Raw genomic sequence first — 144,179 nt, 5'->3', positions numbered from 1 at the left:
GTGAGGTCAATTTTAACTTCGTAAATACTTAATAAATTTTTTGAGCGACCAGTGTAATTTTTCACAAAAAGATAAACCTGCCATTGGTAGACATTCCAGCAATACCTGATGCTCCTTAAGGTCTCAAAATGGCCCATAATTATTAAACAATAAGCACACAATACAGAGGATGGTTCAGGAAATATATTTTATTCCTAAACAGTCGCACTGTTGTAATAGTGGGAGTAAAGTAACGTTTTTCATTTGAAAATGCTAACATTAGTGTTTGTTGACAGTGACTTTTCTACCAAAGTGTGGATTGCAGTCACTCCTTAGAGCAGTATGAAGACTGCTTATGAGGTAAGGAAAGAAATATCTGAATCCCTAATTTTGCAGAACTATCCTATTACGTTGAAAAAGTTACTACCTTTAAAGGCCCAGTAAAAGTGCAGCAAAAAAAAGCAAAGTGTGAAAATAGTATGCGTTTAAAAGACAAGCACTGGAAGTATTTAAAATAATAATACATTTGGTCTGTGCTTATATTTTCCGAATGTGTTTTTTTCATATCCTATCTCTCCCTGAGAGACCCTCTGAGAGTGGAGTCACGGCCTGGGTTTACCATTATCAATGGCGACCCTGGAGCAATTACGGTTAAATGCCTTGCTCAAGGTCCCATTGACAAATTCTTCACCTTATCAGCTCGGGATTCAAACTAGCTACCCTTCAGTTACTGGCCCAATGCTCTAACCGCTGAGCTACCGTACCTGTTGCAAACGTAGCACATGTAACATTTCCACCTCCAAATAACTCTACATGTCAACCAGGCCTCCTTTAGCTCAGTTGGTAGAGCATTGCGCTTGCAACGCAAGGGTTGTGGGTTAGATTCCCATGGGGGGCCAGTATGAAAAATTTATGCACTCACTAACTGTAAGTCGCTCTGGATAAGAGCGTCTGCTAAATGACTAAAATGTCAATGTAAATATATCAGCTCAAATAGCCTCAGAGAGCTCCTTTGTCCCACACCCCAAACACGCAGAGACCGGCTCAATCGGTTCCTCCAGTTTTTATTTTTTATATTTATTTAACCTTTATTTAACCAGGTATGCCAGTTGAGAACAAGTTCTCATTTACAACTGCGACCTGGCCAAGATAAAGTAAAGCAGTGCGATAAAAACAACACAGAGTTACATATGGGGTAAAAAAACATAAAGTCAAAAATACAACAGAAAATATATATACAGTGGTGCAAATGTAGCAAGTAATGGAGGTAAAGCAATAAATAGGCTATTGTGCAAAATAATTACAATAGTATTAACACTGGAATGCTAGATGTGCAAGAGATTATGTGCAAATAGAGATACTGGGGTGCAAAAGAGCAAAATAAATAACAATATAGGGATGAGGTAGTTGGGTGGGCTAATTTCAGATGGGCTGTGTACAGGTGCAGTGATCGGTAAGGTGCTCTGACAACTGATGCTTAAAGTTAGTGAAGGAGATAAGAGTCTCCAGCTTCAGAGATTTTTGCAATTAGTTCCAGTCATTGGCAGCAGAGAACTGGAAGGAATGGCGGCCAAAGGAGGTGTTGGCTTTGGGAATGACCAGTGAGATATACCTGCTGGAGCGCAGACTACGGGTGGGTGCTGCTATGGTGACCAATGAGCTAAGATAAGGCGGGGATTTGCCTAGCAGTGATTTATAGATGGCCTGGAGCCAGTGGGTTTGACGACGAACATGTAGTGAGGACCAGCCAACAAGAGCGTACAGGTCACAGTGGTGGGTAGTGTATGGGGCTTTGGAGACAAAACGGATGGCACTGTGATAGACTACATCCAGTTTGCTGAGTAGAGTGTTGGAGGCTATTTTGTAAATGACATCGCCGAAGTCAAGGATCGGTAGGATAGTCAGTTTTACGAGGGCATGTTTGGCAGCATGAGTGAAGGAGGCTTTGTTGCGAAATAGGAAGCCGATTCTAGATTTAACTTTAGATTGGAGATTCTTAATGTGAGTCTGGAAGGAGAGTTTACAGTCTAACCAGACACCTAGGTATTTGTAGTTGTCCACATAGTCTAGGTCAGACCCGTCGAGAGTGGTGATTCTAGTCGGGTGGGCGGGTGCCAGCAGCGTTCGATTGAAAAGCATGCATTTAGTTTTACTAGTGTTTAAGAGCAGTTGGAGGCTACTGAAGGAGTGTTGTATGGCATTGAAGCTCGTTTGGAGGTTTGTTAACACAGTGTCCAATGAAGGGCCAGATGTATACAAAATAGTGTCGTCTGTGTAGAGGTGGATCTGAGAGTCACCAGCAGCAAGAGCGACATCATTGATATACACTGAGAAAAGTGTCGGCACAAGAATTGAACCCTGTGGCACCCCCATAGAGACTGCCATAGGTCCAGACAACAGGCCCTCCGATTTGACACACTGAACTCTATCTGAGAAGTAGTTGGTGAACCAGGCGAGGCAGTCATTTGAGAAACCAAGGCTATTTAGTCTGCCAGTAAGAATGCGGTGGTTGACAGAGTCGAAAGCCTTGGCCAGGTCGATGAAGACGGCTGCACAGTACTGTCTATTATCAATCGCGGTTATAATATCATTTAGGACCTTGAGTGTGGCTGAAGTGCACCCATGACCAGCTCGGAAACCGGATTGCATAGCGGAGAAGGTACGGTGGTATTCGAAATGGTCGGTGATCTGTTTATTAACTTGGCTTTCAAATACTTTCGAAAGGCAGGGCAGGATGGATATAGGTCTGTAGCAGTTTGGATCTAGAGTGTCACCCCCTTTGAAGAGGGGGATGACCGCGGCAGCTTTCCAATCTCTGGGGATCTCAGACGTTATGAAAGAGAGGTTGAACAGAATAGTAATAGGGGTTGCGACAATTTCGGCGGCTAGTTTTAGAAAGAAAGGGTCCAGATTGTCTAGCCCAGCTGATTTGTAGGGGTCCAGATTTTGCAGCTCTTTCAGAACATCAGCTGTCTGAATTTGTGTGAAGGAGAAGCGGGGGGGGGGGCATGGGCAAGTTGCAGCGGAGGGTGCAGAGTTGGTGGCCGGGGTAGTGGTAGCAAGATGGAAAGCATGGCCAGCCGTAGCAAAATGCTTGTTGAAATTCTCGATTATTGTAGATTTATCGGTGGTGATAGTGTTTCCTAGCCTCAGTGCAGTGGGCAACTGGGAGGAAGTGCTCTTATTCTCCATGGACTTGTCAGTGTCCCAAAACTTTTTGGAGTTAGTGCTACAAGATGCAAATTTCTGTTTGAAAAAGTTAGCCTTTGCTTTCCTGACTGCTTGTGTATATTGGTTCCTACCTTCCCTGAAAAGTTGCATATCGCGGGGGCTATTTGATGCTAATGCAGTACGCCACAGGATGTTTTTGCGCTGGTCAAGGGCAGTCAAGTCTGAGGAGAACCAGGGGCTATATCGGTTCTTAGTTCTGTATTTTTTGAATGGGGCATGTTTATTTAAGGTTGAGAGGAAATTACTTTTAAGGAACAACCAGGCATCCTATACTGACGGAATGAGATCTATATCCATCCAGGATACCTGGGCCAGGTCAATTAGGAAGGCCTGCTCGCTAAAGTGTTTTAGGGAGCGTTTGACAGTGATGAGGGGTGGTCATTTGACCGCGGACCCGTTACGGACGCAGGCAATAAGGCAGTGATCGCTGAGATCCTGGTTGAAGACAGCTGAGGTGTATTTAGAGGGTATGTTAGTCAAGATGATATCTATGAGGGTACCCATGTGTACGGATTTAGGGTTGTACCTGGTAGGTTCGTTGATAATTTGCGTGAGATTGAGGGCATCTAGTTTGGATTGTAGGATGGCCGGGGTATTAAGCATATCCCAATTTAGGTCACCAAGCAGTACGAACTCTGAGGATAAATGGGGGGCAATCAATTCACATATGGTGTCCAGGGCACAGTTGGGGGCTGAGGGGGGTCTGTAGCAAGCGGCAACAGTGAGAGACTTATTTCTGGAAAGGTGGATTTTTAGAAGTAGAAGCTCAAACTGTTTGGGCACAGACCTGGATAGTATGATAGAGCTCTGCAGGCTTTCTCTACAGTAGATTGCAACTCCACCCCCTTTGGCAGTTCTATCTAGACGGAAAATGTTATAGTTGGGGATGGAAATTTCAGAATTTTTGGTGGCCTTCCTGAGCCAGGATTCAGACACTGCTAGAACATCAGGGTTGGCGGAGTGTGCTAACGCAGTGAATAACTCAAACTTAGGAAGTAGACTTCTGATATTTACGTGCAAGAAACCAAGACTTTTGCGATTACAGAAGTCAGCAAATGATAGCGCCTGGGGAGTAGGAGTGATACTGAGGGCTGCAGGGCCTGGGTTAGCCTCTACATCACCAGAGGAACAGAGGAGGACTAGAATAAGGATACGGCTAAAGGCTTTAAGAACTGGTCTTCTAGTGCGTTGGGTACATAGAATAAAGGGGGCAGATTTCCGGGTGTTGTAGAAAAGATTCAGGGCATTATGTACAGACAAGGATATGGAAGGATATGAGTAAAGTGGAGGTAAACCTAAGCGTTGGGTAACAATGAAAGAGATAGCATCACTGGAGGCACCAATTGAGTCGGTCTCGGCGTGTATGGGGGGTGGGACAAAGGAGCTATCTAAGGCAGGTTTAGCTGGGCTGGGGGATCTACAGTGAAATAGTACAATTAGAAATAACTGAAACAACAATAAGCTAACCATGTTTGGGCTGAGGCTAAACATAAACAGGATGTAGTACCGTAAAAAGGAACAGTCCAGCAGACATCAGCTGTATAGCTGAGTTATCATAAGGTCCGGTGAACAGCAATAGGATAGTTCGGAGGCTGCTAAAACACTAGCGAGTAAGAGGCCACAGCTAGCGTGTGCTAGCGGGCCGGGGCTAGCAGATGGGATCTTCGTGGTCGACGTCGTAACCACATCAGACGATTTCGTCGGCAGACCAGTCGTGTAGGATCGTCGGGGCTCCGTGTCAACACTAGGTGGTCCCGTCCGGTTGACAGAGAGGTAGATAGCCGGGAGATGGGCCTAGCTCAGGATGATTAGCCAGACCACAGCGTCCATTTTGTTGCAGCTAGCTGGTCGCGATGAATCCGGAGTTAAAGGTCCAGTGATTCAGTGATTCCGGCAGAAAAACTGATATGTTCTGGGTCGATAACGCGCTGTGCAGACTGGACGAATAATAGTCCAGACTTGAGCTGGCTGGTGAGTGGTGCAGGCCACGGACAATGGTGAAAAACCGCTAACGGTAGCTGATAGCAAGTAGCTAGTTAGCTGGCTACTCCCGTCCGGTACACCTAGAGGTAGATATGAGCCTGGATCTAGGCTAGCTCGAGGCTAACTGGTGCTTGCATCGGGGGAAGTGGTGATTAGCCAGACAGCAACATCCATTCGGTTGCGGCTAGCTAGTTGCGATCCGGTGATTAATGTCCAGTGATTAAAATTAATCCCGCAGAAAAAAAATCCAATGTTCTGGGTGAAATACCGCTAACTGTGGCTAATAGTAAGTAGCTAGTTAGCTGGCTAGCTAGTTTCAACTGGAGATTCTAGATAAAAGGTAAGTCAATAATAGAATCCGTTCCACATTGAGTGAGGCGGGTTGCAGGAAAGTTTTTTGTCGTCTCCTGAGTGGCGCAGTGGTCTAAGGCACTGCATCGCAGTGCTAGCTGTGCCACTAGAGATCCTGGTTCGAATCCAGGCTCTGTCGTAGCCGGCCGTGACCGGGAGACCCATGGGGCGGCGCGCAATTGGGCCAGCGTCGTCCAGGGTAGGGGAGGGAATGGCCGGCAGGGATGTAGCTCAGTTGATAGAGCATGGCGTTTGCAAGCCAGGGTTGTGGGTTCGATTCCCACAGGGGGTATGAAAAAAATAATAATAATGTAAGTCGCTCTGGATAAGAGCGTCTGCTAAATGACGTAAATGTAAATGTAAATGTAGAAGGATGAAAAGTCTGATAGGGAAATATGTACGAAAAATACAAAAAAACTGGGTATTTACAGGCTATTTACAGACACACGACAAAAACAGAACTGCACTACTACGCCATCTTGGATTCAGTGATGCTATCTCTTTCATAGTTACCCAATGCTTATGTGTACCTCCACTGTACTCATATCCTTCCATATCCTTGTCTGTACATAATGCCCTGAATCTATTCTACAACGCCCGGAAATCTGCCCCCTTTCTCTGTACCCAACGCACTAGAAGACCAGTTCTAAAAGCCTTTAGCCGTATCCTTATTCTGTTCCACCTCTGTTCCTCTGATGATGTAGAGGTTAACCCAGGCCCTGTAGCCCCAGTATCACTCCTACCCCCCAGGTGCTATCATTTGTTGACTTCTGTCACCGTAAAAGCCTTGGTTTCTTGCATGTTAACATTAGAAGTCTCCTCCCCAAGTTTGAGTTATTCACTGCGTTAGCACACTCTGCCAACCCTGATGTTCTAGCAGTGTCTGAATCTTGACTTAGGAAGGCCACCAAAAATTCAGAAATGTCCATTCCAACCTACAACATTTTCCGTCTAGATAGAATTGCCAAAGGGGGCGGAGTTGCAATCAACTGTAGAGATAGCCTGCAGAGCTCTATCATACTATCCAGGTCTATGCCCCCTCAGCCCCCAGTTGTGTCCTGGACACCATATGTGAATTGCCTCATTGCCTGCGTCCGTAATGGGTCCGCGGTTAAACGACCACCCCTCATCACTGTCAAACGCTCCCTAAAACACTTTAGCAAGCAGGCCTTTCTAATTGACCTGGCCCAGGTATGCTGGATGGATATTGACCTCATTCAGTCAGTAGAGGATGCCTGGATGTTCTTCAAAAGTGCTTTCCTCTCCATCTTGTTTTTTTTTTTTTCATGCCCCATTCAAAAAAATCTGAACTAAGAACAGATATAGCCCCTGGTTCACCTCAGACTTAACTGCCCTTGACCAGCACAAAAACATCCTGTGGCGTACTGCATTAGCATTGAACAGCCTCCGCGATATGCAACTTTTCAGGGAAGTCAGGAACCAATATACACAATCAGTTAGGAAAGCAAAGGCTAGCTTTTTCAAACAGAAATTTGCATCCTGTAGCACTAACTCCAAAAAGTTTTGGGACACTGTAAAGTCCATGGAGAATAAGAGCACCTCCTCCCAGCTACCCACTGCACTGAGGCTAGGAAACACTGTCACCACCGATAAATCTACGATAATCGAGAATTTCAATAAGCATTTTGCTACGGCTGTCCATTCTTTCCACCTGGCTACCCCTAATCCAGCCACCAGCTCTGCACCCTCCGCTGCAACTTGCCCTTGACCCCCCCACCGCTTCTCCTTCACCCAAATTCAGATAGCTGATGTCCTGAAAGAGCTGCTACCTACAAATCAGCTGGGCTAGACAATCTGGACCCTTTCTTTCTAAAATTAGCCGCCAAAATTGTCGCAACCCCTATTACTAGCCTGTTCAACCTCTCTTTCGTATCGTCTGAGATCCCCAGAGATTGGAAAGCTGCCGCGGTCATCCCCCTCTTCAAAGGGGGTGACACTCTAGATCCAAACTGTTATAGACCTATATCCATCCTGCCCTGCCTTTCGAAAGTATTTGAAAGCCTAGTTAACAAACAGATCACCGACCATTTCGAATCCCACCGTACCTTCTCCGCTATGCAATCTGGTTTCCGAGCTGGTCATGGGTGCACCTCAGCCACGCTCAAGGTCCTAAACGATATAATAACCGAGATGGATAAAATAAAGTACTGTGCAGCCGTCTTCATCGACCTGGCCAAGGCTTTTGACTCTGTCAACCACCGCATTCTTATTGGCAGACTAAATAGCCTTGGTTTCTCAAATGACTGCCTCGCCTGGTTCACCAACTACTTCTCAGATACAGTTCAATGTGTCAAATCGGAGGGCCTGTTGTCTGGACCTCTGGCAGTCTCTATGGGGGTGCCACAGGGTTCAATTCTCGGGCCGACTCTATTCTCTGTGTATATCAATGATGTCGCTCTTGCTGCTGGTGACTCTCAGATCCACCTCTACGCAGACAACACCATTTTGTATATATCTGGCCCTTCATTGGACACTGTGTTAACAAACCTCCAAACAAGCTTCAATGCCATATAACACTCCTTCCGTGGCCTCCAACTGCTCTTAAACGCTAGTAAAACTAAATGCATGCTCTTCAATCGAACGCTGCTTGCACCCACCCCCCGACTAGAATCACTACTCTCGGCGGGTCTGACTTAGAATATGTGGACAACTACAAATACCTAGGTGTCTGGTTAGACCGTAAACTCTCCTTCCAGACTCACATTAAGTATCTCCAATCCAAAGTTAAATCTAGAATCGGCTTCCTATTTCGCAACAAAGCCTCCTTCACTCATGCTGCTAAACATGCCCTCGTAAAACTGAGTATCCTACCGATCCTTGACTTCGGCGATGTCATTTACAAAATAGCTTCCAACACTCTACTCAGCAAATTGGATGTGGTCTATCACAGTGCCATCCGTTTTGTCACCAAAGCCACATATTGCACTGCTTTGCTTTATCTTGGCCAGGTCGCAGTTGTAAATGGATGAGCGGCAGGCGAGGTGAGTAGTCATGCTGTACTTCGCTCCGCAGGTAATATGACACATTACATTACAATGGAACGATTTGATTAGTGTAATGTTAGCTAGCTACATAGTTGTATTTGTATCAAAGATAAAGGTGTAGCTTAGAGAAACTATCGAGGTTAGCTAGCCAGCTACGTTCGTTCGCAGCGACGCCGTTTTTCAAACAAAGTCAACACCGCAGCCATTGCTAGCTAGCCAACACTACCAGCTAGCAGTACTGTAGCAACTAAATACAATATCCTTTTAGCCAGCTACATTCGTTCGCAGCGACGCCGTTTTTCAAACAAAGTCAACACCGCAGCCATTGCTAGCTAGCCAACGCTACCAGCTAGCAGTACTGTAGCAACTAAATACAATATAATTTTAGCCAGCTACATTCGTTCGCAGCGACGCCGTTTTTCAAACAAGGTCAACACAGCAGCCATTGCTAGCTAGCCAACACTACCAGATAGCAGTACTGTAGCAACTAAATACAATATCATTTTAGCCAGCTACAGTCGTTCGCAGCGACGCCGTTTTTCAAACAAAGTCAACACCACAGCCATTGCTAGCTAGCCAACATCACCAGCTAGCAGTACTGTAGCAGCTAAATACAATATAATTTTAGTCAATGAGAATTTTGCAACATAAAGCTTCCCTTTCTGAACATTCGAGACGTGTAGTCCACTTGTGTAGCTAGCATGACTGGTGCCCTGGGCGGTTTTCATGGAAGAATACTGTACCAAGTTACCTAGCTGAATAAAGTAAGTTAGAGTCTATTCCTAGAAACATTGAACCGCTGTAATTTACAACAATTATAATTTCTAAAGTGGAAGTTGGGAGAGTTATATTTGGGTGTTTCAGTGAAACAATTATAGTTTCTGAGGTGGAAGTTGGGAGAGTTATATTTGGGAGTTGTGGTGAGGGAGGCCCCGCTCTCTCCTTTCCCAGATGTTTAGTTCATTTCATTCCGATCTCCTCCGCATTATTGTAGCCATTTGCTGCAGCCTGTCAACTATGCCTCTGCCTATCCCTGTTCTCTCCTCTCCGCACAGGCTACACAAACGCCTCACACCGCGTGGCTGCTGCCTCTCTAACCTGGTGGTCCCTGCACACACCACCCACCTGGAGTTCCAGGTCTCAGGCAGCCTCTGGAACTGCCGTTCTGCTGCCAACAAGGCAGAGTTCATCCCAGCCTATGCTACCCTCCAGTCCCTCGACTTCTTGGCGCTGACGGAAACATGGATTACCACTGAAAACACTGCTACTCCTACTGCTCTCTCCTCGTCTGACCATGTGTTCTCGCATACCCCGAGAGCATCTGGTCAGCGGGGTGGTGGCACAGGAATCCTCATCTCTCCCAAGTGGACATTCTCAATTTTTCACCTGACCCATCTGTCTATCTCCTCATTTGAATTCCATGCTGTCACAGTCACTAGCCCATTTAAGCTTAATATCCTTGTCATCTATCGCCCTCCAGGTTCCCTTGGAGAGTTCATCAATGAGCTTGACGCCTTGATAAGTTCCTTTCCTGAGGATGGCTCACCCCTCACAGTTCTGGGGGATTTCAACCTCCCTACGTCTACATTTGACTCATTTCTCTCTGCCTCCTTCTTTCCACTCCTCTCCTCTTTTGACCTCACCCTCTCACCGTCCCCCCCTACTCACTTGACCTCATCTTTACTAGATGCTGTTCTTCTACTAATCTCACTGCAACTCCCCTCCATGTCTCCGACCACTACTTTGTATCCTTTTCTCTCTCGCTCTCCTCCAACACTACTCACTCTGCCCCTACACAGATGGTAATGCGCCGCCGCAACCTTCGCTCTCTCTCTCCCGCTACTCTCTCCTCTTCCATCCTATCATCTCTTCCCTCTGCTCAATCCTTCTCCCTCCAATCTCCTGATTCTGCCTCCTCAACCCTCCTCTCCTCCCTTTCTGCATCCTTTGACTCTCTATGTCCCCTATCCTCCCGGCCGGCTCGGTCCTCCCCTCCAGCTCCGTGGCTTGATGACTCATTGCGAGCTCACAGAACAGAGCTCCGGGCAGCTGAGCGGAAATGGAAGAAAACTAGACTCCCTGCGGACCTGGCATCTTTTCACTCCCTCCTCTCTACATTTTCTTCATCTGTTTCTGCTGCTAAGGCCACTTTCTACCACTCTAAATTCCAAGCATCTGCCTCTAACCCTAGGAAGCTCTTTGCCACATTCTCCTCCCTGCTGAATCCCCCCCCCCCCCCTCCTCCTCCCTCTCTGTGGATGACTTCGTCAACCACTTTGAAAAGAAGGTTGACGACATTCGATCCTCGTTTGTTAAGTCAAATGACACTGCTGGTCCTGCTCACACTGCCCTACCCTATGCTTTGACTTCTTTCTCCCCTCTCTCTCCAGATAAAATCTTGCGACTTGTGACTGCAGGCCGCCCAACAACCTGCCCGCTTGACCCTATCCCCTCCTCTCTTCTCCAGACCATCTCCGGTGACTTTCTCCCCTACCTCACCTCGCTGATCAACTCATCCTTGACCGCTGGCTATGTCCCTTCCGTCTTCAAGAGAGTGAGAGTTGCACCCCTTCTCAAAAAACCAACACTCGATCCCTCTGATGTCAACAACTACAGACCAGTATCCCTTCTTTCTTTTCTCTCCAAAACTATTGAGCGTGCCGTCTTTAGCCAACTCTCTTGCTATCTCTCTCAGAATGACCTTCTTGATCCAAACCAGTCAGGTTTCAAGACTGGTCATTCAACTGAGACTGCTCTTCTCTGTGTCACGGAGGCTCTCCGCACTGCTAAAGCTAACTCTCTCTCCTCTGCTCTTGTCCTTCTAGACCTGTCTGCTGCCTTTGATACTGTGAACCATCAGATCCTCCTCTCCACCCTCTCCAAGCTGGGCATCTCCGGCGCGGCTCACTCTTGGATTGCGTCCTACCTGACCGGTCGCTCCTACCAAGTGGCGTGGCGAGAAGCTGTCTCCGCACCACGTGCTCTCACCACTGGTGTCCCCCAGGGCTCAGTTCTAGGCCCTCTCCTATTCTCGCTATACACCAAGTCACTTGGCTCTGTCATATCCTCACATGGCCTCTCCTATCATTGCTACGCTGACGATACACAACTAATCTTCTCCTTTCCCCCTTCTGATAACCAGGTGGCGAATCGCATCTCTGCATGTCTGGCAGACATATCAGTATGGATGACGGATCACCACCTCAAGCTGAACCTTGGCAAGACGGAGCTGCTCTTCCTCCCGGGGAAGGACTGCCCGTTCCATGATCTCACCATCACGGTTGACAACTCCGTTGTGTCCTCCTCCCAGAGTGCGAAGAGCCTTGGCGTGACCCTGGACAACACCCTGTCGTTCTCCGCTAACATCAAGGCGGTGACCCGATCCTGTAGGTTCATGCTCTACAACATTCGGAGAGTACGACCCTGCCTTACACAGGAAGCGGCACAGGTCCTAATCCAGGCACTTGTCATCTCCCGTCTGGATTACTGCAACTCGCTGTTGGCTGGGCTCCCTGCCTGTGACATTAAACCCCTACAACTCATCCAGAATGCCGCAGCCCGTCTGGTGTTCAACCTTCCCAAGTTCTCTCACGTCACCCCGCTCCTCCGCACACTCCACTGGCTTCCAGTTGAAGCTCGCATCTGTTACAAGACCATGGTGCTTGCCTATGGAGCTGTGAGGGGAACGGCACCTCCGTACCTTCAGGCTCTGATCAGTCCCTACACCCAAACGAGGGCATTGCGTTCATCCACCTCTGGCCTGCTGGCTCCCCTTCCTCTGCGGAAGCATAGTTCCCGCTCAGCCCAGTCAAAACTGTTCGCTGCTCTGGCAGCCCAATGGTGGAACAAGCTCCCTCACGACGCCAGGACAGCGGAGTCACTCACCACCTTCCGGAGACACTTGAAACCCCACCTCTTTAAGGAATACCTGGGATAGGATCAAGTAATCCTTCTACCCACCCCCCCCCCCCCAAAAAAAAAATAATAATAATAATAATTGTAAAGTGGTTATCCCACTGGCTATAAGGTGAATGCACCTATTTGTAAGTCTGCTAAATGACGTAAATGTAAAATGTAAATGTAAATGAGAACTTGTTCTCAACTGGCTTACCTGGTTAAATAAAGGTGAAATAAAATGTTTATTTTTTATTTTTATCAGTAGTAATGAAGGAATAAATATCCGCTAGAGAAAAACTGTCTGGTCCAGCCAGCTGTTGTGTGTAGGCTACATCTTTGTGTTTTATGATTCATTTGCGTTCACGAGGTTGACACATTAGCTAAACATTCACATTACAACTATTCCTATGCTATTCCCATGCTACAGTTGTTTTACAACAGTTGTTTTCCTTAAACATCCTGTGTTGTGTGCTTATTATTTTATCATTGATATGCTCTAGGCTATTTTGAGACCTTAAAGGGATAGTTCACCCAAATTACATAATGGTTTCCTTAACCTGTACGTGGTCTATGGCCAAGGTATGACAGCAATCTATGCTTTGTTTTAGTTTCCCTGACACTGTTTCTAAATGCTAACATTTTTGTATTTGTGGCACAAATCCCATTTAAGTCATGGTCCCAATTTTATAATTTTTCACGCATCATGTTCAAATCATCTATAAGTGCCTTTGTTGAGCTTCACAATCAATTTTAGATACTTTTGGATGATTTGGGCATGTTGCGCGAAAAATGCTAATATCAGTACCCTGACTTGAATGTGATTTGTGCCGCAAATGCTAAAACGTTAGCATTTGGAAACCTTGCCAGGGAAATAAAACCAAAGCATTGACTGCTGTCATACCTTGTCCATAGACTGCTTATAGGGTAAGGAAACCAATCTGTCATTTTGTAATTTGGGTGAACTATCCTTTTAAGGAGCATTGGGAACTGCTGGAATGTCTACCAATGGCATGTCCACCTTTTTGTGAAACATTACACTGTTCACTCAAAACATTTATAAAATATTTATAAAGTATACATAGCCCTCACTTTAGATTAGCCTACGCAAAAAAAAGACTTAGGCTAACTAATGATTACTAAATGGTTTCTAAGAACCTATATTAAACATCTAATGAATGATCTTATTAATCATTTTTAAATACTTTAAAATTGTTTATAAATGTGTTAATAACTAGCTTACTAACAGTTACAAATGTAGGAGGAATGATTAATAAATGATTAATAAACTATTTTCTTATCCATTATAAATGCAACGCTTTATGGCAAGGTGATATTATGAAGTGCTACCGGAAGTCCTTTACGACTCCTGAGGTGACAACAATTTTTTGTCATCCATCCTTGGAACTTGTTTGGGATGGTTTTGGAATTTTAAGGCCCTGACTCAGTTCCTTTAATGTTTCCTGGAATCTGGGTTTGTTGGTTGAAGGAGGTCATCTAAACCTCTAAAACATAAACCAGAGAGATAGTAGAACACTGACTGACTGCATTCCACCTCCACCTCATCACACCCAAAGTTACATTAAAAGAGTCACTGAGAGACAATTGTTGTAGGAGTAATTTAGGTAACTGCAATGTGTTAATTTTGTGCAGAATCAATACAAAGAGAAGCAGCAGTGGAAATTCCACTCTCTGTTGATGTACCCAGACTGGAAAGACTAGTTGTCAGCATCAACATGATTGACACTATCTACTTTAACACTGCAATGGGATAAATCATGGTCACAAGGAGTGTTTCTTGGTAGTCTTAAACATGAGAACTTAGCTAAACATTCACATTACAACTATTCCTATACCTCCATGCTACAGTTGTTTTACAACAGTTTTTGTAAATAAAATGTTCAACATGTTTCCTTAAACATCCTGTGTTGTGTGCTTATTATTTTATCATTGATATGCTCTAGGCTATTTTGAGACCTTAAAGGGATAGTTCACCCAAATTACATAATGGTTTCCTTAACCTGTACGTGGTCTATGGCCAAGGTATGACAGCAATCTATGCTTTGTTTTAGTTTCCCTGACACTGTTTCTAAATGCTAACATTTTTGTATTTGTGGCACAAATCCCATTTAAGTCATGGTCCCAATTTTATAATTTTTCACGCATCATGTTCAAATCATCTATAAGTGCCTTTGTTAAGCTTCACAATCAATTTTAGATACTTTTGGATGATTTGGGCATGTTGCGCGAAAAATGCTAATATCAGTACCCTGACTTGAATGTGATTTGTGCCGCAAATGCTAAAACGTTAGCATTTGGAAACCTTGCCAGGGAAATAAAACCAAAGCATTGACTGCTGTCATACCTTGTCCATAGACTGCTTATAGGGTAAGGAAACCAATCTGTCATTTTGTAATTTGGGTGAACTATCCTTTTAAGGAGCATTGGGAACTGCTGGAATGTCTACCAATGGCATGTCCACCTTTTTGTGAAACATTACACTGTTCACTCAAAACATTTATAAAATATTTATAAAGTATACATAGCCCTCACTTTAGATTAGCCTACGCAAAAAAAAAGACTTAGGCTAACTAATGATTACTAAATGGTTTCTAAGGATCTATATTAAACATCTTATGAATTATCTTATTAATCATTTTTAAATACTTTAAAATTGTTTATAAATATGTTAATAACTAGCTTACTAACAGTTACAAATGTAGGAGGAATGATTAATAAATGATTAATAAACTATTTACTTATCCATTATAAATGCAATGCTTTATGGCAAGTTGATATTATGAAGTGCTACCGGAAGTCCTTTACGACTCCTGAGGTGACAACAATTTTTTGTCATCCATCCTTGGAACTTGTTTGGGATGGTTTTGGAATTTTAAGGCCCTGACTCAGTTCCTTTAATGTTTCCTGGAATCTGGGATTGTTGGTTGAAGGAGGTCATCTAAACCTCTAAAACATAAACCAGAGAGATAGTAGAACACTGACTGACTGCATTCCACCTCCACCTCATCACACCCAAAGTTACATTAAAAGAGTCACTGAGAGACAATTGTTGTAGGAGTAATGTAGGTAACTGCAATGTGTTAATTGTGTGCAGAATCAATACAAAGAGAAGCAGCAGTGGAAATTCCACTCTCTGTTGATGTACCCAGACTGGAAAGACTAGTTGTCAGCATTAACATGATTGACACTATCTACTTTAATACTGCAATGGGATAAATCAGGGTCACAAGGAGTGTTTCTTGGTAGTCTTAAACAAATCTACTTTGAAGCAAAATTATACACCTCAGACACATGGTTATGGGCTTAAAAAGAAGAAGACAGCTGTCAGATATGGAGTTGAAATGTATTTCATTTTGAGTTTGCATCCCAATATTACACTTTATATACATCACAGAAGACTGAAATTTAACAAAACCGTTTGACATAGAAACATTTTCAAACTCTTGGATTTCTGGCGCGTTTTTGGAAATAATGTTATGAAAAATATTAATAACATTCCACCCATGCGGCAACTATAGAGGGCGATTTGGTCATTTGACTGCAGGAAAAGCTTTTAAAGCTGAGTCACCCACTTATACTGCATATCATTCATCATCCCTGTCTTTCATAATCTCTTCATTCTCCATTGTGTAAAGGGGGGGGGGGTAAGGGAGCGAAAGAGGAGAGAGAGAGAGAGAGAGAGAGAGAGAGAGAGAGAGAGAGAGAGAGAGAGAGAGAGAGAGTGAGAGAGTGAGAGAGAGAGAGAGAGAGAGAGAGAGAGTGTGAGAGAGAGAGAGAGAGCAAGAGAGAGCGAAAGAGAGAGACAGAGACAGAGAGACTGAATGGGTAGCAAATAGCTCAAACCGTGTACAGTTACAGTCAGAAGATTACATACACCTTAGACAAATACATTTAAACTCTGTTTTTCACAATTCCTGACATTTAATCCTAGTAAAAAATCCCTGTCTTAGGTCAGTTAGGATCACCACTTTATTTTAAGAATGTGAAATGTCAAAATAATAGTAGAGAGAATGATTTATTTCAGCTTATATTTCTTTCATCACATTCCCAGTGGGTCAGATGTTTAAATACACTCAATTAGTATTTGGTAGCATTGCCTTTAAATTGTTTAACTTGGGTCTAACGTTTTGGGTAGCCTTCCACAAGCTTCCCACAATTAGTTGGGTGAATTTTGGCCCATTCCTCCTGACAGAGTTGGTGTAACTGAGTCAGGTTTGTAGGCCTCCTTGCTAGCACACGCTTTTTCAGTTCTGCCCACAAATATTCTATAGGATTGAGATCAGGCCTTTGTGATGGCCACTCCAATACCTTGACTTTGTTGTCCTTAAGCCATTTTGCCACAACTTTGGAAGTATGCTTGGGGTCATTGTCCATTTGGAAGACCCATTTGCGACCAAGCTTTAACTTCCTGACTGATGTCTTGAGATGTTGCTTCAATATATCCACCTAATTTTCCTTCCTCATGATGCCATCTATTTTGTGAAGTGCACCAGTCCCTCCTGCAGCAAAGCACACCAACAGCATGATGCTGCCACCACCGTGCTTCACGTTTCAGATGGTGTTCCTCGGCTTGCAAGCATCCCCCTTTTTCCTCCAAACATAACGATGGTCATTATGGCCAAACAGTTCTATTTTTGTTTAATCAGACCAGAGTACATTTCTCCAAAATGTACGATCTTTGTCCCCATGTGCAGTTGCAAACCGTAGTCTGGCTTTTTTATGGCGGTTTTGGAGCAGTGGCTTCTTCCTTGCTGAGCGGCCTTTCAGGTTATATCAATATAGGACTCGTTTTACTGTGGATATATATATTTTTGTACCTGTTTCCTCCAGCATCTTCACCAGGTCCTTTGCTGTTGTTCTGGGATTGATTTGCACTTTTCGCACCAAAGTACGTTCATCTCTAGGTATGATGGCTGCGTGGTCCCATGGATGAACCAGACTTGTGGAGGTCTACAATTTTTATTCTGAGGTCTTGGCTGATTTCTTTAGATTTTCCCATGATGTCAAGCAAAGAGGCACTGAGTTTGAAGGTAGGCCTTGAAATACATCCACAGGTACACCTCCAATTGACTCAAATGATCAGAAGCTTCTAAAGCCATGACATCATTTTCTGGAAATGTCCAAGCTGTTTAAAGGCACAGTCAACTTAGTGTATGTAAACTTCTGACCCACTGGAATTGTGATACAGTGAATTATAAGTGAAATAATCTGTTTGTAAACAATTGTTGGAAAAATTACTTGTGTCATGCACAAAGTAGAAGTCCTAACCGACTTGCCAAAACTATAGTTTGTTAACAAGAAATTTGTGGAGTGGTTGAAAAACAGGTTTGAATGACTCCAATCTAAGTGTATGTAAACTTCCGACTTCAACTCTAGGTTGTTATAAACAAACAATAAACAAGCCCTTGTAGGGTGTTAACTGAATTTTCCTAAGGGTGTTACAGTAGCCTACATGACATATCACATATAATTATCTAGCATTCAAATGCCAATGACTTCTAGAACTGCTCAAACTGAACATATCTTGACAATAGACATACAGTACATGCGTGGCTAAAATCCTTACTTAGTCTTTAAGTATTTAAATTGCCTTGCTTTTCTATAACATCAATGGGTGACAAGTGTTAACAAGTAAAAGAGCTCTCTCTACAGACAGAAGCAGTGTACTGCAGGTCCGACCCCAGTAATCATAATTACGGTCCTGATTTAAGTTGTTTTCTGTTTAGATCACATGGTTAGGACATAATCCCATGCATTAGGAACAGATCATGGAACATTGACGCCCTCCCATTGATCTACATGGAACTACCGTTGATCTGTGGTTTTGAACTGTTCTGTTGCAGATGCAGGTGAATACATCTCTTTCTATTTGTCATAACAAGAAAAGCAGATGCTCCTCCATAAGAAAACCTACACATACTTCAGTAGCAGCAACAGCCCACTTTACCAGCAAAAAGAGTGTGCCTGGGCCAAGGGGCATGTTTGGACCAAAAGGACAGAACTGAAAGTCTCTGATAGAGAGGAAGAAGAGAGATAAGAGAGGAACTGTGTTGCTCAGATTTGCCTGCTGCCAAGTGCAGTCAGTGACTGAGACCGTGTGAGCTGATGACCATCAGTTTCAGAAGCCCTAGAGACAAACAGGCGCCATGTCAGGGTATTGTGTTGACAGACATCACCTACCAGCTACTAGCGTCTGCGCACAGTGTCTGCATATCCAGATGCATGTTTATTACATTGTTATTACATTAGAGTTCAGGAAGGCCTCCACTGTACAGCAAAAAACAAAGGCATGAGGGGTACTCAACAACAATGACAAAAATCCAACAAAAGTGCTTACCAAGAAAAACATGGGACACACCCCCACCACCCTGATGGTCTTACAGGTAAACACAGGCAGGCAAAACAAAAAAGGGTTCCAAAAGGGTTATTTGGCTGTCCCCATAGGAGAACCCTTTTTAGTTCCAGGTAGAACCCTTTTGGGTTCCACGTAGAACCTTCTGTGGAAAGTGTTCGACCTGGAACCCAAGAGTTTTCTACCTGGAGGGACAGCCGATGTACCCTTTTAGGTGCTAGATAGCACCTTTTTTTCTAAGAGTGTATTGGCAAGTCAGGAGATGGCTTCTTTCAGGTGTGAAGGACTGAAGACTGGGTTCTCGTACAGGACTCTCTAGATCAGTGTTTACCCATCGCTCAGTCCTCTCAGATTACTGGACTATCATGTTTGACCTCTCTACTCCTCCTCCTTACCAGGGGTTTATAGTGTAAACAGACAGAACAACATGGAGTAAACAGCAGTGGACTCACGTTCACATGAAAGCTTACAGACAACTTGCTCCAATTTTTTGGGCACCATAGGGCTATCTAACCTGTTTCTATACAGACATTGATTTGTTTGCTGTTGTTATTCATCCAAGGATGTGAATCCTAGAACAAATCAGGTGTATATCACCAATGTTGAATAGAACGACTAAACATTTTTTACAGTATTAAACCATCACCTATAGATTGTGATTTAATGTTGTTGATTGATGATGTAACTGACACCAAAGCCCAGTGGCGTGTGTGTGACATGTCCTTGAGATATTGTGATGATCCTGATGTCAGTGAGAGTTGATAGAGATCAGGAGAGCCGTAGAGTGTGAATTCCCACCGTTGAAACATAAGTACTCTCCTGTTGTGTATAGGGGCTACTGCTGACTGAGACGCAATGCATTCAACAAATGACTGAAGTGTGGTAGTGATTACTGCTTTACACTTTATACACAAACCCAATAACATTATGCTTTTCCACTTGCAAATAATGTGGATCAACACAAAACCACATACAGTACCAGTCAAAAGTTTGGACAAACCTACTCATTCCAAGGTTTTTATTAAGTTTTTACTATTTTCTACATTGTAGAATAATAGGGAAGACATCAAAACTATGACATAACACATATGGAATCATGTAGTAACCAAAAAAGTGTTAAACAAATCAAAATATATTTTATATTTGAGATTCTTCAAATAGCCACCCATTGCCTTGATGACAGCTTTGCACACTATTGGCATTCTCTGAACCAGCTTCATGAGGTAGTCATCTGGAATGCATTTCAATTAACAGGTGTGCCTTCTTAAAAGTTAATTTGTGGAATTTATTTCCTTCTTAATGCATTTGAGCCAATCAGTTGTGTTGTGACATATACAGAAGATTTGCCCTATTTGGTAAAAGACCAAGTCCATATTATGGCAAGAACAGCTCAAATAAGCAGAGAGAAACAACAGTCCATCATTTACATTTTTACATTTAAGTCATTTAGCAGACACTCTTATCCAGAGCGACTTAAAAATTGGTAGGATAGCCAGTGGGACAACCACCAACTTTGTATTTTATACTTTTTTTTAATGGGTGGGTGGGGGAGGGGGGGGGTAGAAGGATTACTGTTATACTATTCCAGGTATTCCTTAAAGAGGTAGGGTTTCAAGTGTCTCCAGAAGGTGGTCAGTGACTCCACTGTCCTGGTGTCCGCCATTGGGGTGCCAGAGCAGTGAATAGCTTTGACTGGGCTGAGCGGGAACTGTGCTTCTGTAGAGGTAGGGGGGCTAGCAGGCCAGAGGTGGATGCATGTAGTGCCCTCATTTGGGTGTAGGGTCTGATCAGAGCCTGAAGGTAAGGAGGTGCCGTTCCCCTCACAGCTCCGTAGGCAAGCACCATGGTTTTGTAGTAGATGCGAGCTTCAACTGGATGCCAGTGGAGTGTGCGGAGGAGCGGGGTGACATGAGAGAACTTGGGAAGGTTGAACACCAGACAGGCTGCAGCGTTCTGGATAAGTTGTAGGGGTTTAATGGCACAGACAGGGAGCCCAGCCAACAGCGAGTTGTAGTAATCCAGACGGGATATGACAAGTGCCTGGATTAGGACCTGTGCCGCTTTCTGTTTAAGGTAGGGTCGTACTCTGCGAATGTTGTAGAGCATGAACCTGCAGGATCGGGTCACCGCTTTGATGTTAGCGGATCCGACATCCACACTGATATGTCTGCCAGACATGCAGAGATGCGATTCGCCACCTGGTTATCAGAAGGGGGAAAGGAGAAAATTAATTGTGTGTCGTCTGCGTAGCAATGATAGGATAGCCCATGTGAGGATATGACAGAGCCAAGTGACTTGGTGTATAGAGAGAATAGGAGAGGGCCTAGAACTGAGCCCTGGGAGACACCAGTGGTGAGAGCACGTGGTGCGGAGACAGATTCTTGCCACGCCACCTGATAGGAGCGACCTGTCAAGTAGGACGCAATCCAAGAGTGAGCAGCGCCGGAGATGCCCAACTCGGAGAGGGTGGAGAGGAGGATCTGATGGTTCACAGTATCAAAGGCAGCAGATAGGTCTAGAAGGATAAGAGCAGAGGAGAGAGAGTTAGTTTTAGCAGTGCAGAGAGCCTCCTTGACACAGAGAAGAGCAGTCTCAGTTGAATGACCAGTCTTGAAACCTGACTGGTTTGGATCAAGAAGGTAATTCTGAGAGAGATAGCAGGAGAGTTGGCTAGAGACGGCACGCTCAAGAGTTTTGGAGAGAAAAGAAAGAAGGGATACTGGTCTGTAGTTGTTGACATCGGAGGGATTGAGTGTAGGCTTTTTGAGGAGGGGTGCAACTCTCACTCTCTTGAAGACGGAAGGGACATAGCCAGTGGTCAAGGATGAGTTGATCAGCGAGGTGAGGTAAGGGAGAAGGTCTCCGGAAATGGTCTGGAGAAGAGAGGAGGGGATAGGGTCAAGCGGGCAGGTCGTCACAAGTTGCAAGATTTCATCTGGAGAGAGAGGGGAGAAAGAAGTCAAAGCATAGGGTAGGGCAGTGTGAGCAGGACCAGCGGTGTCATTTGACTTAGTAAATGAGGATTGGATGTCATCAACCTTCTTTTCAAAATGGTTGACGAAGTCATCCACATAGAGGGAGGAGGGAGGGGGAGGAGGAGAGGATTCAGCAGGGAGGAGAAGGTGGCGAAGAGCTTCCTAGGTTTAGAGGCAGAGGCTTGAAATTTAGAGTGGTAGACAGTGGCTTTAGCAGCAGAAACAGAGGAAGAGAATGTAGAGAGGAGGGAGTGAAAAGATGACAGGTCCGCAGGGAGTCTAGTTTTCCTCCATTTCCGCTTGGCTGCCCGGAGCCCTGTTCTGTGAGCTCGCAATGAGTCGTCAAGCCACGGAGCAGGAGGGGAGGACCGAGCTGGCCAGGAGGATAGGGGACATACAGTGGGGAAAAAAAGTATTTAGTCAGCCACCAATTGTGCAAGTTCTCCCACTTAAAAAGATGAGAGAGGCCTGTAATTTTCATCATAGGTACACGTCAACTATGACAGACAAAATAAGAAAAATCTCACGATACATGGCCCCATTCATTCTTTCCTTTACACGGATCAGTCGTCCTGGTCCCTTTGCAGAAAAACAGCCCCAAAGCATGATGTTTCCACCCCCATGCTTCACAGTAGGTATGGTGTTCTTTGGATGCAACTCAGCATTCTTTGTCCTCCAAACACAACGAGATGAGTTTTTTCCAAAAAGTTATATTTTGGTTTCATCTGACCATATGACATTCTCCCAATCCTCTTCTGGATCATCCAAATGCACTCTAGCAAACTTCAGACGGGCCTGGACATGTACTGGCTTAAGCAGGGGGACACGTCTGGCACTGCAGGATTTGAGTCCCTGGCGGCGTAGTGTGTTACTGATGGTAGGCTTTGTTACTTTGGTCCCAGCTCTCTGCAGGTCATTCAGCTCTCTTGTGATCATTTTGACCCCACGGGGTGCGATCTTGCGTGGAGCCCTAGATCGAGGGAGATTATCAGTGGTCTTGTATGTCTTCCATTTCCTAATAATTGCTCCCACAGTTGATTTCTTCAAACCAAGCTGCTTACCTATTGCAGATTCAGTCTTCCCAGCCTGGTGCAGGTCTACAATTTTGTTTCTGGTGTCCTTTGACAGCTCTTTGGTCTTGGCCATAGTGGAGTTTGGAGTGTGACTGTTTGAGGTTGTGGACAGATGTCTTTTATACTGATAACAAGTTCAAACAGGTACCATTAATACAGGTAACGAGTGGAGGACAGAGGAGCCTCTTAAAGAAGAAGTTACAGGTCTGTGAGAGCCAGAAATGTTGCTTGTTTGTAGGTGACCAAATACTTATTTTCCACCATAATTTGCATATAAATTCATTAAAAATCATACAATGTGATTTTCTGGATTTTTTTTCCTCAATTTGTCTGTCATAGTTGACGTGTACCTATGATGAAAATTACAGGCCTCTCTCATCTTTTTATGTGGGAGAACTTGCACAATTGGTTGCTGACTAAATACTTTTTTCCCCCACTGTATGTAAAATATGTTGGTAGCTTAAAGGTTAGATGACTGATTATGCAAGTGCAACAATGATTTAGTATAGAGAGAGAGAGAGAGAGGGGGAGGGAGAGAGAGAGGGAGAGAGAGAGAGAGAGAGAGAGAGAGAGAGAGAGAGAGAGAGAGAGAGAGAGAGAGAGAAGGGCATGTTTAGCAGCATGAGTGAAGGAGGCTTTGTTGCGAAATAGGAAGCCGATTCTAGATTTAACTTTGGATTGGAGATGCTTAATGTGAGTCTGAAAGGAGAGTTTACGGTCTAACCAGACACCTAGGTATTTGTAGTTGTCCACATATTTTAAGTCAGACCCGCCGAGAGTAGTGATTCTAGTCGGGCGGGCGGGTGCAAGCAGCGTTCGATTAAAGAGCATGCATTTAGTTCTGCTAGCGTTTAAGAGCAGTTGGAGGCCACGGAAGGAGTGTTGTATGGCATTGAAGCTTGTTTGGAGGTTTGTTAACACAGTATCCAATGAAGGGCCAAATGTATACAAAATAAAAATCTTAGAATCAACTATTAAAGACTACTGGATTCTCCAATTACATTGAATGAACTACAGGACAAAATACAAACCCTCCAACCCAAAAAGGCCTGTGGGGTTGATGGTATCCTAAATAAAATTATAAAATATACAGACCACAAATTCCAATTGGCTGTACTTAAACTCTTTAACATCATCCTCAGCTCTGGCATATTCCCCAATATTTGGAACCACGGACTGATCACCCCAATCCACAAAGGTGGAGACAAATTTGACCCAATAACTACCGTGGGATATGCGTCAACAGCAACCTTGGGAAAATCCTCTGCATTATCATTAACAGCAGACTCGTACATTTCCTCAGCGAAAACAATGTACTGAGCAAATGTCAAATTGGCTTTTTACCAAATTACCGTATGTCAGACCACGTATTCACCCTGCACACCCTAATTGACAAACAAACAAACCAAAACAAAGGCAAAGTCTTATCATGCTTAGTTGATTTCAAAAAAGCTTTTGACTCAATTTGCATGAGGGCCTGCTATACAAATTGATGGAAAGTGGTGTTGGGGGGAAAACACATGACATTATAAAATCCATGTACACAAACAACAAGTGTGCGGTTAAAATTGGCAAAAACACACACATTTCTTTCCACGGGGCCGAGGGTGAGACAGGGATGCAGCTGAAGCCCCACCCTCTTCAACATATATATAGAAACAAATTGGCGAGGGCACTAGAACAGTCTGCATCACCACACCAAATTGAGACTCTGCATGCAGAATTCTGCAAAAAATATCCTCTGTGTACAATGTAAAACACAAAATAATGCATGCAGAACAGAATTGGGCCGATACCCGCTAATTATCAAAATCCAGAAAAGAGCCATTAAATTCTACAACCACCTAAAAGGAAGTGATTCCCAAACCTTCCACAACAAAGCCATCACCTACAGAGAAATTAACCTGGAGAAGAGCCCCCTAAGAAAACTGGTCCTGGGGCTCTGTTCACAAACACAAACAGATCCCACAGAGCCCCAGGACAGCAACACAATTAGACCCAACCAAATCATGAGAAAACAAAAAGATAATTACTTGATACATTTAAAAGAATTTACCAAATAAACTGAGCAAACTAGAATGCTATTTGGCCCTAAACAGAGAGTACACAGTGGCAGAATACCTGGCCACTGTGACTGACCCAAAATTAAGAAAATCTTTGACTATGTACAGACTCAGTGAGCATAGCCTTGCTATTGAGAAAGGCCGCCGAAGGCAGACCTGGCTCTCAAGAGAAGACAGGCTATGTGCACACTGCCCACAAAATGAGCTGCACTTCCTAACTTCCTGCCAAATGCATGACCATATTAGAGACACATATTTCCCTCAGATTACACAGACCCACAAAGAATTCGAAAACAAATCCAATTTTGATAAACTCCCATATCTATTGGGTGAAATATCAGTGTGCAATCACAGCAGCAAGATGTGTGACCTGTTGCCACAAGAAAAGGGCAACAACGTGAAGAACAAACACCATTGTAAATACTACCTATATTTATGTTCATGCATTTTCCTTTTGTACTTTAACTATTTGCACATCATTACAACACTGTATATAGACATAATATGACATTTTAAATGTTTTTATTCTTTTGGAACTTTTGTGATTGAAATATTTACTGTTCTTTTTATTGTTTATTTCACTTTTGTTTTATCTATTTAACTTGCTTTGGCAATGTAACATATGTTTCCCATATAATAACTTGAATTGAGAGAGAGAGAGAGAGAGAGAGAGAGAGAGAGAGAGAGAGAGAGAGAGAGAGAGAGAGAGAGAGAGAGAGAGAGAGAGAGAGAGAGGAGAGAGAGAGAGAGAGAGAGAGAGAGAGAGAGAGAGAGAGAGAACAACAACACGAAGAGTTATCTATCCAAAACAGAGATGTATGGATAAACCACTTCTCCAATCTTTTTGGCCCTATAACAAAGAACAAAGAACAAACAGCAAAAACATAGTGAGTGAGAGAGAGAGTGAGTGTGAGTGTGAGTGTGAGTGATGGAGTGTGAGTGTGAGGTGTGAGAGAGAGAGAGAGAGAGAGAGAGAGAGAGAGAGAGAGAGAGAGAGAGAGAGAGAGAGAGAAGAGAGAGAGGAAGAGAGAGAGAGAGAGAGAGAGAGGTGAGTGTGAGAGAGAGAGAGAGAGAGAGAGAGAGAGAGAGAGAGAGAGAGAGAGAGAGTGAGAGAGAGAGAGAGAGAGAGAGAGAGAGAGAGAGAGAGAGAGAGAGAAGTGAGAGTGAGAGAGAGAGTGAGTGTGTGAGAGAGAGACAAGTGTATAATCTGTCAGTGAGATTAGGTGAGGACCCTTATGTTAGGGATACATGCTGACTACACCGGCCACGGGCTCATGCACTGATTTAGTCAACCCACACCAGACCTTATAATGACATGCAGATTAAAATATCAGAACCAACTGTGAACCAACTATATTAATTTGGGGGCAGTTCAAAACACACATGAAACATTCATGGACATGTCCTGGGAGATGAACATTGGGTCGTTATTTTACCTGACATCTATAATTTTGACCTGGAGTCATACAAATTCGTGTATTTCTCTACTCCGACAATTAATCCACAGACAAAAAGGTAAACCTAGTTCGTTTTTAGTTAGTTGATCTTGTCCACATTCTGATTGTGCCCACCTTTTTCAGACAGGTGTAGTTGATTAAAAGATGCATCTTATAAGTGTAAACAGACAAGTTCAGGTCAAGATCAGGACGAAGGATGCATGTTAATGGCAGGTATAAATAGGGCTCAATAGCGTGACAACCCACCACTATGAAACCTAAGCACTCATCTGTTAGTTATAGGGGCTCTGCATGCGTTGTGATAATGTTTTCACACTATGGCTATACCGCAACACACATACACAAAAATGAATAAAAACACAACAGGTGAATTGATCATATAGAAAAATCCTTTATTTATTTGATTGACATGTTTAAAAGACTGATTATGCTGGTGTAACAATGATTTAAGATAATTTGAGAGAGAGAGAGAGAGACGTTCACCCCCTTGCCCTCTCATCCTCAGATGGGGTTGGACCACAGAAAATCCTTACATGTCTCCAAGTCCAGCCTTGTCTCCAAGTTTGGTATTGCATTGAGTTCTATACAGACAGACAGACAGACAGTCAGACAGACAGACAGACAGGTATGGAAAGAAAAAAACGATTGCACATACACACACACACACACACACACACACACACACACACACACACACACACACACACACACACACACACACACACACACACACACACTGTATACTCACTATTCAGGTTATATTTCCTGCAAAAGCATTTAATCAGTTGCTTTCTCCCTTGAGGGGTTTTGATTGACTTGAGGCAGATCTCTCTCCCAGTGGGAAGAACTGGAGAAAGAATGGCATCCACAGTTCTAAATTACACACATCTCTTTATATTCATAGCAGATTCAATAAGTCATCATAGGTATGCAAGTGAGGATGATGATGATGATAACCTTTCCCAGGTTTGTAGGAGACTACAGAATTAAGTTTAAGTTTGAGTTCAAGTTCAAGTTTATGTTTTTAATTAGGCAGTGGTTTTAACTTGCAGTAATTGCTTTATAGTCAACAAATACAATGAATCTGTCATCATTGGCATTTATCATTTACAGCACTTACTAAATAGACATGCTCACCTTTGCACCGACACTTACTGAGCACGTCCCTCACAGACCATTTGGCAGAAGAGACTATACACAGAGTGGAGAAGAGTTAACTTAATCATTGGTCCCATTTTGTCATAAATGTTGAAATACTGCAACAATTCATTACTGAGCAAACCTTGAGAAAACAGACCATTGAAAAGGTGTGAAATTAATTCACTGTAAAAGATAGGTTAGTCATTGACCTAGTGATGTTCAGGTGTGATAAATCTATCTGTACAGAATTGACTACATGCAGGCATGAAATACTTTGCTGTTTAATACAAGTGCACTGCTGGAAAAAGTATGCAATTGTCATACTTGAGTAAAAGTAAATAATACCTGAATAGAAAATGACTCCAGTAAAAGTGAAAGTCACCCAGTAAAATCCTACTTCAGTAGTATAGCCAGGGGCACACTCCAACACTCAGATATAATTTACAAATTAAGCACGTGTGTTTAGTGAGTCTGCCAGATCAGAGGCAGTAGGGATGACCAGGGATGTTCTCTTGATAAGTGTGTGAATTAGACAATTTTCCTGTCCTGCTAAGCATTCAAAATATAACAAATAATTTTGTGTGTCAGTGAAAATGTATGGAGTAAAAAGTACATTATTTTCTTTTGGAATGCAGTGAAGTAAAAGTAAAAGTTGTCAAAAATATAAATAGTACAGTAAAGTACAGCTACCCAAAAAAATGACTTAAGTAGTACTTTAAACTATTTTTACTGAAGTACTTTACACCACTGTTCAAGTGTGACATAAAGCTGATATCACCTATATTGTAAACCCACATATAGTATTCTGCATATTCACCTGTGTTAACGCACCAAATTGAGACCAGGAAGACCAGTAGGAGAGTCACACAGATGATCTTGGACATGATGGCAGCCGTGGACACTGGACAGAGTAGAGCAGTGCTGTGTCTCTTTTCTTGGTAATGTAGTGTCAGTGTGTTCAAGTGGAATAGTAATAGTAGTAGTAGTGCCTTGGTCTTGGGAGGAAAGCTCAGAGCGTCTGCTCCTTTCTATCCGTAGCCTTTTATTTTATATTGTAATCTCAGGCAATAATCACCCAACCCTCACCTCTCTGTGCGTCTTATTTGTGCTATAGCCGGAGAGCTAGAGAGACAGGTTTGGACAGGCTTTAGGGGCTTTTTGTTTTTCTCTGCCAATGTGCATGCCTTAACATCTGATATGTGACGATGATGGAGATAGATAGGGCAGCACAAGAGGATGTGAAACACAAACACCTATGAAGGCCCTACTTCGGCCAGCCTAGATGACTCAAGAGTTGTTGTGGTGGTTGTGGAGCCTGATTAGTGCTGTGTTTCTATTCATCTGGCAAAGATTAAATCCACTAGGAATCTGCAATTACAGTTACAATCTGCAAGGTGGATGATCATTGTCCAATCTTTAGTTTTTGCTTTTTTACCGATTGGTTTTTCAGTCTGTAAGTATTCAAAAGCAAGGTATAGGCCTGCAGGGTTGGGTAGGTTACTTTCTAAATGAAATCCGTTACAGTTACTAGTTACCTGTTCAAAATTGTCATCAGTAACGTAACTTTTGGATTACCCAAACTCAGTTATGTAATCTGATTACTTTATGTTACTTTCGGATTACTTTCCCTTTAAGAGGCATTAGAAGAAGACAAAAAGGATCCATCAAACGCATTTGGTGTATCATCATAGTGGTCTCTGACTTGTGGTCAGACTCGCTCAGGTGGAACAAACTTTAACTTGTGCCTCTTTTCAATGCTGAATTGAATGATATTGAGGTTTACAGAAAGGTGTCATAATGTTTTTAAAAAATGATTTACATCCTTTCTGAATTAAAAAGTAATCCAAGAAGTAATCATCTCGTTTTTAAAAAAAGTATCTGTAATCTGATTACAATATTTTGGCTGGTAACGTAACTGATTAGAGTTACCGTTTTTTGATAATCAGATTACATGTAACTGTAAGCAGTTACTCTGCAACCCTGGACCTGCACATTTAAAAATGTCAATTTCTTAACTCTGATCATATCTGTTTACTTACCCGGAATATTCAGTCATGGTTGGCTGACATTGAAAGGTTTTTTTTGGTCATTGGGGCCTAACTCTTCTGAATGATAGAACAAACATTTGTTATTCTCTCTGCATCTTATGAAAACTGTGAAATCAGATCACATTAGGCCTATTATTATTGTGTTATAAAGTATTTCTTAATGAAATAGTAACATTGTATTTTCAACATAGGCCTAAAGACCCTTTACAAAGCCTTTAAAGATGCTAAAGGGCTACCAGGAAATGTTGTCATTTGACCTCAATGCATCTGGCAGACACGAGCAACTAACTCCACGAGTCACTTATTTTGTGTGGTTCACGCATCATTCATTACGCATTGCGTGGATGGAGCGGGTAGGTTCTAGTTAAGTGATAATGCCCGAGAAGCCAGTGTTTGGAGGATATATTGGCACAGGTGTTGTTAGGCCCGAGATGAAGTCGAGGGCCAGCAAACCATGCCAATATATCCTCCAAACACCGGCTTTGAGGGCAATATCACTTTTATACAACGGTTACCAACATACTCAAATAATGATTTACATATTTTTATTAAAAACATATTTTTATTTTTATTATTCATTCTATTTCATCCTTCCACAAGATATACAGTGGTGTGAAAAAGTGTTTGCCCACTTCCTGATTTCTTATTTGTTAGCATGTTTGTCACACTTAAATGTTTCAGATCATCAAACAAATTTTAATATTAGTCAAAGATAACACAAGGAAACACAAAATGCAGTTTTGAAATGAAGGTTGTTATTAAGGGAAAACCTAATCCAAACCCACATGGCCCTGTGTGAAAAAGATTGATTGCTTGATTGCCCCCTACAACCTAATAACTGGTTGGGCCACCCTTAGCAGCAACAACTGCAATCAAGCGTTTGCGATAACTTGCAATGAGTCTTTTACAGCGCTGTGGAGGAATTTTGGCCCACTCATCTTTGCAGAATTGTTGTAATTCAGCCACATTGGAGGGTTTTCGAGCATGAACTGCCTTTTTAAGGTCATGCCACAGCATCTCAATAGGATTCAGGTCAGGACTTTGACTAGGCCACTCCAAAGTCTTCATTTTGTTTTTCTTCAGCCATTCAGAGGTGGACTTGCTGGTGTGTTTTGGATCATTGTCCTGCTGCAGAACCCAAGTTCGCTTCAGCTTGATGTCACGAACGATGGCCGGACATTCTCCTTCAGGATTTTTTGGTAGACAGCAGAATTCATGGTTCCATTTATCACAGCAAGTCTTCCAGGTCCTGAAGCAGCAAAACAGGCCCAGACCATCACACTGCCACCACCATATTTTACTGTTGGTATGATGTTCTTTTTCTGAAATGCGGTGTTACTTTTACGCCAGATGTAATGGGACACACACCTTCCAAAAAGTTCAACTTTTGTCTCGTCAGTCCACAGAGTATTTTCCCAAAGGTCTTGGGGATCATCAAGATGTTTTCTGGCAAAAATGAGACGAGCCTTAATGTTATTTTTGCTCAGCAGTGGTTTTCGTCTTGGAACTCTGCCATGCAGGCCATTTTTGCCCAGTCTCTTTCTTATGGTGAAGTCATGAACACTGACCTGAACTGAGGCAAGTGAGGCCTGCAGCTCTTTGGATGTTGTTGTGGGGTCTTTTGTGACCTCTTGGATGAGTCGTCGCTGCGCTCTTGGGGTAATTTTGGTCGGCCGGCCACTCCTGGGAATGTTCACCACTGTTCCATGTTTTTGCCATTAGTGGATAATGGCTCTCACTGTGGTTCGATGGAGTCCCAAAGCTTTAGAAATGGCTTTATAACCTTTTCCAGACTGATGGATCTCAATTACCTTCTTTCTCATTTGTTCCTGAATTTCTTTGGATCTCGGCATGATGTCTAGCTTTTGAGGATCTTTTGGTCTACTTCACTTTGTCAGGCAGGTCCTATTTAAGTGATTCCTTGATTGAGAACAGGTGTGGCAGTAATCAGGCCTGGGTGTGGCTAGAGGAATTGAACTCAGGTGTGATAAACCACAGTTGAGTTGTGTTATAACAGGGGAGGCAAACACTTTTTCACACAGGGCCATGTAAGTTTGGATTTGGTTTTCCCTTAATAATAACAACCTTCATTTCAAAACTGCATTTTGTGTTTACTTGTGTTATCTTTGACTAATATTTAAATTTGTTTGATGATCTGAAACATTTAAGTGTGACAAACATGCAAACAAATAACAAATCAGGAAGGGGGCAAACACTTTTTCACACCACTGTAGTCCCGACACAAATCTAGAGCTGGCTGGTCATTCGTTCTATCGGTTCGGTTGCCAGAGACGTGACCCAGTCATTCAGTCTTTTTGTTCTGTATCTATGGACGCGACCCAGTCGTTCATTCTAAATGTTCCATTGCCATACTGGCTGGCAACGTTCTTATCACTACGGCTAACTTAAAGTGATGTCAAAAAGTGCAGCCAGAATAACAGCAAAGTAGGTGCATTTGCATTTGTTTAAGCTGTTTTCTAGTGACATTTATTTGGATACATCCATAACAATGAACTAATGAGGTGCTATTTCACCTGGCATAGAAAATGTGCTCTCTTGTCAGGACAGTGTTGTTCAGAGGAGCTAGCCAACAACACAGCTAACACAATCACTTCAAACTGAAGCTGGAAAGACAGCAAACTAGCTGCACTTCGTTTCATTTGACCTGTTTTCAATTGATGGTTCTTTGTATGTATCCATACAAATTATGCTGATTCATGATTTCGACTGGCTGAGAAAAGCTGCCTGTCTGTCTCATCCCGACTCCCGACACGTTCATTACTATGTGACAGCTGGAGATTGAATTTGAATATTGAAACAATGTTGCAAATGTTGGAGAGACAGACAGCAAGGTTTATACAAATCTCCACTGTTGAAAACGAAATGTTAGTCTAAAAGAAATATGAGATAATGTCTAGATGCTTTTTATAGTGGAGATCAAGTTTATAAATTGCCTGGCTGGGCTGATGAGACAGTGGATTGCGCAGTCAGATGGAACAGAGTAAATTGGCATTTTAATGTCATAGATTCAGTCAGTGGTAACTTGTGGAATAGACACCGGCTGGAATGCGGTTTTAACCAATCAGAATTAGACCCACCAGTTGTATAATCTAGTACACCTATCAATCATTAATTAATTTGTGACAAAGTCCCTCATAGTGATGTGGGCAGAGCAGTGTGAACTAGTCAGTCACAACACTAGGAAATCCCCCATTTACGTCATTTAGCAGACGCTGGTATCCAGAGCAATTAGGGTTAAGTGCCTTGCTCAATCAAGAGCACATCGACAGATTTTTCACCTAGTCGGCTCGGGGATTAGAACCAGCGACCTTTCGGTTACTGGCACAACGCTCTTAACCACTAAGCTACCTGCCGCCCCCAGTGAGAGTTATGACAGCATGTGAACGGACATTTACAACAATGGAGTTGTATCGACCGTGCAGAACATGGCAGCGTAGCTTGTAGTGTTGTTTGAGTCAAATCAGAGATGGTTAGCGAGCTGGTCTGTCGCCAGTATTGTGGAATAATTAGAATGTTTGTAAGTGGCGGCATGCACACTCAATTTGTGCTAACGACATTAGACCTATATCAGAGAAGAAGAAGAAGAGTTACGACAGAAAGTGCTGGTCCTTTAAGTGGAGACTTCCTGAGACAAGCGTTACAAGAAGGAACGTATAAACAACAAGCGCTGATCACAACGACTGATCTTTAAGGTAAGATACTATGTTTATAGATATGAGACACAGAACTTCTGTTAGTGATAAGGAAAATGGCAAGCTCTCTTATAGCAAGCCCAGGCAGGCATGGCAATATTTGAGCATTGACAATACATGACAAACACTTTACTTAACACTATAGTCCAATTGTACAGGCCTATGTTTCTGTGTACAGGTAGGTCACTATAGAATTAATGTGCTAAGAAGGCTTATGGTGTGAGTAAGAAACTATGCAAGAGACTTAATTCGTCCATTCTGTTGTTTCAACTGCAAACGAGACACTCCCGTTTTGCGCACTCGATTTGACCAGAACGCAGGCACGCAACTGTTTCATGGGAGAGGCTATACGGACACGCCTGGTGCCCAAATTGATGACTTTTGTCGCGCAGCGAGAGTTGAGACGAACGTATTCGGTTCAGTCAGTCGCCCCGGTGAGCCCTTCCCAGCTTGCTAGTTATTGTTGTGGCTAGAAACTTCAGCGAGAATTTGAAACTTGTCTGCAGAAGTTGGGACTTGGGAATGTTCAGTATCACTTTTTTGTTTTTTTTCCGGACTAGGCCTGATTGTTCGTTTAGTTAAACATTTTTGCTATAAATCACTTCAATCAATGTACTTGAGCTGTCACCCTGGCCTGGTATTGGCTACACTGTCTAGCGTAGGCCTACTTCCCTCTCCTTACTGCGGGAGCGAACAGCGAAGGACACTGTGTTCCCTGTTGTTGTGTTGTCGGCTGGCAGCCAAACTCTACCCATTGAGCAGTGTAGACTGTATCACGGTGACATCCAGATGGTTACTACCAATATTACAAGTTATTTCTCGTGTAGGCTGCTATCCTACTCGAAATAAAATCAAGTGGGATGGAAGAAATTGGAGATGGTGAGAAATAGGCTACAAAGTTATTTTCCCCTCGCCCATCGAAATAAACATCACTTCTTTCACACTTTTTAACTAGCTCCATGCTGCTTTTGTTGACAGCTAGCCAGCATAAACTAACTGGGAAGGGCTTATAAAGGACGACTGATTGAACAGAATCCAGCTGCGCGTTTTACGTCGTCCATTTGGGCACCAGGCGTGTCCGTATAGCCTGTCCATGTTTTCATGGCAACTATTTTCCCATCTGCAGGTTGTGTCGAAGTGCTATTTCTGCTGATTTCGCTCATCAACAATCCCAGAACACTGTTTAATACCATTGCGGAATTAAACCCAATCTCGGCGACGTGAGAAGAGAATCAAGGAGGACATCTAGTGGACGCGACAGAGAAGAGCACGCGCGCCCTGCTGTAGAGGAGAGATGTACGGGATGCCAGAATTGATTCCACCTAATGGCCCGAGACAGCCAGGTCCGGCAGGTCAGTTCAACCCGGGACATACCCAGGTGGTAGCACAGAACGGACATGGTGAGAGACCGAACCCACAGAGACTAGGGCAGCGGGCGCCCAAGCTCGGACAAATTGGTCGTTCTAAGAAAGGTGAGTAGCCTAAAGTGGAAAGATCAACTTTTTTCACACTGAATACCCACATATTTTGAGACAGAGATATACCATATTGTGTTTTTGTGATAATGTCGGTTTTTTTGTGAGTATAGAACAAGAGGGTATCTTCCATTCAGAGGTTAATTTAAAACCATCGCTTTATAACATTATCCAAATAATAAGAAAATATGATTCTGCTATTCTCTACGTTAAAAACACTAACTGTATGAGTAGATGGCAACTACTAAACCTTAACTCTCATGTTACCGCTCCCTTTCCAGTGGACCTAGGGGACGAGGACGTGGATGATATCATGAATAATAACGGACAATGTCCCATGTCCCTCAACCTCTCACCCATCACCTAAACACCACATGTGCCAATGAAGATCTTCAAAGCCAGACTCAACTGAATCAATTTGGCCTTAATCAACCAACATTACAAGTGACCTCACTGAAGCTAGGATATTAGATGGAAACGCTCATCGTGGCACAAAGAGGACAATTCTATTGCCGGAATTCTAGGATTCTATAGACCTTTGCATCAAAAGCTTGTATATTGTGCTTCATTTAGCTGTTCTTATACTGTGAATGAATTGTACTGAAACTTGTTCTGCTCCTATTACCTCCGTAGTGGACTATCTGCACTTGGAAAAGTACAGTGTGGCTTGTCTCTAAAGCTTCTAAAGGGCTACATTTGAAAAAAGTTGCACTCTTTAACTTATAAGATGAAATGGAAACCATCCTTGGGCCCGTATCCACAAAGTGTTTCATAGTAGGAGTGCTGATCTAGGATCAGGTCCCCCCTTGTCTATAATGCACACTTGTCTATATTATTCATTATGATCTAAAATTCAACACTGATCCTAGATCAGCCCTCTGAGAGGCTATGAATACAGTTCCCTTATTGGTTATTGATTCTACAAGGTGGATGTTGTGTTGCGGAAGGAAGGAAGGAAGGAAGGAAGGAAGGAAGGAAGGAAGGAAGGAAGGAAGGAAGGAAGGAAGGAAGGAAGGAAGGAAGGAAGGAAGGAAGGAAGGAAACAAACCTGTTAACGTGTAAGGTGCAGATGGAACATTGGGTTACTAATTGTTGTGACTTAACCTAAATCTGTGGTTCTCTCACCTTGTGGAGTATCAGGTCACTGTTGAATAATCACTATTTTGGAATGCAGGGACAGTTAGAAAAGATGGCTACTGATAATTTATATTTACAACGAAATATTGTTTTGGTTTATTAAATTTTTAGCAAATGTTTTCAAAGAATTTATATTATATAGGTTATGTTGTTTTTCTTATGTTATGGCGTAACGGTGCACTTTGTGGGAATAACTGTATGTGACAATGAAACTTTGCATATTTCTATGCACAGATTCTATTGAAGCATCAAAACATGTCAGGACAATTTTCCTGTCCAAAAGGGCTACTTTCTTCTTTGGTGTTTAAATATTTTTATAATAATGGATGAGTCCCGAATGGCACCCTATTCCTTACATGGGTCCTATAGGCCCTGGTCAAAAGTAGTGCACTATATAGGGAGTAGGGTGCTCTTTGGGACACACCCACTGTTTCATGGTCATAGGGACTATAAGGACAATGTTGACCTAACCAAAGCATGTAACTTTCTTGTACACTTTGGTCACGTTATGTGCATTGGGAACATTTGCATGAAAATGGGATGAGTTTTGCATAATAATGCATTATTAGGAATAAAAGAGGAGCTTTTCTTTTTTAATGTAACATTTATGATTGCTAAACAACCTCCAGAATTACGCAAGCCTATGTCGAACTTCTAAACATCCAAATATGAACCCCCATGTCGAGACAAATACGACAAATAACACATCACACGCTGTATAATACTCCTGTTGTGTATTTTACTACCAGAGTTGTTGTATAATGGGATATTGACAGTTAAGACATTGCATTTTAACTATTGTGATGAGATAACAAAAAACATTGAGTCAACTTTTCAAAAAAAAAAATGGGCTAGATAAGCTACATGGCATTTTATTAAAACAATCATTTCTAAAAACCTTTCAGAACATCTTAATCTTACAACAGTAGAAATATAATTACTATTAAGTAATCAAGTTACTATTACAATCTAGCAATTTCATTTCTATGATTACAACATACAAATACAAAAGCACCCAGGGTAAAAATTTCGCTGAGCATCTTTTTCAGGCAAAGGCAGGATGGTTGAGCTTTCTCAGTGTGCAGCACAAAGATCCAACATCAAATATTCCTTATGCTGTTTAAAACCAAAGGCACAAACACAAGGCTGAACTGGACTACTCTAGCACTTAGGAATGGTACTACTGTAGTCTGCTACATTTAAAACACAAACAGAAGCTACATTCTAAGAACACCACTAGCATACTATCTAGAATGCGTTCCAAATATATTGCTCCATCTTAAGTAGAATGCTAGTGTGGACATCAAAAGCGTGCAAGCCTTCATACAGAGTAATGAATAAATGATCAAACACAAATAAAAAAACAAGTTTGATGATAATGTACAGTGCATTTGGATAGTGTTCAGACCCCTTGACTGTTTCCACATTTTGTTACGTTACAGCCTTATTCTAAAATAGATTACATTTGTTTTTGTCCTCATCAATCTACACACAATACCCCATAATGACAAAGCAAAAACAGGTTTTCAGAAATGTTGGCAGATCTTGTAAAAATAAAAAATGGAAATATCACATTTACATACAGTTGAAGTCGGAAGTTTACATACATTTAGGTTGGAGTCTTTAAAACTCGTTTTTCAACCACTCCACAAATTTCTTGTTAACAAACTATAGTATTGGCAAGTCGGTTAGGACATCTACTTTGTGCATGACACAAGTAATATTTCCAACAATTGTTTACAGACAGTTTATTTCATTTATAATTCACTGTATCACAATTCCAGTGGGTCAGAAGTTTACATACACTAAATTCACTGTGCCTTTAAACAGCTTGGGAAATTCCAGAAAATGATGTCATGGCTTTAGAAGCTTCTGATAGGCTAATTGACATCATTTGAGTAAATTGGAGGTGTACCTGTGGATTTATTTCAAGGCCTACCTTCAAACTCAGTGCCTCTTTGCTTGACATCATGGGAAAATCTAAAGAAATCAGCCAAGACCTCAGAAAAAAAATTGTCGACCTCCACAAGTCTGGTTCATCCTTGGGAGCAATTTCCAAATGCCTGAAGGTACCACGTTCATCTGTACAAACAATAGTATGCAAGTATAAACACCATGGGACCATGCAGCCATCATACCGCTCAGGAAGGAGACGCGTTCTGTCTCCTAGAGATCAACGTACTTTGGTGCGAAAAGTGCAAATCAATCCCAGAACAACAGCAAAGGACCTTGTGAAGATGCTGGAGGAAACCGGTACAAAAGTATCTATATCCACAGTAGAAATGAGTCCTATATCGACATAACCTGAAAGGCCGCTCAGCAAGGAAGAAACGCAAAACCGCCATAAAAAAAGCCAGACTACGGTTTGCAACTTCACATGGGGACAAAGATCATACTTTTTGGAGAAATGTTCTCTGGTCTGATGAAACAAAAATGGAACTGTTTGGCCATAATGACCATCGTTATGTTTGGAGGAAAAAGGGGGATGCTTGCAAGCCGATGAACACCATCCCAACTGTGAAGCACGGGGGTGGCAGCATAATGCTGTGAGGGTGCTTTGCTGCAGGAGGGACTGGTGCACTTCACAAAATAGATGGCATCATGAGGAAGGAAAATTATGTGGATATATTGAAGCAACATCTCAAGACATCAGTCAGGAAGTTAAAGCTTGGTCGCAAATGGGTCTTCCAAATGGACAATGACCCCAAGCATACTTCCAAAGTTATGGTAAAATGGCTTAAGGACAACAAAGTCAAGGTATTGGAGTGGCCATAACAAAGCCCTGACCTCAATCCTATAGAAAATGTGTGGGCAGAACTGAAAAAGCGTGTGCGAGTAAGGAGGCATACACACCTGACTCAGTTACACCAGCTCTGTCAGGAGGAATGGGCCAAAATTCACCCAACTTATTGTGGGAAGCTTGTGGATGGCTGCCCGAAACGTTTGACCCAAGTTAAACAATTTAAAGGCAATGCTACCAAATACTAATTGAGTGTATGTATACTTCTGACCCACTGGGAATGTGATGAAAGAAATAAAAGCTTAAATAAATCATTCACTCTACTATTATTCTGACATTTCACATTCTTAAAATAAAGTGGTCATCCTAACTGACCTAAGTCAGGGAATTTTTACTAGGATTAAATGTCAAGAATTGTGGGAAAACTGAGTTTAAATGTATTTGACTAAGGTGTATGTAAACTCCCGACTTCAACTGTAAGTATTCAGACCCTTTACTCAGTACTTTGTTGAAGCACCTTTGGCAGCTATTACAGGCTTGAGTCTTCTTGGGTATGATGCTACAAGCTTGGCACACCTGTATTTGAGGAGTTTCTCCAATTCTTCTCTGCAGATCCTCTCAAGCTCTGTCAGGTTGGATGGGGAGCATCGCTGCACAGCTATTTTCAGGTCTCTCCAGAGATATTAGATTGGGTTCAAGTCCGGGCTCTGACTGGGCCACTCAAGGACATTCAGAGACTTGTCCCGAAGCCTCTCCTGCGTTGTCTTGGCTGTGTGCTTAGGGTCATTGTCCTGTTGGAAGGTGAACCTTCGCCCCAGTCTGAGGTCCTGAGCGCTCTGGAGCAGGTTTTCATCAAGGATCTCTCTGTACTTTGCTCCATTCATCTTTCCCTTGTTCATCTTTCCCTTGATACTGACTAGTCTCCCAGTCCGTGCCAGGTTTCCTCCAGACGTGACACTTGGCATTCAGGCCAAAGTGTTCAATCTTGGTTTCATCAGACCAGAGAATTTTGTTTCTCATGGCCTGAGAGTCCTTTATGTGCCTTTTGGCAAACTCCAAGTGGGCTGTCATGTGCCTTTTACTGAGGAGTGCCTTCTGTCTGGCCACTCTACCATAAAGGCCTGATTGCTGGAGTGCTGCAGAGATGGTTGTCTTTCTGGAAGGTTTTCCCATCTCCACAGAGGAACTCTGGAGCTCTGTCAGAGTGACCATCGGGTTCTTGGTCACCTCCCTGACCAAGTCCCTTCTTCCCCAATTGCTCAGTTTGGCTGGGTGGCCAGCTCTAGGAAGAGTCTTGGTGGTGCCAAACTTCTTCCATTTAAGAATGATGGAGGCCACTGTGTTCTTGGGGACCTTCAATGCTGCAGAAATTGTTTGGTACCCTTCCCCAGATCTGTTCCTCGACACAATCCTGTCTCGGAGCTCTACGGACAATTGTCAGTGTAAACAGGATGCACCTGAGCTCAATTTCGAGTCTCATAGCAAAGGGTCTGAATAGTAAATAAGGTATTTCTGTTAGTTTTTTCATACATTTGCAAAAACTTCTAAAAACCTGTTTTCTCTTCGTCAATATGAGGGATTGTGTGTAGATTTGTGAGTAAAAAAATTATTGAATCCATTTTAGAATGAGGCTGTAACGTAACAATGTGGAAAAAGGGAAAGGGTCTGAATACTTTCCGAATGCACTGTATATAACATATTACAATAATAAAAACAAACACTTCTTGTAATAGTCAATGCACCTGCTGAGAATGACTGTGTTGAGAGATATTTCATAATGGGACAGAGTATATTGCAGGCCTGTATGAAAAGCCCTCTCCCTTTTGGAGTGCAATAGTGAATTGCCTGGTAATTCACCATAGCGTATACAGTAACTCACAACTAATGTGAAGTTGCAGTTGGCTTGAACATTAAACACCATTGGAGACGGTCATGTCTACAGAAAACGCCATTGTAAAAGTATTGGTGGTGCTCTAGTCCCTTTTCCTATTATACATACATAGCTATCCCCTGAGTATGCCAAGAGTAGGACCTTAGCACCGCAACAAGTTTAATTGACTACCTTCAATTACAATGGAAATGTTAATTTAAATAGGCAGTGTTTCTTACAGGGAGGTGAGTGTTGCCCATGATGCTGCATCTTGGCTGTAATAAGAGAAGTGTGTGTGTGTGTGATACGAGTACATGCACCCAAAGACATGGTCCGTTAATATAAGGGGGATCCAATAACCAATTATAGTGTATTTGTGAGGCCCACTCATAAACTCATAAACAATTGTGGAATGTTGGGAGGGGGTGAGAGACATCACTCAAAAATAAACTACTGCATGATACGGTCCTGTTAGGGTGGGGTGGGTGTCGTGGGCGGGGGGGGGGGGGGGGGGGGGGGGGCATGTCTGTAAACCTCACAACAATTTCTGTAAATCTCATTATAATCTGGCAGCATGATTTATTTAGCTCACACGTACTCCTTGGTGCTGCCGGAGGGTGAGCGGGCACTCACGCCACTCATGACAGGGTATTTGAGCACCGGCTTTTTACTCCTGGGGCAGGAAGATGCCAGCATGGCTCCCCCCAGCACGTCCAGGAAAGAACCCCCCCAGGCGATGAAGATGGCTGCCCCAAACTCAAACCTGTTATTGGGAGATGGAGAGAAGAGTGAGACGTTGTTCTAGAACAGCGTTCTTACATTCTTCTCCTGGAAAGCCATGTGGTGTGCAAATTTTTGCTCCAGCCTAGCATTAATTTAAGTCACTAATCAAAGACTTAAGTCCCCTGTAGCTCAGTTGGTAGAGCATGGCGCTTGCAATGCCAGGGTTGTGGGTTCGTTTCCCACGGGGGGCCAGTATGAAAATGTATGCACTCACTAACTGTATGTCGCTCTGGATAAGCGCGTCAACTAAAATGTAAAAAAAAGATGGCGCCGATAGACACGACACCCTGTTTCTAACTCCTAGCCAACTTTGTTTGCTAGGTATTACTGCACATAGAAATGGTAGTTATAGACCCGTAATTCTCATTGAATAGAAGTCTAAGAAGCGGTAGATCTGTTCTATGTGCGCTATTTCTATACTTCCCGTTCTTAAGTTTTGTTTTTGTGTCTTTTACTTTCATTTTTTTACACCAGCTTCAAACAGCTGAAAATACAATATTTTGGTACAACGATTCTCTACACCAGGGTTAGGCAACCCTGTTCCCGGAGTGCCGCAGGTACTGAAGGATTTTGTACAAACTAGGCACCACACCTGCCCAACTGAGTAAATTGATCAGCTCAGTGATTGCCTAAATTCAACACACCTCGTCTTCCAGGTTGGTTAAATAAAAAAACATGAAGTGCCTGCGGCACTCTAGGAGCAGGGTTGCCTACCCCTGCTCTACACTGCGTTGCTTGTTTTGTCACATAAACTGAATTTTAGAAAACAGGAAATAGTGGCACGATTTCTGTAAATTGCACCTTTAAAATAAGACCACTCAATAGAATGGAAAAGGCCAATAAATTCAGGCTCTTTGTAGGGATACTTACTTGGTGTTGACAGGAGTATATGGGTTATAGAAGGCCCGGATGAGATTGTGAGCGAACCACGAGCAGGCCACTAACGCACACAGAGCTGAAGGAGAAGAACAAACCGATACAGACAGATCAGTACATCGAGACATCATCAAGAGGTATTTGAGAGAGGGGAGCCAAACACTTCTCAAGAAGTCAATTGGAGGCTAGCTATTGAGTCCCAGTCATTAGCTTTTTACTGCCATTGTCCTATAAGAGTGTCCAAATGAGCTAAGATCTGGTCCCCCATGTCCATTAATTATAATCTAAAAGAAAAAACTGATCCTAGATCAGCACTTCTACTCTGAGACCCTTTGTGAATAACAGGCCCTAATCATTAGCTTTTTACTGCCATTGTCCGATGAGAGGTTCTAATTACCTCTTATATAACAGTAATAAGCTGCATCCAAAATGGCACCCTATTCCCTATATAGTGCACTACTTTTGACCAGATCCCTATAGGCCCTAGTCAAAAGTAATGCACTAAGGGAATAGTGTCAAAGTAGTAGCCACAGAGTCAGTAAAACTGGCCCATTCTCTCCCTACGTGACCTCCAAGGGAACCTGGGTAGATGAGTGGGACTTTTATTGTGCAACGTTTCGACCCAAAGCTCTTCGCCAGGCTTAGATGAGTGGGAGAGCAGCTGGTGGCCAGACAGAGGGTCAAACTCCTCCTACATGCAGTAGTCTCTAAGATCTCAGACACTGGACCAGAATGACCAGGTGACCTCTAACACAGATCTTTTCATGTAATGTTACATAAGTAGTGCTAAAGAAAGATACAGTTATAGATACAAAGATTCTCTCTCTCTCTCTCTCACTCTCACTCTCACTCTCACCTCCAACCAGTAGGATGATGCCTCCAGTCATGGCGGTGCGAGACTTGCGCACTTTGTTGTTCCCTCCACAGGTGGTACACTTCATGCCCATGGTGGCCACGCCCAGCCCAGCAATGGATACGATGATGCCAACAATCATCAGGGCACGGGTGGCCTGGAGAGTGTCTGAGACACACACATACACACACCAGGGAGGGGAGAGAGAGTAGGAAAGGGAGAGGAGGGAAAGGAGTAGCAAGATAGTGAGAGAAAGAGGGAGGGAGGGAGGGAGGGAGGGAGGGAGGGGTGTGGTACAGTTATAGATATATTTAATTTATAGACATGGGGGATATATTGTAAAATAAAAGATCAGCAAGTCTCTCTCTCCCCTCTCTCTTTATCTCTCTCTGTCTCTCTCTCTCCCCCTACTATCTCTCACTCTCTCTTCCATCTGCTGTTGTTTAGGGGAGGGGGTAGTGAAAGCTACTGTCAGGACCCTCTAATCTGGCACCCCATCTCATAAAACTGACAGAGGGAGGGAGAAGCAGAGGCCACCCAAAACCAGTCTGTGCCAGTCCAGGCCATTCCTGAGCTCACAAACAAAACCCTCCAGCCCTGAGAAAGGGAGGGAGGGATGGAGGGAAGGAGAGAGAGGGAGAGGAGGGGGGCGATTGAGGGCGGGGAGGAGAGGGAGGAGAAGGGATAGGAGGAGAGGTAGGGGAGAGGGTGATGTAGGGATGTACAGTCGTGGTCAAAAGTTTTGAGAATGACACAAGTATTGGTCTTCACAAAGTTCGCTGCTTCAGTGTTATGAGATATTTTTGTTAGATGTTACTATGGTATACTGAAGTATAATTACAAGCATTCCATAAGTGTCAAAGGCTTTTATTGACAATTACATTAAGTTTATGCAAAGAGTCAATATTTGCAGTGTTGACCCTTCTTTTTCAAGACCTCTGTAATCTGCCCTGGCATGCTGTCAATTAACTTCTGGGCCACATCCTGACTGATGGCAGCCCATTCTTGCATAATCAATGCTTGGAGTTTGTCAGAATTTGTGGGTTTTTGTTTGTCCACCCGCCTCTTGAGGATTGACCACAAGTTCTCAATGGGATTAAGGTCTGGGGAGTTTCCTGGCCATGGACCCAACATTTAGATGTTTTGTTCCCCGAGCCACTTATGCTACTTATGGCAAGGTGCTCCATCATGCTGGAAAAGGCATTGGTCGTCACCAAAACTCTTCTTGGATGGTTGGGAGAAGTTGCTCTCAGAGGATGTGTTGGTACCATCTTTATTCATGACTGTGTTCTTAGGCAAAATTGTGAGTGAGCCCACTCCCTTGGCTGAGAAGCAACCCCACACATGAATGGTCTCAGGATGCTTTACTGTTGGCATGACACAGGACTGATGGTAGCGCTCACCTTGTCTTCTCCGGACAAGGTGTTTTCCGGATGCCCCAAACAATCGGAAAGGGGATTCATCAGAGAAAATGACTTTACCCCAGTCCTCAGCAGTCCAATCCCTGTACCTTTTGCAGAATATCAGTCTGTCCCTGATGTTTTTCCTGGAGAGGTGGCTTCTTTGCTGCTCTTCTTGACACCAGGCCATCCTCCAAAAGTCTTTGCCTCACTGTGCGTGCAGATGCACTCACACCTGCCTGCTGCCATTCCTGAGCAAGCTCTGCACTGGTGGTGCCCCGATCCTGCAGCTGAATCAACTTTAGGAGACGGTCCTGGCGCTTGCTGGACTTTCTTGGGCGCCCTGAAGCCTTCTTCACAACAATTGAAGTTGAAGTTCTTGATGATCCGATAAATGGTTGATTTAGGTGCAATCTTACTAGCAGCAATATCCTTGCCTGTGAAGCCCTTTTTGTGCAAAGCAATGATGACGGCACGTGTTTCCTTGCAGGTAACCATGGTTTGAAGTTCTTGATGATCCGATAAATGGTTGATTTAGGTGCAATCTTACTAGCAGCAATATCCTTGCCTGTGAAGCCCTTTTTGTGCAAAGCAATGATGACGGCACGTGTTTCCTTGCAGGTAACCATGGTTCAAGCACCACCCTCCTTTTAAAGCTTCCAGTCTGTTATTCTAACTCAATCAGCATGACAGAGTGATCTCCAGCCTTGTCCTCGTCAACACTCTCACCTGTGTTAACGAGAGAATCACTGACATGATAGCAGCTGGTCCTTTTGTGGCAGGGCTGAAATGCAGTGGAAATGTTTTTGGGGGATTAAGTTCATTTTCATGGCAAAGAGGGACTTTGCAATTCATCTGATCACTCTTCATGACATTCTGGAATATATACAAATTGCCATCTTCAAAACTGAGGCAGCAGACTTTTTGAAAATTAGTATTTGTGTCATTCTCACAACTTTTGACCACGACTGTAGGAGGAGAGAGGAAGGAGGGAAGAAATACTCCTCTTCTGCTGTATTCTAAACACAATGAGGGCATGCCAGTCATGCAAATTGGGACTACCATGGAATATCACCCCTGCACCCCACGGTCCCACCCTAACCCCCCTGTACCCCACGGTACCACCCTGACCCCCCTGTACCCCACAGTACCACCCTGTACCCCACGGTACCACCCTGGCCCCCTGTACCCCACGGTCCCACCCTAACCCCCCTGTACCCCACGGTACCACCCTGACCCCTCTGTACCCCACGGTACCACCCTGTACCCCACGGTACCACCCTGGCCCCCTGTACCCCACGGTACCACCCTGGCCCCCTGTACCCCACGGTACCACCCTGGCCCCCTGTACCCCACGGTCCCACCCTAACCCCCCTGTACCCCACGGTACCACCCTGGCCCCCTGTACCCCACGGTCCCACCCTAACCCCCCTGTACCCTACGGTACCACCCTGACCCCTCTGTACCCCACGGTACCACCCTGGCCCCCTGTACCCCACGGTACCACCCTGACCCCCCTGTACCCCACGGTGCCACCCTGACCCCCCTGTACCATTCCAACTGTCAGCAGTTACAACCAGTTAAAACTGGAACTCTTAAGTGTTCTAAGTGTCATAAATCTGAACAAGCATCTCTGTTCAATGAAACCCCTCTCACCAACCAGTATGACATGAGAAACCAAGAAGAGTAGATGGGGAGTTATATCAAATTACACCCAGGTTCTCTTCATCATGGTTCCCTAAGGGTCTAGGGCGAACCAAGGTGGGAGGAAGAGGGAGGGGAAGGGCGTAAAATTCCTGCACAGGTTACTGTGTTGCTGTCGCAATGGCTACTCCTGTGTTCTGTCCTCTTTTGGTTGTTTACCATTAGTTAGTTAGTTAGTTAGTAAGAACCAGGACGTCTCTGGCATCTGGAGCCCCAGCCAGCCCCCTCACTGTCCCACCTTTCTATGCCAGGGTATATAGTGGGTGATGAATTGGCAGGGGGCATGCCAGTAGGGGCCTTACCACCTAGGGGGTGGACCGGCCCAGCCGTTTGAGAATATACAGCAGAGAGGGCAGGGGGGAAATGGGTTGGGAGGTTGCCAGGAACAGTAACAGGAATACGAACTCCAGGAGGTGTACTGGGGGTTCTGATAAGAGTAAATGTCAGATACGTTTCTAAATGATTTTTCAAGAGTAATATCCAGAGTGATTGAAGTGTCAGTGAGTGTGGCACCTGGAAAGGAGTTAACAGTATTCCACTGTATAATAATACAAAAGGTGCTACTAAATGATAACCATGAGAGGGGCAATTAAATGACTAACAGCCCCGAGGCGACACCTTTATCAGTGAAATCAATGTGCTCCATTAAACAAGAACTGCTCCATAGGAAAAGGGGTGGGGACCTCAGCTGACCGTCTCAGATGTCTGCTCACCTGTATCTCCCGTCAATCAATCCCATTTACTGGTACAACATTAGACTTTCCCGACACAAGTCACCATATTCATGACATTCCTACTTTGATAATAAGATAGCCTATAGGGCTATATGCATGCGTAATTCACGGTGCGTGAGTGCGCACAGGACGCGCAAACCGTAATCGAAATATAACGGTCAAATAAATATTTAGCTTATTTATACTCACTGTCTAGCTGCAGGATTGAGTCATATATTTTACATTGGAGCTGCCCTGTGCTCTGAAAAGCGCATGACATCCATAGTCCTTGGTACATGGCAACCGCCGTTATGATGTTGTCTCCTATGTACGCAGACATCTTCCACTGTGGAAGAATGGTCCCCACGATAAGTGCAATGACACCGACGAGTGACAGGAAGAATCCTAAAAGTTGAATTCCCGAGTTTGCCATCTTGAAAAAAAATAGATTGTCAATTATTTTTTTAATGAGTAAGTAAATAAGTTTCTTTTGGCGAAAATACTAAGACTCCTTTTTTGTGTGTGTGTCCAAAGGCACACAACAGTTCTCTTATTGCAGTCTATCTTTGCAAGGTTGACCTATCTTCATTTTATGCGGCAGAATAGCATCAGTAAACACAATCTCTGAGCTGTGAAAAAGTTGTTCTTGATCTCCTTTCCAGCTGTTATAGTTTGAGCCGCACCTTGAATACTGTAGTGCTGAGTGTGCGGGAAGGGGGATTTTCATTCTGCACGAGGGCGCGCGAGGGGGTGTGTGTGTCCCGTCACGGTGCCCGGTGATGCGTGAGAGGTATCTTCTCGCATCCCCTCCTCCTGGGGCCCTTACCGTTATGTCACGCCTATTGGCCAGGCTACTTCTTCTTCCAGGGAAGCTATAGTTGTTTCTCGAGCAAGTTGGTACTGTAAAAACAACGGTACAGTTCCTACCGGGCTGACGGTAACTATTTGTTCAGTTTCAGAATGCCAGCGTTGCTTAGCTGACAGGTGTTGCTGTTTCTCAGGCCTTATCCATTGAGAAAATCACCCCCCACATTATTGAAAAGATTAAACTGTTTGTACATTTGCCCCTGGAACTGCCTGTAGACACATCAGGTTCATCTTTTACATTCAACAGTTTGCCAAATGACAATAATTAACTTTTTCTTAGAATTTGTTTCCAGTGAGGGATGCCTCTCCTTGTAGTCATATATACTGTATGTTTTACATTTCTGTATTTTTATACAGAGAGACAAATTGATCCGTCTTGTTAATAACAATATAAAGGCTTATGCATGCTTATAACATTATACCTGGATGCTTTAAGTGTTTTAAGTGATACCAAAATATCCACCAATCAGATTGCATTGTGCAGGTCCACAGTTCAGCAAGTCAGTAGGTTAAACTTATTTGTGAAGTAATTGAAAAACAGGTTATACCTCAATATAATATCTCATTAACAATCTTGAATAAAATCCTTGGGGGAATAATATTATTTGTCTTGACTAAGAGCTAGAGTTGTATGTGTGCGTGCGTTCACATGTATGTTGGAGCCTGACTGCAGCAGTGCCACTGACCTACATCTGTACAGGAAGGTAGGCTGTAGATCAGCCATGGACCATAACTCACTCTCCGTTTCTCTCCTCACAATAGACTGTTAGCCTCGTAAATACCTAACTGGCGTGGTAGAGAACCATTCATGTAAGCTCGTGAGATCAAGCGGCTTGCGAGGATAATAGACTGTACACCAACCATCTCAATCCCTCACGCCACCAATCACTGCATATTGACGCCAACTGCCACTGATGTACATTGTCCTTACTCAGCTTTAAAGCTGCAATCTGCAGTTCAAACAATAACGAAGCAACACCCCACCATTGTTTTGGAGGGATGGGGCTGGAGAAATGAAACCACTCTCAAATTCATAGACAGAGCTCTCTTACCCTACTCGTCCAAATATAATGACCCACCTACAGTATTTAATCTGTCACACTGGCTGGATCAATTAATCATCCAATGAGCACTTCAGCTCACTTGCTGGTTGTGATTGTGCAGAAATCAGAAGGCAATGGGTGCCTTTGTCCCAAGAGCAACATGACTGGCGCCACAGTGTGTGTGATACAGGATTCTGGCGCCGACGAAGATGGCGCCCTCGCGACTAACTCTTAGTAAACTTTGCGCTATTTTGTTTTTTTATGTATTATTTTTTACATTATTAGCTCAGAAAGTGTTTTGTATCATTACATACAGCCGGGAAAAACTATTGGATATCAGAGCAGCGGTAACTCACCAGCATTATGACCAGGAATACGACTTTCCCGAAGCAGATCCTTTGTTTGCTCTCCCCAGGGCAATTGAACTGATTCCAGCGGTAGATCCAAAACATTGCCGGCGGAGGAGAGGCACTCGGAGCGGCCTGCTGATTCGACTTAGGAGGCACGTACACCACCCACCGCTTCCAAGTAATATTACTCGCTAACGTTCAGTCTTTGGATAACAAAGTCGACGAGCTCAGGGCAAGGATTTCTTTCCAAAGACACATCAGGGCCTGTAACATACTTTGTTTCACAGAAACATGGCTCTCTCGGGATATTCTGTAGAAATCGGTCCAGCCAGATGGGTTCTCAGTTCATCGCACAGACAGAAATAAATATCTCTCCGGGAAGCAGAAGGGCGGAGGTGTGTGTTTCATAATTAACGACTCATGGTGTAATTGTAGTAACATACAGGAACTCAAGTCCTTTTGTTCACCTGACCTAGAATACCTCACAATCAAATGCCGACCGTATTATCTCCCAAGATAATTTTCTTCGGTTATAGTCATGGCTGTGTATATCCCCCCTCAAGCCAATACCACGACGGCCCTCAAGGAACTTCACTGGACCTTATGCAAACTGGAAACCACATATCCTGAGGCTGTATTTATTGTAGCTGGGGATTTTAACAAAGCAAATCTGAGGACTAGGCTGCCGAAGTTCTATCAACATATCGACCGTTGTACATGGGCTGCTAAAATTCTCGACCATTGCTATTTGAACTTCCGGGATGGTTATAAGGCCCTCCCACGCCCTCCTTTCGGCAAATCTGACCACGACTCCATTTTGCTCCTCCCTTCCTATAGGCAGAAACTCAAACAGGAAGTACCCAAGGACTATTCAACTCTGGTCTGACCAATCGGAATCCACACTTCAAGATTGTTTTGATCACGCGGACTGGGATATGTTCCAGGTAGCTAGCTAAAATAATTTTGACGAATACACTGAAACGGTGACTGAGTTTATCAGGAAGTGTATAGGAGATGTTGTGCCCAATGTGACTATTAAAACCTACCCTAACCAGAAACCGTGGATAGATGGCAGCATTCGCGCCAAACTGAAAGCGCGAACCACCGCATTTAACCATGGCAAGGTGACTGGGAATATGGCAGAATATAAACAGTGTAGCTACTCACTCCGCAAGGCAATTAAACAGGCAAAACATCAGTATAGAGACAAAGTGGAGTCGCAATTCAACGGCTCAGACACGAGACGTATGTGGCAGGGTCTACAGACAATCACAGACTACAAAAGGAAAACCAGCCACGTCGCCGACACCAACATCTTGCTTCCGGACAAGCTAAACACCTTCTTTGCCCGCTTTTAGGATAACACAGTGCCACCAACGCAGCCCACTACCAAAGACTGTGGGCTCTCCTTCTCCGTGGCCGACGTGAGTAAGACATTTAAGCATGTTAACCCCTGCAAGGCTGCCGGCCCAGACGGCATCCCTAGCCACGTCCTCAGAGCATGCACAGACCAGCTGGCTGGTTTGTTTACGGACATATTCAATCTCTCCCTTTCCCAGTCTGCTGTCCCCACATGGTTCAAGATGGCCACCATTGTTCCTGTACCCAAGAAAGCAAAGGTAACTGAACTAAATAACTATCGCCCCGTAGCACTCACCTCTGTCATCATGAAGTGCTTTGAGAGACTAGTCAAGGATCATATCACCTCTACCTTACCTGTCACCCTAGACCCACTTCAATTTACTTACCACCCCAACAGATCCACAAACGATGCAATCGCCATTACACAGCACACTGCCCTATCCCATCTGGACAAGAGGAATACCTATGTAAGAATGCTGTTCATTGACTATAGCTTAGCATTCAACACCATAGTACCCTCCAAGCTCATCATTAAGCTCGAGGCCCTGGGTCTGAACCGCGCCCTGTGCAACTGGGTCCTGGACTTCCTGATGGGCCACCCCCAGGTGGTGAAGGTAGGAAACAACATCTCCACCGCTGATCCTCAACACTGGGACTCCTCAAGGGTGCGTGCTCAGCCCCCTCCTGTACTTCCTGTTCACCCATGACCGTGTGGCCAAGCATGCCTCCAACTCAATCATCAAGTTTGCAGATAACACAACAGTAGTAGGCTTGATTACCAACAATGACGAGACAGCCTACAGGGAGGAGGTGAGGGCTCTGGGAGTGTGGTGCCAGGAAAATAAACTCTAACTCAACGTCAACAAAACAAAGGAGATGATCGTGGACTTCAGGAAACAGCAGAGGGTGCACCCCCTATCCACATTGACGGGACCGCATTGGAGAAGGTGGAAAGCTTCAAGTTCCTTGGCGTACACATCACTGACAAACTGAAATGGTCCACCCATGCAAGACGGTGTGGTGAAGAAGGCGCAACAGAGTCTCTTCAACCTCAGGAGGCTGAAGAAATGTGGCTTGGCACCTAAAACCCTAACCAACTTTTACAGATGCACAATTGAGAGCATCCTGTCGGGCTGTATCACCGCCTGGTATGGCAACTGCACCGCCCACATCCGCAGGGCTCTCCAGAGGGTGGTGCGGTCTGCCGAACGCATTACCGGGGCAAACTACCCACCCTCCATGACACCTACAGCACCCGATGTCACAGGAAGGGCAAAAAGATCATGCCACTCTGTCATTGTTCGTCCATATATGTATATATTCTTAATTCCATTTCTTACTTAGATTTGTGTGTATTGGATATATGTTGTGAAATTGTTAGATATTACTTGTTAGATATTACTGCACTGTCGGAGGTAGAAGCACAAGCATTTCGCTACACCCGCAATAACATCTGCTAAACACGTGTATATGACAAATAACATTTGATTTGATTTGATTTGACTTCACACAGCTAGAAAACCACGATCCACAGCCAGACATTAGGAGGAAGCTATAATCATAGACGCTCTGGGAGGAAAGATCTCTGCAGTGCCAGAATACTGGGATTTTTGCAAGTCACCAGTGGATTAAAGGTACAATAATACATAGTGTTTGATGGTGCTTTCTTGGTGAGTTCAATCAAATAGGTTTTTCTCACAGAACACAGTAGGATGTCCCAAAGGCAGGGGCGAGCCCCTATGTGTCATAAAATAAATAAATAAATATTATTTTGAAAGAATAGCTGTCAAATCATTTGCATACAGGGAGGTACCAGGAAATCTGGTCATAATGCGGACACAGTGGACGGATATGAGACACATTTTAATACCATATGTAGACATATTTCTGAAAATGTGGGCACAATCAGAATGTGGACAAAGGACGCATATTAGCGTAAGGTATAAACGAGATTAGTGTTCAGCCGCTTCCTAGCCAGGCCCGGGACCTCGATGCTGGGCTCAGGGGGTCAACAAAGGGCTCATTGTTGCTGGGGAGAAGGTCCCTGTAACTTAAGGAATGTCCTCTAGTCCTATAGCTTGACTTAGAGGAGGAAGAGGAGAGGGGGTAAGTAACTTCTCCTCAGGGAACCCCTATAGCTCTCTCAGCACTGATCACCAGTGCCGTTGCTCCTAGTTACAGTATGTGATTTATCTATAGTCCTATTGGCTGGTATTGGAACTAGGGGCCAGAGCCCCCGGACACACAAAATAAACTGTTCTCTCCCTCTCTCCATCCCGTTCTCTTTTACCACCCTTTTTTCCCCTGGTAAACACACATTTGTCTTGTAATTTTTTTTTCTGTGGCACAATGCTCGACGGGAGAGCAAAACCAGCTAAATCAGCCCTTAAGAAGGGCAAGGCTAACACCTCCTTGCCTTTCTCCCCAACCCTCCTCGGATGTTGAAGAGACTGGAGCCCAGTAAAAAGCATTGATTAAAGTCCCGTATGCTCCCTTGGAAGCCACTGTACCGTTAACAATAAAATATGCTGGGTTCTACAGCTTTCCCTGAAAAGCCAACAGTCCACAATGGACTAATGAGAGAGACTGACGCCCTCCTCCTCCTTTCTCTCTACATTGCTCTCCCTCGCTTTCGCTCTCTATTTCTCCCTTAGTCTTCTTACGCAACAAGATTCACCTTATGTCCAGAGACAGAAGGATAGTCCTAGTGACATTGTCTTGTTCTTTTGAGTTAATTTTTCTCATGTCAAACTATGATGTAATGAAAGAGGTCATGTTATTTTACTTTAGTACTGTATGTAGGCTGGACAATAGAACGAGTCAAAATTCACCCAAGGCTGAAAAACGGCAATAGAACGTTGGCTAAGCTGGAACGCTAGCGCAAGCCCATAGCAAATGAATTGAGTCGAACGTTCGCAGAGTCTATTTTGACTCTTTCCATTCCATTTTGCTTAAATGGCACAACATTTTTTATCCCTTTTCATATTACCATTACAATCTGTTCTTAGGACAAAACTGAAGAAAACCAACTCGTGTAGAAAGTAAACATCTGCACCTTGGTGTCAACTGTGCTTATGTATGCATAATGAGGAAGTAGGGAAAAAATTAAAACTTCTGACTATTTCTGGTCTTGTAATCGATGACAACCGAGCTCGCTGCCCGGACTTACATAATTACAAAGAGGAGATTCTCCTGATTAAAATGGTGTCCGACTTGAAAAAATCAAAATATACACGTTGCAAGATATTTAGCGAAATAGACCGGCATGCTTCTCCATAGAAAAACAATGGATGGAGCTCAGGGTTCCAAGGGCAAAAAGTATTTTGGGGCTAGCATTTGATGACAACCGAGCTCGCTGCCCAGACTTACATAACTACAAAGAGGAGATTCTCCTGATTAAAATGGTGCCCGACTTGGAAAAAATCTAAATATACACATTGCGAGATATTTTGCGAAATAGACAGACATACCAATATTTCCCCTATAGAAAACAATGGGACGACCTCAGAGTTCCATGAGTCATTTTTGTTGTTGTTGTTGACGTTTTAACAACCAGTGTGGGCAGGTCTCATTGCCAACAATAGCGAAGCAGGCATTGTGACGTAGAACAATGGGCTGGGAATAGAACATTCTGAAGGCGAGTTGGTGCCACAGTGCTCAATAGAACTAACAGGAGCTGGCAGGGTGAAAAATGCCCTACAATAAGGCCTGTTTTTTCGTGATTACTTCAAAACTACGACAAGCAGCTGTGACATATGGTAATATTATGAAATTGGGCTCCACAGCGGATGCAATGAACTAGTTTTTTTCAGAAAAAAGTGTTGTTAAAAATGTTATGTGTCCAGCCTACTGTATATGTGTACTCAACTCTATGACCCATTGACCATATCACCTGTATGGGAGAGAAAATATGTTTTGATGACTGTCTACACAGAAAAGTACAGTATGTACAAATGTCATAATACTCCTATACCTCAATTGTTTTATTTTTATTTGACCTTTATTTGACCAGGTTGTCACATTGAGATCAAAACACCTCTCTTTCAAAGGACACCTGGCAATGAGAAGTCATGACCACCAATTAATGTACAGTAAATATATTGGGATTGGAGAGTAAACTGAACATGAGGCCAATTATAGGCCAATGGTATGTGAGTTCTCATAGAAACAACTCTTGAGACCAAAACAATGCCCCTTGGAATGGTGTATTGAAACGTAAATAGCCTGTTTACAACTCCATGCATTCACCTGCTGCTGCTCCCAGGGTTACAAAGCACATAGTGTAGTCCTGGGGCTGCTAGGTAGCCGTGCACTTGAAAGTAATCAAGGGGCGGGGTTAGAAATGAGGAGAGAGAGGAGAGAAGGGGGAGCGTTCAATGCAAAGACAAGGTTAGGTAACAGTTTGAGTATGTTGTTTAGTACCAGTTCACTTTCAACATGGGCAACTTTTTGGGAATTCTTAACAATAGGTGGAAGATTTCACATGAAAATAAACACTACAAAATCCTATACAAATAGAAGAGGGAACTATAGCTATAAGTAGTTCCTAAATAATACATTAACTTACAGTATTTTTACAGCAAGCATCTTTAACCATGATCATTGTGGAAAGAAAACATACATCATGTTTATTCAGATTCTCCACAGGATACAAGGAATAAAGAACAACTCTGATGTGATGTCTTATGAATGTACTCAGATCTTTTGAAATAGCTGAATAGCAAAGTGAAAGCGACAGTAATGCCATCACATACTCACATACTTCTGACCTGGTCTGGTGGCGCTAATAACAGTAGAAGGCAAATACACACTGCAGTCTGCTGCCCCCCTATGTCAAAATGACTAACTGCAGGTGGTGAGAGGTTCATCACCATTCTTTCACACTCCCAAAACATCCTTTCATTTTTCATTTCTACCTCTATAAATCACTCTAGGGATGCATCCTATGTAATGTTTGACCAGAGCACTATGGACCCTATAGTTAATAGGGTGCCATTTCAGAGGCAGACTATGGGTTTGAATGGGCCATTAGTATAGCTTGGTATAAGATGATGTAGAGTTTAATCAGGGGAGGATCATAACAGATGTTCTTAAGCAAATTAATGAGGCCAACAATCGAGTCAATCTGCCAATACAAGCATGGTTAGTTTACATCCAGACTAGAGAAACCACTACAGCCTAGTCCCAGATCTGTTTGTGCTCTTGCCAACTCCCAAACATGGCACAACACTTCCATAAAGAGTTAGCAAGAGGGCAGAAACAGACTGGCACCCAGGCTAACCTGTCTACAGAGAATAATCCTATGACAACGGATGGTACATTAAATCAGTTATTTAATACTACAAGCAGTGTATTGCCTTTCAAATTCAAACACATTAGAATATCAAATATATTACAATTCATAACTTCTATAAATAATATATTTGTCCTATTTAAATAGATGCTAATCTATAAACCGTCTATATTAGATTATATTGCTTTCATGAAGGAGTAGGATCAGAGAAGGGGACTATTCATATAAAAGTACATGGTACTGTGTCATCCCGAACAATACAACAATACATTATACATAGGACACTGAGTTTTACCTGGGAAAACCTCTGGTCCTAGTCATACAAAACAAGTTGGCACTCAGCTATGGAATTATGGGAAGTGTAGTTCTTGTAATCCCTTGTGAGCACCAGAGTGGCTGTGCTGGGGTGTGTGAACGGACTACGGCCTCAGGGGGAAGGGTTCGTCTGGGGTGTAGTTGAGTCTGGCGTCCATGAACATGGCCAGAGTCCCCAGAGTAGTGATGATGACAAACAGCCACAGGAACAGCCTGTCTACCACGATGGCTATGTACTGCCAGTCTCCTGTCTCCTATAGGGGGGAATACACACAGACACACACACAAACAGAGGGACGTGCGCACACACAAAGAGATAGAGAGACACGAAAGCATGTAAGTGATGAAGAATGAAGCACAGTACGTCCGCAGTGACACATGGACATCACCAGGGCATGCTGGGAACACTGTGTGTATGTGTGTCTGTGTGTCTGTGTGTCTGTCTGTGTGTGTGTGTGTCTGTGTGTGTGTGTGTGTGTATCTCACCGAGTCGGTGCTGTCCTGCTTCTTCAGCTGCTCAGCCATGTATGTGACAGCAGCGATGGCTGACTTGAGGTCCGGGGGGAGGATCAGACAGTAGTTGTCACTGTCAAAGAACCTCTGGAGCTGCACTGTACTCTCACTCCTGAGAGGGGGAGAGTGGGAGAGAGAGAGAGAGAGGGAGGGGTGTGTGGAAAGGAGGAGAGATAGAGAGAGAGAGGGGAGAGAGAGGAAGAGAGAGAGAGAGCACAACAGTGTATGAACTTGAGAAGAAAAGCAAACACACACAAATAAAAAATAAATAAATACAAAATAAATAAAATAAACAAACAAATAAGCAAACGCTAACAACAAATGTAGTTAATCATGGGTAAGTCAGAAGTCTCATATTTCTGTCTGTCTTTTATCATTGAGGTTTCCAGAGGACGTTACCTATGTGTCAAATCAACTTCATTAGTCTTCTCTACACATACCAGTGTGTCTGTTGTGGCATGTGTCCTTGTGTCCCCCCCCCCCCCCCCCCCCCAGGTCTCTGAGTGACAGTGACACTCCTGACACAGAGGTAATGTTGGGACAACAATGGGGCAACGTATTGTGGTGCTGGTTTGACCTCTGACCCCTAAAGGTATTCCTGCCTTACACAGCTGTTCCATAGCAGCATTGTTGTCAGAGAATCCATCCTGAACACTACTTTACGCTAGGATATATCTTTACGTGAGGGCTTGACAGAGGCACTGACTACCACTGGCTACGACTGACTACCACTGGCTAACACTGACTACGACTGACTACCACTGGCTACGACTGACTGTAACGTGGGAAACTACGGTATTTCAAAGATGGCTATTATTTACTGCTATAGCATTTAAGTAATAATTATTTGATATAAACGCTACACTACATTGTCCAACCATGCAAAGTGTACAAACCACACCAGAACATAAACCAATTCACATAGAGAACAGACTATGAACACATTTGAAATAGAACATGTGAAACTATATCTCGTTGGTTGACAAAGGATGTGAGCAATATTTTGATTGATATTGAAAGATAAAGCACCTCTGTCAAGGACACACGTTTCCTGTAAGGATTATCACAGTGACCTGACCCTTCACACATCCGACACAAGGCCCAACACTGTGGCCCAGGCATCAACACAGCAGAAGTAATATAATATACACCCTAATATATGTCCTTTTGTCACGATCGTCGTAAGAAGCAGACCAAGGCGCAGCGTGATAGGCGTACATATTTTAATGAGTACTTACACCAACAACAAAACGATACGTGAAGTCTAAAGGTTCACCAACACAAACCTATACAGAACAAGATCCCACAATCAACTGTGCAAAACAGGCTGCCTAAGTATGGATCCCAATCAGAGACAACGAGCAACAGCTGCCTCTGATCGGGAACCACCCTGGCCAACATAGATCTAAACGATCTAGAATAAACACATAGAACAACTAAACATAGGAACTAACACCCTGGCTCAACATTAAAGAGTCCCCAGAGCCAGGGCGTGACACCTTTAAATAGCTTACATCATGCACATCCATACATAGCACCCTACAGACCTGCCACCCTATAGTAGAAACACCACTATGTTGGGTCAACCTGCTCCACAAACAGGGTGTTAACGGGTGACTGCCACGCACCCCTGTCCTCCGCCTCCTCTCACTTCAAGTCTTCTGTCCCCTCTCACGGTCCCCTCTCTTAGGTCTCCCCCTCTCACTCCTGTCACTCCAAGATGCCTGTAACACTTACATAACAGGCTAGTCTATTAATATATCACTAATTCAGTATCACTGTCTTTAAGCCCCAGACCAGTGATGGTCTCTGAATATATAGGTACTACACCATTCATGTACAGTTGGTCTAAGATAATTATCTGTATAACTGGTTTTCAAGAAATCCTGGTTTTATTCGGGGAATCTTCCAACCAGGATTTCAGGAAAACCAGGGAATTTATTTTGCAACCTTAGGCACATGTCATGTCAGTGGTGGCTGGTGGAACTTTGCCGGGGACGGGCTCATTCATTCTAGTCCACCAATTACTATGAGCCGTCCACTCCTCACCAGCCTCCACTGTGTCTAGTTCACATGACGTTCTTTCTTTGGCACTGTTATATAGTCACACAGCCGACGAGAGATGTGTCTGTTCATTAGCCAGGCCCAGGGCCATTCAGTATCAGTTATCACCTCTTCAGGGAGGCCAGACTGGCACCAGGACATTATAACCTTCTGGCACCACAGAGGCTACGTGACATAGTGTGTGTGTGTGTGTGTGTGTGTGTGTGTGTGTGTGTGTGTGTGTGTGTGTGGGAGTGTGTGTAAGATGGTGTGAGTGTGTGCGCAATGTATGTGTTCATGAGTATGTGTGCCTGCATTAATCTACTCTCTAAGTGTGTGTATGTGTGTGTGTGTGTGTGTGTGTGTGTGTGTGTGTGTGTGTGTGTGGTGTGTGTTTGTGAACTATACTGTATGTGAGTGTGTGTGTGACACAGCGAGGTCGGCTCCATCTGTCTGTGGTAATGAATAGAAGCCCTGGAATGCTGCTGGCACGCAACAGGCAGGACGGAGCATAGCTAGGCCCTGAGCTGTGAAGACACAAACACACACACACACACACACACACACACACACACACACACGTAAACTCAGTGTGAAGGGCAACACCTGGTCTCTAACTAGCTCTGTGACAGCAGAGAGAGAGAGAGTTTAATCACTACACACTCCGAGGGAACAGTTGACACTGGCGCCATCGTCCCCATTCGCCTTGAAGCAGAGCCATCTTATAGATAGAGTAACCACCCCATCCCTCCATCCCTCGCTCTATATCAAAACCCACAAAATCCTCCTCTACATTGATCACTCAAACACCTCTCCCTATACTCCACACTCATCCACCAGCCACCCTCTCTCCCCTCCCTCCAACCCTCTGCCCCATCCCCCTCTTTCGGGATTACCCCTAATGCCCAAACTAAACAGAGGCTTATGCCCTGGCGACTGTGGATGGGGGTCTGAGGCTTAGCCGGCCTTAGCAGGCCTGAATATGATGACTTTGGCCTGGGATGAGTAGTGCCCACCAGGCCTGGAGATCCATGGGTCTCTGGGTGTTTACGAGCCCCACTCTGGGTGGGGAGACTAGGGTGGCACTCACAGATTACTGAGGGGCCAAATGAAACTGTCAGATACAGTGCCTTGAAAAAGTATTCACCCCCCTTGGTGTTATTCCTATATTGTTGCATTACAACCTGTAATTTCAATGGATTTTTATTTGAATTTAATGTAATGTCCAAAATAGTCCAAATTGGTGAAGTGAAATGAAAAATCTAAAAAATAAATAAATGGAAAAGTGTGCAATCTAAGTGTCACATGATCTGTCACATGATACACCTGTTCTGAAAGGCCCCAGAGTCTGTAACACCACTAAGCAAGGGGCACCACCAAGCAAGCGACACCATGAAGACCAAGGAGCTCTCCAAACAGGTCAGGGACAAAGTTGTGGAAAGTACAGATCACGGACCAGGCAAGAGGGCATTAATCAGAGAAGCAACAAAGAGACCAAAGATAACCCTGAAGGAGCTGCAAAGCTCCACAGTGGAGATTGGAGTATCTGTCCATAGGACCACTTTATGCCGTACACTCCACAGAGCTGGGCTTTACGGAAGAGTGGCCAGAAAAAAGGGGAGTATACAGAAGGGGAGGGTATACAGAAGATAGCCCAATTTTGTAAAAGACCAAGTCCATATTATGGCAAGAACAGCTCAAATAAGCAAAGAGAAACGACAGTCCAACATTACTTTAAGACATGAGGGTCAGTCAATACAGAACATTTCAAGAACTTTGAAAGTTTCTTCAAGTGCAGTCGCAAAAACCATCAAGCGCAATGATGAAACTGTCTCTCATGAGGACCGCCACAGGAATGGAAGACCAAGAGTTACCTCTGCTGCAGAAGATAAGTTAATTAGAGTTACCAGCCTCAGAAATTGCAGCACAAATAAATGCTTCACAGAGTTCAAGTCACAGACACATCTCAACATCAACGGTTCAGAGGAGACTGTGTGAATCAGGCCTTCATGGTCGAATTGCTGCAAATAAACCACTACTAAAGGACACCAATAAGAAGAAGAGACTTACTTGGGCCAAGAAACATTAGCAATGGACATTAGACTGGTGGAAATATGTCCTTTGGTCTGGAGTCCAAATTGGAGATTTTTGGTTCCAGCCGCCGTGTCTTTGTGAGACGGAGTGTGGGTGAACGGATGATCTACGCATGTGTATTTCCCACCGTAACACATGGATGAGGAGGTGTTATGGTGTGGGGGTGCTTTGCTGGTGACACTGTCTGTGATTTATTTAGAATTCACTTAACTAGCACACTTAACTAGCATGGCTACCACACCATTCTGCAGCGATACGCCATCACATCTGGTTTGGGCTTAGTGGGACTATCATTTGTTTTTCAACAGGACAATGACCCAACGCACCTCCAGGCTGTGTAAGGGCTATTTTACCAAGAAGGAGAGTGATGGAGTGCTGCATCAGATGACCTGGCCTCCACAATCCCCCAACCTCAACCCAATTGAGATGGTTTGGGATGAGTCGAATGGCAGAGTGAAGGAAAAGCAGCCAACAAGTGCTCAGCATATGTGGGAACTCCTTCAAGACTGTTGGAAAAGCATTCCAGGTGAAGCTGGTTGAGAGAATGCCAAGAGTTTGCAAAGCTGTCATCAAGGCAAAGGGTGGCTATTTGAAGATAAAATATATTTTGATTTGTTTAACACTTTTTTGGTTAGAACATGATTCCATATGTGTTATTTCATAGTTTAGATGTCTTCACTATTATTGTACAATGTAGAAAATAAAGAAAAACCCTGGAATGAGTAGGTCTGTCCAAATTTTTCACTGGTACTGTATATCATCACTGAGTGGGATGTGGACAGTATAGTGGGAACTATTTTGTGAAGGCTATCTATGGAGAGTATAGTAGAGCTAGAGCCCATTGAGAGTATAGTAGAGTATAGTATAGTATAGTAGAGGCCATAGAGAGTATAGTATAGTAGAGCCCATAGAGAGTATAGTATAGTAGAGCCCATGGAGAATATAGTTCATGGAGAGTATAGTAGAGGCAACGGAGAGTATAGTATAGTATAGTATAGGCCATGGAGAGTATAGTAGAGTATAGTATAGTAGACGCAATGGATAGTATAGTAGAGTATAATATTGTAGAGGTCATGGCGAGTATAGTAGAGGCCATGGAGAGTATAGTAGATGCAATGGAGAGTATAGTAGAGACCATGGAGAGTAGATTATATTATAGTAGAGGCCATGGAGAGTATAGTATAGGTCATGGAGAGTATAGTAGAGTATAGTATAGTAGAGCCCATGGAGAGTATAGTAGAGGCCATTGAGAGTATAGTATAGTATAGTATTGTAGAGGTCATGGCAAGTATAGTAGAGGCCATGGAGAGTATAGTAGATGCAATGGAGAGTATAGTAGAGACCATGGTGAGTACAGTATAGGCCATGAAGAGTATAGTAGAGTGTAGTATAGTAGAGCCCATGGGGAGTATAGTAGAGGTCATTTAGAGTATAGTATAGTAGAGTAGAGTAGAGTGTAGTAGAGTAGATGCTATGTGGAGTAAAGTAAAGCACAGTTGAGGCTATGGAGAGTATAGTAGAGTGTAGTATAGTAGAGCCCATGTGGAGTATAGTAGAGGTCATTTAGAGTATAGTAGAGTAGAGTAGAGTAGAGTGTAGTAGAGTAGATGCTATGTGGAGTAAAGTAAAGCACAGTTGAGGCCATGGAGAGTATAGTAGAGTGTAGTATAGTAGAGCCCATGTGGAGTATAGTAGAGGTCATTTAGAGTATAGTATAGTAGAGTAGAGTAGAGTGTAGTAGAGTAGATGCTATGTGGAGTAAAGTAAAGCACAGTTGAGGCTATGGAGAGTATAGTAGAGTGTAGTATAGTAGAGCCCATGTGGAGTATAGTAGAGGTCATTTAGAGTATAGTAGAGTAGAGTAGAGTAGAGTGTAGTAGAGTAGATGCTATGTGGAGTAAAGTAAAGCACAGTTGAGGCCATGGAGAGTATAGTAGAGTGTAGTATAGTAGAGCCCATGTGGAGTATAGTAGAAGTCATTTAGAGTATAGTATAGTAGAGTAGAGTAGAGTAGAGTGTAGTAGAGTAGATGCTATGTGGAGTAAAGTAAAGCACAGTTGAGGCTATGGAGAGTATAGTAGAGTATAGTAGAGGCTATGAATATATAGGAGGAACATTACCTACTGTGCTAGACTATTGGGATGGTGTAGAGTATAGTATAGTATATTAGAGGGTATAGAGATGGGAGGAATAGGAACAAGGTTCCCAGACTATAGCAGATTGGCCTAGAGAAGATGATACTACTGCCAAGCCTGGGCATACAATGTACCTAATTATAATAGCAAGGCTGGCACAGGAGAAAAAGGCATTTATACTTTGCCTCAGGATAGTGCTGAAAAGAAGATTCATGCTTTGGCTAGCTTGTATTCAGTCGAATAGGAATCTCTTCACCACAAAATCTTTGTAGCCAAGACGACTGTCTCAAACCAAAAGGAATTAGCTGTGATCTACTGATGGGTCTCTGGTCTCTGGTCTCTGGTCTATGTGTGTGTGTGTGTGTGTGTGTGTGTGTGTGTGTGTGTGTGTGTGTGTGTGTGTGTGTGTGTGTGTGTGTGTGTGTGTGTGTGTTATTTGATACCTTACCTGCCTCTCCAGGGTAGGACCAGTTCAGGGTTGATCTTCCTGAAGAAGTACTCTCCCCCCGGCCTGCGTCCGTCGATGCTCTGGAGGGGCGTGTCATCACTAGGCTCCTCCTCCAAAGGCTCATCTGGGTGGGGCCTCTGCATGCCCAGGTACTTCGGCAGGAAGTGGATGAACACCTGGATAAGGGGTCAAAGGTCAAGGTCTTAGCAGGAAGTAGCAAATATATGGCCCCTTGGCATTGAACCAGCGCAGAAGCAGGAAATTGCATAGAGATGTTTTGCAAAGATAATGAAGAAGAAGAATGCTGTGGATCCTAGAGTCTATATCTCAAACAGACCCCACAGTCCATAGCACCGCTACAGCTCACCTTGCGCACCCAAGGGGGCATAATGTGTGTGTAGGGGGTCCGATGGTGCAAGTTGAGGACCACCACACTGAGGATGACAGAGAAGGTGACCAGGATCATGGTGAACATCACATAGTTAACAATAAGAGGGATGGCCAGGGAGGTCTCGGGGACCTTGTCAGCCAGCAGCAGCATGAACACAGTGAGAGCGATGAGGACAGAGATGGACAGGGTCATCTTCTCACCTGGGAGAGAGAGGGAAACACAGGGTTAAAACATGGCGGCTATGGATCTACTGTAATTGTCTGGCAAGTGATAAAGACTGGGCTTAAACATTATGAACCACCTAATGACAAATATTGCTTCTTTTACAAATGCGGGCCACATTAAAAACCGCAGGCCGCCAGTTTGAGACCCCTGCTCTAAAAAAATTGAAATAAACCCCAAAACATCATAAACAGACTACATTTAACATCTTCCCCAGAGCACAACATATATTCTTAATGATACATCCTTGCTGTGTAATCAACAATGGCAAGTTACCCAGCTCAATTCATCATAGAGATGGAAAGAGTCCTATCTTTGTGCTAAAGCAGGCTTTGTGGCAAGTGTGCCCTCTCTCCATCTCTATGCAAGTTACACATGCCAATGAGACATAATGTGCATATGTGGCATAGTATGGCATGGGACTGACATGCGCCAGGTGGTAGATAGAAGACAAAGATGGCCAGGACCATGGTGAGGATGCAGGGCACGATGATGTTAACGACGTAGAAGAGAGGCTTCCTCTCGATGATGAGATAGAAGGTGATGTCTTCATACAGGTCCTCTGGGTTCACGTTCTTCCTGCTGGGCTTATGGCAGATCGCCCACTCCCCGTTCTCTATGGAGAGGGAAAGGGGGAAGAGGGGATGAGGGGGAGAGGGGAGATGGGAAAAGAAGAGGAGGTAAGAAAAGAGAGGCCAGAAGAGAGAAGAGACAAGAAGAGAGAGGATTCTAACCAGTGAAGGCGTTCTCATCTATGATAATCTCATGTATCTCCTCTCCTTTCTCATCCAGGGCGTACTGCAAGTCCACCTCTGATGAGTCGTAGGTGTAGGAGCGGAACACCATGGTGCAGTTCTGCCAGTCAAATGGGAAGTACGTTACCTATAGGCAAAGAAGGTTATTAGAGTGGGAGTGCTGATCTAGGGACCTGATCCTAGATCAGCAGTTCTACTTTGAGAAGCTTTATGAATACGAGCCCTGGTTGATTAAATCTATTGGTTAATAATAATATAATAATTTATTGATAATGTACCTCTATAGGGCAGCTGCTGCGGTAGATAGCAGGAGGCAGCCAGTTGACTGTCCCATCACTGTAGACCAGCACGTTGACGTACAGAGCCACGTCAAACTGACCATCATTACTGTGTGGAGAAGGAGGTTCACATAAAGGACAATCAGGAGTCATGTGATGCACATTTTATTGATCTAACCTTAATTTAGACAGGGGATTCCCATTGAGACCAAGGTCTCCTTTTCAAGGGAGCCCTGCATGAACTACATACCCAGTATGACTGAATCTATAACGCACTAGTAATCAGCCTATATCAGTATTTGAACAATACCTAGACATTATGGTACACTCTTAGAGGAAAAGGTGCTATCTAGAACCTAAAAGAGTTTGGCGGCCGCCATAGTTAGAACACTTTTTGGTTCTAGGTAGAACCCTTTTGGTTCCAGGTAGAACTCTTTTGGAGTGTATTGGCCAGAAGATTTGACTGACTATGTGACCTGACCAGAAATTTTTTTATGGAGTGGCTGTGGATCCGACTTCTCTGGTCCAAAACAGACTACTGCCGAATGGTGCTTGTTAAATAAAGTTAGATCAAAGTTGAATCAATGTCTGCAAGATCACATAATGATAGTATTTTACATTACAGAACCGAATATAGTAGAATTGTATAATCGTATAAAATGTTAGGGTGATTGTGCGAATGGCAACACGTTGTATCATGTGGCCAAATCTCAACAGCGCACGCCACTAGGCAAAATATGTGCTTTGATTGAAATGAAACACAGGTAGTGGAGACCGAGGGGCAATTGTCATTTTATTTTACTCTATTGCTCAGAGACCACTTGAACTAGGCCAGTCATTTTTTGATACTGTATAAGAAACTTACATCTGTCTCCTAATCATTCATACCATTTACAGGTCTGTACATAAGACGGTCGGTTCACAATACTGATTTTAATCAGAAAATGTCAGGACGTTACATTTGCCCCCGTGCCAGGGACAATTGTAACAGTTGCTGGGGTCAAATGTAACGCCTAAAAAAAATACACCAAATAAATGTTAAAAAAATCATGTTTGTGAATGATCTTATTATCATAGATATATGTAATGATTTTGCAAGAAACAGAAGTATTGTTATGTACGTAACCAATGTTTACAGTGACACCCCTGTTTGTGCATGGCCATTCGGTTCCTCTCAAAACATCTTGATGGTGCCCAGAGGATATCTGTTTACAATTTATTTGGCACTCTACAGGCCCCAAATGCTATTTAAAGTTAGTATTTGTATAATTCATGGATAATTCATACCATCACTTGTTTTCATCATTTGGCTGCTTGGCTCAGGGTCATTGTAACACTGCGTTACAATTGCCCCCAACACTAGAAGCCATGACAAAACCTCATATGCCAAGCAAGAGACAACAATAGTGACAAATGTCAATCATGTCAATGTTTAGTCAACATATAGCGATACAAATTATGCTAGTTTGATTTCTTTGACAATTTTGCTCAGGACAGTATAAGAAAAATACGGCCAGTGGAAAAAAATACTTTCACCCCTAAAAAAATATACATTTGCCCTTAAAACATGCAAAGAAGGGCGAGAACCTAGTGAGTTTCATCACTCTATTGTACCTTATTTCTGTTTGGAGAAATTCAAGGTGTTACAAACGCCCACTGTTACAGTTGCCCCCGGTCTCCCCTATGCTACAGTTTGTTAACACCATCTGCTCTAAGATTCGCTCAATGTAGGCTACATACAGTGCCTTCAGAAAGTATTCACACCCTATGACTTTTTCCACATTTGGTTGTGTTACAGCTTGAATTTAAAATTGATTAAATTGAGAATTTGTGTCACTGGACTACACACAATATCCCATAATGTCAAAGAATTATGTTTTTCGAAATGTTAATACAGTGCATTCGGAAAGTATTCAGACCCCTTCACTTTTTCCACATTTTGTTACGTTACAGCCCTACTCTGAAATTGATTAAATAAATAAAAATCCTCATCAATCTACACACAATACCCCATAATGACAAAGCGAAAACCGTTTTTTAGACATGTTTGCAATTTTATAAAAAATAAAATACAGAAATACCTTATTTACATAAGTATTCATACCCTTTGCTATGAGACTCGAAATTGAGCTCAGGTGCATCCTGTTTCCATTGATCGTCCTTGAGATGTTTCTACAACTTGATTGGAGTCCACCTGTGGTAAATTCAATTGATTGAACATGATTTGGAAAGGCACACACCTACAGTGAGGGAAAAAAGTATTTGATCCCCTGCTGATTTTGTACGTTTGCCCACTGACAAAGACATGATCAGTCTATAATTTTAATGGTAGATTTATTTGAACAGTGAGAGACAGAATAACAACAACAAAATCCAGAAAAACGCATGTAAAAAATGTTATAAATTGATTTGCATTTTAATGTGGGAAATAAGTATTTGACCCCTCTGCAAAACATTACTTAGTACTTGGTGGCAAAACCTTTGTTGGCAATCACAGAGGTCAGACGTTTCTTGTAGTTGGCTACCAGGTTTGCACACATCTCAGGAGGGATTTTGTTCCACTCCTCTTTGCAGATCTTCTCCAAGTCATTAAGGTTTCAAGGCTGACGTTTGGCAACTCGAACCTTCAGCTCCCTCCACAGATGTTTTATGGGATTAAGGTCTGGAGACTGGCTAGGCCACTCCAGGACCTTAATGTGCTTCTTCTTGAGCCACTCCTTTGTTGCCTTGGCCGTGTGTTTTGGGTCATTGTCATGCTGGAATACCCATCCAAAACCCATTTTCAATGCCCTGGCTGAGGGAAGGAGGTTCTCACCCAAGATTTGACGGTACATGGCCCCGTCCATCGTCCCTTTGATGTGGTGAAGTTGTCCTGTCCCCTTAGCAGAAAAACACCCCCAAAGCATAATGTTTCCACCTCCATGTTTGACGGTGGGGATGGTGTTCTTGGGGTCATAGGCAGCATTCCTCCTCCTCCAAACACTGCGAGTTGAGTTGATGCCAAAGGGCTCGATTTTGGTCTCATCTGACCACAACACTTTCACCCAGTTCTCCTCTGAATCATTCAGATGTTCATTGGCACACTTCTGACAGTCCTGTATATGTGCTTTCTTGAGCAGGGGGACCTTGCTGCAGGATTTCAGTCCTTCACAGCGTAGAGTGTTACCAATTGTTTTCTTGGTGACTTTGGTCCAAGCTGCCTTGAGATCATTGACAAGTTCCTCCCGTGTAGTTCTGGGCTGATTCCTCACCGTTCTCATGATCATTACAACTCCACGAGGTGAGATCTTTCATGGAGCCCCAGGCCGAGGGAGATTGACAGTTATTTTGTGTTTCTTCCATTTGCGAATAATCGCACCAACTGTTGTCACCTTCTCACCAAGCTGCTTGGCGATGGTCTTGTAGCCCATTCCAGCCTTGTGTAGGTCTACAATCTTGTCCCTGACATTCTTGGAGAGCTCTTTGGTCTTGGCAATGGTGGAGAGTTTGGAATCTGATTGATTGATTGCTTCTGTGGACAGGTATCTTTTATACAGGTGACAAGCTGAGATTAGGAGCACTTTTAGAATAAGGCTGTAACGTTACAAAATGTGGAAAAAGTGATGGGGTCTGAATAGTTTCCGAATGCACTGTAAATTAATTTAAAAAATGAAAAGCTGAAATGTCTTGAGTCATTAAGTATTCAACCCCTTTGTTATGGCAAGCCTAAATACTGTAATTTCAGGAATAAAAATGTGCTTAACAAGTCACACAATAAGTTGCATGGACTCACTCTGTGAAGCAACACAACACATCACTGAGTACCAATCTTCAATCTTCAAGCATGGTGGTGGCTGCATCATGTTATAGGTATGCTTGTCATTGGCAAGGACAAAGGAGTTTTTTAGGATAAAAAGAAACAGAATAGAGCTAAGCACAGGCAAAATCCTAGAGGGAAACCTGGTTCAGTCTGATTTCCAACAGACACTGAATGTTCCTGAGTTACCTAGTTACAGTTTTGACTTAAATCGGCTTGAAAATGTAAGGCAAGACTTGAAAATACAACTTGACAGAGCTTGAATAAATATTATACAATCTAGGTGTGCAAAGATCTTAGAGACTTACCCAGAAAGACTCACAGCTGTAATTGCTGCCAAAGGTGATTCTAACATGTATTGACTCAGGAGGTTGAATACTTATGCAATCAAGATACAGTGGCTTGTGAAAGTATTCACCCCCCTTGGAATTTTTCCTATTTTGTTGCATTATAATCTGGAATTAAAATGGATTTTTGGGGGGGATTGTATCATTTGATTTACACAAGCTGCAAGTCTCTTGGGGTATGTCTCTATAAGCTTGGCACATCTAGCCACTGGGATTTTTGCCCAGTTTCTTCAAGGCAAAACTGCTCCAGCTCCTTCAAGTTGGATGGGTTCCGCTGGTGTACAGCAATCTTTAAGTAATAACACAGATTCTCAATTGGATTGAGGTCTGGGCTTTGACTAGGCTATTCCAAGACATTTAAATGTTTCCCCTTAAACCACTCGAGTGTTGCTTTAGCAGTATGCTTAGGGTCATTGTCCTGCTGGAAGGTGAACCTCCGTCCCAGTCTCAAATCTCTGGAAGACTGAAACAGTTTTCCCTCAAGAATTTCCCTGTATTTAGCGCCATCCATCATTCCTTCAATTCTGACCAATTTCCCAGTCCCTGCCGATGAAAAATATTGTGTTCTCGGGGTGATGAGAGGTGTTGGGTTTGCACCAGACATAGCGTTTTCCTTGATGGCCAAAAAGCTCAATTTTAGTTTCATCTGACCAGAGTACCTTCTTCCATATGTTTGGGGAGTCTCCCACATGCCTTTTGGCGAACACCAAACATGTTTGCTGATTTTTTTCTTTAAGCAATTGCTTTTTTCTGGCCACTCTTCCGTAAAGCCCAGCTCTGTGGAGTGTACGGCTTAAAGTGGTCCTATGGACAGATACTCCAATCTCTGCTGTGGAGCTTTGCAGCTCCTTCAGGGTTATCTTTGGTGTCTTTGTTGCCTCTCTGATTAATGCCCTCTTTACCTGGTCCGTGAGTTTTGGTGGGTGGCCCTTTCATGGCAGGTTTGTTGTGGTGCCATATTCTTTCCATTTCTTAGTAATGGATTTAATGGTGCTCCGTGGGATATTTTTTTACAACCCAACCCTGATCTGTACTTCTCCACAACTTTGTCCCTGACCTGTTAGGAGAGCTCCTTGGTCTTCATGGTGCAGCTTGCTTGGTGGTGCCCCTTGCTTAGTGGTGTTGCAGACTCTGGGGCCTTTCAGAACAGGTGTATATATATTGAGATCATGTGACAGATCATGTGACACTTAGATTGCACACAGGTGGACTTTATTTAACTAATTATGTGACTTCTGAAGGTAATTGGTTGCACCAAATCTTATTTAGGGACTTCAAAGCAAAGGGGGTGAATACATATGCACACACCACTTTTGCGTTATTAATTTTTTCGAATTTTATGAAACAAGTTATTTTTTTCATTTCACTTCACCAATTTGGACTATTTTGTGTATGTCCATTACATGAAATCCAGGTTGTAATGCAACAAAATAAGAAAAATGCCAAGGGGGATGAATACTTTTGCAAGACACTGTATATGATCGTTTTATTTTTCACTATTTAATTATTTATTTTTTTACAAATGTTTGAATTTGTCTTCCACTTTGACACAAAGTATTTTTTGTAGATCATTGACAAAAAAATGACAATTATATCAATTTTAATCCCACTTTGTTACACAACAAAATGTGGAAAAGTTAAACGGGTGTGAAGTAGTTCAAAACAACACTGTAGGCTACTTCAAAACAACACTGTATAACTCAAGAAGAGTTCTGGGAGGCCCCCAACCAATTTAGTTCATATTCAGTTAAGTGTAATTAACACACTGCTTAGCATATTTATATGTTTTCTGTAATACACATGATTTCCAGTGTTCTATTTGTGACAGTAATTTGTGTACAGGTTGATGGTCACTAGACTTGTTACTAATTGTTATGGGTTGTTCTGAAATCGTTTGATAGGGATTGATTCCATAGCTGCAGAAGGTTCAAGGACTCACTGATTAGTATTCTATTGATGACATTATGAACACTGATTCAGTAGCAGCTGGCAAAGTCACTGTCTTTTGTTTTGACTTCGTACAAGCCTCTCGGGCTGATGTTTAGAGAACATTTGGTACTGTCTGATTAGAATATAAAGGCCCTGTTTCCAAGAGGCCCGTTAGACCTTTTCTTTGCTTCTGCTCTGGAGGTGTTCTCACTGAATTCTTCTATTAAATCGGATAGATTTTTGATTGATATTATCAACGACTGCTCTCCTTTTGGTTCACCTGAAAAATCCCTTTACAGCAGGATTACCCACAACAATTGAGAGGTAGAGCCTACATGCGATGTGTTTAAATGATCACAGTGTTACGTGGATTGATTGTTTTTTCGTGTCATTGGAAAACAATTCTTAATTCACATTTTCAAATTAAGTAAAAGGCAGCCCTGTCACTTGGCTATGAATTCATGGACTGGAAGTCCTTATGATCAGCATGATAGTTTTAACATTATATTTTGAAGCTTTTCATCTTGGAAGATTCCTGTTACTGTATGTAGAAAATATCTGGGTTAGGCAATTGCATTGTGTCAAAAGAAGGCATGCATTTCCTCCTGCACTTGGACACTCGTATTCTATGGCTGAAAATATAGTCATTGCCATACCTGGAAATGTTAGCCTTTGACTAGCCTCAGCCTGTCACCATCTAAATGTATACAGTGAGGGAAAAAGTTATTTGATCCCCTGCTGATTTTGTATGTTTATCCACTGACAAAGAAATTATCAGTCTATAATTTTAATGGTTGGTTTATTTGAACAGTGAGAGACAGAATAACAACACAAAAATGTTATAAATTGATTTGCATTTTAATGAGGGAAATACGTTTTTGACCCCCTCTCAATCATAAAGACTTCTGGCTCCCAGGTGTCTTTTATACAGGTAACGAGCTGAGATTAGGAGCACACTCTTAAAGGGAGTGCTCCTAATCTCAGTTTGTTACCTGTATAAAAGACACCTGCCCACAGAAGCAATCAATCAATCAGATTCCAAACTCTCCACCATGGCCAAGACCAAAGAGCTCTCCAAGGATGTCAGGGACAAGATTGTAGACCTACACAAGGCTGGAATGGGCTACAAGACCATCGCCAAGCAGCTTGGTGAGAAGGTGACAACAGTTGGTGCAATTATTCACAAATGGAAGAAACACAAAATAACTGTCAATCTCCATCGGCCTGGGGCTCCATGCAAGATCTCACCTCATGAAGTTGCAATGATCATGAGAACGGTGAGGAATCAGCCCAGAACTACACGGGATGATCTTGTCAATGATCTCAAGGCAGCTGGGACCATAGTCAGCAAGAAAACAATTGGTAACACATTACGCCGTGAAGGACTGAAATCCTGCAGAGCCCGCAAGGTCCCCCTGCTCAAGAAAGCACATATACATGGCCATTTGAAGTTTGCCAATGAACATTTGAATGATTCAGAGGAGAACTGGGTGAAAGTGTTGTGGTCAGATGAAACTAAAATCGAGCTCTTTGGCATCAACTCAACTCGCCGTGTTTGGAGGAGGAGGAATGCTGCCTATGACCCCAACAACACCATCCCCACCGTCAAACATGGAGGTGGAAACATTATACTTTGGGGGTGTTTTTCTGCTAAGGGGACAGGACAACTTCACCGCATCAAAGGGGCGATGGACGGGGCCATGTACCGTCAAATCTTGGGTGAGAACCTCCTTCCCTCAGCCAGGGCATTGAAAATGGGTCGTTGATGGGTATTCCAGCATGAAAATGACCCAAAACACACAGCCAAGGCAACAAAGGAGTGGCTCAAGAAGAAGCACATTAAGGTCCTGGAGTGGTCCAGCCAGTCTCTTGACCTTAATCCAATAGAAAATCTCTGGAGGGAGCTGAAGGTTCGAGTTGCCAAACGTCAGCCTCGAAACCTTAATGACTTGGAGAAGATCTGCAAAGAGGAGTGGAACAAAATCCCTCCTGAGATGTGTGCAAACCTGGTGGCCAACTACAAGAAACGTCTGACCTCTGTGATTGCCAACAAAGGTTTTGCCACCAAGTACGAAGTCATGTTTTGCAGAGGGGTCAAATACTTATTTCCCACATTAAAATGCAAATCAATTTATAACATTTTTGACATGCGTTTTTCTGGATTTTTTTGTTGTTATTCTGTCTCTCACTGTTCAAATAAACCTACCATTAAAATTATAGACTGATCATGTCTTTGTCAGTGGGCAAATTTACAAAATCAGCAGGGGATCAAATACTTTTTTCACTCACTGTACATAGGTGTCACGTTACCGATGTGGATGTGGTGGAGGAGTCAGGCGCAGGACACTGAGGTAAAGTCCAACAGTATATTTAATAGTCCAAAGAAACTGGAAAACCTCTGACCTCAAAAACACAAAGAGGCGAGGGAGAATTACGCACACGCGTAAAACACTAAACACAAAACAAACAGGGAGCGAAGACGTAGCTCCGACACTGTGGCAGTAAAAATAACAACACACAATAATACTAACACAAAACAAGGAACTTATAGGGCACGCAATCAACACACAAATGGACACAGGTGATACAGACAGACAAAAGCAATCGACTGACGAAACATAGAGCGGTGGCAGCTAGTACTCCGGGGACGGCGCTCGCCAAAGCCTGCCCGAACCAGGAGGAGGAGCAGTCTCGGCCGAAACCGTGACAATACCCCCCCCTTGACGCGCGGCTCCAGCCGTGCGCCGACCCCGGCCTCGGGGACGGCCAGGAGGACGCGGACCCGGGCGCGTGGGATGCCCACGGTGAAACTCAGTCAGGAGGGATGGATCGAGTATGTCCCTCCTGGGCACCCAGCACCGTTCCTCCGGACCGTACCCCTCCCACTCCACGAGATACTGGAGACCACTCATCCGGCGCCTCGAGTCCAAGATGGTCCGGACCCGGTACGCCGGGGCCCCCTCGATGTCCAAAGGGGGCAGAGGGGTCTCTCCTATCTCATCTTCTTGGAGTGGGCCAGCTACCACCGGCCTGAGAAGAGACACATGGAACGAGGGGTTAATATTTTTATACTCTATAGGCAGTTGTAACCTGTAACACACCTCGTTCAATCTTCTCAGGACTTTGAAGGGCCCCACAAACCGCCGACCCAGCTTCCGGCAGGGCAGGCGGAGGGGCAGGTTTCGAGTCGAGAGCCAGACTCGATCTCCCGGTGCGTACACCGGTCCCTCACTGCGGTGGCGGTCGGCGCTCGCCTTTTGTTGACGGATGGCACGCTGCAGATGGACATGGGCAGCGTCCCACATCTCCTCCGAGCGCCGAATCCACTCGTTCACCGCAGGAGCCTCGATCTGGCTCTCGTGCCATGGTGCCAGGACCGGCTGATAGCCTAAAACACACTGGAAAGGTGTTAAATTGGTGGAGGAGTGGCGGAGAGAGTTCTGGGCCATCTCTGCCCAGGGGATGAACCTAGACCACTCCTCCGGCCGGTCCCGGCAATAGGACCTCAAAAACCTACCCACATCCTGGTTGACACGTTCCACCTGCCCATTGCTCTCTGGGTGGTACCCCGAGATAAGGCTTACCGAGACCCCCAACCGTTCCATGAACGCCCCCCAAACTCTGGAGGTGAACTGGGGACCTCGGTCAGACACTATATCCTCGGGGACCCCATAGTGCCGGAAAACATGGGTAAATAGGGCCTCAGCGGTTTGTAGGGCAGTAGGGCAGTAGGGAGACCCGGCATGGGAAGGAGACGACAGGCCTTGGAAAACCGATCCACAACGACCAAAATGGTGGTATTCCCCTGGGAGGGGGGAAGATCGGTTACGAAATCCACCGATAGGTGGGACCATGGTCGTTGTGGAACGGGCAGGGGGTGTAGCTTACCCCTGGGCAAATGTCTAGGCGCCTTACACTGGGCACACACCGAGCAGGAGGAGACATAAACCCTCACATCCCTAGCTAACGTTGGCCACCAGTATTTCATGCTAAGACAGTGCACGGTCCGGCCAATACCTGGATGTCCAGAGGAGGGTGATGTATGAGCCCAATAAATCAGTCGATCACGAATCTCGAGCGGAACGTACGGCCGCCCCACAGGACACTCGGGGGGAGTAGGGTCGGTACGCAGTGCCCGCTCGATTTCCGCATCGACCTCCCATACCACCGGAGCCACCAAACAAGACTCCGGCAATATGGAAGTAGGCTCGTTGGACCTCTCCTCTGTGTCATACCGCCGGGACAGGGCGTCTGCCTTACCATTCTGGGACCCAGGGATGTATGTGATCTTAAAAACGAACCGGGTTAGGAACATGTTCCACCTAGCCTGACGAGGGTTCAATCTCCTAGCTGCCCGGATGTACTCCAGGTTACGGTGATCAGTCAGAATGAGGAAAGGGTGTTGAGCCCCCTCAAGCCAATGCCTCCACACCTTTAGGGCCTGGACTACGGCTAACAGCTCCCTGTCCCCAACATCATAATTACGCTCCGCCGAGCTGAGCTTCTTGGAGTAGAACGCACAGGGGCGGAGTTTAGGTGGCGTGCCGGACCGTTGTGACAGAACTGCCCCAATACCGGTCTCGGACGCGTCTACCTCTACTTGGAAGGGTAAAGAGGGATCCGGATGCGCCAGCACAGGGGCCGAGGTGAACAGGTTCTTTAGTTTGACAAATGCCCTGTCCGCCTCAGCCGACCACTGCAAACGAACCGGACCCCCCTTTAACAGGGACGTAATGGGAGCTGCAACCTGTCCAAAACCCCGAATAAACCTCCGGTAGTAATTAGCAAAACCCAAGAACTGCTGCACCTCTTTTACAGTGGTTGGAGTTTGCCAATTACGCACGGCCGATACCCGGTCTACCTCTATCTCCACGCCAGACGCGGACAACCGATAACCCAAAAAGGAGACGGACTCCTGGAAGAACAGGCATTTCTCTGCCTTGACATACAGGTCATGCTCCAACAGTCTTCTCAACACTCGGCGCACCTGGGCTACATGCTCGGCTCGTGTAGAAGAATACACTAGGATGTCGTCGATGTAAACTACTACACCCTGCCCATGCATGTCCCGGAAATCCTCGTCAACAAAGGATTGGAAGACTGAAGGAGCATTCATTAACCCGTATGGCATGACGAGATACTCGTAATGACCCGAGGTGGTGCTAAATGCTGTTTTCCATTCATCCCCCTCCCTAATGCGCACCAGATTGTACGCGCTCCTGAGATCCAAGTTGGTGAAGAACCGCGCTCCGCGTAATGACTCCGTCATCGTCACAATCAGTGGAAGTGGGTAACTGTATTTAACTGTGATCTGATTGAGACTACGGTAATCAATACACGGGCGCAATCCCCCGTCCTTCTTCTTCACAAAGAAGAAACTCGATGAGACCGGGGAAGTAGAGGACCGTATGTATCCCTGTGCCAAGGACTCGGCTATGTAAGTCTCCATAGCCGCTGTTTCCTCTTGAGACAGGGGATACACATGACTCCGGGGAAGGGCCGCTCCTCTCTGGAGATTTATCGCACAGTCCCCCTGTCTGTGAGGAGGTAGCCGTGTTGCCCTCAATTTGCTAAACACGAGTGCTAAATCCTCATACTCAGGGGGAATGCGCAGTGCGGGCACTTGGTTCGGACTCTCTACCGAGGTCGCCCCTACGGAAACACCTAGACATCTCCCTACACACTGGGCAGACCACTCCATAAGAGCCCTCTGTTGCCACGCTATGGTAGGATCATGGGTGCTTAACCAGGGAAGGCCCAACACCACGGGGTACGCAGGAGAGTCAATCAGATAAAACTGAATGGTCTCCTCATGACCCCCCTGCGTCGTCATCGTCAGTGGTGCTGTGACATCCCTGATCAGACCCGACCCCAACGGCCGGCTGTCTAATGCGTGGACAGGAAATGGAGCTTCTACCGGCCGAAGGGGAATTCCTAACCTTCCACAAAATGCCCGATCAATAAAGTTACCAGCTGCGCCTGAATCTACTAGCGCCTTATGCTGGGAATGAGGTGCCACCTGTGGAAATCTCACAGGAATACTCATGTGACCAACAGAAAGCTCTGGGTTAGTGGGGCACCTACTCACCTGAAATGACTCCCCAGTGCGTGGCCTGTTGTCCCCTCTCCCAGGAGACCCTCCCCAGCACCTGGCCGCGGTGTGTCCTCCACGACCACAGGTGGTGCAGGGGATGGCCCCCCTCGGGTTCCCTCTCCTCCTCTCTCTAGCGCCAGCACCCCCGAGCTCCATGGGAATCGGCTCGGAGGTGCTGGAGGGTGGAATGGACGACCCCCACTCGGGACGTCCGCGGGTAGCCAGCAGGGTGTCTAGACGGATGGAAATGTCCACCAACTGGTCGAACGACAGGTTGGTGTCCCTGCAGGCCAGCTCACGTCGAATGTCCTCTTGTAGGCTACACCGGTAGTGGTCGATGAGGGCCCTCTCATTCCACCCCGCATCAGCCGCTAGTGTCCGGAACTCCAGTGCGAACTCCTGTGCGCTCCTCTTCCCCTGTCGAAGGTGGAATAGACGCTCTCCCGCCGCTTTCCCCTCAGGTGGATGATCGAAGACAGCCCTGAAGCGGCGGGAGAACTCCGCGTAGGTGATGGTTGCGGCGTCTATTCCCCTCCATTCGGCGTTGGCCCACTCCAACGCCTTGCCGGATAGACAGGAGATGAGGGCGGAGACGCTCTCGTATCCCGAGGGCGCCGGGTGTATGGTGGCAAGGTAAAGTTCCACCTGCAGGAGGAATCCCTGACACCCGGCTGCAGAACCGTCATATGCCCTCGGGAGCGAGAGCCGAATGCCACTGGGTTCCGGTGCTGAGAGAGGAGGACTGGCCGTTGGTGATGGGATGTTGTAAGAGTGCGTGGGCACCTCTCGATTCACCAATCGGCGCAGAGTGTGGGACACCTCGTCCATGGCGGTCCCGAGTTGCCGGATCATGTTGTCCTGGTAGTTGATCCGGTCCTCCAGGGATTCGGGTACCGCCGCTGTTCCTGCTGACTCCATGTTGGTGTGTTGTTCTGTCACGTTACCGATGTGGATGTGGTGGAGGAGTCAGGCGCAGGACACTGAGGTAAAGTCCAACAGTATATTTAATAGTCCAAAGAAACTGGAAAACCTCTGACCTCAAAAACACAAAGAGGCGAGGGAGAATTACGCACACGCGTAAAACACTGAACACAAAACAAACAGGGAGCGAAGACGTAGCTCCGACACTGTGGCAGTAAAAATAACAACACACAATAATACTAACACAAAACAAGGAACTTATAGGGCACGCAATCAACACACAAATGGACACAGGTGATACAGACAGACAAAAGCAATCGACTGACGAAACATAGAGCGGTGGCAGCTAGTACTCCGGGGATGGCGCTCGCCGAAGCCTGCCCGAACCAGGAGGAGGAGCAGTCTCGGCCGAAACCGTGACAATAGGCTACTGTATTTCTTAACCCTTGAGGTTGGTGGAATCCAAACAAGTGTTGAGGCATGCTACATCCATTAAAGGGAGAGCTGAAGTTTCTTATTTTCAACTCCCCTAAGGTGTTGTTGCTGTAGACGAGTCACGAGAGACCAGATAGTATTGATAACACTAGAAAAACGTCTCATTGCTTGGTAGAAGGTGTTTGTAGAGCAGGGTTCTTCCATTCCGGTCCTGGAGGGCCGAAACACCTCTGTTTTTCATCCTCTCCTTCTAATCAGGGGCTAATTCAGACCTGGGACACCAGGTGAGTGCAATTAACTACCAGGTAGAAATAAAAAACAGAAGTGTTTCGGCCCTCCAGGACCGGAATTGAAGAACCCTGTTGTAGAGCCAGTCACTCTTCAACAGAGTGACTGGATCTACAAACACTCTTCAACAGCTTTTTTTGGTGACATCGATCAGAACGTCACAGACCCAATAGATGACTTCTGGGGCTGGGCTCAGTCTCAACAGCAAAAGCTTCAACATGCTGGCCATCATTGAGTCCTGGGAAGAGGAGGGCCGCGAGGACAACACCAGCCTGATTCTGTTCATCTCAGGTGGGCCTGGACTGTCTGGTCTGCACCGGCTGCACACCTCTTTCATGGGCGGCTGTGGCCTCTCCATCTTCCTGGTCGATGTGGCGTTGGAGTGCACCATGGCGGCTGTGTGGTTCCTCGGACCCGCCAGCTCCCCAGTGTCCATGTGCTTCCTCTTGGAGCATGCCTCGGCAGTGTTCAACACATTGCCTCTGCCCGTGCTAGGCCTGGGGCTGCTGGACTGTGCCTCCGAGCCATGCTAAGCCGCGTGCCACACAGCCCCCTGCAGGGCCCTGTGGAACTGCGCCCTGACGCTGCTGGTGTGGGTGCTGGCCGGCGTACAGGTCGAATACGAGGGAGGAAAGAACGAGGGATCTGCATAGCCATCTCAAGTTGTGCTGCTGCGCCACTACAAACAGCTGTCCTCATGGCTGAAGGAGGCCAACAGGCTGACAGAGCAGTGGGACTATGTCAACCCAACGCTGCAGAGCAACTTGAGCTTCAGGTATGCCAAGTTAGGGCAGCTAGGGGCTGACGAGGATGAGGAAAAAGCACTGGCAGTGGAGGCCGAATGGCAGAGGCCCCCCCCCTTTACATCAGACTGACTTTGGGCTTCAGCAAAACGTGGGCATCTTACCTGGTCATGTGCATCGCCTGTGAGCTCTTGGGCCTTGCAGTCCCCCCATACACAAGCGTCATCCTCCTGTGGTTTGAGTGAGCCAACAGCTTATTGGTGGGGCTGGTGTTCTGGCTCAAGAGCGTATGGCTGGGGCCGTACATCAATCTCCCTGACGACATCTGCCAGTGACAGGTTTTACTGCCACTTAAGTAGAGGAGCCGTTACAGACTCTGAGAAACATCCAGAGGTTGTGTTCAGCCTGTCAGGCATGGACAGAAACCCATTCCTACATTTATATTCCTCTGCAAATGTTCCTATAGGTTCAGATATGGACTTCAGAGCACTGAGGACAACAGAGAAAGCAATGATGTTGTTATAGACTTCTACAGATAACCTGGTTAGTAGGCCTAGCTTATGTGATTGACAATAGTTCTTGCCCTTGACGCAGGCCTTAGTTTAGGCTACTTCATTATTACCACACGTGCAAGGACATGGGTATAAAAAGGATCTGCAACCGTTTATGTAGGGAGTTTTGTACGCTCCATCTATGGTTGACTCCTCGAGTTTCATGTTTCTCTGTAACAGTAGGTAGGTATTTTTTTCTTACAATAATAATAACAATTGGGAATATTAATGGTATTATAAGCCATTTTACATTACTTTTCACAACGCAAATTGTTTATAATAATAGGCCTTTAATCTGTTACAGTCACTGACAAGATGTACTAAATTTGACCGCCAAAATATGTTATGTTAAATATCCTACAGACACAGCCGCTGGAAGTAGGGGTGCTGATCGGAATTAAAATTAAATATGAATACAAAAAATTATTGCACCACCCCCACCCCCAAACATCTTCCCGCAGCTATGCCTACAGATGTAGGATCTTAATTTGAGCCAGTTTGCTACAGCAGGAAAATAAGCCTGCAGAAACAGGAAATGTGAATTATCAGGTGGATTATAATTAATTGACATTTTTGTAGGGTTTGATACATTTTTTGTAAGGGAAAATCAAGTATGACATTTCTAAGTGGAAATTATAAACTTCAGAAGGCTTTTTAAATCTCAAATACACTACAAGTTTTACATTTCCTGTATTGCAGGAAAGTTATCCTGCAACAGGGTGATTAAGATCCTACATCTGTATATCCACAATGTGTCAAATTACTCAAACTGACTTTGCTCACAAATACATATGTTTTATTGAATCATATTGTATGTGGAATGCATTTTTATGACCTTGTCATCTAGATTGTGCATGTTGCCAAGTGCCTAGCCATCTCCTACACTGGCCAATCCTGTTGCTGTAGGCTACATTCTAAAACCATTAAAACCGGAATTCAGTTGAAGCTGCCATAGAAAAACTTTTAAGCAGTTTATAAATTACAGCCTGCACATTACATCCTACATAGTGCACATTTATACTTCTTATTCGGATCATTTGAACATCAACCAATGAGGGGAGACTACACTGGTAAGTTATTCTGGTATGTAAAATCATTCTGTGATTATAACTGTAAACTGTAAATATGACCTATGGCAGGGATATTCAAATCTGGACCTCGAAGTCAAAACATTTCCACTGCTTATTTTCATTCTTCCCCTCTAAACTAGGACTGATTTAGACATGGCTGGGACACCAGGTGGGTGCAATTATCAGGTTGAACAGAAAACCAGGGGTGTGTTCATTACGTCTTGCAATGGAAACCGTTCACTTTTTAAGAACCAAATGGAAGCAAACAGAGCAAACGGAACGAACTGGGAGGGACCTACCTGAATTTGAGTAAATGGGGAGGGAGCTACCTGAAAACTCTAGTTTTCGTTGCAAAACGTTTTCCGTTTGGAGTAAACGTTTTGCGACAGAAACCGTTTACTCCAGATGCTCTTCAACATGACATAAAAGCTGGTGGGATCTTAAAAGGAAGTTGTAGTTCATTTACATTTTACGGAGTGGCTACAGATCCAAATTCTCTGGAACCCTTTTCCCGACAGCTAAAGGTCCAAAGCTTCTGCGCATGTGCGGGAATCTCTACGTTACGCACAGTCTCTGCTCTACTCGTTCAGCTGCCCAGAGAACAGGCAATGGTGCTCGTTGGAGCTGAATTACTGTCTGCAAGATTACATAATAATAGCATTGTACATAACAGAACCGTATATAATAGCATAGTATAACGTTACTGTCAGACAAAAAACACCACCTAATTTCTTCTGAGATTTTAGGATGATTGTGCAAAAGGTCGCATTTTTCTCTCATGCGGCCAAAACTCAAGAGCGTGCACCACTAGGCAAAATATGGGCTTTCATTGAAACAAAACACAGGCGCATGCTAGAGTTTGTTAACACCATATTTTCTACAATTTCGCTCACTGTGTATAGCTAATTAAAAACACTATAGGCTCCTCCTAACCAGTGGTGGAAAAAGTACCCAATTGTCATACTTGAGTAAAAGGAAAGATACCTCAATAGAAAATGACTAAATTAAAAGTGAAAGTCATCCAGTAAAATACTAATTGAGTAAAAGTCTAAAAGTAATTAATTTGAAATATACCTAAGTATCAAAAGTAAATGTAATTGCTTAAATATACTTAAGTATCAAAAGTATAAATCATTTCAAATTCCTTATATTAAGCAAACCAGACGGCACAATTTTCTTGTTTTTTAAATGTATGGATAGCCAGCGGCTATCTCCAACACTCAGACATAATTTACAAATGAAGCATTTGTGTTTAGTGAGTCCGCCAGATCAGAGGCAGTAGGGATGACCAGGGATGTTCTCTTGATAAGTGTGTGAATTGGACCATTTTCCCATCCTGCTAAGCATTCAAAATGTAATGAGTACTTTTGTGTGTCAGGGAAAATGTATGGAGTAAAATGTACAATATTTTCTTAAGGAATGTAGTGAAGTAAAAGTAAAAGTTGTCAAAAATATAAATAGTAAAGTAAAGTACAGATATCCCCAAAAACGACTTAACTAGTACATTAAAGTATTTTTACTTAAGTACTTTACACCACTGCTCCTAACAACACTGTAGCATTCATAACTCAAGAAGATCGAAATATCCCCAGATCAAATGGTTGGTGTGCAGATGCTGCATGGACGGTAAAACTTAAAGAATTATCGTTCACGATTGACAGTGATAAATGTGAAGGGAGGGTGACCACAAACAATTGTGCTAAAGTAGAGGTAAAGAAACACATTTGCAGAACGTTTTTCAGCTCTGGGGAAAAGGGATGAGGGGGGCAGGACGGGGCGGGACAGGGCCAAAAGAAAACACAAGGCCACAGTTTTAGGGACATCTAAGGAGTGCAGAGTTTTTCCTGTTCAGTGTCAAATGGTCAGGAAAAACTATTGGTTATGGAACATGGATGGTGCTCTCTGCTATTCTACACTCTTGGTGATGAAACATGGATAGTGTTCTCTGCTATTCTAAACTCTTTGTGATGGAACATGGATGTTGTTTTCTGCTATTCTAAACTCTTGGTGATGGAACCAGCCAGGTCACCCGTGATACAAGTCAGTATTCAACGTCCATCATGTCTGAGGACGTCGGGAGAGGACGTGGAAACCGGCCACTAGGGGCAACAGTGAGCTCTGTTACCTTCAAGTGGGTTTCGGTTTTGCTAAGGCTTTGTGGATGGGGATGGCAAACGGGTGTAAGCATCTGCCTCTGATTCCAAATGTTGCGTATTCAAATCCAGTTATAGAAGAAAAATAAATAAAATAAAAATAATATGCCATTTAGCAGACGCTTTTATCCAAAGCGACTTACAGTCATGCGTGCATACATTTTTGTGTATGGGTGGTCCCGGGGATCGAACCCACTACCTTGGCGTTACAAGCGCCGTGCTCTACCAGCTGAGCTACAGAGGACCACAAAAAAAAAGAGATTTTTCTTTTAAGCCTATCCCAAACCTTAACCCTTACCTTAACCATTCTGAGTTAATGCCTAACCTTAAGATTTCGGAGTTAATGCCTAAATTTAGCCTTCAACACTCAACTTAGAAATTTGACACTTGAGACACATGGATGAACGTCTAATTCTGAAGTGAGACTGTGAGAGCTTGTTGGTTGGAACATGGATGGTGTTCTCAGCTATTCTAAACTCTTGGTCATGGAACATGGATGGTGTTCTATGCTATTCTAAACTCTTGGTCATGGAACATGGATGGTGTTCTATGCTATTCTAAACTCTTGGTCATGGAACATGGATGGTGTTCTATGCTATTCTAAACTCTTGGTCATGGAACATGGATGGTGTTCTATGCTATTCTAAACTCTTGGTCATGGAACATGTATGGTGTTCTATGCTATTCTAAACTCTTGGTCATGGAACATGGATGGTGTTCTATGCTATTCTAAACTCTTGGTCATGGAACATGGATGGTGTTCTATGCTATTCTAAACTGTTGGTCAAGGAACATGGATGGTGTTCTATGCTATTCTAAACTCTTGGTCATGGAACATGGATGGTGTTCTATGCTATTCTAAACTCTTGGTCATGGAACATGGATGGTGTTCTATGCTATTCTAAACTCTTGGTCATGGAACATGGATGGTGTTCTATGCTATTCTAAACTCTTGGTCATGGAACATGGATGGTGTTCTATGCTATTCTAAACTCTTGGTCATGGAACATGGATGGTGTTCTCAGCTATTCTAAACTCTTGGTCATGGAACATGGATGGTGTTCTATGCTATTCTAAACTCTTGGTCATGGAACATGGATGGTGTTCTATGCTATTCTAAACTCTTGGTCATGGAACATGGATGGTGTTCTATGCTATTCTAAACTCTTGGTCATGGAACATGGATGGTGTTCTATGCTATTCTAAACTCTTGGTCATGGAACATGGATGGTGTTCTATGCTATTCTAAACTCTTGGTCATGGAACATGGATGGTGTTCTATACTATTCTAAACTCTTGGTCATGGAACATGGATGGTGTTCTCAGCTATTCTAAACTCTTGGTCATGGAACATGGATGGTGTTCTCAGCTATTCTAAACTCTTGGTCATGGAACATGGATGGTGTTCTATGCTATTCTAAACTATTGGTCATGGAACATGGATGTGTTCTCAGCTATTCTAAACTCTTGGTGATAGAACATGGATGGTGTTCTATGCTATTCTAAACTCTTGGTCATGGAACATGGATGGTGTTCTCAGCTATTCTAAACTCTTGGTCATGGAACATGGATGGTGTTCTATGCTATTCTAAACTCTTGGTCATGGAACATTGATGGTGTTCTATGCTATTCTAAACTCTTGGTCATGGAACATGGATGGTGTTCTATGCTATTCTAAACTCTTGGTCATGAAACATGGATGGTGTTCTATGCTATTCTAAACTATTGGTCAGGGAACATGGATGGTGTTCTATGCTATTCTAAACTCTTGGTCATGGAACATGGTTGGTGTTCTATGCTATTCTAAACTCTTGGTCATGGAACATGGATGGTGTTCTATGCTATTCTAAACTCTTGGTCATGGAACATGGATGGTGTTCTATGCTATTCTAAACTGTTGGTGATAGAACATGGATGGGGTTCTATGCTATTCTAAACTCTTGGTCATGGAACATGAATGCTGTTCTATGCTATTCTATTTTGGAGCAGGACAGGATTCTCACTTGTTGATGAGGTAGATGTCTGGCCGCCACACCTTGTTGGAAGGAATCCTGAGGACGTCTATATTATCATAATCCTCTGGATTCCATGATAATCTGTAGTCGGTCCATGCCTAGAGAGAGAGGGAGGGAGGGTGGGTTAAAGAGAGGGAGGGATAGAGAGAGAGAGAGAGAGAGGAGGAGCAAAATATATAAAGTCACAATGTGAGGAGGAGATAAAGAACAGAATGGGAACAGACAGAGGTGAAATCATTAATGCTGTCATTTCTAACGTGGATCCGGTGGTCTCATTTCCACACAATGCACTGTCACACACACTCAGGCCCGCTCCAATACCAATTAGCACCGCAGACCAAGGGAGCGAGGGAAGAAGAGATGGGCGGAAAGCGAGAAGAAAGAAAGAGAGAGACGGAGCGAGAGAGCGAAAGAGCAAGGCTGCATGCGTGAGCGATAAATAAATAAATAATTTGCCGTTATAAAAAGTGACAAGTCCCATTTTTAAAAGAGAGGGGGGACGTGGAGATAAGAAGAGAGGGAGGCAACAAGGGAGGATTAGCTGAGAGGTGATGAAGATAAATGCTTGACGCTCACCATATTCATGAACACGTTGGTTGTCATCTCCTCGTTCTTCTCATTCTGACCAGAGAGATAGAGACATTAAGCTGGGGGTGAGTCTCATTCTGACCAGAGAGATAGAGGCATTAAGCTGGGAGTGAGTCTCATTCTGCCCAGAGAGATGGAGACATTAAGCTGGGGGTTAGTCTCATTCTACCAGAGAGATGGAGACATTAAGCTGGGGGTGAGTCTCATTCTAACCAGAAAGATAGAGACATTAACCTGGGGGTGAGTCTCATTCTGACCAGAGAGATAGAGACATTAAGCTGGGGGTGAGTCTCATTCTGACCAGAGAGATAGAGACATTAAGCTGGGGGTGAGTCTCATTCTGACCAGAGAGATAGAGACATTAAGCTGGGGGTGAGTCTCATTCTGACCAGAGAGATAGAGACATTAAGCTGGGGGTGAGTCTCAATCTGCCCAGAGAGATAGAGACATTAAGCTGGGGGTGAGTCTCATTCTACCCAGAGAGATAGACATTAAGCTGGGGGTGAGTCTCATTCTGACCAGAGAGATAGAGACATTAAGCTGGGGGTGAGTCTCAATCTGCCCAGAGAGATAGAGACATTAAGCTGGGGGTGAGTCTCATTCTGACCAGAGAGATAGAGACATTAAGCTGGGGGTGAGTCTCATTCTGACCAGAGAGATAGAGACATTAAGCTGGGGGTGAGTCTCATTCTGACCAGAGAGATAGAGACATTAAGCTGGGGGTGAGTCTCAATCTGCCCAGAGAGATAGAGACATTAAGCTGGGGGTGAGTCTCATTCTGACCAGAGAGATAGAGACATTAAGCTGGGGGTGAGTCTCAATCTGCCCAGAGAGATAGAGACATTAAGCTGGTGGTGAGTCTCATTCTACCTAGAGAGATAGAGACATTAAGCTGGGGGTGAGTCTCATTCCGACCAGAGAGATAGAGACATTAAGCTGGGGGTGAGTCTCAATCTGCCCAGAGAGATAGAGACATTAAGCTGGGGTTGAGTCTCATTCTGACCAGAGAGATAGAGACATTAAGCTGTGGGTGAGTCTCAATCTGCCCAGAGAGATAGAGACATTAAGCTGGGGGTGAGTCTCATTCTACCCTTAAGATAGAGACATTAAGCTGGGGGTGAGTCTCAATCTGCCCAGAGAGATAGAGACATTAAGCTGGGGGTGAGTCTCAATCTGCCCAGAGAGATAGAGACATTAAGCTGGGGTTGAGTCTCATTCTGACCAGAGAGATAGAGACATTAAGCTGTGGGTGAGTCTCAATCTGCCCAGAGAGATAGATACATTAAGCTGGGGGTCAGTCTCATTCTGACCAGAGAGATAGAGACATTAAGCTGGAGGTGAGTCTCATTCTGACCAGAGAGATAGAGACATTAAGCTGGGGGTGAGTCTCATTCTGACCAGAGAGATAGAGACATTAAGCTGGGGGTGAGTCTCAATCTGCAAAGAGAGATAGAGACATTAAGCTGGGGGTGAGTCTCAATCTGCACAGAGAGATAGAGACATTAAGCTGGGGGTGAGTCTCATTCTATCAGAGAGATAGAGACATTAAGCTGGTGGTGAGTCTCATTATATCAGAGAGATAGAGACATTAAGCTGGGGGTTAGGCTCATTCTATCAGAGAGATGGAGACATTAAGCTGGGGGTGAGTCTCATTCCAACCAGAGAGATAGAGACATTAAAATGGGGGTGAGTCTCATTCTGACCAGAGAGATAGAGACATTAAGTTGGGGATGAGTCTCAATCTGCCCAGAGAGATAGAGACATTAAGCTGGGGGTGAGTCTCATTCTGACCAGAGAGATAGAGACATTAAGCTGGGGGTGAGTATCATTCCACCCAGAGAGATAGAGACATTAAGCTGGGGGTGAGTCTCATTCTGACCAGAGAGATAGAGACATTAAGCTGGGGGTGAGTCTCAATCTGCCCAGAGAGATAGAGACATTAAGCTGGGGTTGAGTCTCATTCTGACCAGAGAGATAGAGACATTAAGCTGTGGGTGAGTCTCAATCTGCCCAGAGAGATAGATACATTAAGCTGGGGGTCAGTCTCATTCTGACCAGAGAGATAGAGACATTAAGCTGGAGGTGAGTCTCATTCTGACCAGAGAGATAGAGACATTAAGCTGGGGGTGAGTCTCATTCTGACCAGAGAGATAGAGACATTAAGCTGGGGGTGAGTCTCAATCTGCACAGAGAGATAGAGACATTAAGCTGGGGGTGAGTCTCATTCTATCAGAGAGATAGAGACATTAAGCTGGGGGTGAGTCTCATTATATCAGAGAGATAGAGACATTAAGCTGGGGGTTAGGCTCATTCTATCAGAGAGATGGAGACATTAAGCTGGGGGTGAGTCTCATTCCAACCAGAGAGATAGAGACATTAAAATGGGGGTGAGTCTCATTCTGACCAGAGAGATAGAGACATTAAGTTGGGGATGAGTCTCAATCTGCCCAGAGAGATAGAGACATTAAGCTGGGGGTGAGTCTCATTCTGACCAGAGAGATAGAGACATTAAGCTGGGGGTGAGTATCATTCCACCCAGAGAGATAGAGACATTAAGCTGGGGGTGAGTCTCATTCTGACCAGAGAGATAGACATTAAGCTGGGGGTGAGTGTCAATCTGCCCAGAGAGATAGAGACATTAAGCTGGGGGTGAGTCTCATTCTGACCATAGAGATAGAGACATTAAGCTGGGGGTGAGTCTCATTCTACCCAGAGAGATATAGACATTAAGCTGGGGGTGAGTCTCAATCTGCCAAGAGAGATAGAGACATTAAGCTGGGGGTGAGTCTCATTCTGACGAGAGAGATAGACATTAAGCTGGGGGTGAGTCTCATTCTGACCAGAGAGATAGAGACATTAAGCTGGGGGTGAGTCTCATTCTGACCAGAGAGATAGAGACATTAAAATGGGGGTGAGTCTCATTCTACCCAGAGAGATAGAGACATTAAGCTGGGGGTGAGTCTCAATCTGACCAGAGAGATAGAGACATTAAGCTGGGGGTGAGTCTCATTCCGACCAGAGAGATAGAGACATTAAGCTGGGGGTGAGTCTCAATCTGCCCAGAGAGATAGAGACATTAAGCTGGGGGTAAATCTCATTATATCAGAGAGATAGAGACATTAAGCTGGGGGTGAGTCTCATTCTATCAGAGAGATGGAGACATTAAGCTGGGGGTGAGTCTCATTCTAACCAGAAAGATAGAGACATTAAGCTGGGGGTGAGTCTCATTCTGACCAGTGAGATAGACATTAAGCTGGGGGTGAGTCTCATTCTGACCAGAGAGATAGAGACATTAAGCTGGGGGTGAGTCTCAATCTGCCCAGAGAGATAGAGACATTAAGCTGGGGGTGAGTCTCATTCTGACCAGAGAGATAGAGACATTAAGCTGGGGTTGAGTCTCATTCTGACCAGAGAGATAGAGACATTAAGCTGTGGGTGAGTCTCAATCTGCCCAGAGAGATAGAGACATTAAGCTGTGGGTCAGTCTCATTCTGACCAGAGAGATAGAGACATTAAGCTGGAGGTGAGTCTCATTCTGACCAGAGAGATAGATACATTAAGCTGGGGGTGAGTCTCATTCTGACCAGAGAGATAGAGACATTAAGCTGGGGGTGAGTCTCAATCTGCACAGAGAGATAGAGACATTAAGCTGGGGGTGAGTCTCATTCTTTCAGAGAGATAGAGACATTAAGCTGGGGGTGAGTCTCATTATATCAGAGAGATAGAGACATTAAGCTGGGGGTTAGGCTCATTCTATCAGAGAGATGGAGACATTAAGCTGGGGGTGAGTCTCATTCCAACCAGAGAGATAGAGACATTAAGCTGGGGGTGAGTCTCATTCTGACCAGAGAGATAGATACATTAAGCTGGGGGTGAGTCTCATTCTAACCAGAAAGATAGAGACATTAAGCTGGGGGTGAGTCTCATTCTGACCAGTGAGATAGACATTAAGCTGGGGGTGAGTCTCATTCTGACCAGAGAGATAGAGACATTAAGCTGGGGGTGAGTCTCAATCTGCCCAGAGAGATAGAGACATTAAGCTGGGGGTGAGTCTCATTCTGACCAGAGAGATAGAGACATTAAGCTGGGGTTGAGTCTCATTCTGACCAGAGAGATAGAGACATTAAGCTGTGGGTGAGTCTCAATCTGCCCAGAGAGATAGAGACATTAAGCTGTGGGTCAGTCTCATTCTGACCAGAGAGATAGAGACATTAAGCTGGAGGTGAGTCTCATTCTGACCAGAGAGATAGATACATTAAGCTGGGGGTGAGTCTCATTCTGACCAGAGAGATAGAGACATTAAGCTGGGGGTGAGTCTCAATCTGCACAGAGAGATAGAGACATTAAGCTGGGGGTGAGTCTCATTCTTTCAGAGAGATAGAGACATTAAGCTGGGGGTGAGTCTCATTATATCAGAGAGATAGAGACATTAAGCTGGGGGTTAGGCTCATTCTATCAGAGAGATGGAGACATTAAGCTGGGGGTGAGTCTCATTCCAACCAGAGAGATAGAGACATTAAGCTGGGGGTGAGTCTCATTCTGACCAGAGAGATAGATACATTAAGTTGGGGATGAGTCTCAATCTGCCCAGAGAGATAGAGACATTAAGTTGGGGGTGAGTCTCATTCTGACCAGAGAGATAGACATTAAGCTGGGGGTGAGTGTCAATCTGCCCAGAGAGATAGAGACATTAAGCTGGGGGTGAGTCTCATTCTGACCAGAGAGATAGAGACATTAAGTTGGGGGTGAGTATCATTCTACCCAGAGAGATAGAGACATTAAGCTGGGGGTGAGTCTCATTCTGACCAGAGAGATAGACATTACAGTTTTTCTCAATTGCTAAAACACTAAACCCTATTGTCTGAACCAAATGCTCAGTTGCCTGAACCCACTGATTGAATCAATCACTCTTTTGGCAAAACCATAAGCACTTTTCACCTGTTTAGACATAACTTGCCAACACATTTTCATTGTGATGCACCCGTGCTGCATAATGGTGAGCACAGGTGACAAAAGTCAAACACAATTAGAGCACAGCTGTCACCACTTGAACACAACAACTCCAAATTGATCACACTTGTGGCTAATGATGTGAGGGAACATATACAGTAAGCCAGTTCAGAGAGCACTGGTTTGTGAGGCCCTACAGTGGATAGAAATCTGAGAGGAAGAGTTCGTGTGAGAGGAGGTCGAGGTGGTCGAGGTGGTCAGCGAAGACAAAGAACAGTAATATCTGATGAAATCAGAGCTACTGTGATTGACCATGTTCTTGTCCATGGTATGAGCATGAGGGAGGCTGGACAAAGGTACAACCAAACATCAGTAGATTCACTGTGTCCACCATAATCCGAAGATTTAGAGAAGAGAACAGGTAATTACCTTTTTTTGACATTATAGTACAGTATGTAAATGTTGACAGCAATTACTGTATGACATACTATATACTGTACCACAGTATACTGTAAGTAAATATATGTTTCAGTACATCACTGTACCAATGTACTGTAGTATTGTAATGGAGGGTTGGTCTAACTGTTTGTAGGCCTAGTATTCCATGTATATTTTTTGTAACTCCATGTTCTCTTTTTGTAGAATTGAAAGACTGCCACATGGGGGTGGGAGGACAGGTATGTTCTCCCCACACCAAGAGACCCTAATTGTTGATATGGTCCGTGAGAACAATGCCATTAAACTGAGCGAAATTCAGCAGAAGATCATTGAGGACCATTTAAATTTTGAGGGTATCAACAGTGTCAGCCTCTCTACTGTTGATCGTGTCTTCAAGCGCAACAGACTGCGCATGAAACAGCTATACAGAGTGCCCTTTGATCGCAACTCAGACAGAGTCAAAGAGCAAATATTCCAGTATCTACAGGTTGGCATATATCCAGACACATTCAATGTTGATTACTCTAAGTAGTGATTTACTGTAGTGGCCTAAATCACTTTTTCCGTATCACTTACAAAAATATATATTTCTACAGAGGGTTTTTCAACTGGATGCAATGGAAAGACCCCATCAATACATCTACATGGATGAAGCTGGGTTTAATCTCACCAAAAGGAGAAGGAGAGGCCGTAATGTGATTGGCAATCGGGCCATTGTTGGTGTTCCTGGGCAGCGTGGTGGCAATGTCACATTATGTGCTGCCATCAGCAATCATGGGGTTGTCCACCATCATGCCAACCTGGGGCCCTACAACACTCACCAGCTCCTCATTTTCCTCAATCACATGCGAGATGCTTTGTTAGGGCAGCAGGATGAGCATCCCATCTATGTTGTTGTTTGGGACAATGTGAGTTTTCACAGAGCCCTCCAGGTTAGAGAGTGGTACAATATGAACCAAGGTTTTATCAATCTTTACCTTCCACCGTACTCCCCTTTCCTAAACCCCATTGAGGAATTATTCTCCTCATGGCGGTGGAAGGTATATGAACGCCAACCTTACACCAGGGTAAATCTCCTGCAAGCCATGGGACTTGCCTGTGGTGACATAGGTGTGGAGGCATGCCAAGCCTGGTTACGGCATGCCAGGGGTTTTCTCCCCCGTTGCCTGGCCAGACAAAATGTGGCCTGTGATGTGGATGAAGTCCTGTGGCTTGACCCAGATGGAGACATGATGCTGTGGCTGAGTAATGCACTTATTTGTATATTTTTGTACTTTATTTTTACATGGGCTTACTGTACACAAGTGGCAAACGCATAAGATTTCTGTTTGTTTTTACAAGTGCTACATGTAAATGCACAAGATTTCTGTTTTGTCTTTTTGTACAAGTGCTAAATGCACAGGTTTTTTTTGTTTTGCAACATGCATTTAGCCTACAGTGAACAATAAACATTTATTTCTTCAGCTTCATGTCCTGAGCATTGTGTTTTCTATTTTTCTACATAGTGTTTAGTGACTGTTCAGTAGTGTTTTTTATTTTGATTGACTCGGGGCACGATTTGACAACATAGTTCAGTTTTGAGCACAGATTGAACTGTTTTGAGGTGAAAGTTTGGTTTTGCAAGAAGAGTCTGAGGTTTTGTGAATGTAGCTTGAAAATTGGGTTTTGTGTTCACAATTAAGAGAAAAGGAGTGCAGCTTTCAAGAAATGTGTCTTAGCAATCGAGAAAAACTGTAAGCTGGGGGTGAGTCTCATTCTGACCAGAGAGATAGAGACATTAAACTGGGGGTGAGTCTCAATCTGCCCAGAGAAATAGAGGCATTAAGCTGGGGGTGAGTCTCATTCTGCCCAGAGCGATAGAGACATTAACCTGGGGGTGAGTCTCATTCTGACCAGAGAGATAGAGACATTAACCTGGGGGTGAGTCTCATATCATCCAGAGAGATAGAGACATTAAGCTGGGGGTGAGACTCATTCTGTCCAGAGAGATAGAGACATTAAGCTGGGGGTTAGTCTTGTTGTGCATGGCAGCCCGCTATGCTCAATCCTGTCCTAGGAAACCATAATTGGCTATGCATGATTGGAGGCTCTATGTCGCTGAGAGAGGGCTGGCTGGCAGGATAGCTGGCAGTGCCAAGTGTGTGTGTGTGTGTGTCCTCAAGAGCAAGTTTTTATTTGTTTTTTTGTGTCTATGTATGAATTGTTTGAGTGTTCGTGTGTGTGTGTGTGTGTGCATGTTTATATGTGTTATCATGTGCGTGTGTGTGTGTGTATATGTGTGTATGTTTATATGTGTGTTCTGTGTGCGTGTGTGTGTCGTACCAGGCTGACGAGCTGAGAGAGGGTCATCCCCACTCGGACCTGGACTCTCTCCTCCCATTGTTTAGCTGGCCGGACCTTCAGGTTGTAGTTATGGAAGATCTTCTTGTGAAGCAGCTTCTCTGTTTCTGACGCTCCTGGAGAGAGATAGAGAAAGAGGGAAAGATGGAGAGAGAGATTGGGGGGAGAGGGAGAGGGAGAGAGGTGGAGAGAGAGTGAGAGAAAGAGGGAGAGAAAAATAGAGAGAGGGAGAGCGAGAGCGAGAGATGAGAGATACCGAGAACAAGAGAGCAAGAGAGAGATGGCGATAGAGAGAGAGAGAGAGAGAGGGAAAGAGAGAGATATGGAATGAGAAGAGAAAAAGAGGGAACAAGAGGAGAGAGAGAGAGAGAGAGAGGCTGAGGGACTGAAACAACAAGTAAGGAGCAGGTGGTGTACAATGGGTAGCAAAGGTGATCTATACTGTAATCGATATCCACTACTGCACTGCAGGTTCAAAGACATATCTGGAGCAGCGGCAAAATCTGAGATCAAAATAGATTCTAAATAGAATGATCACACAATGGAGTGTTAATGAGCTTCGTTAAACGTTCCATTTGATCTCTGATGAAGGAGCACTTTACTTTGGTCTTTCATTCTTTCAATGTGTACTGCTGGGGCTGAAATTATCAAGCTTCGTAGAATAGGAGTTCTGATCTAGGATCAGCTCCCTCCTGTCCATATAATCATATTCATCAGCACTCCTACTCTAAGACGCTTAATACATATGGGCCCTGATTTATATATTTGCTTCGATCAAACAGTAATATTATACTAATCCACCAAACCATGTACATCTGTCTCAAATTCTCTTTCCATATGTCTATCTCTTTGTTTCTATTCCCCCTCTCTCTTTATATCTCTCTATCCTTCTCTCTCTCTCTTTCCGACAGGTTATTAGCTCCCACGTTCCCTGTCCTCTATCACAGTCACTCTATCACAGTCTGGCTGCCTCTCTCTCTCTCTCTCTCTCTCTCTCTCTCTCTCTCTCTCTCTCTCTCTCTCTCTCTCTCTCTCTCTCTCTCTCTCTCTCTACTGCCTGGTTTCCCTCCCCAGAGAGAGAGAGGGGACACATACAATGACACTACACCACCACAGTAGGCACCCAGGGGAGACAATGGCCTAGAGGTCACCAGCTAGCATGTGGGGATGTTTGCTTGCAACACCCCCACTGGGTCACAAGGTCAAAGTCAAAGGCATGGATCTTGGTTGGGTGTATGTTTTTTTTCTGTTTGTCACTCAAAACCAAAGTGCACAGAGGCAGGAGTGGTACTGTTATTAGGTTGCTAATAAAGTCATGACAATGACATACTGTAATGGCATTTTTACCAGTCTTTTTAAAGAGATGTCATTTATGACTTACACATACCATGTGTTTCTTCAGTCGCTTAACACACAACCTCAACCTCAACACACAACCTCAACACACAACCTCAACCTCAACACACAACCTCAGATGCAAACAAATATATGCCCATGCCATGCATTGCACACACACACACACACACACACACACACACCAGTGGAGGCTGCTGAGGGGAGGACGACTCATAAAAATGGCTGGAATGGAGTGAATGGAATGGTATCAAACACAGGTATGTGTTTGATACCATTCCATTCACTCCATTCCAGCCATTATACTCCATTCCACCCATTATTATGGGCCGTCCTCCCCTCAGCAGCCTCCACTGACACACATACACACTTTCCTTACCAGTGAGAGTGAGGCAGAGGCAAGCACACACCACCCACAGGAGAAGGTCCATCCTCTCTCCCATCTTCATCCTCATAGACATCCTCAAAACACCTCAGACCACAAGGAGCCACACTGTTTTGCCCCTTCACCTGGCAACCAACAAACCAACCAAACTGTACCGTAGGGGTGTACCGACCTTACCCACCAACTGTACCCACTCTCCCAATGGGTGGGCACTCTAACCACCTTTAGCAGGAACCTGGATAGTCCAACCAAGTCGCTAATCGTTAACACACTCCCCCACACACGCACCCAGGTCCAGAGTGTTGAACAGGCCACCACAGCCGGTACACCAACCTTTAGCTATGCCAACCTTCCAGGCTGAGTCCTGCTTGTGCGTGCAAACTTTTTTTTTTTCTCTCTCTCTCTCTCTCTCTCTCTCTCTCTCTCTCTCTCTCTTCTCTTTTTGGGTGGGCGTCATCTGCTTGGGGGCGCTCTCGCCTGATTGGCCGGCGGTGCTGGGAGTGACAGGATGTAGGAATGTGTTATGGACTATGAAAGCCTCCATAGTCAGACACCTGTTGGTGTGGTTTGGGTCGAAGGGGGAGGGGTGGCGGGTCATGACAATAGGTATATTTTGGGGGAGAACAAAGGGGGGGGAGGTTCAGATGGGGAGACGCCCCACATCAGGTCACACTGTGCTTTTGGTGGAACCCTCACTGTACATGCTACTACTTCCCTGTTTTGCCTTCTTGCCAGGTCGCCAAATTGCATGCTACCCTCTAATGTCTCTCTCTCTTTCACTCCATCAATTTATCTCTGTCTGGCCATCTGTGTCTGTTTAGTTAGACTGTATGTTGCCCTCTCTCTCTCTCTCTCTCTCTCTCTCTCTCTCTCTCTCTCTCTCTCTCTCTCTCTCTCTCTCTCTCTCTCTCTCTCTGTCTGTCCTTTGGTGGAATGGCATTCCCAGCTCTGCCCAGTGTATGATATGTGGAGCATTGAAAGGACTGGGGGGAAGTCCAGCTCAGACATAAACCAACCATAAAACACCACAGCCAGCCCTGTCCAGAGTCCAACACCTGGTCAACACACTCAAACATCACATCACTATCAACACAGGTAATCAGGCTAGAAGGCCGTCTGAAGGGCTAAACACGTCAGAAATAAATAGGGACTGAATGACATTACCTGACCAGGAGAAACTATGGGCCTTGGTCTATAACTAGTGGAGGCCTGAGTTTCTGCTGGTCAGGTCAAACACCTGGTCCACCATGTATGATGGCTTCCTCCCTTTTTCTTTACTCTCGCTTTCTCCCCTACTCTCTTTCTGCCCCTCCCCCCATCTCTCTCATTCTCGCTCTTCCTCCATCCCTGTCCTACTCTCTCTCTCTCGCCCCTTACTCCATCTCTCTCTCTCTCTCTCTCTCTCTCCCCTGCCCTCCCTGTCGTTATTTCTCGTTTGACACTGCTCCTGTGGAGGTCAGAGGGCGAGCCTGGCGGAGGTGTTGCCAGAGGATACAAACACAAACAGGTGATAAATCTGAGACAGGTTCAGAGTTGGGGGACATAACTGGAACCTCCCCTCCTGCCTGCACTACTCTCAATATAAACACAGTTGTGTGTGTGTGTCTCAGTCAGCCAGTCAGTGCTCCACTGTCCCATAATGCCACTGTGTCAGACACCCTGTGTGATTCCCAAAATGGCACCCCATTCCCTATTTAGTGCACTTATTTTGACTAGGGCTCATAGGGAATAGGGTGCCGTTTCATCTCTGTATGGATGGGTACCCAGCTGTGTGTGTTGACAATGACACATTTCACCTAGTTCAGTCACGTGGCATTGACCACAGAGGTGAATGAAGAACTGAAAACGTACACAAACTGCCCATTGCAGGATACAAAGAAGACAATGTCCACTCCTTTACTTGTGTGTGCTGGGAGGGTTTCTCCAATGATTCTCATCCATATACTTTCTCTAAATAACAGTAAGTATCTCTAAATAAAGCGAAGCCAGTTCAGAAAGGAAAGCTGAGTGTTGTGGCATCAGCTGATCACATCAGTGGATATTGCATGAACTGGATTCACGCTCCACTTACATGCGGTCTATTTAAGTTGACCAGTTGTACACATCAAATCAAATCAAATGTTATTTGTCACATGCTTCGTAAACAACAGGTGTAGACTAACAGTGAAATGCTTATTTACGGGTCCTTTTCCAACAATGCAGAGAGAAAGATAAAGACACAAAAATAAAAACTGAAATAGTGACACAAAGAATACATTCACAGTGAATAACGAAATCACATGGCTATATACAGGGAGTAGCATTACAGAGTCGATGAGCAGGGGTACGAGGTAATTTAGGTAGCTATGCACCAGTGGAGTAAAAAAAAATAGTGAAACATTAAAACATTTATTATTTTTTAGATAAAACTATACTAAATATATTCATGTCATCAAATAATTGATTAAAACACACTGTTTTGCAATGAAGGTCTACAGTATCCTCAACAGCACTCTCTGGGGTAGCACAATGGTGTAGCCTGAGGACAGCTAGGTTCTGTACCTCTGGGTACATTGGCCTAGGAGGCTCATGGTTCTCACCCCCTCCATAGACTTACACAGTAATTATGACGACTTCCGGAGGATGTCCTCCAACCTATCAGAACTCTTGCAGCATGAACTGACATGTTGTCCACCCAATTAAAGGATCAGGTAATTAATCTAGTACTGAAAGCATAAGCTACAGCTAGCTAGCACTGCAGTGCAGAAAATGTGGTAAGTAGTTAACTCAAAGAGAGAGAAAGACAGTAGTTGAACAGTTTCAAACAGCTTGAGAAGCAAGAGAGAGAGAGAAAAATATTTCATTGTATATTTTTCACTTTCACATTTTCTTACTTAGCTAGTGAATGCAGCTACTGTAGCTAGTTTAGCCCATTCAAACACCTGTCTCAAACAGAGAGGGATGCTATATTAGCTAGCTGGCTAAGGCTATCCAACACCGGAACTCTTCCAAGTCAAGGTAAGCTTTTGGTATTATTAATTTATGGTGTGGCTATTATTACGCTTTAGCTACTGCAGGCCTATGATATGAAGGCAGTGCACCCCGGTGCTCCAACTGACTCCGACAGTTGAACTTGAGGTGAGGAAGAATGTTTCAGGCCTAACAGAGTTACTCCTATAATCTAACAATATAATGCTTATCTTTATACAACATATTCGGATCGAATATGTTATAGGCTGTTTTTAAGGACATGTAATTTATTGATGTTGCTGGCTGCGCCAGGTTGGATCTGAATGCATATGGATGTCCGTTAAATTTCTCAACTGTCCGGTAATGTTGTCCGGCGCCAAACTTTCCTAAAGGAAACTCTGAAATGGCTCATTCTTTTTATGAAGATTTTAGAATATTCACATGAAAACTGTCGCCAATTGGATGGAAACCTAGCTAGAGACACCCTAAAGACTCTGGCAAGTGTGGTAGTCCAGTGTCACTTTGATTATGCCTGCACATCATGGTTCACCAGCAGCCCCAAGCATCTAAAGAATAAGCTACCAGCCAAACAAGCTTGTAAGAATTGTACTTAAACTTCCCCCTCATACTCATCTGGAGGTTGAGCATTTTTTCATCTCTATCTCTGTAATGTGTCTGTATCTATGTAATTGTATATGTACAGTGCATTCGGAAATATTCAGACCCATTGACTTTTTCTACATTTTGTTACGTTACTGCCTTATTCTAAAATTGATTAAATAAATAAAAATCCTCGACTTTGAGCTCAGGTGCATCCTTGAGATGCACCTGAGCTCATCCTTGAGATGTTTCTAAAACTTGATTGGAGTCCACCTGTGGTAAATTCAATGGATTGAACATGATTTGGAAAGGCACACACCTGTCAATATAAGGTCCCACAGTGCATGTCAGAGCAAAAACCAAGCCATGAGGTCGAAGGAATTGTCCGTAGAGCTCCGAGACAGGATTGTGTCGAGGCACAGATCTGGGAATGGGTAGCAACAATTTTTTGCAGCATTGAAGGTTCCCAAGAACACAGTGGCCTCCATCATTCTTTAATGGAATAAGTTTGGAACCACCAAGACTCTTACTAGAGCTGGCCATCCGGCCAAACTGAGCAATCGGGGGAGAAGGGCTTTGGTCAGTGAGGTGACCAAGAACCCAATGGTCACTCTGACAGAGCTCCAAAGTTCCTCTGTGGAGATGGGAGAACCTTCCAGAAGGACAATCATCTCTGCAGCACTCCACCAATCAGGCCTTTATGGTAGAGTGGCCAGACGGAAGCCACTCCTCAGTAAAAGGCACATGACAGCCCACTTGGAGTTTGCCAAAAGGCACTTAAAGGACTCTCAGACCATGAGAAACAAGATTCTCTGGTCTGATGGAACCAAGAACTCTTTGGCCTGAATGCAAAGCGTCACATCTGGAGGAAACCTGGCACCATCCCTACGGTGACGCATGGTGGTGGCAGAATCATGCTGGGGGGATGTTTTTCAGTGGCAGGGACTGGGAGACTAGTCAGGATCAAGGGAAAGATGAACGGAGCAAAGTTCAGAGAGATCTTTGATGAAAACCTACTCCAGAGCACTCAGGACCTCAGACTGGGGTGAAGGTTCACCTTCCAACAGGACAACAACCCTAAGCACACAGCCAAGACAACGCAGGAGTTGCTTCGGGACAAGTCTCTGAATGTCCTTGAGTGGCCCAGTCAGAGCCCGGACTTCAACCCGATCTAACATCTCTAGAGAGACCTGAAAATAGCTGTGCAGTGACACTCCCCATCCAACCTGACAGAGCTTGAGAGGATATGCAGAAAAGAATGGGAGAAACTCCCCAAATACAGGTGTGCCAAGCTTGTAGCGTCATACCGGTAAGTCGCTCTGGATAAGAGAGTCTGCTAAATGACTAAAATGTAAATGTAAATGTGATACCCAAGAAGAATCAAGGCTGTAATAGCTGCCAAAGGTGCTTCAACAAAGTACTGAGTAAAGGGTCTGAATACTTATGTAAATGTGATATTTTGTATTTGTATTTTTTTACACATTTGCAAAAATCTCTAAAAACGTTTTTTTGCTTTGTCATAGTGGGGTATTGTTTGTAGATTGATGAGGGGGAAAAACAATTTAATCCATTTTAGAATAAGGCTGTAACGTAACAAAATGTGGAAAAAGTCAAGGGGTCTGAATACATTGCGAATGTACTGTATTTATGTAAAAAAATAGGTACCACAATGGAAATATGTCCCCGACTTTATTGTGCAATACTTTAGAAAATCTTTGTGTATATATGCATTTTTTAAACTGACAAATAGAATCAGTCAATCCAAACAGTGCAGCGGCCAATCAATGAATGGAAAGAGACGTGTTACAAAATACCAAAAAGTTTAATGACATTCAGAAATTGTCAAGCCAAGCCTTCGATACTGGGTAAGCCTGCTGAGTAGGGAGGGATGTATTTACTGTTTTTCCCGAGATTGACACAGTCTATTTATTGTGGTGTTGAAAACGCAAACCATGATATTGAAGTGCCTGAAGTCAGTATGCTTTGTTTTTTGATTGTGTGGTGCATCGGCACAGAACCCAGTGTAATGAAACAGGCAGGGAGAGTGATTTTGTCTGTTGTGGTCAGAGAACCCTCAACCTTCTGGCCCGTATTGTAGTGAATGAATACAATGTGAAATGTGATAAATATAGTATCCCTAACTAGCATAGAAAAAGTTAATCCATGCTTCTCTAATTTAAAATAACGTAAGTAGCAAGGTCAGTAGGCTGCAGCCATGCTTCGGAGGGGGAGGGGAAGGTAGCCTACACGCACACACTGGCAAAGATCTTCCGCTGGCAGGCAGACACTGGAAGAAGTTTCTGATTGACAGAGGGAGGGCTTTGCATAGGCGCTTTGTTGGTTTTTTTGTGTGACTGGGAAAAAATACCTGGAAATTCATTTAACATTATTAAAGAATATTATTAACCGGTTCCCATGCTTTTAAAATAAGGGTTATATTCTGGAATGGTATAGATCGCTTTCGTTCCCGGTTCTTATTTTGTTTCTTGAAAAATGTTTCCGGTTTTCTGTTCTGTTCCCTGAACCTGTTCCAACCCCTGGTTTTCGATCATAGTTAATAATGCAGAGACATTATGTACAAAAAAAGTTATGATTAGCGTAAAAAATCACACAAAATAGCAGACGGCAACTATCCACTGCAGGGACATCTTCTTCGATGTCAGATGTCACGCGCACGCATGCGCTAGTGTCTCTTGCTGCCGCTGCGTTTCTGCTGTAACTAGCTGTTACACACTTTGCTTGTTGTTTTCTGATATGCAACCACTACCTCAGTCTCCACCTGTGGGTTCTATGTTTCTTCCTTCAGGGGATTTGGTATAGCATATCATATAGTTATTTTATCATCTTTATAGGACGCTTCGCTCTGGCAGTGAGCTACCCTGAAAGTGCAGAGCCTAACGCCAAGACATTCGTTGTAATCTTTTCTGATAAATGGTTAAACGTACACTTGGTGTTTTTCTTTCTGAACTAACATATAACCTAAACATCTCACTTTCTTTATTGAAAAGTAATCCAAAGCCCTCTATGAGTTCAGCCTCTCTCTAAACACGCATGTATGCACGCACACACACACACACACAGGCCTTAGGGAAGCCTAGGCCTGTACAGTAGTGTCCAGTGCAGTGGTCCCAGATGACCAGTGTCCAGTGTCCAGTGTGTGATGTTATTAATATAACTGGTCCAGCAGGTGACGAGGCCTGTGTGTGTGTTCTCTATTATTACATATGGCACAGGGATCACATTCTGACAACAGATGGAGCCTTTGAATTTAGTTCTCAGATCTTTATTTAAAAAACGAAAGCACAACAAGCTTAACGAACAGGTGTGTGTATGTGTGTGTATGTGTGTATGGGAGATAGTGAGAGAGAGAGAGAGAGAGAGAGAGAGAGAGAGAGAGAGAGAGAGAGAGAGAGAGAGAGAGAGAGAGAGAGAGAGAGAGAGAGAGAGAGAGAGAAAGGGAGAGAGAGAAGAGGGAGAATGATGGAGGGAGGCTTGTGTGTGTGTTTGTGTGTGGCACAGGTTCCTACAGTAATGGGAATTCCACAGGTTGTTGGTACAGCTGGTGAAAAGAGTGTGCGTGTGTGTGTGTGTGTTTTGTGTGTGTATGAGCATGCTATTCCACTCCTGAATACAAGAATAGCCCTCACACACTAAAATACACAACAGATTACCAGAGGTACATATATATCGCTAGCACGCGCTAGCTTTGCAAACACAAATTCTCACACTGGTAATGAAATGCATGCACTTGCTCCTTTATGTGGTGTTCAAGGTCTTTATCTTCTCACACCAAACAAATACATGTCAATAAATACATACAGAAGTAACACTACAACTACAGTCTTGTCTACGGTTGCCAAATTCCGGTAAACTTTCAAAAAAAATCTCAGGTTTTCCAGAAATTCTGTCGGTTGGATGATTGCCGGATTTCCTGCTTCCATCCTGATTCAAGGAGTCTTCCAACCTGGGAATGTCACACTTCAGGACAGCAGATATAGAAAAGAACACATGCACAGTACATAGCTACTCATAGACTGTACAGTAGCTGTTATTCAAGGCATCGCTGGAGGTAAGAAAAGTGTGTGCAGGAGGATCTAGCTACACATGTCTGTGCTTTGGACGCTGGAGACAACTGTCAAGGTAGGCTTCAAGGGATTTGGTGAAGTAAGTTTGGGCATCTTATTAGTGTGTGCGTGCGTGTGTGTTCATGTATGAGTTACTGTAAATATATAGATTTACTGGTAAATTTGTAATGTGTGTGTGTGGGTGTGTCTATCCCATGTTAGGGGTACTTGAAGGGGTTGCTGGGGGTGTGGTTGAAGCTGGCGTCGGTGAAGATACCCAGGGTTCCCACAGTGGTGAAGATCCACAGGAACATACGATTGACTACCATGACTACGTACAGCAAGTCCTTCCTCAGCTGGGGTGGGAGGGAGGGAGGGAGGGGAGGGGGAGGGGGGGGGGGAGAAAAGAGAAGAAAGTGAAAGGATAGAGAGAGAAAAGAGAAAAAGAATGAATGACAGGAATAGGCAGATATCAGTGCAGGAAAATAATTTAAACAATTCTCGAAAAATAGAACAGTCCGAAAATAGAGGGGGAGAAAAGAGAAGAAAGTGAAAGGATAGAGAGAGAAAAGAGAAAAAGAATGAATGACAGGAATAGGCAGATATCAGTGCAGGAAAATAATTTAAACAATTCTCGAAAAATAGAACAGTCCGAAAATAGATTGAGATGGTAGGAAATGTAGAGGAAACTTTTGAAAAAGCTTAGATAGCTACTTTCCTTTTCAACTCATTTGTGTCATTTACTCACAGCAGCAAAGTCCTTCTCAGCGATGTAGGTGATGGCATCGATGGCAGTCTTGAGCTCTGGAGGCAGAGTGAGGAAGTGGCTTGGCCCGTCAATGAACTTCCTCAGGTCAGTACACATACCATCTGACTGGTACCTATAGATACACAAGAAGGGAGGGAAGGGGTTAAACACACTAATGCCCAATCCTGAATAAACTACTAACACCTATGCACTTCATGTACACTGATCAAAAATATAAACACAACATGCAACAATTTCAAAGATTTTACTGAGTTACAGTTCATATAAGGAAATCAGTCAATTGAAATAAATTCATTAGGCCCTAATCTATGGATTTCACATGACTGGGTATGCAGATATGCATCGGTTGGTCACAGACACCTTAAAAAAGGTATGGGAGTGAATCAGAAAACCTGTCAGTATCTGGTGTGACCACCATTTGCCTCATGCAGCGCGACACATCTCCTTCGCATAGAGTTGATCAGGCTGTTGATTGTGGCCTGCTGAATGTTGTCCCACTCCTCATCAATGGCTGTGCGAAGTTGCTGGACATTGGCGGGAACTGGAACACGCTGTCGTACCCATTGATCCAGAGCATCCCAAACATGCTCAATGGGTGACATTTCTGGTGAGTATGTAGGCCATAGAAGAGCTGGGACATTTTCAGCTTCCAGGAATTGTGTACAGATCCCTGTGACATGGCGCCGTGCATTATCATGCTGAAACATGAGGTGATGGTGGCAGATGAATGGCAGGACAATAGGCCTCAGTATCTCGTAACAGTATGTCTGTGCATTCAAATTGCCATCGATAAAATGCAATTGTGTTCATTGTTCGTAGCTTATGCCTACCCATACCATAACCCCACCGCCACCATGGGGCACTCTGTTCACAAAGTTGACATCAGCAAACCGCTCTCCCACACGACTGCCATCTGCCCAGTACAGTTGAAACTGGGATTCATCTGTGAAGAGCACACTTCTCCAGCGTGCTAGTGACCATCAAAGGTGAGTATTTGCATACTGAAGTCGGTTACGACGCCGAACTGCAGTCAGGTCAAGATGAGCTTCCCTGAGACGGTTTCTGACAGTTTGCGCAAAAATTCTTCAGTTGTGCAAACCCACAGTTTCATCAGCTGTCCGGGTGGCTGGTCTCAGACGATCCCGCAGGTGAAGAAGCCGGATGTGGAGGTCTTGGTTCTGGGACATACTGCCAAATTCTCTAAAACAACATTGGAGCCGGCTTATGGTAGAGAAATTAACATTCAATTATCTGGCAACAGCTCTGGTGGACATTCCTGCAGTCATCATGCCAATTGCACGCTCCCTCAAAACTTGAGACATATGTGGCATTGTGTTGTGTGACAAACCTGCACATTTTAGGGTGATCTTTTATTGTCCCCAGCACAAGGTGCACCTGTGTAATGATCATGCTGTTTAATCAGCTTCTTGATATGCCACAACTGTCGGGTGGATGGATTATCTTGAGAAAGGAGAAATGCTCACTAACCGGGATGTAAACAAATTTGTGCTCAACACTTTAGAGAAATATGCTTTTTGTGTGTATGGAACATTTCTAGGATCTTTTGTTTCAGATCATGAAACATGGGACCAACACTTTACATGTTGTGTTTATATTCTTATTCAGTATCTGAAAGGACTAGATAGGTGTATGGCCGTTGCTGTGGTGAGCGAGAGAACCGTGCCTGTATCTCTCACGGAACTAAAATTAGATTCTATGATCTCTCTCCTTCTCTCCGCTCTGATAGACATGACCCGGCAACTCTCATCTCTCCAGCGTTGCGCTTCATAATTTATTTCCTTACATAATCATAGCCACGGGAAGGGGGCTGGAGGTGCTGCAGCACTCCTGATAAATATAAATGTATTTGCCAAAGTTTAAGAATTACTACTTTCGGTTCAGAAGGAAATTAAATGATTCACCAGGAGTAGGCCTATAATTTAGCCACAGAGAATCAATATCTTATTTTAAAAAGTTGCCTAGCTGTGGATTATGTGTAGCCCAATAACAAGGCATAGCCTACAGTCTGGAACCGGCAGCAAATCTTTCACAGGACAAACAGCATGTAGCCACAACAGGTTTTTCGCAATATTTCAAATACAATCACGGGAAATTACAAATTGGAAAGCAAATGGCTCCTGCAGAAAAGAGAAGACTAATCTGTCCGTAGGCTATCAAAATATTTTATAAACTTCCAAATAGGCCTATTGAGCAAACAGCATTGTTTCAGCAAGACTAGAGAGATAGGCTTTGGCAGGAGCTCATAGGCCATCGTCAGTGAGTGAGCTGCACATCATTGGGTCAGTGAAACTGGAAAGCTTTTTTAGGACTACAGTCGTGGTCAAAAGTTTTGAGAATGACACAAGTATTGGTCTTCACAAAGTTCGCTGCTTCAGTGTTTTGAGATATTTTTGTCAGATGTTACTATGGTATACTGAAATATAATTACAAGCATTCCATAAGTGTCAAAGGCTTTTATTGACATTTACATTAAGTTTATACACAGAGTCAATATTTGCAGTGTTGACCCTTCTTTTTCAAGACCTCTGCAATCCGCCCTGGCATGCTGTCAATTAACTTCTGGGCCACATCCTGACTGATGGCAGCCCATTCTTGCATAATCAATGCTTGGAGTTTGTCAGAAGTTGTGGGTTTTTGTTTGTCCACCCGCCTCTTGAGGATTGACCACAAGTTCTCAATGGGATCAAGGTCTGGGGAGTTTCCTGGCCATGGACCCAAAATGTCTATGTTTTTTTCCCCGAGCCACTTAGTTATCACTTTTGCCTCATGGCAAGGTGCTCCATCATGCTGGAAAAGGCATTGGTCATCACCAAACTGTTCTTGGATGGTTGGGAGATGTTGCTCTCGGAGGATGTGTTGGTACCATTCTTTATTCATGGCTGTGTTCTTAGGCAAAATTGTGAGTGAGCCCACTCCCTTGGCTGAGAAGCAACCCCACACATGAATGGTCTCAGGATGCTTTACTGTTGGCATGACACAGGACTGATGGTAGCACTCACCTTGTCTTCTCCGGACAAGATTTTTTCCGGATGCCCCAAACAATCGGAAAGGGGATTCATCAGAGAAAATGACTTTACCCCAGTCCTCAGCAGTCCAATCCCTGTACCTTTTGCAGAATATCAGTCTGTCCCTGATGTTTTTCCTGGAGAGAAGTGGCTTCTTTGCTGCCCTTCATGACACCAGGCCATCCTCCAAAAGTCTTCGCCTCACTGTGTGTGCAAATGCACTCGCACCTGCCTGCTGCCATTCCTGAGTAAGCTCTGCACTTGTGGTGCCCTGATCCCGCAGCTGGATCAACTTTAGGAGACGGTCCTGGCGTTTGCTGGACTTTCTTGGGCGCCCTGACGCCTTCTTCACAACAATTGAACCTCTCTCCTTGAAGTTCTTGATGATCCGATAAATGGTTGATTTAGGTGCAATCTTACTAGCAGCAATATCCTTGCCTGTGAAGCCCTTTTTGTGCAAAGCAATGATGATGGCACGTGTTTCCTTGCAGGTAACCATGGTTAACAGAGGAAGAACAATGATTTCAAGCACCACCCTCCTTTTAAAGCTTCCAGTCTGTTTTTCTAACTCAATCAGCATGACAGAGTGATCTCCAGCCTTGTCCTCGTCAACACTCTCACCTGTGTTAACGAGAGAATCACTGACATGATGGCAGCTGGTCCTTTTGTGGCAGGGCTGAAATGCAGTGGAAATGTTTTTTGGGGATTAAGTTCATTTTCATGGCAAAGAGGGACTTTGCAATTAATTGCAATTCATCTGATCACGTTTCATGACATTCTGCAGTATATGCAAATTGCCATCATCAAAACTGAGGCAGCAGACTTTGTGAAAATTAGTATTTGTGTCATCCTCAACTTTTGACCGCGACTGTATAATTTGCTCCTCATATTGTACAATATGAGTCTCCACACACCTAAACCTATGCTATTGATTGATTCAAGAAGAGGTCATTTTTATTGATCTCAGATTATCAGTTTGTCAGTGCTATGTAGCTTGTCATTTCAATCATTTGTGCGGTATAAAAAAATATTTTGCTAAAGTCTCCAGTCATGTAAAATGGTGTAGAATTGCATGAAATGCGTTTATAAAAGGCAACAAAAAAATCGGACCATATGGCTACCATAAAAATTCCCCATGTGTGCAACTTCTGCATGCGCCTCTACTCTACTGCTCTATTCCACTGCGCAAATGCTGATATGCATCCAATGCTTTATTATAAAGTTATTTTTTTCATACCTCAGAGCCCCCCAGGTCACAACCCTCTCGCGCTCACTTTTTCTTCCGGCACCTCCCGATTTACAAATTAAGCACTTACTAACATATATTTTTTTCTGAAACACCCCTGTCTTGCTGTAGGCCTGTAGAGACTGAAAGCTGTTAGTGTTGCAGTTCTCCATAGATACCACCAGGGATCAGCATGGTGCTGTGTCTTCAGCCTGGCTACAGTGTGGTCATACAGAATCACAAAGGCAAGCAGGCAGGTCTTCTATCTCTCTCTGTAGGCTCTCTACTTGGTATTCCAGGCAGAGCCTGGCTTTACAATGCAGAGGTGTGTGTGTGCATGTGTGTGTGAGAGAGTTTATGTATGTATGTGTGTGTGTGTGCATGTCTCTGTGGCGAGCGAGGCGAGTGAAGCGCCACTGACCTCAGCAGCAAACAGCAGCTCCTCTCTCTCCAGTAGAGGGTCAGTAAATAACATCAGTGCTGTTTTACACGGAGAGAGAGGGATGCTGAGGCATGGTTTTGGGATGAACTACCTGCCTGAGGGGTAGAGACTGGAAGTGATGTGGAGGGACTAGATCATGTGTGTGTGGGTAGGAGGTGGGTGCATTGGGTGTGTGTGGGTGTCCCACATGAAAAAATACTATAATATACTATGGTATAAATATTATAGTATTCTTGCAGACTTTACTGTAGTATTCACTGTACTGTTTTTGCTGACATGTGTGTGTGTACATGTTGTCCTACCTTATCAGGACCAAAATATCCTGACAAATCACCAGAATATCCTGACAGGGTAGGAAAACAAGAACAATTCTGAAAAGTAATGCCCTGAATTTGTTAAAATGCTATTTTAGGCTTAAGGGTTAGGTTTAGGGTTTGTGGTAAAGGTTAGGGTTAGGGTTAAGGTTAGGGTTAGGAGTTAGGGTTATGTTTAGGGTTAAGGATTTAGGTTTAAGATGAGTGTTAGGGTTAGGTTCAGGGTTAGGGAAAATAGGATTGTTAATGGGAATACATTTTTACTCCCCAAAAAGTTCTGAAAACAGTGTGTGCGTGAGGATGTCAGCCAAATACTGAGCGGAGACAGAAGAACAGGGTGGAATAGCTCTAATGCTCACTCCCCTCTCCTCCGTCGCCGAGCCACCACCAACACATGCAAACCAGGCCTAATGTGTCAGAGGCGATTTGCGCTGATCATCATTATTATTTTAGCAATGATTTTCTCTCCTCCCTTTTCTCTCCCTCTCTCGCTCTTCTCTCTCACGGCCTCGTACACCCATTCCCCCGTCAGTAGATTTAGAGTGGAGGTTAATAAAGATGTAGGTGGCTGGGTTTCTGTGTGTGTGTGTGTGTGTGTGTGTGTGTTCGTGGCTGTGCGTGTGTGCGATTGCTTGCGTGACTGTGAGTGAGACTCTGTGTGTAAATGGTAAAAAGGGATAAAACACTAAGTTATCCATTTAGTCCTCATTGTATGAATCCCTTGGTGGCTGCTTTTTAGTAAATTACGATAGAATTCAATTTAGGGGACACTAGGGGGCAGAACATGTTACCAGAGGTGATTCTTCCCCAACAGATTCAGATTCAGAAAGACCGTGGATTAAACTCAAATTATATGCAGCAGACAACCATCAGATTCGGTTCCAACACCGCCAGAACCAACTCATTGTAAAGCCCTGTGAGGGAAAAATTATATGTTTGCAGGATCTATTAGATGTACCTATATAATTATTTGTAGCTTTATAATAGGAGCGTAGTATAGGAGCTTAGTAATGGTAAAGAGCTCTCTGCTTAAAGCAATAAAGAAGGCATATTGCTGTGCACATATGGAGGGGTGAAACTACAAGATAGTTTCACCACTTCCCCCGCCTCAGGGTTGGTTCCTCTCTCCCACTTTCACTCCCCACAGCCGTTCTGAGCATACAGCCAAGGACACATCTGGAAACCATAGATAGCTCAAGGAGCAGAAACAGACTCGTTATTGTTCTAAAGCATCCTCTTCCTGAGAAACTAACCCCCGGTGCACTCGACCACAAGGTTGACACAAAGTGATGACTAAGCAGTTTTGGGGTTTCTATATAAACCCCTTGCGTTCTCTGTATTGTCGGGCTCTCAACGAATCACCTACGGATGGTTCGTTGACCAGCTCCATTATTGCAATTAATCAATATTAAAGTATGATTGTTTGAAGAATCTGCAGTCTCTCTTCCTTTTGATTAGAATTTCCAAGACAGCCCCCACCACATGGCCTAACAAGCAATTCATATGAGTCCGATGTGGTCCTGATAGCACACCCAAAAAAAAGTGGCAGGACAATTAAAAACTTTTGAGCTTTGATTGGCCATAATGCTTGATTAATACTTGATTCTGTCGACATAGGCTACTCGTTCAGATCAAATGGTCACAAGAGCAGAGAGAAAGGACAGTGCCTGTTGCGCACATGTTTGAAACATGGACGTTTTACTTAATATAATGAGACATGTCTTACCTTGCTTCAAAGTAACCTATAACCAAAATCCAGTCATAGAATCATTGAGGGAATTATTTTATAAATACTTCCTCATATGCCATTGAAACCAGCATTTATCTTCTGTTCTCCTTTCTTTCAGCAGCCAAAGGCACAATCCTGTGTCATATTAGCAACCCATGCTAGTTGTTGCATCTTTAGATCTCTCCTCTTTCATTTTTTTCTTAACATTTAGGAACATTCACGAGTATTGCCGTGTACGCATTACCGCGCTTAAAATGTGAAGAAATAATAGTTTGTAAATATTTTAAGCTAAACGTTTTGATGTGTTCCATCAGTCTCATTGTGTTTATAGGCTATGCAGGCTATGCTGCAGCAAATTTACCTGTCACAGCAGGAAAAAAGTTACCAGCTGATGAGATGACACATGCATTGTTTGCGCTGGGCTCAATCCATACTGACATGTGCTATGATATGGGAACACCCCTGCGCTCTGTGGGGAATGACTCGTGATTTGCTAATGTCATAGGAGGTCGAACCGACGAGACGATCAGATTCTCCAGGAGAATTTTGACCAACGCACTCCCGACATGCTCTCAACATGCTCCGAATTTAATTCACATAAAAGCGACGGTACTTAACTCGTCTGAGTCGCCCAGGTATAAATCGACCCTAAGGCTCAAATAGGAAAATGGTCAAAAGAGTGCATTATGTTGGGAAAAGGGTGACAATTGAGGCTCAGCCTAGGTCACTACTTTCACAATGTTATCTGAGATCTGTGGTTAGGGGGTTCAACTTCTCATTGCCATCTTTACCATCAGAATTTAAATGAGAAAGGATTTAAAATCATTGAATTGGTGCAAGCTTTGGCTAGAGGCAGTTTCCACCATTGTTAAATCCATGATGGGGAGAATCGGTACACCCAATATGGCTGCCTGTCTCACCCATCACAGAGACATCAATTGAATTATGAAGTTAAATCATTGACAATGATTTGAGCAAGTAGAATATGTTTGTAGTTTTAAACACAATTTGTAAGTGTGTAACTGAATAATTATGAACATGAAAGAATAATTTGTAGTTGTAATCACATTCGCAAACTTGCATCTGTACAAATGCAAGTCAATTTAGCTTGCTCAGACTTTTGGCTGTGCTTTAGTGCCAAAAATATTTGTAGATGCGCAAACAGCAATTTGCAAGCAAGGAGCGAAAGCAGGAGCTGTGGGAAGTGGGACCTGTTTCTTCTAATCTATCAAATTAGGTTTTCATAGACCAGCATACTCTACACTGGTTGGTTGGAAACAGCTCACATGAGCTGTGTTGTCAGGCGCAAACACCTGTCAATCACGGCATGCGTTACCAGGTTACCACTGACTGATTGTGCAATGTCCACCAATGAAGCCCAGCTGTTAGCTGTCATGTTTAAATGTCTTTGTTTTCTGGCAAGGTAGCAAGCTTTTTTCTCCGTTGTAATACGTTCTTGGAAGCTATTGTCCAAGTCATTGTTATTAAGAGTTTGTAACTCTATGTTGTAGTCTGATGCTAGCTACTGAAATCGATTAAGTAAAGTTATTTTGCAAGATATTTTTAAGCTAGCTAGCTAGCTAGCTGTATGGAGCCATAGCTAGCTAGCTAGCATTATCATTAGAAAATGAATCATTCACCTGCTAAATACCTACACTATATATACAAAAGTATGTGGACAACCATTCAAATTAGTGGATTCGGCTATTTCAGCCACACCCGTTGCTGACAGGTGTATAAAATCGAGCACACAGCCATGCGATCTCCATAGAAAAACATTGGCAGTAGAATGGCCTTACTGAAGAGCATAGTGACTTTCAACATGCCACCTTTCCAGCAAGTCAGTTCGTAAAGTTTCTGTTCTGCCAGAGCTGCCCCGGTCAACTGTAAGTGCTGTTATTGTGAAGTGGAAACATCTAGGAGCAACAACAGCTCAGCCACGAAGTGGTAGGCCACACAAGCTTACAGAACGGGACCGCTGAGTGTATTTGGTGCATTTCTTGCAGCGTTGCCCCTTTGCTGGACATGTAGATGCTCTTGTAGCATGCCCACTGGAGCCACAATTTGAACAACGTCGCCCCCCCCAGTGGTTTCCGGCACATTTTGCACTGGTGCCTCAGCCAGTGTGTGAAGCCCCACCCCCTGAGATGCACTCTGTCAGTATGTAGGTCAGCAAGGGCAACTTCCATTTGTTTTCCAATATGTGTCAGATCATCGGTCTCTAACAATAATTTCTCCCTCAGTGGGGCACATGGTGTTTTTTCAATGAACTCGTCACAAACAAATTCGTTTTCGAGTGGTCCGAATCTGCATGGTCCCACTAGCACTCTCAAGGAGGAGACAAACTGTGCTACGGACTCACCCGGCAGTTGAGCTCGTTGTCTGAAGAGAAAACGATGCATGATCACACTGCGTGAGCCACTGTAGTGTTCCTCGAGAGCTTGGACCGCCGATGTAAACTTGTTATCCACTGGCTGTAGAGTGGAGAAGACACGTTGTCCCTCAGCACCGAGACAGAATCACCAGTTTTCGTGCATCGGCAGCTCCATGCAGATTGATAGCTACCATGTACAACTGAAAGGATTGAAACCAGCGATTCCATGGAACAGGTGGATCTCCAGGGACCGGGAGAAATGGAGTTGGTGGATGTAAGCTAAACTCGGCCATCCTCGTCGCCAAATGTTACAAATGCACAGAGGTTTGTTGTGCAATTAAACTGAACGTCTTTACTTCAGATCAACATGTTAACAACTCGTACAAAACTCACTCATCCAATCCTCACACCTCCGTTCATGCACAACGTGCCTGATACATTCTTAAAGCAACAGTATTCAATACTCAACTGAGCTATGACACCATATTACTGAACACAACCATTAGGAACACCTTCCTACTATTGAGTTGCACCCCCTTTTGCCCTCAGAACAGTCTCAATTCGTCGGGGCATGGAATCCACAAGGTGTTGAAAGCATTCCACAGGGACGCTGGCCCATGTTGACTCCAATGCTTCCCACAGTTGTGTCAAGTTGGCTGGATGTCATTTGGGTGGTGGTGGACCATTCTTGATACACATGGGAAACTGTTGAGCTTGAAAAACTCAGCAGCGTTGCAGTTCTTAACACACTCAAACCGGTGCGCCTGGCACCTACTACCATCCCCCATACAAAGGCACTTAAATATTTTGTCTTGCCCATTCACCCTCTGAATGGTACACATACACAATCCATGTCTCAAATGTCTCAAGGCTTAAAAATCCTTATTTAACCTGTCTCCTCCCCTTCATCTGCACTGATTGAAGTGGCTTTAACAATTGACATCAATAAGGGAGATCATCGCTTTCACCTGGATTCACCTGGTCAGTCTATGTCATGGAAAGAGCAAGTATTTCTAATGTTTTGTACACTCAGTGTATTTTCTTTTCTTATTCTTCTTTTCTTTATCTTTTTTTATTATTATTATTATTTTTGTACTTTTACCCCTTTTTCTCCCCAATTGGTAGTTACAGTCTTGTCCCATACGGACTCGGGAGAGGCAAAGGTCGAGGGCCATGCGTCCTCCAAAACACGACCCTGTTCACAACCTCAAACAGTCACACTCCAAACTCCACTATGGCCAAGACCAAAGAGCTGTCAAAGGACACCAGAAACAAAATTGTAGACCTGCACCAGGCTGGGAAGACTGAATCTGCAATAGGTAAGCAGCTTGGTTTGAAGAAATCAACTGTGGGAGCAATTATTAGGAAATGGAAGACATACAAGACCACTGATAATCTCCCTCGATCTGGGGCTCCACGCAAGATCTCACCCCGTGGGGTCAAAATGATCACAAGAACGGTGAGCAAAAATCCCAGAACCACACGGGGGGACCTAGTGAATGACCTGCAGAGAGCTGGGACCAAAGTAACAAAGCCTACCATCAGTAACACACTACGCCGCCAGGGACTCAAATCCTGCAGTGCCAGACGTGTCCCCCTGCTTAAGCCAGTACATGTCCAGGCCCGTCTGAAGTTTGCTAGAGTGCATTTGGATGATCCAGAAGAGTATTGGGAGAATGTCATATGGTCAGATGAAACCAAAATAAAACTTTTTGGTAAAAACTCAACTCGTCGTGTTTGGAGGACAAAGAATGCTGAGTTGCATCCAAAGAACACCATACCTACTGTGAAGCATGGGGGTGGAAACATCATGCTTTGGGGCTGTTTTTCTGCAAAGGGACCAGGACGACTGATCCGTGTAAAGGAAAGAATGAATGGGGCCATGTATCGTGAGATTTTGAGTGAAAACCTCCTTCCATCAGCAAGGGCATTGAAGATGAAACGTGGCTGGGTCTTTCAGCATGACTATGATCCCAAACACACCGCCCGGAAAACGAAGGAGTGGCTTCGTAAGAAGCATTTCAAGGTCCTGGAGTGGCCTAGCCAGTCTCCAGATCTCAACCCCATAGAAAATCTTTGGAGGGAGTTGAAAGTCCGTGTTGCCCAGCGACAGCCCCAAAACATCACTGCTCTAGAGGAGATCTGCATGGAGGAATGGGCCAAAATACCATCAACAGTGTGTGAAAACCTTGTGAAGACTTACAGAAAATGTTTGACCTGTGTCATTGCCAACAAAGGGTATATAACAAAGTATTGAGAAACTTTTGTTATTGACCAAATACTTATTTTCCACCATAATTTGCATTAAATTCATTAAAAATCCTACAATGTGATTTTCTGGATTCTTTTTTCTCATTTTGTCTGTCATAGTTGACGTGTAACTATGATGAAAATTACAGGCCTCTCTCATCTTTTTAAGTGGGAGAACTTCCACAATTGGTGGCTGACTAAATACTTTTTTTCCCCACTGTATGTGTATGCATATTTATATGTATGTATGTATGTATGTACACTGCTCAAAAAAATAAAGGGAACACGAAAATAACACATCCTAGATCTGAATGAATTAAATAATCGTATTAAATACTTTTTTCTTTACATAGTTGAATGTGCTGACAACAAAATCCACTTAGGAAGCAACACTGATTGACAATACATTTCACATGCTGTTGTGCAAATGGAATAGACAGCAGGTGTAAATTATAGGCAATTAGCAAGACACCCCCAATAAAGGACTGGTTTTGCAGGTGGTGACCCACACAAGTGGCTAAGGTGGTGCAGCTCATCCAGGATGGCACATCAATGCAAGCTGTGGCAAGAAGGTTTGCTGTGTCTGTCAGCGTAGTGTCCAGAGCATGGAGGCGCTACCAGGAGACAGGCCAGTACATCAGGAGACGTGGAGGAGGCCGTAGGAGGGCAACAACCCAGCAGCAGGACTGCTACCTCTGCCTTTGTGCAAGGAGGAGCAGGAGGAGCACTGCCAGAGCCCTGCAAAATGACCTCCAGCAGGCCACAAATATGCATGTGTCTTCTCAAACGGCAGAAACAGACTCCATGAGGGTGGTATGAGGGCCCGACGTTCACAGGTGGGGGTTGTGCTTACAGCCCAACACCGTGCAGGACGTTTGGCATTTGCCAGAGAACACCAAGATTGGCAAATTCGCCACTGGCGCCCTGTGCTCTTCACAGATGAAAGCAGGTTCACACTGAGCACGTGACAGATGTGACAGAGTCTGGAGACGCCATGGAGAACGTTCTGCTGCCTGCAACATCCTCCAGCATGACCGGTTTGGCGGTGGGTCAGTCATTGTGTGGGGTGGCATTTCTTTGGGGGGCCGCACAGCCCTCCATGTGCTCGCCAGAGGTAGCCTGACTGCCATTAGGTACCGAGATGAGATCCTCAGACCCCTTGTGAGACCATATGCTGGTGCGGTTGGCCCTGGGTTCCTCCTAATGCAAGACAATGCTAGACCTCATGTGGCTGAAATGTGTCAGCAGTTCCTGCAAGAGGAAGGCATTGATGCTATGGACCGCCCGTTCCCCAGACCTGAATCCAATTGAGCACATCTGGGACATCATGTCTCGCTCCATCCACCAACGCTACGTTGCACCACAGACTGTCCAGGAGTTGGTGGATGCTTTAGTCCAGGTCTGGGAGGAGATCCCTCAGGAGACCATCCGCCACCTCATCAGGAGCATGCCCAGGTGTTGTAGGGAGGTCATACAGGCACGTGGAGGCCACACACACTACTGAGCCTCATTTTGACTTGTTTTAAGGACATGACATCAAAGTTGGATCAGCCTGTAATGTGGTTTTCCACTTAAATTTTGAGGGTGACTCCAAATCCAGACCTCCATGGGTTGATAAATTTGATTTCATTGATAATTTTTGTGTGATTTTGTTGTCAGCACATTCAACAATGTAAAGAAAAAAGTATTTAATAAGATTATTTCTTTCATTCAGATCTAGGATGTGTTATTTTAGTGTTCCCTTAATTTTTTTGAGCATTGTATATATATATTTGCGAGAAAGAAAAAAAAACATGGGGGATTGGAAGTGATGAAGACAAATAAATTGATGGAAGTTACAATCTATCTGCAATATTAAAGCTGATCTACACCCTAAAAAAGACACAAAAAAAGAAAAAAAGAAAAGAACAGGGGCAGGGGAAAAAACATGTCATCCATGTGCACTGGAATAGCAAATGGAGGCCACTTTCCCGCTGATTCGTTTTTCAGTCATGTTGGGTAGGCTATTTTTGCTGCATCACAGGTGATATTCTGCCAAACTCTGTATACCATGGTTTCTCCAACCCTGTTCCTGCAGCTACCCAGTTCTTCATTTGGGAAACCAAGTGAAATCTGTTTGGGAACATCGATAGTAACATGTTTTCACAATGAAACATAAGCGAGATCAATAAGGGAGAGGATAGCTTTCACCTGGATTCACCTGGTCAGTCTATGTCATAGAAAGAGCAGGTGTTCTTAATGTTTTGTACACTCAGTGTATATATACAGTATATAATAGTAACAACTTTGTTGTCATTCTGATACAATGTAACGGGCAGCCAATCCAAAAGGGTGGGCTTATTTCCAGCGAAGTGAGGGCTGCCCTTGGGGCCACCTGGCTTGGGGCCTACATGGAGCCGATGAGCAAGGCGCATCGGCCCAATGTGGGAAGCCTACGTGGGGCCAATTTTTAGCCCGAATTGGGCCCACATCGTGTCAATGTGGACATGTTTGCTGGTCACACTGTCATTGAGATTGCAGTAAAGCCGACTTTATCAATCTTCATCTCTCGTTTTGTGCGTGTACTGTGTGCACAAGTGGATACTTCGTACAAAAGTATATTTTTTGCATGACTGAGTCTCAGTGCATCAGCCCTCCCGTTCTCAAAAGTAGTCGTCTCAGGAAGGAAAATTCAATCAGGTGCCAGTAGAAAAGCTATTGGGATAGCGGAGCGGCCGGGAGATTCTATGTGTCTCTGTTTGGAGATAATGGGACTCAGATAAGCCTAGAGAGAGGGAGTGTTTTTTCCTTCGCTCTGATGGTAAAAGGAACATTTGTTGATTTTCAGACGATTGGCGTGGGCTCTTCAAAGACACGGCTAAGGAAGCGTGTGTCTGTACATGTGCGTGCGTGTGCTCAGAAGAAGAAGGAGGAAGAGGAGGAGGAGGAGGAGGAGGAGGAGGAGGAGAAGGAGGAGGAGGAGGGGGAGGAGAAGAGGAGAAGAAGAATGAGGAGGGGGAGGAGAAGAGGAGAAGAAGGAGGAGGAGGGGGAGGAGAAGAGGAAAAGAATAAGTAGGAAGAGGAGGAGGAGGAAGATGTATTGAGTAAGTACTGTCACGCCCTGGCTCTGGGGACTCTTTAATGTTGAGCCAGGGTGTTAGTTTCTATGTTTCGTTTTCTAGGTTTCTGTTCTAGATCGTTGTTTTCTATGTTGGCCAGGGTGGTTCCCAATCAGAGTCAGCTGATTCTCGTTGTCTCTGATTTGGAACCATACTTAGGCAGCCTGTTGGCACTTTTGTTTTGTGGGATCTTGATCCGTAAGGTTTGTGTTTAACCCTAGGACTTCACGTATCGTTTTGTTGTTTTGTTCATGTTGGTTAAGTACTCATTAAAAGATGTACGCCTATCACGCTGCGCCTTGGTCCGGTTCTTACGACGATCGTGACAAGTACTCTCTTGGCCTTAAACAACCCCAGATTTCATTCATATTTACCTGTGCTCTGTTACATCACACACAGTCCTTGGCTATGTTTTCTAAATGTACTAAGGACACCTGTTAAAGTTTCCATGTATTAGTCCACCAAGGCCAATGTTTATCAGTGGTGACCAGTGGGAGGAGATATCAGGACAAGCTCATTGAAATGCCTGAAATTGAATAAATGGACAGGAATCAAACACATCAATCATCTGGTTTCCATGTGTTTGAGACCAATCCATTCATTCCATTCCAGCCATTACAATGAGCCTATCCTCCAATATATCTCCTGCCACCAGCCACCGCTGATGTGTATATAAAGAAGGGGACTGAGCCTCATAGACTAAATACTTTCTGAAAAGGCCTGCTGTTTCAGAATGAGGGGGGCTGTAGCTGTGCTGGTGTTGCTGTTCTGTCTGTCTGGGAAATGGGCTCAGGGAGAGAGTGGAGGGGTCAGAAAGAATTACATCACTACAGAGACCACCCAACCTGACGACTGGGCTGAGCTGAAGCCTCTGAGAGACATGATGGTGGAACAGAGAGTGGAGCTGAGCGTCACCAAGACTGATCTTCAGTTCCACGAGAACACAGTTGAAGAACTGAAGAGAGAGAACGTGTCACAAGCAGCAGAGCTGTCCGCCATGGGGGAGAGACTGAATGCCAGTGAGGGGGAGGTGGAGGAGCTGAAGAGCGAGAATGGAGCGTTGCAGACTAGACTGGCAGCCGTTGAAAGAGAGGTGGAGGAGCTGAAGAGAAGGAACACAGACGGACCAAAGGTGGCCTTCTCTGCTGCTTTAGGCCGTCCAGTGGGACCCTTCAATACTGTTATCACACTAGTGTACCACAATGTCATCACTAACATTGGTAAAGCCTACAGCCCAGTTACAGGGGCCTTCACAGCACCAGTGAGAGGGGTCTACTACTTCAGATTCACTGGCATGGACAACCGCATGTCAAAACGTGTGGGTGTATCCATGATAAAGAACGGCAACCACCATATAATGTGGGCAGGTCAGAAAAATGTAGCAGATTATCAGTATGTATCCAATGCAGTGATTCTAAAGCTAGAGGAAGGGGATGTGATCTATATGGAACTCGATACAGGCTTTAGGCTCTATGATGATCATGATAAACACAGCATCTTCAGTGGCTTTCTGCTCTTCCCTATGTGAGAAGAACACCACAAAAAGCTGACATTCAATCAGATTAAATGTAGTCTTTCTCTTGATTCTGTGGATGTCACATTGAATTCAAACTCTGTTTGTGCATTCCTGAATTGTACAATAAAGGCTTGATAAATCACTCTCTAAATCTCTTTTATCCAAAGTGACTTACAGTCATGTGTGCATACATTTTTACGTATGGGTGGTCCCGGGGATCGAACCCACTACCCTGGCGTTACAAGCGCCATGCTCTACCAATTGAGCTACAGAGGACCAATATGCATAACTTATACAAACATACCTTAGTGGAAATCTTCTGGCCATTTATTAATGAGTTGCAAACATTTAACAGTATGTAATTTAATAGAAAGATCCATTGGCAAAACAATTTTAATTGCAGTGACTCAAATCTGTAGCCCATTATTGGTATAGTGAGTAGCCTAGCTAATTCAGATAAACAGGGGATGTCTTTTTCTCCCCTTTTTAACATTACAAGTCAGAATAGAAATTGACAGATTAACTATTTAAAATACAACATAGGGTCTCATAGTCCCCTTCTGTGTCTTCATCTGTTTCTTTCTTGTTAAACATTTTCCCATTCTGGAGTCTGAGACCTGTGGGAGAGAAGAGGAATTTATGACAATTTAGCATAGACACTATAGATACACATTATAGATACCATTTAGGCTTAGGTAGTTATGTTATCCACTGCTAGATAATAATAATAATGATAATAATAATAGCTAACTAGTGTTTAATATGACTTGTTAACACTAATAGCTAGCTACCACTGATTAAAGGGGTTAGCTAGTTATCACTGTTTTTGCTAATACACTCACTAGCTAGTTAGCTAGCTAGCTAATCCAAAAAAGCTAGCTAAACAAATCGCATGGAAATTCTGTCATGTCGATGTTAGCTAGCTAGCTGGCAGCTAATGTTTGCTAGCTAGCTAGAAAAGCTAACTAGCCAGCAAACGTGATCTACTTAGCTAGCTAACTATATCATGCCAAAGATTATCTTGTGCTAAATCGTCTGGCATAAATTCTATATTCAAAAATAAATTTTAAGTTTTACCTAATGCTAGCTAGCGAACGTTTCCTAGCTAGCAAGGTAGGACAGAGGTGATAGCAAACGTTCGCTAGCTAGCTAGCTACTTAGCTAGCTGATCAGCATGCTAAATCATCCAGCAGAACTTCTGTATCCAAAAGTGAAACAAATTGCATTGAGAATTTACACTCTTCTCTGTCAACATTTTTATCTTGTGAATAACGTTTATTTCGTGCAATCTCTTCTGTCTGGTCTTTGCACACTTCTCATAGCCACGTCTATCCTGATTCTTCATAACGCACTGTCACATGATGCCAGTGTCAACAGAAATCGCTCCGCACGTTCCATGTCGTCTTTATTTCAAGCACGTTTCACAGATGGCCAGATCTCACAAAGTGGGGGGAATTTCTCAGAAACCAGCGGAAACTCCAATAATATAGATTGAAATCGTATGAAGCCTTCATTCCTGGAATACAGTGCATTCGGAAATTATTCAGAACTTTAGACTTTTTCCACATTTTGTTACATTACAGCCTTATTCTAAAATTGATACAATTATATTTTTTCCCTCATCAATCTACACACAATACCCCATAATGACAAAGTGAAAACAGGTTTTTAGAATTTTTTGTAAATATATTAAAAATAAATTCATCCTCCTTGAGATGTTTCTACAACTTGATTGGAGTCCACCTGCGGTAAATTCAATGGATTGGACATGATTTGGAAAAGCACACACCTGTCTATATAAGGTCCCACAGTTGACAGTGCATGTCAGAGCAAAACCCAAGCCATGAGGTCGAAGGAATTGTCCGTAGAGCTCCGAGACAGGATTGTGTCGAGGCACAGATCTGTCTGCAGCATTCTTAAATGGAAGAAGTTTAGAACCACCAAGACTTCCTAGAGCTGGCCGCCCGGCCAAACTGAGCAATCGGGGGAGAAGGGAGGTGACCGAGAACCCGATGGTCACTCTGACAGAGCTCCAGAGTTCTTCTGTGGAGATGGGAGAACCTTCCAGAAGGACAACCATCTCTGCAGCACTCCACCTATCAGGCCTTTATGGTAGAGTGGCCAGATGGAAGCCGCTCCTCAGTAAAAGGCACATCACAGCCCGCTTGGAGTTTGCCAAAAGGCACCTAAAGGACTCAGACCATGAGAAACAAGATTATCTGGTCTGAATGCCAAGCGTCACATCTGGAGGAAACCTGGCACCATCCCTACGGTGAAGCATGGTGGTGACAGCATCATGCTGTGGGGATGTTTTTTAGTGGCAGGGACTGGGAGACCAGTCAGGATCGAGGGAAAGATGAACGGAGCAAAGTACAGAGAGATCCTTGATGAAAACCTGCTCCCGAGCGCTCAGGACCTCAGACTGGGGCGAAGGTTCACCTTTCAACAGGACAACGACCTTAAGACACAGCCAAGACAACGCAGGAGTTGCTTCGGAAGAGACCTGTTTTGCTTTGTCATTGTGAGGTGTGTGTAGATTAATGAGGGGGAAAAAAATATGTAATCTATTTTAGAATAAGGCTATAACGTAACAAAATGTGGAATAAGTCAAGGGGTATGAATACTTTCTGAAGACACTGTAAATAAGTGTACCAATGCATCATCAGGGTTTCAAACGTGGAGCAAGACACATCATGGGAGTTGACCATTGGTCTGAAAACCAACCATTTCTGTTCCTGGGACAGAAAAACAATGCATCGCACCCAAAAGTGAGAAAATAACTATTGTTTAACTGTGCAACCATTGAAAATACGGTTGCATGATGATATATGAGGGTTCAATATTATACGCATTTGTAAGTGCATTTCTAAATTGTTAACAGCTGGAGGGAAATAGTGGCTGACTATTTGGCAAGCCCTGACTGGCTATCACACTAGTTTGACCAATTTGTTATATCGCATTTATGAATGGTTTATAAGACATTTACAAATTATTAAATAACCGTTAATAACCTAATTACAAACCCTTTATAAACCCTTTACAAATGGAACCTTATTGTAAAGTGTTAATAAGCAAACTTGTCATCCTTGCTTCAAAGTGTGATATCACAGTGAATAGTAAGATCATGTAGTGCACTACCTTGACCTCTGCTATAGTTTGTCACCCTGTCTTATCATACACTATCCTAATCTATTGTAGCAGTCCCAATTGACTTTCCCATGGCCTTAAACAACCCAAAATATTAATGGCGTGGCATGTGGTAATCTTTACCTGGGTTCTGTTACATAACACAGTGAATTTGGCTATATTGTCTAAATGCTCCACTGAGGACATCTGCTAAAGTTCCCATGTATTAGTCCACCGTGGCCAATGAAGGACGTGAAATGGAGTAATCTTGAACTTTGTTCTGTTACATCACACACAGTCCTTGTCTATGTTCTCTAAATGTACTGAGGACACCTGTTAAAGTTCCCATGTATTAGTTCACTGCAACCAATGTGTATTAGTTGTGACTGGTGGGAGGAGATATCAGAGGACAGACTCATTGAAATGCCAAACATTTATTTGATACCATTCCATTTATTCCATTCCAGCCATTGCAATGAGCCTGTCCTCCAATATATCTCCTGCCACCAGCCACCGCTGATGTGTATATAAAGAAGGGGACTGAGCCTCATAGACTAAATACTTTCTGAAAAGGCCTTCTGTTTCAGAATGAGGGGGGCTGTAGCTGTGCTGGTGTTGCTGTTCTGTCTGTCTGGGACATGGGCTCAGGGAGAGAGTGGAGGGGCCAGAGAGAATGACATCACTACAGAGACCACCAACCCTGACGACTGGGCTGAGCTCAGGCCTCTGAGAGACAGCGGTGGAACAGAGAGTGGAGCTGAGCGTCACCAACACTGAACTGCAAAGCCAAAATAACATTATTGAGTAACTGAAGAGAGAGAATGAAGTGTTGCAGACGAGACTGGCAGCCGTCGAGACGAAGAACAAAGACCAAGATGCAGAGTGGTCTGACATGGAGGCCAGACTGAGTTCCAGTGAAAGAGAGGTGGAGGAGCTGAAGAGAGAGAACACAGACTGACCAAAGGTGGCCTTCTCTGCTGCTTTAGGCCGTTCACGCAACAGACGTCATTAGAGCGCGCAACAGATCAGTGGACTGTCTACGCTCGGTCTGTTGTTTTTATTCAATCGTTTTCATTAAATCGTTTTTAATAATGTCAACAACAATAAAATCTTTAAACATTGGAAGTTCTGATTGCTAAGGATTTCGCAACGCGGTTAACTTTTTCGGCTGGGACGGCGAGTTTATGTCCCGTATACCTGCTAAAAAAATAAAATAGTTAGCGGTTAGCCATCATGCATCATCAGAGAAAGATAACGCTAGCAGTGCTAGAGTCAAAACACCAGTGGTATTTGTGTCTACGTCTGGGCTCAAATGCATTAAGTGCGAGATGATATCTACGCAAGAGGAGAAAAACAAGGTAGAACTGATAAATAAAAAATAAAAATAACATAATTTCTTTGTCTGTTCCAAATGTATCATCATCAAGCAGCTTAGGGAAGAGATTCTCCGGCTGCTAGCTCAGTTGCGGGAAAAACAAGATGTGCTTTCTAAGCACTTTGATGCAGCCCAGGCACACATCATTTAAGTTCTGAATGCCTCCTACAGCCAAGGGGTTGATGAGTCGGGCGGTACTGACCTACTCCAAACCATTGGACAGATGGTAAGCTCAACTCTGCGGCCAGTGGTAGACTGGACACTGGCAATGCGAACAAGGTCCGGTGGAAGGCAGTCTGGTCGGCCTCCATGTATCCTGGAAGATCAGATCCAGCTATTAAACAGCTATGCTCCACTGGAGGCGGACATACCGGCCACCGGGGGTCAACTCTGATCCTGGGAGTACACCAACAGCCAGCAGTCGTCCATGGGCACCCTTCACAGCTCAGCCGGTCGCTGACCAAAGGAAACAAGGTCTTGGGCCCTCCTCCTTCTCCCCGAAGATTCCGACGCCATCCGCTGTTAATGGTACATGTGATGTGAGTCAGGCTGGCATGAGTCGAAGCCCACCTCCTCCCCCCGCCCAAGGCAGGCCCGTTCTGTTACCCCTCTTCCTTCCCCATCAGATTCCATCACCACCACCATCGTTGTGGGCAGCTCGATAGTGAGAGATATTGGCCTGCCTGCAGCCTGTGGGCCGACCAAAGTCCACTGTCACCCAGGCGCCCGTATCCAAGACATCAACTCCCTTCTGCCCACAGTTCTAGCCAACTACTCTAATATTGGCACCAGTGTCACTCACGTTGGATTTAACAACATTCGCTTTCGGCAATCTGAGGAACTGAAGGAGGACTACAACATTCTCTTAAACTACAACATTCTCTTGAACACCCTTCTCTTGAACACAGTCATCTCTGGCCCCCTGCTGTGCTATAGAAGGGGTTCGGAAGCTGTCTCGCTGCCATAAACAAGTTCCTGAAGAAACTCTGCAAAGACAGGAATGTCTCCTTTTGTGACAATTTTGACTTGTTGTGGGAGCAACCAACACTCTTTAAACGAGATGGGATTCACCCTAACCGCAGGGGTTCCAGGTTTATCTCCATCAACATAGCGAACTGCTTAAGAGACTGATGGTCTTGGTTTGGTAGCGCTCCAGTCCTCCCTGTCATAATAAGCAACAGAGGACATGGAAATCATATTATATCCCAGAGAAATAGAAGTGCGTAAATGTAAGTAACCTAATCTGTGTTCCTTTAACTGTTAGCTCTGAGGCTATTGTCTGCAATAATCATATGCGCATAGAACTGAATTTCACTGTTTGCACTTAAACTGTCTGCCTTAGGAAGAAGCCCACTGTGGGCAGCCCACTCAGTACCATTGATTCAAATGTAAATTTCACTGACATGTCTACCTCGAATCAGCCTCTCAAAATAGCACTAAACACAAACAAGCAACCAAGAAAAAACAAGGTTCATGAAATGGACAACTTATTAACATCAGAAAACATTAATATTCTGGCCATCTCTGAAACACATTTAGATAATTCATTTAAAGATGCAATAGTAGCTATACATGGTTATAGAACATATAGGAAAGATAGAAATTCAAATGGAGGAGGTGTTGCCATGTATGTCCAAAGTTACATTCCTGTTAGGCTGAGAGAGGATCTCATGTCAGATGATGTGGAAATAATATGGCTACAGGTTCATCTGCCTCACCTAAAGCCTATTCTTGTAGGAAGTTGCTATAGACCACCAAGTGCTAAAAGTCAGTATTTGGACTATATGTGTGAAATGTTGGATAATATGTGTGATATCAACAGAGAGGTATATTTTCTGGGTGACCTAAATATTGACTGGTTGTCATCAAGCTGCCCACTCAAAAAGAAGCTCCAAGCTGTAACCAGTGCCTATGGTCTGGTTCAAGTCATCAGTCAACCTAACAGGTTATTTACAAACAGAACAGGAACTAAATCATCCACATGTATTGATCACGTCTTTACTAATGTTGCAGAAATCTGCTCTAAAGCAGAATCCACACACATCGGATGTAGTGATCATAATACAATAGCCATATCTAGAAAAACCAAAGTTCCAAAGACTGGACCTAAAATTGTGTATAAACGATCATACAAGACGTTTTGCAATGATTGCTATGTGATTGTGTTTAATGAGGAACATCCGGACGCTGCACTTAAAGCATTTATGAAACTGCTTCTTCCGCTTACTGATAGGCATGCGCCCATTAAGAAACTGACTGTTAGAACTTCCAAATCCCCATGGATAGATTATTAATTGAAAAACTGTATGGCTGAGAGGGATGAGGCAGAGGGAATAGCAAATAAGTCTGACAACAAAGCAGACTGGCAAACATACAGTAAATTGAGAAATCACATAACCAAACAAAAAGAAGAAGAAACTATACTATGGAACACAGATTAATTATATAAAGAATGATAGTAAAAAGCTCTGGTGTACTTGAAATGAAATTCTAGGCAAAAAAGCAAACTCGGCTCCATCCTTCATTGAGGCAGATGGCTTGTTCATAACAAAACTTCATAATTGCCAACCACATTAATAACTTTTTTGTTGACAAGATTAGCAAACTTAGGTATGACATGCAAACAACAAATGCTGAGCCTTCATATTCATGCATAAGGGACCAAATAATGAAAGACAAGCACTGTAGTTTTGAGTTCCACAAAGTGGGTATGGAAGAGGTTAAAAGATTGTTGCTATCTATAAATAAGGACAAACCACCTGGTACCAACAACCTGGATGGTAAATTGCTGAGGTTGGTAGCGGAATACATTGTGACTACTGTTTGCCACATCTTCACTTTAAGCCTAGAAGACTTGTGCCCTCAGATTTGGAGGGAGGCAAAGGTCATTCTGCTACCCAAGAATAGCAGGGCACCCTTTAATGGTTCAAACAGCCGACCAATCAGCCTGTTACAAGTGCTTAGCAAACTTATTTTTAAAAAATGTGTTTGATCAAATACAAAGTTATTTTACAGAAAACAAATTAACAACAGACTTTCAGCATGCATATAGGGAAGGGCACTCAACATGCTCGGCACTGACACAAATGATTGGCTGAAAGAAATGAATAGTAAGAAGATTGTGGAAGCTGTTTTTCTAGACTTAAGTGCAGCTTTTGATGTCATTGATCAAAGCCTATTGTTGAAAAATATGTAGGTGTTATTGATTTGCATCCTCTGCCGTACTATAGATTGAGCATGACCTATCTAATAGAACACAGAAGGTTTTCGTTAATGGAAGCCTCTCTCATGCAAATTCAGTTGAGTGTGGTGTACCGCAGGGCAGCCGGCTGAGGCCATTATTATTTTCTGTTTTTACAAATGACCTTCCACTGACCTTGAAAAAGCCTGTGTGTCTATGTACGCTGATGACTCAACAGTATACACATCGTCTGCAACAGTAAAATAAATAACTGAGACACTTAACATGGAGCTCGAGTCAGTTTTAGAATGGGTAACTAGCAAAAGGTCGGTGCTAAATACTGTATCTCAAAAAATAAAAAAAGCATAATGTTTGGGACAAATCACTTGCTCAATGCTAAACCTTGTTTATATCTATTATTGAATAATGTGGCTATTGAGCAGGTTGAGGAGACTAAAACTGCTGGGTGTAACCCTAGATAGCAAGCTGTCATGGTCAAAACATATAGACTCAATGGTTGCTAAAATAGGAAGAGGTCTGTCCATGATAGGGCGTTGCTCTACCTTCTTGACATCTCAGTCGACCAGACAGGTCCTACAGGCCCTAGTATTGTCGCACCTGGACAACTGCCCAGCTGTGTGGTCATGTGCGGCAAAGAATGACATACACTACCGGTCAAAAGTTTTAGAACACCTACTCATTCAAGGGTTTTTCTTTATTTTTTTACTATTTTCTACATAGTAGAATAATAGTGAATACATCAACACTATGAAATAACACATATGGAATCATGTAGTAACCAGAAAATGTTAAACAAATCAAAATATATTTTATATTTGAGATTCTTCAAATAGCCACCCTTTGCCTTGATGACAGCTTTGCACACTCTTGGTATTCTCTCAACCAGCTTCACCTGGAATGCTTTTCCAACAGTCTTGAAGGAGTTCACATATGTGCTTAGCACGTGTTGGCTGGTTTTCCTTCACTCTGCGGTCCGACTCATCCCAAACCATCTCAATTGGGTTGAGGTCGGGGGATTGTGGAGGCCAGATCATCTGATGCAGCACTCCATCACTCTCCTTCTTGGTAAAATAGCCCTTACACAGCCTGGAGGTGTGTTGGGTCATTGTCCTGTTGAAAAACAAACGATAGTCCCACTAAGTCCAAACCAGATGGGATGGCGTATCGCTGCAGAATACTGTGGTAGCCATGCTGGTTAAGTGTGCCTTGAATTCTAAATAAATCGCAAACAGTGTCACCAGCAAAGCACCCCCACACCATAACACCTCCTCTTCCATGCTTTACGGTGGGAAATACACATGCGGAGATCATCCGTTTACCCACACCACGTCTCACAAAGACACGGTGGTTGGAACCAAAAATCTAACGGTCCAACGGTCTAATGTTATTTGGGCTGCAATTTCTGAGGCTGGTAACTCTAATGAACTTATCCTCTGCAGCAGAGGTAACTCTGGGTCTTCCATTTGTTTAACACTTTTTGGGTTACTACATGATTCCATATGTGTTATTTCATAGTTTTGAAGTCTTCACTATTATTCTACAACGTAGAAAATAGTAAAAATAAAGAAAAACCCTTGAATGAGTAGGTGTGTCCAAACCTTTGACTGGTACTGTATATACATTGACATTATACAGAATTGATATTATACATGTTATATTGGACATATTATAAATGCATACACACACACGCATGCACCCAACCACACACACTCCACCCCACCCTCCTCCTCTCCCGTGGCTACACACCACAGAGGACACCTCAGAGTCCTGTGGTCAGGTTAATGTGATGCAAAGGGGATTTAAAGAGCCTAATGGATTATTAACACAGTGTGTGTGGTAAATTACTGAGTGGAAGGAACGTAAAGAAAGGGATTCTGTGTGTTAACAGTAGCTGGCCCATGTTGTTCACCAGTTAATCAATTGTAATGGGGATTAATCTCTCGTTCCCTTTCTGAGGAGACATGGAGCCCTGAAGTGATTATCCCATTGTGTTACAGTACAAAAAACAATCATTCACAAAAACACATTGATGAATTCGACAAAAATGGCAAAATAAAACTTGAATACACTCACTCCTCCTACTGACAAACAGATGGAGAAATATACAGTTGAAGTCGGAAGTTTACATACACTTAGATTGGAGTCATTAAAACTAGTTTTTCAACCACTCCACAAATTCTTGTTAACAAACTATAGTATTGGCAAGTCGGTTAGGACATCTACTTTGTGCATGACACAAGTAACTTTTCCAACAATTGTTTACAGACAGATTATTTCACTTATAATTCACTGTATCACAATTCCAGTGGGTCAGAAGTTTACATACAGTAAGTTGACTGTGCCTTTAAACAGCTTGGAAAATTCCAGAAAATGATGTCATGGCTTTAGGCTAATTCTGATAGGCTAATTGACATCATTTGAGTCATTTGGAGGTGTACCAGTGGATGTATTTCAAGGCCTACCTTCAAACTCAGTGCCTCTTTGCTTGACATCATGAGAAAAAAACAAAAGAAGTCAGCCAAGACCTCAGAAAAACAATTGTAGACCTCCGCAAGTCTGGTTCATCCTTGGGAGCAATTTCCAAACGCCTGAAGGTACCACGTTCAACTGAACAAACAATAGTACGCAAGTATAAACACCATGGGACCACGCAGCAGTCATACCGCTCAGGAAGGAGACGCGTTCTGTCACCTAGAGATGAACGTACTTTGGTGCGAAAAGTGCAAATCAATCCCAGAACAACAGCAAAGGACCTTGTGAAGATGCTGGAGGAAACAGGTACAAAAGTATCTATATCCACAGTAAAACGAGTCCTATATCGACATAACCTGAAAGGCAGCTGTTACCTGAATTATTTAACAAACTATTTCAGTGTCTCTGTGCGTCTCCCAAAAGGTTGTAAGTCTTTTGGGATTTAAGTAACGGACAGAGTCCCGGTCTGCATAGTCAGAGATTTATTCATTGAGAATTCTGCCATCACAATTTCAGAGTCCATCTTTTATACTCAAACGTCATACAAAAAAATCCCTCCCCTCTGTAGGCGGGCTGTAGTTTTCCACTCTAAAACTGCTCTCCTGACCATCAGTTCACACACACACACACATATACACACATGCATACACACATATATACACACACACACACACATGCATACACACACACATACATACACACTTTCTTATCATAGCCTACTCCTTGCTCGGCCAGGTGCAGTTATCGCATCCTCCCTAAATTGGGAGGCCTCTTTATCTCAGTTGTCTGTAGACAGTTCTCCTTGTCCTTTGTCTGGCCTAACTCTTACTCACATTGCTGAATGTCATAGTCTTTACTGGTCCTACACTCACACATTCTAACACATTCCACACAGTTTCAGGGTGTAATAATTAGTCATTAATAATTAATCTATCACCGCTCAGCAAGGAAGAAGCCACTGCTCCAAAACCGCCATAAAAAAGCCCGACTACAGTTTGCAACTGCACATGTGGACAAAGATCGTACTTTTTGGAGAAATGTCATCTGGTCTGATGAAACAAAAATAGAACTGTTTGGCCATAATGACCATCATTATGTTTGGAGGAAAAAGGGGGACGCTTGCAAGCCGAAGAACACCATCCCAACCGTGAAACACGGGGGTGGCAGCATCATGCTGTGGGGGTGCTTTGCTGCAGGAGGGACTGGTGCACTTCACAGAATAGATGGCATCATGAGGAAGGAAAATTATGTGGATATATTGAAGCAACATCTCAAGACATCAGTCAGGAAGTTAAAGCTTGGTCGCAAATTGGTCTTCCAAATGGACAATGACCCCAAGCATACTTCCAAAGTTGTGGCAAAATGGCTTAAGGACAACAAAGTCAAGGTATTGGAGCCCTGACCTCAATCCTATAGAAAATGTGTGGGCAGAACTGAAAAAGCGTGTGCGAGCAAGGAGGACTACAACCTGACTCAGTTACACAGGAGGAGGAATGGGCCAAAATTCACCCAACTTATTGTGGGAAGCTTGTGGAAGGCTTCACGAAACGTTTGACCCAAGTTAAACAATTTAAAGGCAATGCTACCAAATACTAATTGAGTGTATGTAAACTTCTGACCCACTGGGAATGTGATGAAAGAAATAAAAGCTGAAATAATTAATTCTCTCTACTATTATTCTGACATTTCACATTCCTAAAATAAAGTGGTGATCCTAACTGATCTAAAACAGGGAATTTTTACTAGGATTAAATGTCAGGAATTATGAAAAACTGAGTTTAAATGTATTTGGCTATGGTAAACGTAAACTTCCGACTTCAATTGTACATACAATGCTCTTAGCTGTAAAGGTCATATAAGCAAGTGACGTAACAAAGGTGCAGAAAGGACATGATTCAGGCTGTTTTCACACTGTAAGGCTACACTGCAAGGTGTTTGTGCCACAAGGATGATGTGTGTGTCTGTGCATGCATGTGTGTATGAGACCTTGCGGGGCTCCCAGAGGCCTGTAGAAACACACAGAGCTGAACAGAGACAGAGAGAAAGACTGTCTTTACATTCAGAGCCCCAGGGAGCTGGGCTTAAATGTGTCCTTGTACTGTCTGTGAGTTGTGCTGCTACCCATGGCCACTGCTGTCACAGTGTGACCAAATAACGCCCCCCTCTCTCTCTAACTCCCCTCCCACAGAAGCCTAAAGAGAAACACGTTCACAGGCAGGTGGGTTTTCACTAGCTTTTTTTGTGTCGAAGCGTGTGTGTCAGGAAGGGGTGTTTGTTTGTGTGTGTGTGTATGTGTGTGTGCGTGTGCCTGTGCGCATGTATGTCGGAGCATGACGGAAGCTTCTGTGCCTGTGGTCACCCATGAGAGGCTGTGTGTGTAGAAGGAGGAAGGGCATAGGAGCAACACACAATTTCTGCACACTGAAAGACTCATATGAGAGAAGCGTTCCACATGCTGACTCCAGTGTTTCCCACAGTTGTGTCAAGTTGGCTGGTGGTGGACCATTCTTGATACACACGGAAAACTGTTGAGGGTGAAAAACCCAGCAGCGTTGCAGTTATTGACACAAACCGGTGCGCCTGGCACCTACTAACATACCCCGTTCAAAGGCACTTAAATCTTTTGTCTTGCCCATTCATCCTCTGAATGGCACAGACAATACATGTCTCAATTGTCTCAAGGCTTAAAAATCCTTCTTTAACCTGTCTCCTCCCCTTCATCTACACTGATTTGAAGTGGATTTAACAAGTGACATCAATAAGGGATCATAGCTTTCACCTGGACTCACCGGGTCAGTCTATGTCATCGAACGAGCAGGTGTTCATAATGTTATTTATTACATTTACATTTTAGTCATTTAGCAGACGCTCTTATCCAGAGCGACTTACAGTTAGTGAGTGCATACATTTTTCATACATGTTATGTACTCTTAGTGTATATGGTTCTATAAATGAAGACTATATAAATATATTAATCTGTTCAAACAATTATTTATTAATCCTGTTGAACAGGGCAATATCAACATAGATGTCCACATACTCCTTGAATCTATTAATTACACTAAAACACACTGTTCTGTCTGCTGTATTAGAAATAGTTACACCTAAGGTCAGTCTTGCATTACCTCCCTAATGGATAAAGTTTGTATTAGAGGAAGGTAAACTGATCCTGAATGTGCCTCACCAGCGTCGGGGGGTGAAAAAGGTTCCAACTGGGCACAGACGTCAATTCAACGTCTATTCCGCGTTGGTTCAACGTAATTTCATTGAAATGACGTGGAAACAATGGCAATTCAACAAGTGTGTGCCCAGTGGTTTAGTACTGAAGAGGCTAAACTGATCCTAAATCTGTTCCTATGTGTGGTAAGCGTTCTAGTACATTAATACATCATTATTACACTGATCCTAGATCTGTGCTATCTCACCAGCGTCAGGCAGCAGGTAGAAGTTGAAGATAGTGATGCAGGTGAGGAGGATACAGGGGATGAGGATGTTGAAGACTTAGTAAAGAGGCTTCCTCTCGATGATGAGGTAGAAGGTGACGTCTTCATACAGGTCCTCACGGTTCATGTTCTTCCTGCTGGGCTGGTGACGGATGTACCACTCACCACTCACCACTCTCTGGAGACATTTGGTGTACAGTATGTATTAGTATAGGACAGTGACTTTGAAAACCACATTGAGGACAGGGTGTGTGTGCTTTGTGTGTGTGTGTCTGATGTGTCACTCTCGATACCAGGGGTGTGCCAAAGAGTCGTACAAAACTAGTATCGTAATGGATATGGGCAATTTTCTGGATCCGAGAATATTTTGTAATTATCCATGATTGGAGAAAAATTTTCAAGTGCCAGTACGCATCTTTCTCATGTCAGTCAGTCACAGAGTTTCTAAACCATAATGTATTGTCTTTTAGTCAGTCATGTGAGGTTCTACGTGGTCTAAATAACTAAACTGGCCAGTTGGTCCTGCTGCTCTGATTGGATAGAGTGAAGCTATATTTCTCTGTCCAGTCGCTTCATAATTTCACCCTATCACTTTTCCTCGCATGTTTTCGGTCTGATCATTTAGATTGCTGCAGCTTGCTACTATAATAAATCACATGGCGAGGATGTTTGCTATCAACCTGTCAATGTGTATAATATCTAACAAGCGAGACAAGTGAAAAAAGGTGAAACGCTGATGCGCATTCTGAGTAAAAGCAAACTTGGCTGAGCGCTACATGTTGAGGACACACACACACACACCCCCTCCACACGCTGCTCTTAATCTGCAGTTGTTTTGCACTGAGAACGTGCAGGGAGGAATTTTGCCAACATCTATTTAGGCATATTAAAACAACATTTTTCCCGATCACAAGTATCATCCGATCCGATCCGATCCGACTATCAACTGTCAACTTATGGATATGATTACCAATACAAGTATGGCCATGCCGGCACACCCCTACTCGATACCCTTCTCATCCAGGATGTGTGTGTGTGTGTGTGTGTCTTCTCATGTTCTCACCACTGAAGCCCTCATCATATTGTATCTCTTTGATCTCGTTGCCCTGGTTATCCAGGGCGTACTGCAGGTCCACCTCTGATGAGTCGTAGGTGTAGGACTTGAACACCATGGTGCAGTTCTGCCAGTCAAATGGGAAGTACGTCACCTGGACACAGGAAACAGGAATAGGAGGGGATGATACGACAAAAGTGTGTGTGTGTCTGCGTGTGTATCTGTGTGTGTGTGTATCTGCGTGTGTGTGTGTGTCCATGTGTGAACGTGTGCACACCTGCATTCGTTGTGTCACAGTGTGCATGTGTACGTCCGTGTGTGTGTGTGTGTTTGTGTTTGCGCACTTGTGCGCACGTGTGTGTGTGCATGCATGTCACATTGACCCCACAGGAGCTGCAGAAGAGGGCAGGGGGAGACCAGGTCACCCTCCCACTATTATAGGCCTGGATAGCCACATGGAGAGCCACATGAAACACACCATCATTACTGCAGAGAGAGAGAGAGGGAGGGGGAGGGAAGTACAGGGGGAAAGGGAGGGTGAGAGAGAGATAGAGTGTAGAGAGAGAGAGATGGAGATAGAGAAAAAGAGTGAGAAAGAGAGAGTTAGAGACAGAAAAATACCATTCTCACTGTACATGAGAGCTATTCTGTCTATAGGACTGTACACTCTTAGAAAAAAAGGGTACTATCTAGTACCTAAAAGGGTTCTTCGGCTGTTCCCATAAGAAAACGCTTTGAAGAACCCTTTTGGTTCCAGGTAGAACCCTTTTGGGTTCCATGTAGAATCCTTTCTACAGAGGGTTCTACATTGAACCCAAAAGAGTTCTACCTGGAACCAAAAAGGGTTCTGCCTGGAACCAAAAAGGGTTCTACATGGAACCAAAAACGGTTCTCCTATGGGCACAGACGAAGAACCCTTTTGGAACCCTTTTTCTAAGAGTGTAAGACATAAGCTTGTAGTCACTATTAAACTCATAATGCAAGACACAACAGAGACATCACCTCAATTAGACAGGCAGGTTGAGCACCCAGAGTACTGTTCACTGCATGGTTTTATGGGCTTGGCAGTGGGCTGGTGAAAGCCCGTCCTTACGGCTGGGCCCCTTCTAAAACCCTGTCCCTGTGAAGGTGTTTTCAGAGATAAAATTACAAACATTGATCACCCTCTCTCTCTCTCACCCTCTCTCTCTCTCTCTCTCTCTCTCTCTCTCTCTCTCTCTCTCTCTCTCTCTCTCTCACACACACACGCACACACGCGCGCGCGCGCGGACAGGTGCACTAACTTGCCCACACACAAGCAAGCACGCACACACACAGTACATGTGTGAATCTGAGTATGTGAGTCCAGCTCCACTCCCCACTGACTCTACACTCCTCTGTGCTAGGTGAGTAAGTGGGTTCCTTGCTGGAGTGTTGTCTAAGCGGTTTGCGGTGCGGAACCACTGGCTCTGTTATTGGGGAGAAGTGCTGCTTAATTGCCTATAAAGCAGTGATGAATGGAGCGGAGGGGATATTTACAGCGCAGTTAATGGGATCCTCCACACTGACTGAGCGAGTGGAATCAAATCAAATAAAATGTTATTCATCACATGCACCAAATACAACTGGTGACTTTACAGTGAAACGCTTGCTTACAAGCTTTTCTCAACGATGCAGAGTTTAAAAAATAATGATACAAAATTAAATGGTAACTAACACGAGGAATAAAATAAAATACACAATAATGGAGCTATATACAGGGAGTACCAGTATCAGATCAATATGCTGAGGTATTTGAGGTAGATATGTACATGAAGGCAGGGTAAAGTGACTAGGCATCAGCATAGATAATAATAAGAGTAAAATAAAGAACCGAGTAGCAGCAGCAAATAATGAGTGTAAAAGTGTGTGTGAATGTGCGTGTGTGTGTGTGTACAGTATGTTTGTTTGTGTTGTGTCGGTATGCGCGTGTGTTATGTGTGTATGTGCGTATGTAGTGTTTGAATGTGTGAGGGATTTGCGTGGGAGTGACAGTGTAGTGTGTGTGAGTGAGTGTGTATATGGTTTGTATATATAGTCTAGTGAGTGTGCGTAGGGTCAGTGCAGATTGTTTAGGTACCATTAATTGACTATTTAGCAGCCTGGTTTATGGCTTGGGGGTAGACGCTGTCTCGGAGCCTGTTGGTACGAGAGCCGATGACGAGAGCCGATGCTCCGGTACCGTTTGCCGGATGATAGCAGAGTGAACAGTCTATGGCTTGGGTGGCTGGAGTCTTTGGCAATCGTTCTGGCCTTCCTCTGACACTGCCTGATATAGAGGTCCTGGATGGCAGGGAGCTCGGCCCCAGTGATGTACTGGGCTGTCCGCACAACCTTTTATAGCACTTTGCGGTCAAGGGCGGCGCAATTGCCATATCAAGCGGTGATGCAGCTAGTCAAGATGCTCACGATGGTGCAGCTGTATAACTTTTTGAGGATCTGAGGGCCCATGCCAAATCTTTTCAGTCTCCTGAGGGGGAAGAGGCGCTCCATGCCCACTTCATGACTGTGCGGGTGTGAGTGGACCATGTTAAGTCCTTAGTGATGTAGACGCCAAGGAACTTAAAGCTCTCGACCCGTTCCACAACAGTCCTGTCGATGTGGATGGGGGCGTGCTCTCCCTTCTTTCTCCTATATTCCACAATCAGCTCCTTGGTCTTACTGATGTTGAGGGAGAGGTTGTTGTCCTAGCACCACAATGCTAAGTCTCTGACCTTCTCCTCTGTAGGCTGACTCATAGCTGTCGGTGATCAGGCCTATCACTGTCGAGTCGTGCGCAGCCACACAGTCATGGGTGAACAGGGAGTACAGGAGGGGACTAAGCACACACTCTGAGGGGCCCCCATGTTGAGGATCAGCGTAGCGAAGGTGTTGCTGCCTACCCTTACCACCTGGGGGCAGTCCGTCAGGAAGACCAGGATCCAGTTGCAGAGGGAGGTGTTCAGTCCCAGGGTCGCTAGCTTGGTGATGAGCTTGGAGGGAACTATGGTGTTGAACACTGCACTGTAGTCTATGAACAGCATTCTCACATAGTTATTTTCCCTCTTGTCCAGGTGGGAGAGGGCAGTGTGGAGTGCAATTGAGATTGCGTCATCTGTGGATCTGTTGGGGCGGTATGTGAATTGGAGTAGGTCTAGGGTGTCTGGGATGATGGTGTTGATGTGTGTCATGACCAGCCTTTCAAAGCACTTCATAATTACAGATGTGAGTGCTACAGGGCGATAGTCATTTAGGCAGGTTACCTTGGAGCTCTTGGGAACAGGGACAATGGTGGTCAGCTTGAAACATGTTGGGATTACAGACTGGGACAAGGAGAGAAGACACCTGCCAGCTGGTCTTCGCATGCTTTGAGAACTTGCCCTGGTATTCCGTCTTCCCCGGCGGCCTTGTGATTGTTAACCTGTTTAAATGTTTTGCTCACATCGACCACGAAGAGCGAGATAACACAGTAATAGGAAAAGCAGGGGCTTTCACGCAAGGCACAGTGTTATATTCCTCGAAGCGAGCATAAAAGGCCTTTAGCTTGTTTGGGAGTTCTACGTTGCTGGGCAGCTCATGGCTGGGTTTCCCTTTGTAATCCATTATCGTCTGCAAGTCCTGCCACATACGACGAGCGTCGGCGCCGGTGTAATAGGATTCCACCTTACTCCTATATTGTCCTTTTGCATGTTTGATGTCTCGTCGGAGGTCGTAACAGGATTTCTTGTATGCGTCCATGTCTGTGTCCCGATCATTGGAAGGGTGTATGTGTGTGTCTGTGTTTCTACTCTCTGTCCTGACTGACCCGTCCAGCCAAAACTATTGCAGTTAAGTTAAAGACATGGCGTTGAATGATAATGGCCAAGAACAGAAGCCAGAAAAATGCCCAATATTCCCCAAAACGTTTTTGGAAACATCCTTTAGCTATTTAGTATCTAAATGACTGTGACCACTCAGGAGCTCAAGAGATTTGTATTATACTGTATATATTATCAGGTCATCTTATTCATTTTGGAATTGGAATCAGTGTACTTCCTGAATTTACAGAATTGAAATGGACCTGAACCCAACCCAAGTAATACCATTTAGCATGTATTATTTTATCCAAAGTGATATCAATGAGTGCATAGATTTTTCTATAAGTGGTCCCAGCAGGAATAGAACCCATTTGGTATTTTGGTATTTTATTAGGATCCCCATTAGCTGTTGAAACATGACATAATACAGAACATTGATAGACAAGAACAGCTCAAGGACAGAACTATGTACATTTTGTTTTAAAGGCACACGTAGCCTACATATCAATACATACACACAAACTATATAGGTCAAATAGGGGAGAGGCGTTGTGCCGTGAGGTGTTGTTTTATCTGTTTTTTGAAACCAGGTTTGCTGTTTATTTGAGTAATATGAGATCCATGCAATAATGGCTCTATATAATACTGTACGCTTTCTTGAATTTGTTCTGGATTTGGGGACTGTGAAAAGACTCCTGGTGGCATGTCTGGTGGGGTAAGTGTGTGTGTCAGAGCTGTGTGTAAGTTGACTATGCAAACAATTTGGTTTCTTGTTTCTTATAAAAAGAAGAAGTGATGCAGTAAGTCTCTCCTCAACATTTGCTAAGAGAGACTGGCATGCATATTATTTATATCAGCCCTCTGATTACAATGAAGCTGCAGCTTAACTAGGTCTTTCCTTGCAGCACTGGACCACATGACTGGACAATAATCAAGATTAGACAAAACTAGAACCTGCAGAACTTGCTTTTTGGAGTGTGGTGTCAAAAAAGCAGAACATCTCTTTATTACGGACAGACCTCTCCCCATCTTTACAACCATTGAATCTATATGTTTTGACCATGATAGTTTACAATCTAAGGTAACGCCAAGTAATTTAGTCACCTAAACTTGTTCAACAGCCACACCATTCATTACCAGATTCAGCTGAGGTCTAGAAGTTAGGGAATGATTTGTACCAAATACAATGCTCTTAGAGAAATAGCATTGTATTTGGTCAAATACAATTTCTTCCAACAGTTTTCTAAGAGCTGGCAACAAGCTTATAGGTCTACTGTTTGAACCAGCAAAGGCCACTTTACCATTCTTGGGTAGCGGAATTACTTTGGCTTTCCTCCAGGCCTGAGGACAAAGACTTTCCTCTAGGCTCAGATTAAAAAATATGACAGATAGGAGTGGCTATAGAGTCAGCTACCATCCTCAGTAGATTTCCATCTAAGTTGTCAATGCCAGGAGGTTTGTCATTATTGATCGATAACAATAATTTTTCCACCTCTCCCACACTAACTCTAACTAATTCTAACTTGCAATGCTTTTCTTTCATTATTTGTTTTTTTATGCATGAATACGATGGCTCACTGTTCATTGTTGGCATTTCCTGCCTAAGTTTTCCCACTTTGCCAATGAAGTAATCATTAAAATAATTGGCAACATCAAATGGTTTTGTGATGAATAAGCCATCTGAATCCATGAAAGATGGAGTTTGAATTTGTCTTTCTCCCCATAATTTCATTTAAAGTACTCCAAAGTTTTTTCCCATCATTCTTTAGATCCAAACCAGTCAGGTTTCAAGACTGGTCATTCAACTGAGACTGCTCTTCTCTGTGTCACGGAGGCTCTCCGCACTGCAAAAGCTAACTCTCTCTCCTCTGCTCATATCCTTCTAGACCTATCCGCTGCCTTTGATAGTGTGAACCATCAGATCCTCCTCTCCACCCTCTCCGAGTTGGGCATCTCCGGCGCTGCTCACTCTTGGATTGCGTCCTACCTGACAGGTCGCTCCTACCAGGTGGCGTGGCGAGAATCTGTCTCCGCACCACGTGCTCTCACCACTGGTGTCCCCCAGGGCTCAGTTCTAGGCCCTCTCCTATTCTCTCTATACACTTGGCTCTGTCATATCCTCACATGGTCTCTCCTATCATTGCTACGCAGACGACACACAATTCATTTTCTCCTTTCCCCCTTCTGATAACCAGATGGCGAATCGCATCTCTGCATGTCTGGCAGACATATCAGTGTGGATGTTGGATCACCACCTCAAACTGAACCTCTGCAAGACGGAGCTGCTCTTCCTCCCGGGGAAGGACTGCCCGCTCCATGATCTCGGCATCACGGTTGACAACTCCATTGTGTCCTCCTCCCAGAGTGCAAAGAACCTTGGCGTGACCCTGGACAACACCCTGTCGTTCTCCGCTAACGTCAAAGCGGCGACCCGATCCTGCAGGTTCATGCTCTACAACATTCGCAGAGTACGACCCTACCTTACACAGAAAGCGGCACAGGTCCTAATCCAGGCACTTGTCATCTCCCGTCTGGATTACTGCAACTCGCTGTTGGCTGGGCTCCCTGCCTGTGCCATTAAACCCCTGCAACTTATCCAGAACGCCGCAGCCCGTCTGGTGTTCGACCTTCCCAAGTTCTCTCATGTCACCCCACTCCTCCACACACTCCACTGGCTTCCAGTTGAGGCTCGCATCTACTACAAGACCATGGTGCTTGCCTACAGAGCTGTGAGGGGAACGGCACCTCCTTACCTTCAGGATCTGATCAGACCCTACACCCAAACGAGGGCACTACGTTCATCCACCTCTGGCCTGTTAGCTCCCCTACCTCTACAGAAGCACAGTTCCCGCTCAGCCCAGTCAAAGCTATTTGCTGCTCTGGCACCCCAATGGTGGAACAAGCTCCCCCACGACGCCAGGACAGCGGAGTCACTGACCACCTTCCGGAGACACTTGAAACCCTACCTCTTTAAGGAATACCTGGAATAGTATAAAGTAATCCTTCTAAAAGTCAGTTTCCTAGCAGGTGCATGTTTATCAATAATTGGAAGAAGCAATTTCATAAATTAATCAAGTGCAGCATCTGGATGCTCCTTATTAATCACATCAGACCAACAAATATTTTTTACATCATCCCCATATGAGTCACAGAATCATTTATATGATCTCTTATACACTATTTTAGGCCCAGCTGTTGGAACTTTGGCATTCCTGGACATAACCACTATATTGTGATCACTGCATCCAATGGGTACGGATACAGCTTTAGAACAAAGTTCTATAGTATTAGCAAAAATGTGATCGATACATGTGGATGATCTTGTTCCTGTAGTGTTTGTAAACACCCTGGTAGGTTGATTAATAACCTGAACCAGATTACAGGCACTGGTTACAGTAAGAAGCTTCCTCTTGAGCGGATAGCTTGATGAAAACCAGTCAATTTTCAGGTCCACAAAAAAGTAGACCTCTCTGTTTACATCACATACACTTTCAAGCATTTCACACATATTATTTAGATACTGACTGTTCGCACTTGGTGGCCTATAGCAACACCCCAAAAGAAAAGGCTTTAGATGTGGCAAGTGAACCTGCAACCGCAACACTTCAATAACACTTGACATAAGATCTTCTCTAAGCATTACAGGTATATGGCTCTGAATATATACAGCAACACCTCCCCCATAAGCATTTCTGTCTCTTCTATAGATGTTATATTCTTGTAATGCTACTGCTGTATCATCAAATGAATTATCTAAGTGAGTCTCAGAAATGGCTAACATATGAATGTTATCTGATGTTAGCAAGTTATTGATTTCATTAACCTTATTTCTAATGCTACATATATTAATATGGGCTATTTACAGCCCTTTCCTGGGTAGCTTATCAGAGATAGACATAATACTGGAAAGAGCAAACAAAGCAAGAGAAAAAAATATACATTCAGTCTCCACACGCTCTGGCAGCTTTCATGGCTGGGATAAGTTATTTTCTCTTCTGGCACACAGCTTCAGGATAGTCCTTGTTGAGAAAGATATACAGTGCCTTGCAAAAGTATTCATCCCCCTTGGCGTTTTTCCTATTTTGTTGCATTACAACCTGTAATTTAATTTAATTTGGATTTCATGCAATGGACATACACAAAATATTCCAAATTGGTTAAGTGAAATGAAAATGATGATCACAGTATATATACACCTGTTCTGAAACGCCCCAGAGTCTGCAACACCACTAAGCAAGGGGCACCACCAAGCAAGCGGCACCATGAAAACCAAGGAACTCTCCAAACAGGTCAGGGACAAAGTTGTGGCGAAGTACAGATCAGGGTTGGGTTATAAAAACATATCAGAAACTTTGAACATCCTACGGAGCACCATTAAATCCATTATTAAAAAATTGAAAGAATATGGCACCACAACAAACCTGCCAAGAGAGGGCCTCCCACCAAAACTCACGGACCAGTCGAAGAGGGTATTAATCAGAAAGGCAACAAAGAGACCAAAGATAACCCTAAAGGAGCTGCAAAGCTCCACAGCGGAGATTGGAGTATCTGTCCATAGGACCACTTTAAGCCATACACTCCACAGAGCTGGGCTTTATGGAAGAGTGGCCAGAAAAAAGCAATTGCTTAAAGAAAAAAATAAGCAAACACGTTTGGTGTTCGCCAAAAGGCATGTGGGAGACTCCACAAACATATGGAAGAAGGTACTCTGGTCAGATGAGACTAAAATTGAGCTTTTTGGCCATCAAGGAAAATGTCTGGCGCAAACCCAACACCTCTCATCACCCCGAGAACATCATCCCCACGGTGAAGCATGGTGGTGGCAGCATCATGCTGTGGGGATGTTTTTCATCGGCAGGGACTGGGAAACTGGTCAGAATTGAAGGAATGATGGATGGCACTAAATACAGGGAAATTCTTGAGGGAAACCTGTTTCAGTCGTCCTGAGATTTGAGACTGGGACAGAGGTTCACCTTCCAGCAGGACAATGACCCCAAGCATACTGCTAAAGCAACACTTGAGTGGTTTAAGGGGAAACATTTAAATGTCTTGGAATGGCCTAGTCAAAGCCCAGACCTCAATCCAATTGAGAATCTGTGGTATGACTTAAAGATTGCTGTACACCAGCGGAACCCATCCAACTTGAAGGAGCTGGAGCAGTTTTGCCTTGAAGAATGGGCAAAAATCCCAGTGGCTAGATGTGCCAAGCTTATAGAGACATACCCCAAGAGACTTGCAGCTGTAATTGCTGCAAAAGGTGACTCTACAAAGTAGTGACTTTGGGGGGGTGAATAGTTATGCACGCTCAAGTTTTCTGTTTTTTTGTCTTATTTCTTGTTTGTTTCACAACAAAACATGTTTTGCATCTTCAAAGTGGTAGGCATGTCGTGGAAATCAAATGATACAAACCCCCAAAATTTAATTCCAGGTTGTAAGGCAACAAAATAGGAAAAATGCCAAGGGGGGTGAATACTTTCGCAAGCCACTGTACGTTCCTCTCAAGTTCTTGGCTCTGTCCAGAACAGCTACCTTGTCCTTGAACCTCAGGAACTTGACCACTATCGATCTGGGCCTGTCACCTGGGCCGGTAGTGGGTTTTCCAGTCCTGTGGGCGCGCTCCACCTCAATCTTCATGTGGTCCATCTTCAATTTCTCATAGATCATTTCCCTCACTTTGTCCTCAGACTCCGTCCAGGTCTCATGTGGAGATTCTGCAATTCCGTCCACAACCATGTTGTTACGCCTTGATTGTCCCTTGAGATAGTCTGATTTATCCATCATTGTTATCATGGATTCACAGACAGAACTGATGTCCTCTCTCAATGACTTACAGATTGCTGTAATCTTGCTGTTCTCCTGTTTCAACTCATCGAGCTGACCCTGGGAGAACTGCAAACTGTTCTTTAGGTCCTGGAACTCTCTGGTCAGGTCGTCCATTCTTTTATTAGTCGAATCCACCAGTATTAGGACAAAGCACTTGAAGCTATTTTCTTGTTGTTGTAACAACTGCTTGTAG

At 44.0% G+C, this 144,179-nt stretch overlaps 4 protein-coding genes, 1 long non-coding RNA gene and 1 pseudogene across 6 annotated transcripts; 2 read left to right on the top strand and 4 right to left on the bottom strand.

Annotated features, from left to right (window-relative positions):
- Positions 1 to 41,095: 41,095 nt before the first annotated feature.
- Positions 41,096 to 48,281, bottom strand: LOC311112835 (claudin-7-A; the record flags this gene model as incomplete). Its single annotated transcript, XM_084155968.1, has 4 exons — positions 47,047 to 48,281; positions 43,023 to 43,187; positions 42,161 to 42,245; positions 41,096 to 41,270 (listed from the first exon to the last, which is right to left on the bottom strand). Exons 1-4 carry the CDS (start codon positions 47,267 to 47,269, stop codon positions 41,096 to 41,098), a joined length of 648 nt encoding a protein of 215 aa, XP_084012094.1. The 5' UTR covers positions 47,270 to 48,281.
- A 7,889-nt stretch (positions 48,282 to 56,170) lies between these two features.
- LOC311113178 (acetylcholine receptor subunit beta-like) lies at positions 56,171 to 95,417 on the bottom strand (the record flags this gene model as incomplete). The annotated part of the gene is made up of 11 exons (XM_084156367.1): positions 56,171 to 56,320; positions 56,553 to 56,691; positions 63,300 to 63,475; positions 63,667 to 63,890; positions 64,340 to 64,528; positions 64,647 to 64,794; positions 64,946 to 65,054; positions 85,276 to 85,385; positions 85,864 to 85,908; positions 93,586 to 93,719; positions 95,336 to 95,417. 11 exons carry the CDS (start codon positions 95,415 to 95,417, stop codon positions 56,171 to 56,173), a joined length of 1,506 nt encoding a protein of 501 aa, XP_084012493.1.
- LOC311112618 lies at positions 78,929 to 80,023 on the top strand (annotated as a pseudogene). The gene has a single exon. The product of its transcript is annotated as an uncharacterized misc_RNA (transcript).
- Positions 95,418 to 102,177: 6,760 nt separating the features above from the next.
- Positions 102,178 to 104,235, bottom strand: LOC311113180 (acetylcholine receptor subunit beta-like). Its single transcript, XM_084156369.1, has 2 exons — positions 103,703 to 104,235; positions 102,178 to 103,310 (listed from the first exon to the last, which is right to left on the bottom strand). Exons 1-2 carry the CDS (start codon positions 103,817 to 103,819, stop codon positions 103,173 to 103,175), a joined length of 255 nt encoding a protein of 84 aa, XP_084012495.1. The 5' UTR covers positions 103,820 to 104,235; the 3' UTR covers positions 102,178 to 103,172.
- Positions 104,236 to 118,796: 14,561 nt separating this feature from the next.
- LOC311113179 (complement C1q-like protein 2) lies at positions 118,797 to 119,839 on the top strand. Its single transcript, XM_084156368.1, has one exon. It carries the CDS (start codon positions 118,915 to 118,917, stop codon positions 119,707 to 119,709), a length of 795 nt encoding a protein of 264 aa, XP_084012494.1. The 5' UTR covers positions 118,797 to 118,914; the 3' UTR covers positions 119,710 to 119,839.
- Positions 119,840 to 120,002: 163 nt separating this feature from the next.
- LOC311113181 lies at positions 120,003 to 131,171 on the bottom strand. The gene is made up of 2 exons (XR_014610972.1): positions 129,863 to 131,171; positions 120,003 to 120,314 (listed from the first exon to the last, which is right to left on the bottom strand). It is a non-coding gene; the product is annotated as an uncharacterized lncRNA (long non-coding RNA).
- Positions 131,172 to 144,179: the final 13,008 nt, after the last annotated feature.

This window comes from Coregonus lavaretus, assembly GCF_964263955.1.
Source record: "Coregonus lavaretus genome assembly, chromosome: 39".
Lineage (NCBI taxonomy): Eukaryota > Metazoa > Chordata > Actinopteri > Salmoniformes > Salmonidae > Coregonus > Coregonus lavaretus.
The sequence above is the reverse complement of the archived record's forward strand: the minus strand, read 5'-3'. Positions and strand labels throughout refer to the sequence as shown.

Coding starts and splice junctions, on each gene's coding strand:
- LOC311113180 (XM_084156369.1), bottom strand. CDS start 103,819: ATGTGTACTGACCTGAGGAAGTTCATTGACGGGCCAAGCCACTTCCTC. Junction 103,311..103,702: donor CTGAGAAGGACTTTGCTGCT/GTGAGTAAATGA, acceptor CTCCCACCCCAG/CTGAGGAAGGACTTGCTGTA.
- LOC311113179 (XM_084156368.1), top strand. CDS start 118,915: ATGAGGGGGGCTGTAGCTGTGCTGGTGTTGCTGTTCTGTCTGTCTGGG.